Genomic DNA, 144,179 nt, shown 5'->3' on the forward strand with positions numbered 1-144,179 from the left:
ACTTTAAAGGGTTGAACTTCTTTGTCGGTTTGTAAGGTCCAACATGAAATGAGTAGGGGGCACAGTACTCAGCCCATTCCCAATGGGGATAGGCTCAGAACTCAAAATTGCCCTTAACTCAGAAACTAACTGGCATTGAAACATTTATCTCATTCAGAAGGTTAGTGCAGGAAAAAAGATAATATCAAATTGGTACAATAAGGGAATTCTTTGAAGTTTGAGTTGAGTCACATTGTTGAGGCAGACTAAAGGTAATAGATTCTAATCATGTCACACAGGACCAGGGAGTGGATCATGTTGATGCTGAGCATTTAAAATAGTAAAGTGTTCCATTTCACTGAATTCAGCCAATTGCACACAGCAGTGTCCCACAAACAATCGTGGATTGAGTGACCAAATTATTTTTTGTAGGGATCATTACCCCCAGAAAATGATACAAATATATTGTTATAGATTTAAAATATATACAAAATAGTTAATTCACTTTACATTATATACAGTATGAAGTCCTCCATGAAGTCCACCACCTGCTCCCTCGAACCCATCCCCACCCCTCTCCTTAAATCTCAGCTCCACTTCCTTGCCCCACTATTCGCAGACATTATTAACCTCTCCCTGTCATCTAGCACTGTTCCTTCTCCACTCAAAACATCACTCCCACCCTGAAGAAACCTTCTCTCGACCCGTCACAGCTATCCAGCTACCGTCCCATCTCAAATCTACCCTTTCTATCCAAGGTCCTTGAGAGAGCCGTTGCGTCCCAGCTTAGCTCTTTCCTCTCCTCCCACTCCCTCCATGAACCCCTCTAATCGGGTTTCTGTGCTGCCCACAGCACAGAAACTGCTCTGGCCAAGGTCACAAACGACATCCTGACCATGTGTGACCAGTGCTTCCTCTGCCTCCTCAACCTCTCCGCTGCCTTTGACACCATGGACCACTCAATCCTCCTCCACCACCTCTCCTCCCACCTCAACCTTCAAGGCTCTGTCCTTGACTGGTTCAGGTCCTACCTTTCACACCGCCTCCACTTCGTCGCTGCAAACGGCTTCTCCTCCAGCCCCCGCACCGTCTCATGCGGTGTGCCTCAGGGCTCTGTCCTCGGTCCCCTCCTCTTCACCCTCTACATGCTCCCGCTTGGTGACATCATCCACAGACATGGGGTAAATTTCCACATGTATGCGGATGACACCCAACTCTATATCTCTGCCTCCACCCTCAACTCCAGGACTACTGGCATCCCGAGACTGCCTGTCCAACAACAAGTCCAGGATGAGGACCAACTTTCTCCAACTCAATGTCAGCAAGACTAAGGTCCTCCTGATTGTCTCACGCCAACACCTCCGCACTTCAGGCGCTGGCAGCATCAGCCTCCACGACTGCACACTCAACCTCACTAAGCCAGTCAGGAACCTGGGTATCTTGTTTGACCCTGAACCACCTCGCAACATTGCCAGACTCCGCCACTGCCTCACCCCTCAGGCTGCCGAAACCCTCACTCACGCATTTGTCACATCAAGGCTCAACTACGGGAACTCCCTCCTCATCGGCCTTCCCAACTCTTCCCGTCACAAGCTGCAGATCATCCAAAACTCTGCAGCTCATGTACTCTCACGCACCAGACTCCGTGACCCCATCACTCCCACCCTCGCCCGACTCCACTGGCTCCCCATCCCCCAGAGGATCGAGTTCAAGATCTTCGGCCTTACCTTTAAGGCCATCCATGGCCTTGCCCCCTCCTACCTCTCTGACCTGCTGACTCCCTACGAGCCTGCTCGCTCCCTCCCCTCAGCGGGCTCCGGCCTGCTCCATGTCTCCCACCCGACCTACCATCAGTGGCCAGGCTTTTAGCTTCTCTGCCCCCACACTCTGGAACTCCATCCAATAGACCCTTCGCCTCGCTTCCTCCATTGCCTCCTTCAAGGTTGGTCTCAAGACCTTTCTCTTCGACCGTGCCTTTGGTCTCCTTCCCACCTCTCTGCCTTCCCTCACCCCTACACCACCCCTCCCCCATGCTCGAGCCCCGACACCTGACTGTTCAGGACTTTGGGACATCCTCTCGACTTGAAAGGCCGTGTAAATGTAATGTAATTTTGTTGTTGGTGGTATAGATTAAAGATGCTAACTGAGTTTGTCTAATCAGTTCTTCAAAAGAAATCAGAGGAAACTGTCTTACATAAAGCAAGCTCTCTCTGTGGTGCTCTAAACATCCTTTGTCCCATATCAAAACATTGCTTACAACAAATATCCACAGTTAATATTCCAGTATTGGCAAAACAAGTCCAAAATAGTCCGCAGGAAGAAAGCAGAAATTGTGTTTTCACTTCAAAAAGGTGAAAAGATCTCATCGTCATGCCTGAAATAATGTGAGAATGTGTGAACAGTTATCTGCTGGTTTAAACTGCAATCTCCGCTATGTGGGTGAAATGAAGCACAGAATGGGTAACTGCATTGCTGAATACCTGTTTTATCTGATCATGACATCTCTGTTGACTCACTGTTTGAACACCCACTCCCATCCTCATTCTTCCCGATCTTATTTTCTTACCTGCAACTTGCTCTGCTTTCTGACCTATGGTTCTACTCCAGAATGTGGTTCCATATGTGCTGATTACATCGCCACAAAAGGATATTCTTTATATATGGGTCTGAAAGGTAAGTACTAGCAGGCTTTTTGACTGAAGGCACAATGCCATCTGCATACATCCATTGTCCAGCAAAAATGTGTGAATTATAATAATAAACCTTGCATTGAATCGAGCGCCTAATCACATCTTTGAGACATCTCAAAGCACTCCACAGGATTTTATTGTGAAATGTATTGGCTGTTATTTGTAGGCAAATGCAGCAGCTGTTTTGTGCACAGCAATATCCTGCAAACAGCCATGAAGTAAGTGACGATTTTATTTGGGGGAATTATTAGCCATGGGATTGTTAATGTTAAAGTGAATAGAACAGTGACCCAAAATTCCTAGCCTGTAAGACAATTTTGCCTTAAAATGTAATTGTGATAAAATCTTAAATTCATTTGGAAGCCAGTCTACTGCAATTCAGAAAAGAACCAGCTTTCAATTTAAGACTGAATTGAAGAATTTTCCACAAGTCTGCGTAATCTTACATTTTAAGGCAAAATGGACCCTTCTGGCTAAATTTCAGTGGAATTTCATGCCTGAGTTGCTGGAACCGTTTTTCCCCCCCTCTCCTAGCCCAGGTGTGGCAAACTGCCCCGGGTAAAATCAATCCTAGCGAGGATCCAAACCTGTCACCATACCATCGCCACCTGCATCAAGTGGTGACTATTGCCCATGAGACTATAAGAGAGATTTCTGAACAGTTAATAGCTGCAATCTAATACAATATACTGACAACAAGGGAGCAGAATGTTCCATTATTGTAATTAGATTTTTTTAATAGTTTGAGACTACTCGATTTTCAATGACACTCATGTTCAGGACAATGCTGTGAGTGACGAACAACAAAGGAAACGCAACAAATTGAAATAGTTTGGATGGCATCTCATTGCGAAGTTGTGAGGCACAGATGGCACGGTAGGAGAATTTCTTCAGGGTGTTTGTAATCTTGCCTCAGCCCACCAGGATTTGATTAATTTATTCACGTTGGAAGGCATATGTTCCAATGTGGTGTAAAAAAGTGAAGTGAAAATGAAATGGTTGTTGTAGAATATTAAATACCAGGATTATTATTAGCTTGGATGGAATACAGTTTCAAATTTGTAGATTTATCCATATGAAACAGAATTAGTTTCCAGTTCACCTATTTATCCTTCTCATTCTGAAGCACCTTTCGTCAAACTGTTTCACATATATGCCATCCACAAGATTAAATCTTTTCTGTTATGTATCCAATGCACATTTCTCACTTTGAGCCTGGGGGTCTATCCTGCAATCTAAAAGTCAAAGTAAAGTCATAAAACTCTTATCCAGCAGTCAAAAGTTGCAGCCCGAATGCCAGAGAACAAATATGTGACCCAGCTTCAGGACGCTGGCATTCAGAATGCTGCCAGGGGTTTGCTTCCAGGGAGTTGCTTACAGGTAATTCCTATTTGTTATTGAAGAAATATATTCATTGAAACTACAAGTGAGACTGCATTATCTTTCAGACCAGGTTGAAAGTTTACAGACTTTAAATGTAGAATTATTGGTAGCCTCACTTACTCAGAAAATTACTTTTTTTNCATTTAAATCAACTTGATAATTTGACTCTCTAGGGGGTGAGACTGTTTTTCATATGTCGTATTAATTGAAAGCAGTGAGAAACTTAGCCATTACAAATGGAAGCTGACAACCACTCAAAACCCTCCAGCAAGTTATATCATCAACCAGCTGTACACATTGCTTATCGGAAACCTGAATAAGGTCACAATTCAAGAATCATTTGTCTCCCAATTATGTAGCTTTTCAAAATTCAACTTGCAATCAACAATAGATACTGGCTGATACCCCAGGACAGTGCAACCTTAAAAAACAAAACGGTGCACTTCCTTTGTATATCATGTAATATTTTAAATCTGACCAGATTTGTGGATTGCAAAAGCAGATTTGTTGCACTTGAACCCCAATAATGACACAATCGGCTTGCCAACAAGTGTGGATATAATTCTTGTATAGTAGCAGGGTTTCTATAAAGTGAAGATAAAACAGCCAATTTGCAAGGCATCAGGCCACACTCCATTTAATAATTGATAGTCTGAATAAATAGAAAATACTTTAGATAATTTATTTTACACAAGAATGGTTTGATTTTCCAAAATGATTTGTTGGCATTAAATGCTGCATTTAGTTTGCAGAACATTAAAACAAATACAGCAACATACTGAAATATTTTCTGCTTGGTAGGATTCTGCATTTAGCCGTTATGTTTAGATTAGTAATTCTATACACTAGGAAATTGTGTGTTTCGATATTTGTGAATTTTATGCATGCTTCACATATGTATTCATCTGCATTTGGGACGTCCTCCCGACGTGAAAGGCGCTCAATAAATGGAATCTTGTTGTTGTTGTTGGGTAGACATTGCCAAGAATAAAGAAGCCAAATTTTTATGAATAATACTTGGATTTGGTACAGTGCCTTTCACGTCAGGACTTTCCAAAGCACTTCGCAGAAATTGAGTGGCTGTATTTGTAGGCAAACTGTAGCAGCCCAATTGCACACAGCAATGTCCCACAAACATGAAGCAAATGACCACTTTTATTTTAGGGGATTGTTACCCAGGACACCAGGAGAAACTAACTACCTTCTCTTTTTGAGTGGCGCATAGGATCCTTAACGCCTACTTGAACAGTAGACAGGACCTTAGCTTAACATCATAACCAAGGGATGGCATCTCTAACAATGCAACACTTCCCCAGCACTGCAGTCAGCTTAAACTAGCCAAGTTCAAGTCACGGCGTGGGGCTTGAACCCACAATCTTCAGACTCAGAGGCGAGCAAATGAGCCAGGCTGAAACAAGTACACTAAATATGGTGGTTTAAATGAACAAATAATTACAAAGAGTTAAACAAACATGTCAAAGCAATGTTAGTTTGAGTGAAACACCATGTTCAAGGAAGGGAAATGCTTTTAATAATAAAAATATCCTTGCATTTGATAATAGTGCATTTGATGCAATTAGTCAAACAGAAAAAGCTTACAGCGGGCATCTAGCAAATATGTAAAGATGTTAAAGATCAATGAAAGTATATTGAAAATAATCCCAACACATATTTGATGCTTTGGTGAAGTATCTCGGAACATCAAATCTCTGCAGCAGACTTGTACTTTGGTTCAAATCTCAACTCAGCCCAAACACAACCATACAGTATAATTGAACAAAAATGCCCCCAAAATAATTCTTGTGAAAATTACAGCATATGCTTATGTGATTTTTTAAATATATCTTTGAATTGTCTCATTTACATACAGAGGAATTTGTAATCTTCGAAACCAAATAGGTTGTATTACGGTCTTCAATTTTGAGTGTTTTGCAATTATAGAAACAGAGCGGAGGTGAGGAGAAATGTTTTCACACAGCGAGTTGTTCGGATCAGGAATATATTGCCTGAAAGGGTGGTGGAAGCCAATTCAATATCAACTTTTAAGAGAGTAGATAATTATTTGGGGAAGACAAGTTTGCAGGGTTATGGGGAGAGAGGTGGAAGTGGGATTGATTTGGATAGCTCTTTTCAAAGAGCCGGCACAGACACGATGGCCCGAATGTCCTCCTGCGCTGTATAATTCTATGAATAAAGTGAATATGAAAATTGTAACGGGGATAAGATCTGAGAAGCATTTGAGATAATTAAAATGTTTTAAAGGAAAGCTTTCTGCTGGTAGGGTATTTGATGGCTGGAGGGTAAGACACTATGAGGGGAGGGAAAGGAGAGGTTTGGATGGACTTCACAAGGTCAGTCTGGATTAAGAAGGCCCTGCAGCACATCCAGTCTCATCCCTCCAGAACAGCCAACCTACAGTTTCCCCCACCAATCACTGCATTAAGCTGCTTTTTAAATGAACTTCGTGTCTCTACCATCTTTCCTACAAACTGGTCCAGTTGTTGATTACCCTCTGCATAAAGAAAAACTTACTGGTATCTGTCTTGAAATTGCCTTTTACAGCACTAAACCTATATTCTCCTGCTCTGTTGTCTTGATACATCTTAACATATTGATCTGGGTTTACTTTTTCAATCCCATCTAAAACTTTATACACCAATACCAGGTCCTCTCTGAGCTGTCTTCTCTCAAGACTGAACGAGCAGACTTCTTCTCCCAAAGGACTTTCAAAGTATGGAATAATTTACTAAGATGGGTATAAGAGCAATCAATTGGGGGCATTTAAGAGAATTAGCACATGGACATGCAGAAGAGAGATATTTAGAAGGTACAGGGAAACACGGGATTTGGATTAGGATGGACGGCTTCTTGGACCAAACACCAACATTAAACAAATGGGCCAAATGGACTTTACTGTGTTGTCCACTGCTGTGGTTCTATGTAAAATGTCACAAATTTACCAGTTAGAAAATTACACATATATAGTATTTCCTGATATAAACTTCAAATTACTCAGTATTTTGTTCTGGTCATGATCTAATGCACAATATATTTGTTTCCTCCAGGTTTCAGTGTGCACAGTAATAACAAGCACAGCTCCTTTGACTTTGTATTTGCATAAATATAAATTGTTTTAATTGAACAGCCGTGACTGCAAGACACTAAGGGCTGATACCTCCACTCTCCACAATATTTATAAATGATAATACTCTCAAATATACCACCAAGTTATTTGGTAAAATAAGATGCTTCGAGAAAAGGAATCCAGAGAGTAAGGAACCAGTGATCCCACTGATGGAATTTAACACTGAAAAACATATGGTACAGCGCCCCCTAATGGCTCAGCCCAGTGTGATACTGACTGGAAATATAGCTATTTTGGCCCCTACATTTTGTGGTGGGGTAAAGAGCTACAGGTGGGAGCTGCTTTGCATTCAGCATCTCTTACACAAAAATGTGCTTGTGGACATCTAATGATGGCAGGATGATTTTGTCTCTCCCCACCCCACCACCCTTCACTTGTACATCCCTGATTGTCCAGAGCATTGGGACATCCTCCCAAAGTGAAAGGCGCTATATAAACGTAATTTTGTTGTTGTTGTTGAAGCAGTCATGTGGAATTGTGGGCCAATTTCAGGAGAAAAGAGAAGGAAGTGGAGTCCAGGAGAGGGAATATTTAAAATGGCAAACATAATGTCATCTAAAATTCCAGATATGAATACAATTTTTTTTGTGGTTAAAACAAGGGAAGTCAGGGGGGCAGGGTAATCTGAGCATTGCATAACCGAGCAGTATCATACGTAGCGATCGTACTGCACAGAAGGTCCCATTGACTGAATAAAAGGGCAAGTAACATTATGTGTAAGGGAATTTACAGAATATTTGTATATAAACTCAAAGGTAGGTACACACAATAGTGGAGGCACAATTACACAAATGTGCAATGCAGTTATGTACAACTGTAGTCACCCTAATTATGGAGATAGGAACTGAAGATGACTTAATTTGTTTTTTTAAATCATTGAGGCATTTACTAATCCATGCGTTATAATAATAAATTGGATACTGTGATGTGTTAAGAAATTTTTGCACAAAACCAGAGAAAATAATGAAGACCATAAAAGAAGAAGTAGCTAAACACAAAGCAACATGCTTAGTTGTTGACTCATGGAATAGGCTGCCACCTAGTGTGAAACTGAAGGAAATTAAACTATTTAGAGTAATCTATAGAAATAGGCAGATCGAGTCCTGAAACAAGACCTTGCTGTGTGAAATGACTTTTTCTCAGACATGCTAGTATTACACATTTCGTTTCAATTAATTTAAAGTATAGCCAGGACAAAAAATTCTTTGCAAAGGTCAAGCACTGAAGCAGAAATAATAATAATAATCCTTGTATTTGATACAGAACTTAGTTATCTTTTTAAGGTCCTCTCTTAAGGTCAATCAGTCAGACTTGTGATTGACAAGATCATCAGCACTTTCAATTCCTCTCAAAAAGATGTATTCAAGCCACTCAGGGGAGCACTTGAAACCCACTCAGTTTCTTGCCTACAGAAACTTTTCACAACTTAAAACATAAGATTTCATCTTTATAGTCAAAAAAAGCTTATTTTCCCACATCGCTGAATGGCGATATACATTTTAACCATCCAGAAAAACAAGAACAAGTTTCATGGGAACACTACCACCTTCAAGTTCCCTCCAAGTCACTCACTATCCTGACTTGACCACGATTCCTTCATCGGTGAATAAAAATTCAAAAATGTCAATAAAACAATTAAAATGAGACAATTCTCAGGAGAAAGGGCATTAAAAAATAATACACATCACACCACTCTTGTTATCCGCTTTTATTGGAGGAATTGTTTTCCATGAACTCTGCTCACCACTGAAGTGGCTATATGAGGCTGTATCTCCCTCCCAATAGCCATTCTGTCGAGGTCCCCAACAATTTTAGAAGAATCAAACCTCAGGCAGTGCCCATTATAAGAGGTGTCTACACCTCAATCTCTCTTCGAAACCCTGATTCACTTTCCTCTGTGAGAACGCTGGCCAAGATGGCTTCTTCTAATACACAACCTGTCCCCTCATCAGAAGTTTCAGTCGCTGAAAAATAAGGGTCTTTTAGCACCTCGTCCACTCTCAGTCTGTCATGTGGATTGAAACGGATCAACTTCGATACAAGGCTCTCAAGTTTACAATCCTTTTTTAAAAAAAAAAGAAAACCATTACTTCATGGTGCAAAACAAAAGTTTAAAAAAAAACTTTGTAGAGAACTCCAAGATAGACCGTTAGGTCAGTTATATTAATCACGTTTCCTCACTTTAGTCTTATAATTGTAATCCTTGCCATTAATGTAACACCTTTCACATCAGAAGAAAGTTTCAAAGCACACTACGAAGTGTAGTGATCGTGTACTTTGTAGGTAAACATGGCACCCTGTTTGTACATAGCAATGTTCCACAAACAGCCATGAAGTAAATGACTAATTTTATCTTGAGCAATTTTCAATCAGGAGAAACTCCCTCTTTTCAAATAGTGCAACAGGATCTTTATTGGTCATCTGGACAGGCAAACGAGACATCAGTTTAACATCTTATCCAAAGGACAGCACCTTCAATATTGCAGCATTCCCCTGCACTGTACTGGACTATCAACCTAGACTGTGAGATCAAAGTTCACAAACTTGGTTTGTCTGAAGAAAGCCCATCTGATCTCAGCCCTCCAGCACACCCACTCAGCTAACCGCCATACAGCCTCAAACTGCTTTTTAAAATGGCCCCAGCCACCCTTTCTAGCATGTTCCAGTCATTAATTACCCTGTAGGTAAAGAAAAAACCTGCTCTCTGTCCTGAAATTGCCTTTGCAACTCTAAACTTATGTCCTCGTGTTTTGTCATGGTGCATCGTAAAGTATTGTTCTGGGTTTATTTTTTCAATGCTTTTTTCTTTACACATATCTACGAGGTCTCCTCTGAGTAATCTTCTCTCAAGACTGAAGAAGAGCCCAAACTTGTCCAATTGCTGCTCATAGCTTATTCCTAACAATACAGACCATCACTGCTTCCCTCTGCACTACCTCTAGGCCTGGTGTCACGGTGATCTGTATGTAGTACTCCAGGTGCAGCTTGGCAGAGCCCCAATTCAGAGGCAAGAGGACTGTCAACTGAGCCAGTCTGACAGGCTGGAAAAGCAGCTGCTTCACATGTTGTTAAATGTGGATTGCCCACCAGAAATGAAAATAAAGAATTGTTGAGGCAGTGTCTATAAAAGCATTTAAAAAGGATGTGGATACATATTTTAAAAGAAGAAATTAAAGGATATAGAAAAAGAGCAGAGAAAATGGGATTAGAGTAGACAAGAGTTGATCTAGTGGAGAACCGGCTTAAGCACACAGAAAAAATCTGAGCAAATTCTGTGCTACATACTTTGGAGTCTAGCATGAATAGAAAAACAAAAAACAAGAAGGTTAATCCCAGGAATCACAATATAAATTAGAAATGGAATGGATTTTTTTCTCATAACCCCCCCCCCCACCACCACCTCTTCTATTGCGTATACCCCTCAAAAATTTCTTCATCAAATAGATACCTAATTTGTCAAAGATTAATTAATAATAAGACTTCACCAACTAAGTACTCCAGATACAGGGAAATTTCCAAGTGTTGGTGACATATGTGGAATTCTCAGTCTGGTTTGGTTACTCGGCTATGCTTTCAGCCTCCAGATCCTGAAACTTTGGAACTCTCTCCCTCAATCCATCTGCCTTGCCCCCCTCCATCCAGTTTATCAGGTCGTGCCTGAAGACCTTCTTCGACCATGCTCATGGTCACCTCCTCACTTCCCCCAGCTCGTGTCAGGCTCTGCCACTGTTAAACATTTCAAGACGCTAACCCACTTGAAGAGTGTTAAATAAATGCAAGTTATTGTTGGTACTCTTATCCTCGATGATGGGTTTTACACATTTGTCAGACACCCAGCTGACTAAACAAAAGTATATGAACTTACCATGTTAAGGCCACTAAACTGAGGAGTTCCATCAACCTCTACTGTGAAGCTATGCACAGGGAAGTTAAGCTATAAAAATAAAAATAGAGAAAACATTTTCAAGCCTAAGAACTTTGAAGCCCTGGTAATGCATTTAGTTCTACTTAAAAATGAGCATACCCACAGAAGCAAGCATCCATAAGCAAAAACATCAGCTGCAGGGAGAGCAGATTGGTCACCTCTGGTTTCTGGAGCTATAAGTTTCAAAGTATCAGCTATCATCCAGCTGACAATATTACGCTGCTCCTAGACGCACACAAAATAAAGTGTTACGCTTGTTCATTACAGGCAACTCACTGAGTATTGTCTCTTTAATGCATGGCGTGCAGTTTAGAGCATTTTTATAAAACCATAGTCACACAGTTCACATTGGCAAATCAACCAATCAATTGGATTTTCAAGTGTCACCTGAAAGAAGCTCAATTGGTCATTCCTGAATTGGCATCACCTTAACAAATCCCACCTGAGGCTTGTTAGGCCATATTCAAAAAGTGGTGAGGACCACATGTGTTATCGATAGGTCCACTGCAGCAACACACAACACGTGTTAATTAAGTGGATTGTACTCAGAGCAATTAACCACTTATACACTTTTCAGAGCTTTTGCTTCAAAGCACCTAAAACAATGCATGGAAATTACAGGTTCACTTATATTTAAACCTCAATTTAGACCCTTAAGATTTTTCATACTTCCATGTAATTTCAGGCATTGGATTACAGACCATACAGAGTGCAGCAATATAAATGGGTAAGTGGACTCAAGTTCCTGAATTCTTGATGACATGGTAGCCAGCGTCCAACTTGCAAGACCTTGGCTCCAGAGGATCTCAGGACAGAGCTAAGGTCTTACCTGTTAGTGTAATACACTTAGTACTCTCAGTATCAAACTTTCTCCTGTGACACTTTTTTCAGTGCGAGGTGCCATTTGTACTGCTATTTTTCTGACAAGCACCTTTTTAGACCCAGGATTGTCTAAAAACACTACACAAAAGCAGATATTTTGCACCAAGTACTTACAGCAGTTTTAGTAAAATCGAAATCTCCAATAATTCCTCGCTCACGATTCACAGCAAACACGTTGTGTGGATGAAGAGAAGCATGAACTATATTTGAATTGTGAAGGGTCTGTAGACCAACTGCTACTCCGTGCATCACTTTAGCCACCTCCTTTACACAAAAAAGTGAATAAATGCAAAAAGCTCAACTTAATGAATAAGCACAAGTTATTTAAGAATTGATCAGCTTCTGTTAAAATCTTCCTCTCCCAGCATTCATATGAAGTGCTTACAGGTCTGGTGTGGAGTTAGGAATTCATCAACGTAATTTTTTGAGATGTCATTTTTGCCCTTTGTCTCTGGGGTAATTATGAATCTCTTGATACTGACTCAGTGCCTTACGCTATCACCATAGTCACAAAGCTCAAATTCAGTGTTCTAGATCCATGTATCTCAGGACCCAACCATATTATTAACCGCAAAGCAAACCATCAAACTAGATGTTGTAATTACATTCAATCTTGTCTCACAAAGTCTAACTCACCATTAAGGTTAAAGGATTGATGGCTTGCACAGCTTTCAAACTGCATCCTGGATAAAATGGCACCATGATATAAATCATTGGCTCAGACTAGAGAAAGGAAACAGAATAGTAGCAAACGGTTTCAGTGGAACATATCCTCATGGACATCTCAGAAATGAGGACAACTGACTACTGAAGCCTCTTTTTTCAAACAGCTTTATTTTTCATTTAAAAGTTTTTAATGTTTAAATTCTTTATTCAGACTTGGCATCTCCACACTTAAATGTACGTTATCAGATTTACTAACTATGCTTTGGAAAACAGAATACACTAAACAACTAAGAAAAACTAGGCTGTCAACTCCATGGAATACTCCGGGAATCCGAGTAACATAAGAAAACAGAAATGAGATGTCATTCAAACTATCAAACCTGTTCCACCAGTTTATTAGAATTTGGCAGGTTTTTTTAAAATCCTATTGCCCTGCTTTTTCTCCTTACCCTTTAATAATTCTGCTACCCAAGTATCTATCTCTCTTTTGAACACTCCTATTGTTTGCCATCACAATGTTGGAGGTGCTGTTTTACCAATGTCACATCTATCTGCCTGTTCTGATGATTCAGATGTAGATTAAACATCCAATATTACATATGGTCACTGCTGCTTGACCTTTGTTGCTGTTACAGATTACCTGCCACATTTTCCTGCTTAACAACCACAATTCATTGTGTGAAACACTTTAACAGAACTTCCTACCTCCTACATCAAATGCCAACTTCATTATTTGTCTAGTTTAATTGATGTAACACGCTTACTTTGCAAGCAAATAGGGACAGAATAGGCATGATTCCAGACCCTTCCTTTAACACAGACCAAGCCACGTGATATTTTGCAGCTCTTTCTATCATTTTAGCTTCTGTGGCAACATCGACAGAATAACCCTGTTAAAAGAACACATTAAATCACATAATTCATGATAAGTATCCAGAATAAATCAGTGCAGTCAACATCATCCGAACAAGAACAATCAAAGTTAAGTTTCATTACTACCTTCCTAAAGTCATTTAAGGAATTGGATACAATATCAAGGGCAAAGCTACTGAATACTACGAGGAAAGGTTCTGATGGGGTAATTCCAGTACAATGGACGCCAGGTTAGTGTTGCGGTGCAATTTTTCTGGTTCCTTTAAGATATCCAATTATCAATACAAAACAAAAATCAAAGGACTTCCTCATAATGTCCTTACGTGGCTTAGTATCCTTTTCATATTACAAAGCTTCAAAACCATTTGTTATTTTTTTAAAAAGTTGGAGCACTTGCATCTTGGGAGAGGCACAAAATTGGCAATTGAGTATTGCACCCGCTGGGAACTGTATCAAGACTGTTCAAAATCACACACTTCAACACTTACAATTCACTACATTTCATTTGAAAGATTTGTAATATAAAAACATATCTATAATCTCTACCAACTTCCTTACAAAAGCAAGTTCTGCTAAACCATTATAAGTCACTGGTTAGGCCTCAGCTGGAGTATTGTGTGCAATTCTGGGCACCACATTTCAGGAAGGCTATCAAGGCCTTGGAGAGGGTGCAGAGAAGATTTACCAGAATGGTACTAGGGATGAGGAACTTTGATTATGTGGAGAAATGAGAGAAGCTGGGATTGTTCTCCTTAGAGCAGAGAAGGATAAGGGGAGATTTAATAGAGGTGTTCAAAATTATGAGAGGTTTTGATAAGAGTAGATAGGGAGAAACTGTATCCACTGGCAGGTGGGTTGGTAACCAGGGAACATAGATTTATGATTATTGGCAAAAGAATCAGAGGGAAATTAGATGAATTTTTTAAAAAAACACAGAGCATTGTTACGGTCTGGAATGCACTGACTGAAAGGGTGGTGGAAACAGATTCAATAACAATTTTCAAAAGGGAATTGGATAGGTACTTGAAAAGGAAAAATTTGCAAGGATATGGGAAAAGAGCAGGGGTGTGGGACAAATTGGGTAGCTCTTCCAAAGAGCTGGCACAATGAGCCAAATGGCCTCTTTCTGTACTGCAATATTCTATGATTGTAATTCTCAAAATTTGTGAGGCATTTTAAAATAAAACTAACTTTCACACTTCATATTCAACAGACACTACCTTCAGAAGGACTTTTTGGGCTTTCACTTCAGAGCACACACATGGTCTCTTGTTGCTCAGTTCTCTCATTGGTTCTGGATCAAATAAATCACGTTCTAAGCTGTTACAGAGCAGTCCAGAAGATTGCTGAAAGAAATTCAGAAATAACATCAGAACACAAGTTGCTCTATTAAAACATTAAGTTTATATCTTTAGCCAAATCATCTGAATTCCCATTCACCCATGCATTTCAAAGACACGTTCTGCATTAAATATTCTAGATGAATGAGAATGAGCATTTCAGCTGCATTGGAAGAGAGCTAAGGATGAAGTAGGTGATATAGCAGAGGTGGAGGAAAGCAGGCCAAAGATAAATGGTTAAAAGGAGAGCTAAGAATTGAACAAATGCAAACAGAATAGTCCCAATTTTGTCAACATTTTGTTGAAAGAAATGAATGTTTATCCAAGGTTCGATGTTTGCCGGACAGTCTGTCAAAAAGCAGTGGTCCTGGAATCAAGAGTGAAGGCAGAAAGATAGAGTTGGCCATCTACAAATGGAAGTGGACCCCATGCCTGCAGATTATGATACCAAAGGGCGAGCATCTAGGAAGGAAAAGAAGAGGACCAAGGATAGAGGCCCGAAAACATCACAAGTGTTCGTGCGGTGGCAGGAAGAGGTGTTATAGGAAACTTAGTGAAGATGCTTGGACAGGTAAGAGGGAAAAAGAAAGCTTTTCTTTCCTCTCCCCCTCTTTCCTTCCTTACAAGTTAAAAATTTGCACTTACTTTTACAAAAAGCCTGCGTTTAATGTTTTATATTCATGTTGCATTTTGAACCATCACTCAGTAATAAAAATAATCCTTGCATCTGATTATGATATAGCGCCTTATCACGACTTCGAGACATGTCAAAGCGCTTCACAGAATATACTGTAAAGTGAAGTGACTGTATATTTTTGTGGCAAAAAGACAGTACATTGTTATTGCCAACAGGTGTCAATTTCAAATACATGGAAGACAGTTTTGTTGATTCAATTACAACTTCCGTTTACAAAGTTTGCTGTGAAAATTTGTGTGGCTCACAGATCCAGTTGACACTGTCACAATTTACAAATTTCAACATGAACTTGGGGAATCGGAAATTGCAAATGTTACAATTTACTAGTTTTATTCAGTGAATATTTGGTTATGCAGACATGAAATGCCTTCTTCACTTGCCCATAAATGTTCAAAAGCAACAAAAGCTCAAATTGCTTTGCAAAGAACATTTGGTCCAAATTGCAAAAAATAAAAGTAGCAGAAATGAAACATAGTACCAACAAAAGCATAAAAACACATCCTTTTTGAAAATACACACACACAAGCTCATTATTACCATGCAAGTTGTGATCCCTGCTTCAGGGTGGAGAAGAGGTAGTTCAGGAAACCAGTCTCGAACAACAGTGCTAAGTCTCTCCTGCAAAATAAATAGTTCTATCCATCTGCAGGATACCAAAAAGTCTTATTTACTAAATTATGGTTCCCTTAATAAGACGAAGTCTTTACACATTTTCCCTCTTAACGTACACATTCCTAGCAGAACACTGGCTATATCAATATATAGTTAAAAATTACTCAACTCTAGCATGTTAAGAGTGCATAGATTTGTAGAATGAATGCCATCCCGTGGGAAAAGGTGGCTGACCTCTGCTCAGTGTCTCTCTACAAGGGCAAAGTTAAGACTGAGGAGAAAAATCAATAGAAAGGAACAACTGAACTAATATCTTACTATTGTGTTGGTCAATTGTAATCACTTGGAGAATACATAGGATGTTTCAACTTTGTGATTGTGCACGTTTCCCCTTCTCCCTTGAACCCCACCACTGTTAAGCGCTCCGAGGCACCATCCTGCGTGAACGCACTATATTAATACAAGTTGTTGTTTGAATCATTCTACTTTATCCAAATTCTACAGAAATGGTTTTCAGATGTTAATATGAAACTTGTATTCAGATTTATGACCCAAGCCGCAGTACACAGAACTCTTTTTGAAGTGTTCCTTAAACTGATTTTTTTTAAAAACCTGACGAAATATTTGGATCTGTGAACAGAACTAATTTTATTTCCAGTTCTAAACTCACATTGAAGCAATCTGTTACCAGCTCAGTTATTCTAATTTTCACAGCCACTGAAGAAATACACATTTTATAAGTGTGTTACTTCCCCCTCCCCACCTCACTCATGAGATTGACATTCATGTGATTGATTCACTGAAATAAAACGCATTTAATTGTAAGGTTATATCTGTGATGTTTAATGTTTTTTTAAGGCTTTTAATTAATCTCTATATATGTTTAGAATGTAACCTACCCATAATCCTTTAATAAGATTGGTTTGATTTAATAACTAGCTTAGCGGGGGTTAAAATGAGCTTTCCTGGACAGGTTGAGGTCAGCTTCTGATTATATTCCATATTTTCCTGGGAAGATGTTCCCTCCTCTGAGATAATGAGCAGTCGGGACCTTGAGCATAGATGTAAGGACAATGGACCACAGAAAGAAAAGGCTACAGACACCTGCCTATCTCAAGGCTGAGAAACAAGCAAGCGTGGAAGGCTGTCTCTCTCTCTCTGCAAAGCAGCCTGTGAAGGGTGGGGCTATTACTCTGACAAGAGGAGATGGGAGTTAGAAACACATAAAAGATGTTGTGTAGAGCGTCAGCGGACATCCCAGTGGAATCAATGTCGATTCTACTGTATCTATGGTTTCAGTTTTAAGAGTAAGTGAAGTTATTTATATTACTTAATAAACCTTGGATTATTACATCACCGTATTGGTCATCTCCATCCAAATCTCTTCCATAATAGCTATTCCCTACCCTCTGTAAAACAGAGACCATCTAGCCTTCATAATGCTGGAAAATTTTACAAAACAAGGACATGTTCAATAACCTTACGTATTCTTCACGTTCCCGGCAAATCTCTTGATAAATATTATCCCTAAGTGAATGCATTTCTTCCTTCATATCCTTCATCTTTGCTGCATCACAATTGTCCAACTGCATGGAGACAAAAGTGCATCCTTACTTTAAATACAAATTGACATTCATATAGTGCCTTTCATGTCAGGAGGGCATCCCAAGACACTTGACAGTCCTGGCTTGGCATCGAAACTGGGTGGGAGGCGAGGGGAAAAATGACTGAGGGAGCACACCTACTAGGGGCAGATCTATTGAGGACAGCAATTCTTCCCATCCGGTTCCTGTTAACCCAGCAAGCCAAAGTCCTAAAGGGTAAGGGTGGTTCTAGCTGGGTAGCCTGCAAAAGAATGCTCACAATGGCAAACTATAGTTTTTGCTGGGTAAACTCCAGCAGAACCCCAACTCAAATAATGGGGTCCCCAAGCCTGGGCTCTTACCAACCTGCATCTCATTCTCTCCAGAATTAGGTAAATAGGGTTTATCTCTCCATGGAGAGTGTACATTCCATTGCAAAGAAGCAAATTTCCACACATACATATGTGGAACTCTGTCTGGTTTGCATATTCTTCAGCATGGTGATGGTCAGGCTCCGCCACCCTATCAACCTCATCCTTACCCAACCCCACATCTGCGCCATAACCCGCTCTGCCTTCCCCCATCTCCTCAACGTTGCCCGACTCCACTGACTTCCTATCACACAGAGAATACAGTTCAGGATCCTGGCCCTCACCTTCAAAGCCCTCCACTGTCTTGCTCCCTCCTACCTCTGCGACCCCCTAACACCCTACCATCCTGTTCACTCCCTCCGCTCAGCACGTTCCAGCCAGCTTCACGTCGACCGCTTCGCTCACCTCACTAATGGCAGGCGGTCCTTTTACCAATCTGGCCCCACCCTCTGGAACTCCATCACGCAGTCCCTCCGCCTCACTCTCTCCCTCGCCACCTTCAAGACCCATCTCAAGACCCTCCTCTTCGACCGTGCTTTCGATCTCCCTGTTTTCCCCCCTGCCCTCACCCTCCCCGACACCCAGCTTGGGTCCATAACTCTGTCTGTTCAGCGCCTTGGGACGTCCTCCCGACGTGAAAGGCGCTTTATAAATGTAATTTTGTTGTTGTTGTCAGACACCCATTCAGCTGGCAAATTAGGATAATCTACATTAAAGATATAATCAAGGTCCTGGCAACAATCCTCCAGATACAATTAGTCAATTCCATGACTTTTACTGGGGCACTGGTGCTAGAAAATTGGTTGCTATACTTCTACAATTACCACAATTCCAGAGAGTATGGGCAAAAAAACCTGGGAAGCCTGGCCGCTGATGGAAGGGCAGATAAGAGTAGGGAACATGATGCAAGTGGTGCTCGCTGAGCAAAGGGAGAGGCTGGATTGGTAGTGTTTGAGGATTTGCAGAGTGTTTGCAGAGGTATAGTTGTGAGAACTCTATTTCTCCTTTCCACCCCCACAAAGTAAACCATTTTGGTTCCCATCCCTATCTATTGCAGTTTTAAAATAGACCCATCAAACCAGATATTATACTCAGATTTTGTGCATACATCTTCTAGGTTACTCTTCTCAACCAATTTCCATCTCAACTGGGCTTTCAGATTCTTCACCGACTTTTTGATTGACAGAAGATCCACAACACTGGGACAAATATTCAGCCACTGCCCAACTTGCTCTTTAAACTGTGGACACAGAGAATGAGAGGGGAAAAAAAACTGAACCCTCTTTGGTGTGCAAGATTTAAATTTGTGATATCAAAATGAAATTCAAAGTCAGTGAATGGAATTTTTTTTATTATTACCAAATTAGACCAAATACATTCTACTTAGTGAAGGGGGTTTGCCCCTCAGACAAGTCCCAATCGCCCCCCAAAACTTTCAAAGGACAATGTGGACCTGAAACCTGTCTTCACGACCACCCAAGCAAGTCAGGTGACCGGATGGCCTCTCCTGCAGGCCCAGCGCAGCCTGAGCCTACTGACCAAGTGCTCAAGGAAGATCCGAATTCAAGTATTCTCTGCTTCCTCTTCGTCGGCCTTTTGGATCAAGTGTAGACTGTGTTCTGAACAGTTGCTTCTGGAGCTGGTTTTGCTGGGGAAGCTCATCTCCTGTTGAGATTTCCATAACATGGGAAGATTGAGCTCCCAGCTGCAGCGATTCTGTCAACCCTATATTGGTTGGGATCGGTATTGCAGTACTTCCGATCTAAGGAGTTTGATCTGCTCTCACAAACCAAAGGCCAAGAAGCGATCCTAAACTGAGCCAATAAAAATCTGGTTACCTCAATGCTGGCTGCATATTTATCCTGTACGACTGAAAGGAGATTCTGCTCCTCTTGGATCTTGTGCATCACTGTGCTGAAGGTACTATGCATTATCTTGGCATCAGCTTCACCTTGTGGCTTAAAAAATAATTAGGTTTACATCATAAAATCATCCTAGAATAACCACAATTTCCGTTTTCTCACACAAAAAAATCACATCTGAAAATCAAGTTGATACATCTATTCAAATGCGCAAGAGAGAATTATTTGAATAATTTTAGGTGGGTCATTTACAAGAACATTACAGCTACATTTCTTGCACAATCTTTCAAGGTGTTGGGACGCTGTGCTTTCACATCCGGAATTCCTGAGTCACAATTTATCTCACAATAAACTGAAGAGTTGAAAGTTTCTCCCATGTTTGAGCAGGAGTCTCAACCCATTTCGAGAAAGTGTGCTACATATACCTAACCTGACCTGAGAGATTACTGAACTTTAAGAATATTCCCTTGAGGGAGACAGTGCGCATTCCATTCCAGACACAGGAAAATTTCCATGCGTAGGTGGTATACATATGTATAACTCTGTCTCATTTGGATACTCTTGAGCATGGTATCCACATGCGTCAAACATTTGGCTGACCAAAAAAGCTCATTAAAAAACAAGCTTGATACTGTGATGGGTGAACACTGGGATGGCTATTCTGGAAGGATTAGATCAAGAGATTCAATGTGCCATTGAATAAAACTGACCCTTGTGTAGAGGATAAGATGAAGAATGTAGAAATTGAAACAGATTCAGAAAGTAAAAACCAAATAAAACATTGTCGGAGGTGCTGTCCTTCACATGTGACTTAAACTGAGGTTCTATCTGCCTGTTCAGGTGGACGTTAAAGATCCCATGGCACTATTCGAAAAGAAGTGAGATTCGTCCCAATGTCCCGCCAAAAATCCACCAAATACAATTGGTCACCGACTCCATGGCTGTTTGTGGGACACTGTTGTGACCAAATGGCTGCTGCGTTTCACCCACAAAAATACACAGTGCATCCACTTTAGTGAAGCACTTTGAGACGTCTTAACGACATGATAAGGCGCTACATCAAATGCAAGTATTATTATATTATTAACTACTGAGGAAAAGGTGTTAATTATTCACATGGTCAACAGGTTAATTAAAATTAAATTAAAGTTAAAATCGAGAAAATTGGTAAAAGTAAACAGATACTTACAGAAGTTGAAATTTCTAGTTCTTTGCATACATCGTGATCAACTTGATCTAACATGGTATCTTTGCATTCGACTACCGCCACCGAGTATACTGATGTCTCAGAGTTCAGGTCAAAAAACTTCAGAGAGACCAATAACAGCGATGAGTACACATAGATTCAATCAGGCTGGGAGCTTTAAAATAATTCACATGTGAGAAACCAATACAATTTTACTTTTATATAACACCCTTCATGACTTGAGGACATCATCCCAATACAGTCCAGGGGTTGTACCCAAGCAGGCTCCGGGGCCAAGGGGAGGGGAAAGATGGCCAAAAGCAGTGAAACCAAATCATGAAGCAAAGAACATAATGACTGCATAAAGATGTAGGTGATACAGGAAACACACCTAAATCTTTGCATCAGTGATATAAATGGGAACAATCACTAAAACACACAGAATTCAACAGTTTCACTGTTTTACAGTAAAAATGTTTTGCCAACTGTTTAACAAAAGAAAAATGTGGTTTCATTCATTTGATTATCAAAGAAAGTAACACTGAATGAATTCACTGCTGACAAATAGACAAATAACTGTCCAAAGTTTCAACATATAAGAGTCCATTACAAGCGAAGAACTTTGTTATATTTATTTTTTAAAAATTAACTCCATCATCCATCAATTCAATAACCCTGAAAGATGAGACAAATTGGCCTGACGTGACAGTAACTTAATTTGGAGGGATCAAGGGACAATCTATGGAGCTAGTATCTATGTCAACCTGGCTAAGTTAGTAGCCTCTGAGTCAGAAGGTTATGGGTTCAAGTCCCATGTCGGGACTTGGAAACCATATAGTCTATGCTGACGCACTGCACTGTCAGAGGTGTTGTCCTTTGGATAAGACATTAAACCATGGTCCAGTCTGCCTGTCCAGGTGGACATTAAAGATCCCAGGGCGCTATTCAAAATGCACTCACTCCATGACGGTTTGTGGGATACTGCAGTGTGCAAATTGGCTCCCATGTTTTCCCACAAGATACACAGTCACTACATTTTGTATTGTATCCTACGAAGCACTATATCAAATGCCAGGATTACTATTAGCTAACCAGTGGAGCTGTGTGCCTACATTGGCAAAATGCACCCAGTGTACGTATCGACCAGAATCTCCAATGACTTGCGCTATTCTTTACAAAAATGACATCATACACATTTTAGCTTTTGGATGAAAGTAATCTTAATTCTTATTCAAATTCTTAAAATAGTGAAACAAAATAGTCACCTTCATAGTTTTATCAAAGCACGCCAACATCACTCTCAGAGATTGATCAGTTTTGTTCTTCATGGTGTTAAACTCCTGCAATTTATTATTTCTCCATTCAGAAAACTGATCAAACACTTTATCGGAGGTATACTCTTCATCAGACCACTCGCCATAAACAGTCTCCAAAGAACAAGCTAAAGACTGAAGAAAAACAGATGCTGGTGAGACGTGAGGTTACGATTCTCTGGGCTTTATTTTACTGTGTCACTTTCAGCAGAGTCCAGCAGAAGTGTGATTAAATTGGTGGCTTGGGAAACCAAAAACAGCAACGCGGCATGGTAGGCGCAAATCACCTATTTGTGTCCTACAAAGTACTGTAAATCCTTTGATTCTACAAGTGGGGATTTTCTGTTCCTGCAACAAACTGGAGCATGGGAGACCAGAGAGAAGAAAGGCAGAAGTGGGAATCCAAGGGAGGAAAAACTACCACCACAACTTGGAATGGCCAATCACTGTATTATGTGCTCCCAGTAGCTACATTTATTCTAAACATAAACAACCATACTAAAATAGGATAATCCTGGATCACTTTTGAACTCAAACCCACGTAACAGTTCCACAGCCTTGATAATATCCCAAGGAAGCACATAGTTGGTTTTAGGCACAGTCTTGGGACCAGAGAGTTCTGGGTTGTAATCCTTGTAGGTCATTTAGCCTTCATCATTTTAAGGTCAATAGTATAGTGTAGTATCATCAGGGGAAGGGGAAGTATGTGGGCTTCTTCCTAAGACTGGATCCAAGAACAACAGGCAAAGAGCAAACAGCTCCAGAGTAATCAAAGGCAAATGTGGAGTCATGCAGATCTATTATAAATGTGCTTTACTGGCTTGAGAACAGATGGGTTGTCCCTGTTGGACAAATAGCCCACTGCACAATGGCCTGTACTGGTTTTCCCATTAAACGCTACTGACGCAGGTTTCAAGGAAACAGCAGCTACTATTTTAGCTGAATCCCAAAGAGGGTTTTCAGCACTAAGTAATCTTTAGTAATATCTCAAAATTTACATTTTCGCATTAAAGAAAAGATTAAATTCTAACCTTCAGAAAGTGTACGCGGTCTATAATAGGTAACTTGTCCACTTCAGAGGCAAACACTTCCACAGCAGTATACAGTGTACAACGTGCTTCATTCCGATCGACAATCAGGCTCTCCACTTTATCCTGAGGGTACAATTACACAATCACTGAAGAAAGTAATATGCACAACTATAGCAAACATCCCTGTAAGGACAGACTCCTCAGCGAAATATTAAAAGCTTCACTCCTCCAAAGTCCAGACTTTAGATTCAGTTAAAGTTGCAGCTATAATTTTGGTGGCTATAAATCAAGTCAGTTTAAGGGGAAGTGAGAAATCAGGTACTCTCAAAATTCCTTGCATCAATAACTTCCACATTTTGCACTGGAGTACTGGTGCTTTTTCGGATAACCCTTTAGTGACCAGAGCAGAGGCCAGTGTAAAAAAAACTAACACTTCTTTATCCCGGTTACAAACTGCAATAGGAGGTTATCAATTGTGAAACCAGTTTGATGTTTACGCCATTTATAGCCAATCGTGCATAGTTTGTTTTGTAAATAGTTTAAATTTACCTCAGTTAAATAATACTTATTTACCCATTTTCACCTGTGAACTATAGTTAGGACTGTAAATTTGCCACTGCAGAAAAAACATCACAGATACAAAGATTTTTCCATTTGTCTGTGACAAAACCCACTGTCCTATACATTTCCCGCATTAACCTTAATCAACAACAATTCAGAGTGGATAGAGAATGAAGAAAGTTATTGTTTCAAATGAGTATCAGATCACCACTGGTAGTATTCACAACACACCAAAACAATATTTTCATTGTTAATTTCTCCACCACCATTCAGATGTGCTGACTGAAAATACATAGCAGGCCTCGTTCAAGAATAACATTACTTTCAAGAAAATAAAGGCATTTTTATGCTCTGTTCATGAAGGATTCACAAATATTTTGAAGGGCAGAAGTAGCAGGATTTCAATTTATAAAGATATTGAATGAACAACTTAGTGAATACTGCAGAAGCTGCAAGTTAGGATCCAGAGATGCTCAATAGCCAAGTCAGTCCAACTCACCACAGACTTGCATGCCCGAAGCATTTCCTGGGCGAGAGTGTATTCATTCCAAGCACTTTCAAGGTTTCTCATTGAAGCTGGAGTGCACAAGCTCCCAACAGTGATCATTTGTATCGCTGCAGAAAGATCATCTCCAAAACAATTCTCAGCATTTTCACTCCTACAAATTTTCATAGAAGCATTTTTGGATCAGCAGAGTACATAAAACTAACCTACTGCTCTCTTCTTCAGCTTTGTCTCCCTTCTCTTAACAAGTTTGGTTTTACTCAGGTACATTTCTGAGGGGACAATTAATTTTAAATGAGCCTCAATAGTGAGTGTTAAACGTTGAAACACACAACACAGGCCAAATGTACTATTTCAGTACAGACGAGGGAGCTTCCTTATCTGTATGGCTCTGCTCCTGATGGAATAAACGTACTGAACAATCAGTAAATCATGATTCTGTTCTTCATATAAAGTTATTTTGTTTACAAATTAATGGTATACGAAAATATTGACATAAGCTTTAATAAAGCAAAGCTTTCAGGTGGTATTACTGAAGTAGTGTTGAGAAAAATACTAAAAGCTACTTAATTTCTATACATTCTATTTTGTTTTGGTCAGCCAGGTGTCTGACACATACAGAAATGCATCACCATACTTTTAGGTTTAGAGTTGCAAAGAGCAATTTCAGGACAGACACCGGAAAGTGTTTCTTTACCCACAGGCTAATTAACAACTGACACAGGTTGCCAGGAAGAATGGTTGAGATCAGGACATTGGGGACTCATTTAAAAAACAACCTGATGCAGAGAATGCTAATGCTGGATGATGAAAATCAAATGATGCTGTGATGGGAAGACAGTAAGATGGGTATTCTGGATAAATGAGGTAAAATGGGCCAAAATGGGCCTTGTGAGCTGAAAATCCTTTGAAATCTATCTGGTAAACTTAATCACACCCATGTCAGAGCTGATTCTTGCCACTGGGTGGTGGTGTGCAGGAATTACCAGTTCACTGTGTTCAGTAGGTTGCACACAGCACCACCCAGTGACTTTAATAAAGGCATTCACATGATTTAAACAGGAAAGTGTTTTTTATCAGGAATTGAAAGTAACACACACAGTAGAACCTCCACTGCTGAAGATTTTGATTACCGGATGCCGATGCTAAATGTGCCAGCGACTATTTTAATCAGTTTTCTCTGCATTTTACGAAAAATAATACGGTTTAGTTTTTCCTCTGAAGAAATTTAAATAACTGAACGACAAGTCACCTGACAAGTAACCTGGGCCAGGGTTAGACTCAATGGACCATTTACCTTTCCCACAATTGAATTTCATACCTGCAGAGCATTTCCAGGTATTACCTACCTGATTCTTTTGAGCTTTTCCACCTTGGTTCCCAAGCATTTAAGCTTCATTTCAACTGCATTGTTTAATTCATTTTTCAACTTAACTTCTACTTCCCGATGTTGTTCTAATTCTGCTTTCATTTTCTGTGTAAAAAAAATACACAGCACTACAAAGGTCTAGAAACTGTTCTGATAACTACTATAGAATGAATTATAAGTATTGACATCAAATGCTCTGCTTTACATAATATATATATTATATATACAGTTATTCCTCTTTACATTGAGCTGGGAAGGGCGGAGAGCAAAGCATTGGAAAAGTCAAGACCGGAGGTGATGGGTGGATGAGGGTAGGGTGCGGGCAGTTTGGTAGGGCGTTAGGAGGTCGCAGAGGTAGAGGGGAGCAATGCCATGGAGGGCTTTGAAGGTGAGGACCAGGATCTTGAATTGTATCCTCTGTGTGATGGGAAGGCCTGTAACAGATTACCAAGTCAGTTCCCCTCTTAAACAGTATATAGCTGTCAGACTGGTTCAGTTGGAAGTACTGTGGCCTTTGAGTCAGAAGGTTATGGGTTCAATCTCTCACATCAGGAGCTTGAACTCCCAGTCTAGGCTGACAGTCCAATACAGCACTGGGGAATGCTTTGCATTATTTATTGAAAGTCACACAGTACAGCTTGTCCTAGTCGAGCTTAAAGCCATCAGAAAATTTTCAGTTTTCAGAAAATTTTAATGGTGGTGGTGGTGATAACCTCAGACAGTTAAACAAAGAATACCTTCAACTCAAGTTGTTGTTGCTTAATCTGCTCTTCCAGCAGATGACAATTTTGCTGATGAGCTCTGTTTTCTGCTTTCAGCTTTTCATTTTGATCTTCCAGCAATCTCTGGTTATGTTGCATCTTCATCATGTTCATCTTCTGCGCTAAATTGTACGGAGTTGGTGATTTTCTCTCCCTAGAAACAAAAATTCAAAGGAGTTATTACTTACTGATTCTGGTTCAGTGGCCATAACTTTCCTGCATATCTATATTCTCAAATCTAAATTGATGAAAAACATTTTCAGTCACAGACATACATCACAAATTCACTACCTGTATTTTGGAAACTTACCCCAAAAGTTAAGAGTAGCCCTCAGCAGATAACAAGCAGAATACTAACTTCTCAACCCTAGTGATAATTTCAGACAAATAGTTAAACATTATGTCAGCCTGCCTCAGTTGGTAACACTTGTCACCGCAAAGTTAGAAGGTTATGGGTTCAAGCCCCAGATCAGGACTTGGAAATCACATCGTACAGGCTGACCATGTGCTACATTGCTGGAGGTGGTGTTAAAACCGAGGTCACATCGGTCTGTTCAGGTGGACATAAAAGATCCCATTACATTATTTGAAAAGAGAAGGGAGCTTCTCCCAGTGTTGGGAGCCAACAATCCCACAAATAAAATTGATTATTCAATTCATAACTGTTTGTGGGACACTGCTGTGCATATATCAAATCCAAGGTTTTTTTTAAATAATGGAGTTAGTTCTCTGCCAAAAGGTACAGCAGGCCTCTCCATAACAGGAGGTAATGATAAAAAAGACCACTTCATATTACAAAGGAACACTGTCAATCACTGTAGAGTCAGTCTAAATTAAGTGATCAGTCTTCATGTGTGAGCTAAGATGTGTGTGTATGTGTGTGTTGTAATTGGTGTGGGCGGGGGAGGCAGAAAAGGACATGTGTGTGTAAAAAAAAGCCCATCCCAAATCCCATCCTTTTCAGTAGGAATCATTGGATAACAATCAAAAGTTTGAACCTTGCTCAGATCCTCTTCCTAACCTAGTGACACTAATTAAGGCACAGACCTGGAATCTTCTATGACTTAAGAGACTACATGGAATTTAGAAAACAAAAACAGAAGTCGCTGGGAACACTCAGCAGGTCAGACAGCATCTATGGAGAAAGGAAAGTGAGTCAACTTTTCGGGTCCACGACACTTCGTCAGAATTCTAGACAAGTGAAATTTCCATGCCTATGTGGAACTCAGTATCTGCGGTATTTTGTGTTTTGATGGAATTTAGAAACTCCTCCATGGTCTAATGGTTGGTGGCAAGTAGTTCATCTGTGTTCAGTTAGCAGTTACTCCAGCATTAAAAGGCTTTACACAAACAATATGGAATACTCACTGCTGGATGCTGATACACAGCAATTATTTTAAACAAGTTTAAACAAACTTTTAAACTATTTCAAAAGCAAAATTGCACGGAGCATCTTTTGCACTTACAATGCACACGCCAGGGGATTTCCCCTCCCCACCTTAGGGTCTTCACCTCTTTGTTCTAAAGAGTCTACACTCCCTTTTGTTTTGTTTGATGGATGATCATTTCTTGAATCCTTCATGTGCTTTGCTCTCTGTGAAGCACTGCTGAAATCTGGAAATCCTTTTATGTTCCTGATGAATGTCAATGGTTCTGGATTTTCCCTTCTCCCTTCATAGCTGATAGAGTTGACAGAGTCTACATTGCGCTTTCCAGCAAATCGCTTTTCAGCAACTTCATGACCAATGTCCAGATCCTCACTTTCTGCTTTCACAAAAATGACTCCGTCTTCATCGGTACCTCTGTGAGTGACTCGGATGATTTTGTCATTTATCAAACTGGCCAGAAATCTTCTTCCCTGGGGGAAAAAAAAGTGGCATGACTTCATGTGCAATCTATCTAACCCTTGATGGCAGAAATTAAGTAGCAATAGACACTCGTGTCAATGGTTTATCAGACTGAGAATCAGACAGTTGAAGGATTTAACAGTTAGCAAATCTATAGCATGTTCAGCATCCATTTTTAAATCATGTATTCAAAAAGTGTGACAAAAGGACTTAAGGATTTATTTTGCTTGTTTCTATGGACGCAGTGAATTTGTTCCTTTGGCGACTCTGCGACCCAAGTTTGTACAAATTTTTACCGTGTAAACCAAAGCCCTGATGGGTGGAGTGGTCCTAGCTGGACAAAAGCGGGAAAGTTTGCCGGACAGTGGTATCAATGGCAAGCTATGTGGTCAGCAGTACCCAACACACTATTTTCAGGAATCAGGTAAGCAGGATCTGTCCCTCCAGGGAGAAAGAGCACGTTCCACTCCAACAATCTATCTCTAGGATTTCCATTTGTTAGGTGTCAAGCATGGAAATCGCAGCTTGGGTGATTAGTTTCCGCATGTATCAGATACTCGACTGTCCAAAAAAAAGTTTGTACATTTGTCTCATGCTTCATGCTTATGAACAGTTAAAATAGTTTGAACTTACAAACAAAATATATACTATATATTTAAACTGCAAAAGCATGTAAGACTGCCAAGGGAGTGGAGTGTACCTCAAGCACACCAAATCATGTTAAAATGACAACACAAACTGGAATGGAATGATGATGAACAAAATCATAATTAAAAACCCTTAGTTCTCTTAAATCAGTACAAAAATATACAAAGACAAAGAAACAGATTGCAATGACCATACAATGGGGTCCCTCATCCAACGCGAGGACAGAACTTGCATCCAGTATCACACATTTGGCAAAATAAAATGATCACGATAGCATTGGGAAAGTGCTTTTTTTTAAAGTAATTTCAGAAATGTTTAAATTTTAAATTAGCTTTTACACCACAACCAACGTTTGATACTCTTAAAACCAAACATTTCAAGCTATCAGATATTTTCCATTTATCTAGTGCTTTTCATGCATGCCTTGGAGGACTCGGAACACAATTTCAGCTCCAGGTCTATGTGGCAATCACTCATGCGGTTCAGTGAAGCATTTTACCAGTTCTCAGGCAGGAATGGGAGTTTCCCAATTGTGTCTTCATAAAGCAGTAATGACAGAAACAACTTATCATAATAATCCTTGCATTTGATATAGCGCCTTATCACGTCTTCTAGACATCTCAAAGCGCTTCACAGAATATACTGTAAAGTGAATTGACTGTACATTTGTGGGTGAAACGCAGCAGCCAATTGCGCACAGCAGTGTCACACAAACAGTCGTGGATTGAAGTGACCAATTTATTATTGTTTTTTTTCTTGAGGGATTATTATTAGGCGTGTGGAGTAAGGAAACTTGCCCAGGGTTTTGCCCTGCCACGAATCGAACCTGGGTGTCTTGCTTGCTCTAACCACTGAGTTACAGCACTCCACCTGCCCTTCGGATGAAGGATGTGGTGACAAGCAACCCGCAAGGAATAAACTGAGCGTCTCTGACAGAGCCATACAAAATGAAACACTTTGCCATAAGTCCTTTACAACCTATATTTATAACTTTAACCAATGGGAAACCATATTGCCTTGTTGCACAGGAATGCTCATCATGTTGCTAATAGGAGTGCCTTTAACGCAAATAATTAAAATTCTAAATAACCTTAAGTGTGATGAGATATTCCTGGCAGTACATTTTTCTTTACCTGGTCAAAAGGAGTCACATTTTGTTTAACTGGAATCTCCAGACCCCAAAGTCGGAACTTGCTGGCTAGCCCGGGGCACTGCAAATTTTCTGGAAGTTCAACTATGTACGATTTTTTTAAAGTCTCCGAATTTCCATAATCAATATAAGTCATCAGACACTAAAGATAAAAATGATAAAATGTATTAAAAAATAATATGCCCAAAATATTTCAAAGCAATTAGTTTGTGAAATTAATAATGTTTAGTTTAGGGATAGCCTGGGCAGAACATTGCACCACCAACCGCTAGTGAAACTTGTTTCTGTGCCCAATGTTTCCTGGTCTCGTTCATGTTACAAGAGAAAAATCCAAGTGGACATATTCTGGCCATATTCCACAAGACAGAGCGAAAACTCACCACTCACACACCCCCAGCCACTATCACACGCATCCAGATACTAAATTCAAAACAGCATTAGAAGAAACCTGTAAATATTCCAAGGAAAGGAAAAATACCGGAACACTGACCTCAATTCGTTTTTTTAAAAAAAGTTGTTTTCTAAGCATTTAAAATGCTTAAATTACTTATTTAAGCAACTTTTTTAATTAATTACATTTTCTCAGCCACACTCCAAAGCTACACTTCTTAAATTTTCCAGTTTAGAAGTATTAGTTGTGGGTTATTTAATAATAATGCTTGCATTTGATACACCTTATTATATTGGCAAGATGTCTCAATGAGCTTTACAGGATTTTACAGTGAAGTGTAGTGACTGTTTACTACACCAGAAATTTCATTTCAAAGCAGAAAATGTATACGGAATTATACATTCCCATAATTTCAGCTCTTATGCATTTATAACAGTGTCCTTCATTTTTCTGAAATTCTGAATCTTTGGTCAATAGGAAGTGAGTAACCCCTAGATTTTAAATCCAAGCTTGATAATGGCTACATCACTTTTTGTTGACTTATTCAGGTTTTTCTATTACTCTTGCCAACATGATAGTCCTATGTTACACAATTTCTGCTCTTCACCTAGATTATCCATAAACTGATGAAGTACTGAGCACGGAGGTTTCCTACAAAATCAACCATGAAGTTAGCCATTAAAAGGTAAGCATTTTTTTTAAGTCTTGAAGGGGTGAGGATCCTATGGATGGAAGAGGAGAATGATGACCTTGATTACAAGATACCTTCTCATCATTCAGCATTTTCTTCAGTTTACATCTGTACCAGCATTGGTCCTCAGAATACAATCCACCATAAATCTGTAAGAACAAAAAATAAATACACTTTTGTTACCTTGCAAAACATATGCTATGTTCTGAATAAAGATCAAACAAAAAATAAATGAACACTAGCTAAATCAAAAACAGAAGTCGCTGGGAACACTCAGCAGGTCAGGCAGCATCTATGGAGAAAGGAAAGTGAGTCAAAGTTTCAGGTCCATGACCCTTCGTCAGAACTGGAACATGTTTGGGAGGAAGAGGCTTTTAAGGGCTAACAGAGATGGGGGAGGCAGGACATGGAAGACAAAGGAGAAAATGGGGTAGAGGACAGGGGATGATGGGTTGAAGAGGTGTTAATGATACAAAACAAAGTGGGAGAAATTGCAATAAAACGGGCAGATCAGGGAGAGAAAAGGTGCGTCTGGGACCAAAATGATGTAGTAATGGTCACAGAAGAGGGGGAGGGGGAATGTGAGCTGTTATGGTCTGAAATTGTTGAAATCAATATTGAGGCCAGAGGGCAGTAAGGTCCTTAGCTGTTCCTCGAGCTTGCGCTGTGGCTCATTTGAACAGCGTAGGAGACCATGAATCATTGTATCCCACTGAAAATTTGCTCCTCTCAATCTCTGCATATTCCTATAACCTTAAACTGCTCTGAATCAGATATCTATCCAGTTATTTTCAGAGAGTTAATCACACATGAACTGATTTTGTTCAGAATCCATTCTTTACATCCACTTTTCCATGAGGAAAATACATTATAATTACCAGTTTGATACTTTTTAAAGTTTTAAACCTCTGCCCTCTGGTTCTGCTGTCACAGTCAAAGCCAACCAGATCATGCCCCCTGTGCCCGTAAATATTTTCTCCAATGAAAACAAGTTCAGCTCTGCAATTCTCTCTTCATAACTTAAGTAAGCAACACAAGGCTTCCTCTCTCCAAAACGTTAGGGAAAATGTAACAAAGGTTAGGCTATGTCAACAGTGACTGCACTTACACCATTTATATAGACAGTTATGTTGTACTGTTAAAGCAATTCAATAACATGAACTCCAGGCAAGTGAAGTAGCATCTGACAAGCAGTGTTCGTCACATCTGACATGCTATATCTGAGGAGCTTCACGTTCTGGCTAAACCTTAGATTGCTGTAAAAGCAGAAAAGTGCTTCAAATTTCAAACAAATCCAGTGGAGATGGCCCATTTTCACTGGCTATACTCATTGTTGACACAATCTTCCAAGCACCAGTAACTAGGTCAATAAGATTCCTTTAGTTATTTTAGCTCCAGCTATTATTCAAACTGATGCACAAGGTTTCGGAAGCCAAAAAAAATTAATGTCAAAGAAATCAGTTCATCTTGATGTGAAGAATAGAAATTCAGGGCCAAACACACTCAGAAAGGAGATGAATCCTATATCAAGAACATCAGAACTCTGAGCATTGCATTGAGATAGATGCAAAACAAATGGGGAGGTGAGAATAAAGACATCAAAGTAATCCTTAAAAATGCTCTCCTCCCAATCCCCTCCACCCAATGTACTTCGAAAAATACCTTTTCAGGGACAGGATCTCCAAAAACCTTTGCAGCAAAGGGACAGATTTCAGTCAAGGCAGTAAATGTCTTAAGAAGTTCATGGATTAATTCAGTATTCTGGATGGAGTATAAAGACAGACAAGTACAAAAGCAATGTTCATTAGTTACATTGTTTATACCACATTAAAATAGTTTCAAACAATAATTCTACAATCAGATTCTCATGCCATCTTGTGATAAATTATACATTTGTTTCAAATACAAGATTGGTGAGATTCAAGTGCCACTTCAAAATATATTTTCTCTGTAATGCAATAAATGCGACCTTTATACTAATAATGTGCAGACGACCACTATTGCGTGGATCAGTGGCCAAAACATTGTATTCCAAAAAGGCACTACCCGGAGGCGTCATTTTGGATCAGAATCTGCAATGCACATAGAATCTAGTGCACAAAACTATTGAAGGAAAATTAGAAATCAATGGAATAGATCTAGCCAGCCATTTCAGGTAATGATGGCAAATAGGAGGTACTGAAACCAGTTCTGTTTGTGGGACACTTCTGCACGGAATTGGCTGCTGCGTTTTGCCCACAAAATATGCAATCGATTCACTTTGCAGTATATTCTGTGAAGCGCCTTGAGACGTCTTGAAGACTATATCAATGCGAGGATTATTATTATATTATTATTCTGTGCTCTGGAACTCCATTTTCATTTTGGACTACATCAGCAACTTGTGTGTTTATAAATACATCGATGTAAAATGAAAATGCAGCTCTAAGCTATTCCCATGACTCGGTGACCTTATTCTGCAAATAACTAAGTTACAAAAAGCAGAAAGCTGCAAGGTTCCCCAGTTTGTGTTAATTTATCTGATCTCAGCCAGTGTGTGTGTGAAAAAAAAGCATGGCCCTAGCCTGGATCAGTGGATTGGGCATCCGTGCTCCAGGTCACAGTGGGGAGAGTCAACTAGGGTTTGGATCCTGTCAGCTACAACAAACACTGAAGAATTTTTTTTTTTTTAAAATGCAGCTCTAGTGCACAGACAACAATGAAATATGGATAAGTATCTCCCATCCCTGCTCATTAACGATTTTCTGGGTTATTTAAAAAATATTTGCTCCAATTGCTTTTATGTTCTGTCCCAAGAGTGTAAATGCAGTGCTTTCAAACAAGTCTCAGTATTTTGTTCTTTCACCATTTATGATGTAAGAGACGGTTTTCATTTAAATTTTACTAGAAGATAATCCACCTGGCATTACCTGACCCCAGAAAGTAATTGGATCCTCGATGTGGCTCCCCATCACTTCTTCAATCTTTAATGCTGCAAGTTAGAAACACGTTCTTCCGTTATACTTTTCTTGTTACATTTTCATTTTTTGTTCAATATTTAGAAAAAACATCCATGAAGATAAATGAATACACAGTATTTAAAATTTGACTCTAAATCATTTTTATAATGCTGATCGCATTAAAATTCTTCAAAGTAATTAATTTGATTATTGATTAGAACATCAGGGGCTGTGCCTATTCTTCAGATGAACATTAAATATCGCACAACCCAAAATAAGTTTTTCCAGGTGCCATGCCCGCTTGTTCCTTCACATTAATTATTCATTCCTGTGAAGTCCTGTAGCTTAGTAGTTAGAGCACTCGCCTCGCAAGCGAGAGACCTCGTAAGGTTTAATTCCCGGCAGTGTGGAACGTTAGGCAAGTTTCCATACTCCACACGCCTCTGTAAGTAGTAGTAAGTAGGAACCTGGTGGTTAATCGATTGGCGGATCGCTTTTACGGTGTAATAATTCCTTAAAAAAAATTGGTCACTCAATCCAGGACTGCTGTGCACAATTGGCTACCGCGTTTCACCCCACAAAATATACAGTGAATTCACTTCACAGCATATTCTGTGAAGCGCTTTGAGACATCTCGAAGACGTGATAAAGCACTATATCAAATGCAAGGATTATTATTATTCATTGTATGGCTAGTTTAAATACCCCTATACGAAAATTGAAGATCACGTTTGCCTGTAAATGCAATCACTTGGCCACAATTACCTGTGAGATACTTCTGAGATGTTTTGACTTTACAAATCAAACTCAAGGATGATTATTATTTGTATACACGGTTTACATTAAGCCACACAGTCAATGCCCCCAAAAAGATGTGTCTCTTGAAAATCAGATAAAATACGAAAACAGATTTGAGGAAGGTAAATGGGGGAGGGAAGAACCACAAGCACTGAATGAGATGTCTAATGCTCCAAGGCTTATACTGATCAATCAAGAATGTATTGAAATATACTGACTATTACCTTGGTATATTGATAGCAGCAAACGAATGTCCCAGAAGAATTGGGGGTCAAACCCGCGTCCCCCCCAACATAAATAATAATCCTTGCATTTGATACAGCTCCTTTCACATCGATCAGCAATCTCAAAGTGCCTCACTAGGACACATTGCAAAGTCCAATGATTATGCATTCTGCTGGCGATTGCGTTCTCCTGTCCCACCAACCTATCCTTAATCTTTCATTCACACTTAAGTTATCATGCTATCAATATCCCTACCACATTTACTTATATATTTATCCACATCCCCAATTTTCCACTCCAGATACATCGTCAATGAACCCTTTTCCCTTGGAATGACTAGTTTTCAGGAATTCCCTTGATTTATAAGAAAAACATGGAAAAACTCCAGTAACAACTGTGAGTTACAGACCTTTGCCATCCGAAGTGTTCGTTTCTCTTCCATCATCCATTCCTCAACAAGTTGCTAAACAAATATGAAAGGTCATTTTTTTGATACTGTTTGTTTCTTTGCATTCCCTTCCAAACTAAAGTCATCCCCATTTCCTCCTACACAATGTAAGAGGGTGTAGATATTCTTATTGACAAAAACAACAACTAGTGCCCATTTTTCAATTCTCTGTATACCACACTGTTTAGATAAAGAACTTACAACATACCTTTAAGCACACTGCTTATTGCATATTGCTCATTTTTAATACAAAGTCAGGAACATACTATTTCTTCCTGGAAAGGTTGAGACAGGCCCTTTGTGCACTACCATTGTTATCGTTTGCTACAAGATCAGGTTTTGGAAGAAATCCAGGAATAAGTGTCATGCGTCAACAAAAGTTCACATCCTTGAAATATGGAATGACATTTTAGAACTTAAAATGGATGCCAGTTATTTTCTTTATGTCTTCATATCAGATAAGGTGACCCCCAACAACTTTCTTCTACTTTCTCATCAATGCTGACCTCTAACCTGACCTATTCTCTCCCTCCAGTCCTGTGATTATAAGTCTAAATGCCTTGAACCATTTGTTGAGCCCGTCACCAATCCATATTGGTGCAGCACATTTGTACACCCAGACCATCCACATAAGCAAAGTGTAAAAGGTGCTAAAGACGATCCAGGAAAAGTATGGCGATCAGCAGATTACTGTAATCTACTTATAACAAAAACAAGTTTGCAGAATTCTCAAAAATGTAATTTAAAAATGAATTCTAAAATATGACCCTACGTAAATTCTCCAGTAGCATCCATACACAAGCAAAAGTATTCATTTCACACACAATAGTTGCACTGTACTCAGTTATCTACAAAAAGTGCTTCCCGTGTGAAACCTTTCCAATTAATAAATACTTTTAAACCTTTACTTAGCAAGTCCCACCTTGGGTTGAGGGCCCCAAAATACGCTTCAATTATTCCCAGTTTGACACTTTTGACACATCAGATTGAAATGCATTTGTCCAATAGTTAATCACTAGTCTTCTCATCTTTGAGCTCATTTCGGTCAATCAAGACATAACTTTTTGTATTTTGCCCATTTCGAAAATGTCGGTGCTCAGGACAGAAGTAGAAACAAGAATCTGGATTTATAAAGTGTGTGCGGTGGTGTTGAGAGGGAGTATAGAAAAAGTACAAAGCTCAAGTAAAAATAATAAAGAATGGGGAAAATAGAAATCAAAATAAAAAAAAAGTATTGTATCTAAAAAGCTTGGATATATTACTATAATAAAGCTAATGCTGATATGGCAGCTTTATTGCTCCTATATGGTTTGCTTTTGTCAAAGCTGAAAGCCTAAAGCAGTTTTAATTGTCTAAATCTAATAGTTTTGTGGAGGGCGTTTTGAGTCCCTCTGATTGCAGATATATATAAATATAAATATAAAACACTAACGTGGAGCACAATGATGGTTCCTTGTGAAACACTGAGCCTGAGCCGCACAGACAGACGGACTGCAATTAAAGATACAATACCTCTGGGCGACCCTTATCGTTGCTCACTGTTTTCAGAGATAGAGAAATAACCCGAATGCCAACGTCTCCTGACCGCGCCTCCCCCCCGTTTCAAGAGCAAACAGTTCGCGCAATCCCCTGTGTCCGTACACAAAGCATTGGGTTCAATACCAAAGGGCTGAAGAGTAGCTTCGAGCTTCCACCCAGAGCCTCGCGCCCTCCCCCCCCCGCCCGGGCCACGTTCCACCCAGAGCCTCGCCCCCCCGGGCCACGTTCCACCCAGAGCCTCGCGCCCTCCCCCCCCCGCCCGGGCCACGTTCCACCCAGAGCCTCGCGCCCTCCCCCCCCCCCCGGGCCACGTTCCACCAGAGCCTCGCGCCCCCCCCCCCCGGGCCACGTTCCAACCAGAGCCTCGCGCCCCCCCCCCCCCCCGGGCCACGTTCCACCCAGAGCCTCGCCCCCCCGGGCCACGTTCCACCCAGAGCCTCGCGCCCCCCCGCCCCGGGCCACGTTCCACCCAGAGCCTCGCGCCCCCCCCTCCCCGGGCCACGTTCCACCCAGAGCCTCGCCCCCCCGGGCCACGTTCCACCCAGAGCCTCGCGCCCCCCCGCCCCGGGCCACGTTCCACCCAGAGCCTCGCGCCCCCCCGGGCCACGTTCCACCCAGAGCCTCGCGCCCCCCCGGGCCACGTTCCACCCAGAGCCTCGCGCCCCCCCGCCCCGGGCCACGTTCCACCCAGAGCCTCGCGCCCCCCCGGGCCACGTTCCACCCAGAGCCTCGCGCCCCCCCGGGTCACGTTCCACCCAGAGCCTCGCGCCCCCCCGCCCCGGGCCACGTTCCACCCAGAGCCTCTCGTGCCGTCCAACACGTGCGATGAAGAGGCTGAACCACGGGACGGGCTCACCCTCCCCACCTGTTAGCGCACCGCACCGCTCCCTGCAAACCACCGTGACAGCTACACTCCACCTGCCTGCAACCACTGGGCTTTGCTGTAACTACCTCACCTCCTGCAACTGCAGCCACTCTGCCTCTTGGCTCTTTGCCAGCAATTAAGACACGTTTTCTAACCCCAAATGTTAGCCCCAATATCACAAGTCATAAGCAGGAGAATGGCCGATTTAGGTTTAGTGCTTTCGAAACTGTAAGAAAAGGTCTTCAAAGGGAAAAAAAAAGCACATTTCGCAGGTTCCCAATTTTAAATCAAATTACACACCCGACTAAAGCCGTTTTTTTCACGCGTATTACAACAAAAACACGTCTAATTGGACGTGAACCCACCCAATCTCCTGCTGCCCCTCCTAAACAACCTGCCTCTCATCAGCAAGTTGTTGATGCAAATAATAATAGTCCTTGATTTTGATATTGGAGTCCTGTAGCTCAGTGGTTAGCGCACTCGCTTTGTAAGTGAGAGACCTGAGTTCAATTCCAGGCACAGGGCGAAACCTTGGGCAAGTTTCCTTACTCCAAACAGAGCCTAATAATAATCCCTCCCAAACCAAAAACAATAATAAAAATTGGTCATTTTCAATCCACGACTGTTTGTTGAACATTGCTGTGCGCAATTGGCTGCCGCGTTCGCCCACAAATATAGTCAATTCACTTTACAGTGTGTCTGTGAAGCACTTTGGGACAAAAGCGCTATATCAAATGCAAGGATTATTATTATTATTGCAACTTGTCACATTATTGAGACGTTTTAAAGCGCTTTACAGGATATACTGTAAACTGATTTGACTGTATTTGTCGGCGAAACCTAATAAACAGACTATTTGGATTTGTACAATGTTCCATTTTTACATTGGCAGGTTTCAAATATCCTGAGGTGCAAAATGTGCTGCAATATCAAATCATCTATGTGAATTAATCATGAAAATTAATAGAAAATTTGCAGAAAAATTTGACAAATTATGCAGAAAATTGTGGGGAGTTGATTGCTATCTTGAGAGACATTTTAATGCTAAGCTACATTTTTTCACTGATGATAAAAACTAAACATAAAGAAATAACACATCATACATTTGTTGCAAAAAATATAATGCATTCTTTAACATAAACTGGGTGGCCCACTTGGGGGGGTAAAACACTAGTGAATTGCTGAATGGTCCATTTCCACCCCATACTACATTTGAAGGCCTGGAGATCCCCCGAACACCAGCATTGCTCGCAAAGCTCGCCAGCGTCCTGACCCCGGGGCTCCAGGAGGTCACCATTTCCTACCTCTCGGGGCCCACCACCGCACACAGACACCCAGAGAGCGCTCCGGGACGCTACCCCGCTTGAAGGGCGCTATATAAATTGTTGAGAAAGATACAAACTCACAGAGAGCAAAGCACCCACACCCCCACACACAGACATGCGCACAGACAATAATAGTAATAATCCTTGAGTTTGATATAGCGCTTTTTCACGTCTTCCAGACGTCTCAAAGTGCTTTACAGTATATACAGTGAATTGATTGTATATTTGTGGGCAAAACACAGCAGCCAATTGCGCACAGCAATGTCCCATAAACAGTCGTGGATTGAAGTGACCAATTTATTTTTTTTACTTTTTCTTGAAGGAATATTATCAGGCATGTGGAGCAAGGAAACTTGCCCAAGGTTTCGCTCTGCCGGAAATCAAACCCAGGGCTCTCACTTGCGAGGCGAGCGCTCTAACCACTGAGCTACAGTACTCCACGTCCTTTGACAACCTCAATCTCAGCAGCAGAGCCTGTCCCCGGGTGGGGGCTGTCATTAGCCCAGACCCCCGGCCACAGTCACTCACCAGCGAGCGAAGCCCATTTCTCCTATTTTAGTCGGCATTTGCAGTAACTTTTTTCTGTATTGAACTTAATTTACCAGTCATTAGCCTGCGTGCTTGCACAATCAAGCTCTATTTGTAAGACCTTCTCTGCCTCCTCTGATCCCACTTGTCATAATTAAGGTTCAATGTTACTAATCCCAACGTCTCCACTTTGTCTCTTCAAATGGCTTCTCCTCCCATCTTTGCACTGTCACGTGTGGCATTCCTCAGGGTTCTATCCTTGGTCTTCTCCTTTTTAATATCTACAAGCTCCCGCTCCGCGAAGACATCAGTAGATATGGAATTAACTTCCACGTGTATGTGGATGACACCCAACTTTATCTCTGCCTCCACCCTCGTTTCCAGAACGACTGCTGTTTTAGTTAGATAACAAGTCCTGGATGAGAAAATAGGAAGAGGCCAAGATAACCACTTCTTAAAATCTGGGGATACTCCTCTCTCCAAATAGGGGTCACCCAAAATCTATAGGTGGAGACTTGAATTACAAATACAAATGATCACCTTTCAACAGCTAAATAATAATATAATAATAATAATCCTTGCATTTGATATAGCGCTTTTCACGTTGGGAGGACGTCCCAAAGCGCTTCACAGAACACTGTAAAGTGAATTGACTGTATATTTGTGGGCGAACGCGGCAGCCATTTGCGCACAGCAATGTCCCACAAACAGTCGTGGATTGAAAATGACTAATTTATTATTGATTTTGGTTTTGGAGGGATTATTATTAGGCATGTGGAGTAAGGAAACTTGCCCAAGGTTTCGCCCTGCCTGGAATTGAACTCAGGTCTCTCGCTTGCAAAGCGAGTGCTCTAACCATTGAGCTACAGGACTCCTGTAAAGGAGAAGTTCCAGGTTCCACATCAGAATTTTATTTATTTACAAATACGAAATTTTCTCTCAGATTCTCTTATCTTACCTCAAGTCCAATACGCATCTATCCCTATAGAATTGTATCTCTACAATCCCAGCCCCTTGGATCAACATGTCTCCACAATATATACCAGATTCTCCTCTATTGAGGAAGATTTCGCAGACTACATGGAACATCTCATAGTCCTGATGGCTCAAGCAGTGATTCTCATTATTTGAGCTTCTGCTTTCCAAATTTGATAGAGAAGATCCCCCCCATTCAACGTTGTCAATGTTTCTCACATCTTTGTTTTGTTATTTGTTTCAATGCCTGAGTTTCTAGTTTTATTGTATTTTTAATTATTTCTGTTAAACAAATTCCAGGAGTACCATTACTACTCACTGGAAAATTCCCCTCTCCAATTATGATTTACTGTATCATGCTTTTTGTCAATTTTACTCGGCAAACACTGGCATGCTTCATGTCCTCCGCCCGATCTGCCCCACCATTCGCAAGCAGGCTTTCAGCTTTTCTGCCCGCTATCTGGAAATCTATCCCAGAGACCCACCAATTTGCTTGCTCCCTTTGTTCAGGGCATGTTTCAAAACGTACCTCTTTGACTGAACTTTCAGGCATTTCCCTCCCCATCCCCTAGACTCCCATCCCCAGCGTGGGTGCTCTTCTGTCAATGTCAAGCACTTTGCGATGTCCTCCAGATGTGAAAGGTGGTATATAAATATCTTCTCTTCAACCACGCCTTCAGCTCTCCTCTCAACTCTTTCTCTTCAACCGTGCCTTCAGCTCCCCTCTCGACTCTCTACCCCCTCCTCGCTCCCTCCCTTCCCTCCCCTCAACCTGACCATTTCCCCCCTGCTCGGGTACCGACCCAACTGTCCAGCGCCTTGGGACATCCTTCCGACGTGAAAGGCGCTCTATAAGTGCAATCTTGTTGTTGTTGTAAATGTAAATTTTATTCTCTAGCTGATCACATTTGAAGACCTACATTTGAAGTTTTACCCGCTGATTTGCAATCCAGTAAAAGCATAAGAGCAGTTCATTTTTCTTAGCTGATTTTTTAGCAAAAATGCCACATTTCTACCTATGCTGTCAGAGAAGGTAAGGTTACTGACTCAGATAACCTGCATTCTCTTTTTGGTAAATGAATTGTGTAACAATGCTAATTATAACAAAAACATCAGAATTGCGGTGAATTTTCAGTTATTTGTTGTTACAATAGGTTATTATTTCTTAATATCTCAGTATTTAGCTTTCTGCAAGCATTCAAATGGTTTACAATTTTCACATCCAAGGTTTTATTTGTATAGAGATGACATTACAGTAGACGTGTTCATGAAATTCAGTTAACAGTTTCAAACACAAAATTGTGATGACAGTAACTGTTTACATTGTTTATTTCAACAATTACATGCTGACAATTACGTGCTGATGTACCAGTGGAAAAAAAGAGGCTTGTTGAAATTCGTTTCATCTGTTACCACCTTCATTTTTTTGGTTCTTTTGGAGAATTTGGCAATTGTGAAATATTTCCTTCAGGTTTGATACGTTCTTTTTGTTTCTTTGCCTGCCTTTCCCATTTCAGCTAGAATACAAAAAGCTAAGTATTAAGTCATAAATATAATGTAGCAATCAGGGATATAATTAATGAACATTTATTGAACAAAATCACAATGTACACCACCAGCACAAAACCATCTAAGAATGAATTTACATTACATCATCTAGTTCATAAATTGTACTTCTTCAAAAATTCAAGAGAGGTTCGTAATCACCTGGTTATGTTACTCTATGGGTAATGAAATACTTCCTACAGTTTATCCTGAAATTGTCCCTTTTAACTTTAAACATGTGTCCTCATGTTCTGCTATCTTGATATATCTGAAAGTATTGGACTGGACTTAGATCCCCAATCCCATTTAAAATCTAAAAGGTCTTCTCTGAGATCCCTTTTCAAAATTGAAGAGCTCTAACCTAGATTATTGCTAATTATTGCTCGTAGCTCACTCCTTAACCCGGGTAGGCGCTTGAAAAGTAAAAAATTGCAAGGATATAGGGAAAGAGTGGGGCTAATTGGATAGCTATTCCAAAGAGCTGGCACAGGCACGATGAGCCAAATGGCCTCCTTCTGCGCTGTAATAATCTATTATTCTATAATTACTACAGAGTGTCCTGCAGTCTCCCCTGATCATTTGGTTTGTGAAAGACTGAGAGAATTTCCACAAAGTTGAATATATTCAAAATGCAGCAGGATTTTAAAATGCATCTTTACATCCTCACGTACTAAATGCAAACAGAAAGAAAATGAAAATTACACATCATCTTACATTACAACATTAGCCAGTTCTGATAATGATTTTATCACATTTGTGTGTGTGTGTGTGTATGGGTGGGTGGGGGGTTGTTGATGCATCAGAGTTGTTTGTACACTCAATTCATTTCAGGTGACCCACAGTCATTGTGGTATGCAGGCTAATCGCTTATTAGAAATTTCCATGACTTTGAAGTAATAACTTTCTGTTTCAAAGTGTGTGCATTTCATCAATTGTAGTAAAATTCTCTATTGTGCCTAGCTCTTAGAAATCAGAATGTAGAGCATCCAATAACAACAAATTACATTTGTATGTGTACATTTGGACGTCCTTTCAAATTACAATTGTGTAGCCCTTTCACATCAGGAGAATGTCCCAGCTGGACAGTCAAGGATTTGCACCCGAGCTGGGGGTTGGGATCAGGAGGGCAAGGAGGGTGAGGGTAGGAACGTGACCGAATGCATGGTTGATGAGGAACGTCATGAGACGGGCCTTGAATGAGGCAAGGGAGGGAGAGTGGTGAAGGGACTGTTGGTATATATAATGCAATATTTACCCATTGATCTACCCCATATCTGCTCAATTCTTTACAAGGTAGTTGAATTCCTGGAAGTGTTTCAGTAAGCTTTGTGGTCCAAAACAACCTCTTAGGAACAAAATGTATTGTAAACTTATAAAGCACTCTGTAATATCTGTTGTATTCTTACTAGACTTATGTGAACATACCCGTTCCTGGTATCGACTTTCAAAATAAGCCATGTCTCTTTCCTCAGCTGTGGGAAGATGTGCAAATTTGCTTAAACCAGACACACCTGCAGAGATACAAAAAGTTAATTGATACTAAGCCTTTCATTGGCCGACTAAATGAAACTGGTTGCAAACGTAGCTACACCAGGTACAGCTAGTATTTCCATAAATAAATTACAACTATATTATATGCAAGATAATTTGGTATCAATAGCAATAAAAAGTCCTACAATGCTTTTAATTTACTGGGGATTGAGTGCAACAATTCTTGCCATTTGTTTTTCAAAGACATTATATCCTACGTATATTGCGGATACTGGGTTTACATTAAAATTATTTTCGATTCTTTCAGATGTCTTTGCGATTGCTTAAGTACAGTATGCAAGTTTTGTGTGTGTGTGTGGGTCTCCACTTTTTACACTGCTTTCCCAACCACCAAACAAAGTGAATGTGTGTTGGATGTGTATGTAGGCGGGGAAGTGGAGGAAAACACATTTGTTTCCTTGGGAAATAGTTCTATAAATTGTTGCAAAATGCAATGCCTACCTTAACTTGTATGGCCAATCGTCTATACTGTTGAAATATTGTTAAATTGTAGAAATAAAATAGTGCAAAGGAATGTGTGAAATCTGGAATATGAATTTGTAGAATATCTGAAATGAGCAAAATAATGTGTGCTTATCATGAGTAAACAGCCTAATCTTTTCTGGGTATAGATAGAAAAAGTTTTGTGTTATGTCAAAAATGAAACTGTAAAGAGGAGGTATATCAAATGTGTGAAAATCTACTGAGAGGAGATATTAGATTCTGAATGTTCCCCACCTTGCCGATTAGACCTCCCTCTGAGCCGAAATTTCTGTTGTAGCATCAACAATAGCCATCACTTCTGAATTTTCCCTTTCGTAACCCAAAGCTATTTATTCTGAAGCCAAAAGCTTCAGAGCCAAGAATAATCCTAATGCAGCAACGACCAAAGCTCAAACCCAGAACCTTTCCCCTCAAATTAATTTTGATTGCTTCTTTTCATTAAAGATAAATAAAATAATCCAGAGTACAATTTGTTTGTACTGTGATGCAAAAACAGCAACTCAAAGGTAGATTTCAGCTAATTAAGGTTTCTCCATTCCTCTCAATTCTTGTGTATTCAAGGTATTTTTTCTTATACTTCACTTGTTTTATACTGGACTTTTCAAACAATTTAGTTGTTTTAGCAGTATAAACTTACCAATACATTGCCAAGTGTACTAATTTCACAACATAAAAAACAAAAGGTTTTATTATATATATAGTAGGAAAATAATCAACTTTTTATAGTTAAGAATCCTTCACCGTATTTATAAGTAGCGATCTGATCATTTGAGTGCATTTTGTACAGTAAGTGACAATGGTTTGGTTGGGTATTCAACATATGTAACAGATCCATAACGTTGGAATGAAAACCCATCATCATGCTCGAGTCTCCAAACTAAACTATTGAGAATTCCACCTATCCATGGATACATTTTGTCTGTATGGAATATGCACTCCCTTTCTCTCTCTTTCTCCAAAGGGAGACACCCTGTTTCCCCCTGGAGAATTTAGGTTTGAGGAACCCAGAGTGTGCCCTGGAGTACTGCTGGAGTTTAAACAACTACAACAACACAGCCTACCACTGAAATGAACTGTTAAGCTTCCTGTTGCTTACCTAATTAGGCTACCCTGCTTGTTAGGGCTTTAACTTGCAGATTTAACAGTAACTGAGTGGGAAGAATCCCCCTGTGACTGCTTTTCTTTTCTAAATACAGACAGACTGATAAAAAGCTGGTTTATTATTAACAGCTCCAAACACACTGGGATTTAGCCTGGCATAAAGGATTGACTGATTCTTATCTTCCATTGCCAGGTTTGTCAACTTGGAGCTAAGTCAGTCCTAGAGAGATCTGACTCATCTCTCCCTCCAAGGTTAGTCAATAGTTTGTCGTTAGACATCTGGCAAGCAATGGTGCTGGATTTCTGCATGAGTCAGTTCTGGCTGATCAAAATAAATAAATGTTTGTGAATACACTGCCACCATTCTCCTGTCCACAGCCAGACACTCCTCGTCCACTCTTCCCCCCATAAACCACTGAACAGTGATTCCATTAGGTTATGATTCAGAACTTCAGCAGAAATTGTATATCTTTCTGCACGCAATAAAGATAGGCTGAAACCCTGGATACATGAGCTCGTGTTCACAAATCAGGAATCTCGGCAATGCCTGTTAGCAATTATCGGCCGAAGCTTCATCTTATCATGTTCCTCATCAACTATTCATTGGCCATCTGTATTGTTGAAGGACAATTTGTGATGTGCCAGCCACCTTGATGTTCTAGAGGTTCAAATCCAATGCTGCCTACCATTACTCATTACCAACTGCTTAATGCAGGCCCTCTGTGACGGGCCCCAATGAAGCTGACTCCACTTTCAGGATGCCGAGCAACACTTTATTGTAGGCCAAAACCCATCCTGTCTGCAGCTGCTTCTCCTTTTTGCTACATATTCACCTGACTGCTTGTATGCCAGGAGCTATAAAACATGAAGACCAATTGTCTGGCCACATTGGTTTTATGTTCCACAATCTTAACCCACAATGGGAAATGTTCTATCATTCAGAGAGTCATGAATGACCAGAGTGCTTTTCGCATTCACTTCCCTAACCCTAATGCATACATGAACAATAATAATAATACCAGCATCTTCGAGACATCTCAAAGCGCTTCATAGAATATACTGTAAAGTGAATTAACTGTATATTTTGTGGGCCAATGTCCAAGGAAAGGCTGACCACATCTTTCATTAATTTTAGGTGCATGGTTCAATAGATACATCACAAATAATTTTATCTATCTACGTAATGAAATGTATTTTATTCATGTTTTTCCACGAAAACCTGCTGGCATATATATTTTAACCGTAATATCTCCCAAAAAACTTGAGCGATTGGTTTCATTAATTTCTGCTTTCATCACTCTACTGATTAGAATGGTAATCAACAACAATATTACATTTATAGTGCGTCTTTCACGTAGGGAGGACATCCCAAGGTGCTCGACATTACCTCAGCAACAAATCATTTGATTTATTGATACACAGGAACCCCGTTAAAATACATATCAGTTAGGCATGGTTTCACTATAGAGTTGACAGTGGACCCAAACTATACCAGGGCAGTAGAATTGGCCTCTGGCACTAACTGTTTAATGCGTGCTTGAATGCCATGCACAGGAAGCATCCCTGATGCTACTTGCTGCATGCAGAAGGATGGGAGCCATTTTTTTTTAAATGGATCCGTTATAACGCCATATCTGTTTTTTGGATCCAGTTACGCTACATTGTAACGGGGTTACCCTGCAATTTAAACAAACCAAAACAGTGCAACTTTGCTTTTTTAATAAATAAATAATAATAATCCTAAATAATAATAATAATACATTTTGTGTCATTTATTAGAATCTGATAACTTGCCAGCTTCTGCATCGGGATCTGGTGGTGCATAAGCTCTCAAGAAAGGATGATCTACTGGAGAACTGATTTCTTCAAGAATATCATGACTTGCATGGCCTAATACAATCAATAGATTAAAGTTACAGTGGAAAAACCTGGAAATGTTTTAATCGGATAAAATGATCTAATATTGTCTCGCCATTATACACCAGAATTTTCTGCAAACTATTCATGTTGAATTTCAATAGCAATAGTGTCCTTCAAAATGTATCTAATTATTTATTGAAAAAATTATCTTCATTGGTAAATGTAATCATGAAATGTATTCAAATTAACCAAATATTTCCCTTGTTTTTTCCCTTTTGCTTAACCTTTTTTTAGCAGGCCTTCTGCCATTCTACTCCCACTCTCTGGAACTCCATCTCGCAGACCTTGCGTCTCGCCCCTCCCTTGCAAGCCTCATTCAAGACCCTCCTCTTCAACCATGATTTCAATCACCCTCCTTCCCCCCCCTGCCCTCCACCCTCCCCAATCCCGACCCCCAGCTCGGGTCCAAAACTCTGACTGTCCAGCGCCTTGGGACGTCCTCCCGACGTGAAAGGTGCCATACAAATGTAATTTTGTTTTTGTTGTTGTCGTTATTGGCGATGACAGTAATTTCTAAGGAAAACAAGACTTGAAACGCAAATGCAATATTAGAATTGAACTTCAGGAATCATTTACCCAGCTACTTAAAAATAATGCCTGCTCTAAGTACTTAGTTATAAACTATTTGCCATTTTTGTCTCTACTTTGGAAATGGCATTGCTCTTTGTGCTTAAACAGATTTCTACAACGTAAGGCAATCGCTCACAACAATAAAAATTCCAACAATTTTTGTTGCTGTCTGTAAGCTTGAGTTCTGTGTTAATTCTAGTCTTACAATACTAATCCTTGCATTTGATAAAGCGCCTTTTTATGTTGTTGAAATGTTTCAAAATACTTCACAGGACTTCAATGCAAAGCATAGTGACTGCATATTTGTAAGTGAACTCGGCAGCCAATTTGTGCACAGGAATGTCCCACAAGATAGCCTTGAAGTGAATGACTCTTTTTTTTCGAATTGTGCCCTGGATCTTTATTGTGACTGAACCTTGGTTTCATGTCACCTCCAACGGATGGTTCCTCTGATAATGGAGCACCAGGATTGCACTGGGGTGTCAGTTTAGATTGTGACTCAGAGTCAAATGCTATCAAGTGAGCCAGCGCCTTTCACGTCGGGGGGTCGGAATGGGGAGCAGGGTGATCAAAAGCACGGTCGAAGAGGAGGGTCTTGAGATGGATCTTGAAGCAGTCAAGGGAGGGGCGAGGCGGAGGGACTGTGGGATGGAGTTCCAGAGGGTGGGGGTAGAGTGGCTGACGGCCTGCCTGCCAATGGTAGGGCGGGCGAGGCAGGGGACGTGAAGCGGGCTGGAGCTGCTGAGCGGAGGGAACGAGCAGGATGGTAGGGGGTTAGGAGGTCACAAAGTTAGGGGGGAGCAAGGCCATGGAGGGCTTTGAAGGTGAGGACCAGGATCTTGAACTGTATCCTCTGTGTGATGGGAAGCCAGTGGAGTCAGGCGGGGATGGGGGTGATAAGGTCACGCTGCCTGGTTCGGGAGAGGACATGGGCTGCATTGTTCTGGATGATATACAGCCTATGGAGGGAGGAGTTGGGGAGGCCAACATGCAAGGAGCCTCGATGCAATGTATGTGTGTATGAGGGTTTCGGTGGCCTGCGGTGTGAGACAGTGGCAGAGCCGGGTGTTGTGGAGGTGGGGGAAAGCAGAGCAGGTCATGGCACAGATGTGCGGCAGAAAGGATAGTTGAGGGTCAAACAAGACCCCAAGATTCTGGACCGGCTTAGTAAAGTGGAGTGTGTAACCGTGGACGGTGATGATGTCAGCATCTGAGGTGTGGAGGCGCTGATGAGAGCCAATCAGGAGAGCCTCAGTCTTGTTGATGTTCAACTGAAGAAAGTTAGCTCTCATCCAGGACTTGATGTCTGACACACATTCTGTCAGGACAGCAGTGGATCTTGGCAGACCTTTAAATCCAATGCCCTGCCCTTTCACATCTAGTTCCCCCAAATCTGTCTACCTCTTTAAACATCCAATTCCCAAGTATTTGTTTCTCTCTCTTTTAAACATTCAATCTTGATCCTGTCCTCTGCAGGTAGATACTTCTATGATCATTAGTAAATTTATCAACCTTGGGTGCATTACCAATGTGAGTGCCAGCTTACACAGCCAGGGTAACAATTGTAATGTCTCTTATCTTATATTTACTGCATAAACAACAATGAAACCACAAACCAATTCCACTTTTATCAAGTCGCATATATCCGTCCGCCAAGGCATTAAATCCAGTGAGTCCTCCCATTGCAGCAAACGGGGTGTCGTGACCTGTTGATCTTCCCCTAGCCGTGCGCTCCTCTTTGGTCTCAATTATCATTTCATGAGCATAAGTTGGCTCCCCACAACCACAGGTAAAGGGACTGTGGAATCCAGTACAACTTGAGCCTGTAAGAAACAAACATCTTTAAACAAAAAAAATCAATGCATTGCAAAGCACATCAGAACAGAATGTAACTTACTGTAGAACTGTACTAAGGGAGGTTTTGCCAATAAAGAAGGTTGCTACATTATGTTGAAATAATCTAGAAACAATAGTCATCTTAATATGTTAACATACTGGATAAGTCTTCGAGGATGGGGGTGGGAATGTGCAATAACGCAGCAAGTTTCTGAACTCGCCCAGTTTATAAGGAAAAGCTTTCCAAGGAAAGAATGAAAATATTTGAAGAGTTGATCTGATTGTCTTACTTACATTCTAGCAGTCAGGTACTAACATCCTAGAAGGATACATCCATGTTGTGAACTAATCTAGATTCCAAAGGATTTTAGTGGATTTGTCAAGCATGAGCTATTTCTCCTACATTTGGTGCTAATTTCTCCTAATGGATACTGTAATCTGTACGTACACATCAACAGCATTCCAAATAATTATCCGAGATATGTTAACCTGATTAAAATGCTGATTCTGTTTTTTTACTTTTCACATTTACGCCATGCTTCTTTTTCAATAATGAACGACCCTCTTTTTACTTTTTTCTTGAGGTGTGGCAGAGACAGCATTCATTGCTATCTCCAGTTAACCTAAGATGGCAGTGGTGGTGGTACAAGACTTCTCTTTAAACACTGCAATCCTTGTGCTCCCACTAGCCTTTCAGTAGGGAGTTCAAAGATTTGGACACAGTGACAATGAAGGAGCGGCAAAAAATAAAACAAGTGATGGTGTGTGACATGGAGAGAAATTTGGAGGTTCTGATGTTTCCATGCTGATGATGCTCTTGTTCTTCTGCAAATCTAGACAAATACAAGAAAGACAGTAAACAGAAGCTTACATTTGTTACATTTAAATGGTGAAACTTCAATATGATCTTCACTAAAATGTTTACACCTGCAGCGAATTGGCTGTGTTCCATTCAGTGGCACATAATTGTAGGAAATACACCTGCAGCCATGGACTTTGCAGGGCAACAAAATTGGACGTTCTCGTGGAATTTCTTTAAAATCGGTTTTGTGTTGCTTATACCTGTGAAGATAACAGAGTGTATCTTCACCCAGCTGGATGAGTACATGGAGCATTTAAAGTTTAATTACAATTGCGGTAACAGCTGAGATCCCCTTATGTGTTTATATACATATATATATATATATATAGATATAGAACTTTCGGCTATTTCATGCACGCACAGAGCTAAAAATGATTGTTTAAGGAAGTAATTTATCTATTTCAGATACAGTATTAAACGATTAAGTCAATTAATGCCCAACCAGTTATAGCAGTGACTCATGACACACTAGATGAGTATGAGATGCTAAATGAGTAAAGAAATCTCATTCCAAACAAATTTCTTTTATATAAAATGTGCTGTAGCACTAGTACTATCTTTCTTCTCTACCCCATTTTAGAATTGTAATTTTTAAAATAAATCATCTCATACACTGTAATATGGAATCACTGTTTTTGTCAGATATATTTCAACAAAAGTATCTATCTTGGTAAATATTTATAAATATTATAGAAACAGCTGATAAAATTTCCACAGTGCAGTTTAGCAACCCCCCCACCCCCATCCAGTTCTAAGAAGCTGTTGGTATTAATAATCCCTTGTATTTTATATAGTGCATTATGATGCCAAAACAAATCAAAGGACTTCACAGAATTTTACAATGAGGTGACTGTATATTTGCAGGCACATATGGCAGCCAAATTCTGGATAACAAAGTATCAGAAACAGTCATGACATGACTGACTATCTGAGGCATTCACCCTTCTCCTTTTGAATAGTGGCCATGAGATCTTAAACATCTACCTGAGTAGGCAGAGAGGTCCTCGGTTTAACATAAAATCCAAAGAACAGAACCTCCAATAATGCTGGACTACTCCAGCAAACTTCATCTCCACCAATGGACTGACTCCTGATGAGTCAACAAGGAAGGGGCTGGGAATGAGATTATAGACACAGTTAGCAGTAGGAGCAAAGCTAAGGGCTTGTGTTCAAACAGATCAATGTGCAAATGTTACAGGATCAGAATCTGAGTGCAAAGACAAAAAAGTAATGAAATAGAAACAAAACAAATGTATGAGTTATATCGAAAGCAAAAAGAGATTGTTGACTGGGACACCATAGAAAACTTATTTTTCAAATAGTGCCATGGGATCTTTAACGTCTCACTGAACAGGCAGACGGAAGCTCAGTTTAATGTCTTATCTCAAGGACAGCATCTCCAACAAATCAGCACACTCACCAGTCTAGATTGTATGAGTTCAAAGTCCTGACATGGGGCTTGAACCCATAACCTTCTGACTCAAAGATGGGAGTGCTACTAGGCTGACTCTTAAAAATAAGAAACTAAGGCAAAAAAATGCAGTAAACTTTTGATAACCTGTTCCTACAAGGGAAAAGGGCTCAGTGATGAGTTAGACATATGTATAAATACACAAATAAATGTGGCAGAGATATTGACAGCATGATGACTTAAGTGGTAGTGACTAGCTAAGCCAGGACGGAGTCATCAGGACATTTCTGCAATTAAAAATAAACCAATTTTTTAAGGATCTAGTTTGAATCTCAAATATGGAACTTCTTAGCATAAAGTTTGTTGAGTAAAGGTGTGATGAACAGGACTCCAATGAAAGGTACGTACATCTAGAGCATGGATGTGACTGACAGGGCTCCCTTCATTAGAAGAGAATCCTGTCAAAGTCACATCCATGCTTCATTCATGTTTCATCTATGATCTAGAGACTTTATGGTAAACAAAACACAGAGCTCCTGGGGTTAGCATTGAGAATTTGCAGACAAATCATTTTGAATATTTCTATTTTTTGCCATTTGTCCTGAATTCCATTGTTAAGAGCTCAGATGACCCAGACTATTCACCTACAAACACCCTGTCACTACACTTAACAGCGGAAATCCTGTGCAGTGCTTTGAGACGTCTCGCCCACATAATAAGGTGCTTAAGGAAGAAGTGTGGGAAGACTGAAATGGGGTTGATGGCATAAATATTTTAGTCAAAAAAGTTCTCTACAATACCTGTGATTGCAAAAGCATAGAGTCTCTGGACCAACTAGTTTACAATCTATACCATTAGGTGATGCCCAGGCAACAAACAGTCGGTTCTTTAATCGCATCGGCAGCACTTCTTTCTTGTACTGTTCATACTCCTCTGGTGTAAAAAGTATCCCACCATCATCATCACCGACAATTCTATGACCAAAGAGAACACAAGGAAAGCTATTCTTTTTAATTCATAAACATGTCAAATATTTAGACAATAATAATCCTTACATCTGATATAGCGCCTTATCACATTTTTGAGACATCTCAAAGCACTTCCCAGAATATATTTTAAAGTGAATTGACTATTTTGTAGATTCAGAAGTACATGAAGATAAAAAATAGAAAAACTTTTTAAGAGTTCCAAAGAAAGCAATTCTTATCTTTCTGCTTTGAATTTTTTTCGCAAAATTTAAAAGTCATGTTTATAGGGTGGGAATTAAATCTGAAATGTGAACTAGTACTGGGGGCTTAATGTAAAAAGCTAAAGCTTTAATTTTGATAAAACTGCTCGCGAAGCTAGAGGCAATAAACAAAATGTTTCACCCTAAAAATTCTATTGTCTCAAATATACAGTGCAATCTATTCACTGCCTTCAGAGCATCCGCAGCCATGAACCAGAGCTAAACATACTCTGATACACAGGCTTTAGTCTTTATAGAGCTGGGGTTGCACCAGTGAGATAGATTAATGATTGCATTTGATACAGTCCCTTAACACGTCGAAGGCTGTCTCAAGCAGTTTGGTAGCAAGCAGTCTAGGATTTGACAGGAGTGACGGTGGTATTGAGGGTGAAGACAAGCAGCAGGGACTGAAGGAGCCCTTGTACTGAGATACTGGAGACGGTGGTGGTGGGTTAATGGGACTCTGTACTGAGGGGGAAACCCGGTTTTGAGGAAGGGAAAGGCTTTATGCGAGGGAGGGGGTAGGAAGTAAAACAAGACACCTTGGGTGGTGGAGGGAAGTGTAGAAGAGGAGAGAATGAGACCCTGTGCTGAGAGGAGGGATACCCTATAATAAGGGGAAATGGGATAATAATCTTTGCACAATGTGGTGAGAATGTGCAATACACTAATGCATTGGGGTAGCAATTACAGCAGAGAGCATCATTGTCTTCAAGAGGAAACTCAAAAGCATACATGAGGGAGAAGGAAATAGACTGGTATGGGAGAGAGGATTAGGAAGGATAAAGGCAGATGTACCCAAACACACAAAGATTTGAACTGAATAGTCCATTTCCATTCCATGTCTATTCAATTCTGGAGTTCTGAAGCTCAGTGGCTCGTGCACTTGCCTCGCAAATGAGAGACCTGGATTTGATTCCGCGCAGAGTGAAACATGGGGCAAATTTCCTTACTCCACAAGCCTCTGTTTACCAGCGGTAAATAGGAACCCGGTTGTTAGTAGATTGGCAGATCACTTTTCCGGGGGTAATAATTCCTTTAAAAAAATTGGTCACTCAATCCACGACTGTTTGTGGGACACTGCTGTGCATAATTGGCTGCCCCGTTTCACCCACAACATATAGTCAATTCACTTCACAGTATATTCTGTGAAGCGCTTTATGACATCTCTAAGACGCGATAAGGCGCTATATAAAAAGGATTATTATATTATTATAATTCTTCGTAGGGGGGAACCATCCTGTATATCCTGCACATAGGGACCGGGGGGGGGGGGGGGGGGGGGGAGCAGAGAGGGAAACCAATATGGTGACAAAAAGTGGGGGCGAGACCCGAGAGGAAAGGGTGAAGGACCCCTGTGCTGAGGGAATGAGGAGTTGAATGGCCACAGGAGGCCCTGTATTGAGAGAGTGAAGGTGGGGGGGGAGGACCCTGTACGGACAGACTGGGTGAGGAGATGTCAAAGTGCTTCCCAGGACAGGACAGGACAGGGCAGCACAGGGGCGGCCCCCACCCCACAGGGTGGACAAGCAACGGAGAGCGAGAGAGAGAGAGAGAGAGAAGAGACCGGACGCTGTCCACCAGGAGCAGCCGAGCATCCGCTGGGGTTTGGGTTGAGGCGCTGACCTCTTGTACTCCACATAGGCGTCGACAGCGGCCGGGGCGTCCTGGCCCAGAGTGATCCTCTCCATCCTCCCCGCCAGCCCAGCCCAGCCCACCAGCCCAGCCCAGCCCAGCCCAGCAGCCCAGCCCACCAGCCCAGCCCCGGCCTCCCGGCCGCCCGCTCTCCTGTGTCCTCTCCCCACCGCCGCCACCACTCCCGTTGCTTAGCAACGCGTCCCCCCAGCAGCCTTTGCGCGCAGACCGGGGGGGGGGGGCAAACGCATGCGCAACCCTGCAATCAACAAACACCCACCCACCCCATCCCCAACACAGCCCCTCCACCCCATCCCCAACACAGCCCCTCCACCCCATCCCCAACACAGCCCCTCCACCCCATCCCCAACACAGCCCCTCCACCCCATCCCCAACACAGCCCCTCCACCCCATCCCCAACACAGCCCCTCCACCCCATCCCCAACACAGCCCCTCCACCCCATCCCCAACACAGCCCCTCCACCCCATCCCCAACACAGCCCCTCCACCCCATCCCCAACACAGCCCCTCCACCCCATCCCCAACACAGCCCCTCCACCCCATCCCCAACACAGCCCCTCCACCCCATCCCCAACACAGCCCCTCCACCCCATCCCCAACACAGCCCCTCCACCCCATCCCCAACACAGCCCCTCCACCCCATCCCCAACACAGCCCCTTCACATCCCCACCCAACACAGCCCCTCCACACACCCCCAACACAGCCCCTCCACACCCCCACCCAACACAGCCCCTCCACACCCCCACCCAACACAGCCCTTCCACAACCCCCCCCAACACAGCCCCTCCACCCACCCCCCAACACAGCCCCTCCACCCCATCCCCAACACAGCCCCTCCACCCCATCCCCAACACAGCCCCTCCACCCCATCCCCAACACAGCCCCTCCACCCCATCCCCAACACAGCCCCTCCACCCCATCCCCAACACAGCCCCTCCACCCCATCCCCAACACAGCCCCTCCACCCCATCCCCAACACAGCCCCTCCACCCCATCCCCAACACAGCCCCTCCACCCCATCCCCAACACAGCCCCTCCACCCCATCCCCAACACAGCCCCTCCACACCCCCCCCCAACACAGCCTCTCCACACCCCCCCCACACAGCCCCTCCACACCCCCCCCAACACAGCCCCTCCACCCCATCCCCAACACAGCCCCTCCACCCCATCCCCAACACAGCCCCTCCACCCCATCCCCAACACAGCCCCTCCACCCCATCCCCAACACAGCCCCTCCACCCCATCCCCAACACAGCCCCTCCACCCCATCCCCAACACAGCCCCTCCACCCCATCCCCAACACAGCCCCTCCACACACACCCCCAACACAGCCCCTCCACCCCATCCCGCACACAGCCCCTCCACACCCCCACCCAACACAGCCCCTCCACCCACCCACCCCAACACAGCCTCTCCACACCCCCCCCCCAACACAGCCTCTCCACACCCCCCCAACACAGCCTCTCCACACACCCACCCAACACAGCCTCTCCACCCCCCCCAACACAGCCTCTCCACACACACACCCCCAACAGAGCCTCTCAACACCCCCCCCCAACACAGCCTCTCAACAAACACCCCCCCCAACACCGCCTCTCAACACCCCCCCCCCTCAACACCGCCTCTCAACAAACACCCTCCCCCAACACAGCCTCTCAACAAACACCCTCCCCCAACACAGCCTCTCAACACCCCCCCCAACACAGTCTCTCCACCCCCCCCCCCCCCCAGGGTAGGGATGGGTGGGGCCTGGGGTTTGAGAGGGAGGTGGCAAGGAGGTAGCGGTGGAAAAGGGAGTGGTAGATAAACAAATACCCTTGATCTTGGATTTGAGGAAGTCCAACATCTCCTTGCAGTTGGAATTGGAGTAGAGGATGGGTGAGGCACAGGAAGGTGGACAGAGGAGGCAGTCAATGGTGGAGAAGAGGAGCCTGGGATTGTCCTTGGTCTCCAAGATTATCTTGGAGTAAAAGGATTATTTGGCGGAGGTGAGGGCGGAGCGGAAGTCTAAGTGTGGTCAAGTCAGATCTGACGATGGACCGTTAGGTTTGATTTGGTCAGGTGCATTCCCTGGCACACATTTGTGCATTGAGGGATCGGAGATGACTGATGTACCACAAATATAGTCAATTCACTTTACAGTATGTTCTGTGAAGCACTTTGAGACATCTAGAAGACATGAAAAGTCCTATATCAAATGTAAGATTATTATTATTATTACCAGGGTATACCAAGGAGATTTATGGCATAAAAGTGTGCCTCACAGAAAGGAGAAATGGCAGCTCACTGGCAGAGATCTCAGTTGATATTTTTTATATAGATAGATAGATGGAGTTGGAAATAGCAGGACGAAAGATTGGGCAAGTTTTCTTATTCCACTGATGATGGGTGGGTTGGACAGGGGATGTGGAGCTGGCCGGAGCCTGCTGAGGGGAGGTAGTGGACAGGTTGATAATGGGTTAGTAGATTCCACAGGTAGGAAGGAGCAAGGCCGTGGAGGGTCTCAAAGGTGATGATGAGGTTTTGAACTCTACCCTCTGGGGGATGGGGAGCCAGTGGAGCTGGGCAAGGTTGGGTGTGATAGGGTCATTGAGCCTGAGGTTATGATAATAATCTTACATTTGGTATAGGACCCTTCATGTCTCAAAGGAGGATGTCTCAAAATATTTCACAGGATGTGCTAAAAAGTGTAGTGACGGTGTTGAACTTAGCAGGTGTAATCTCTTCTATGAGCCATCTAAACCCTTATTATTTGTTTAAATAATTTGTTTCCAAGGCTTTCTCCCCTAAGAACCAGATTAAAATTCCCCTTGAGGTTGCCTCCTGCTTTCTTGCTTTAATGCAATATAAATGTAAAGTTCACATAAAATATACAATCACTCCACTTTATATTATATCATGTGATGCACTTTGAGACATCCCCCCAATGTGAAAGATACTCTGTCAAATGTAAGCATTATTATTATAAAGCATTCATTAGAATTTCTTCATTTGTTTTTCTCAAAAGTCAACATTAAATTTAAGTTTTCCTTCCAAAGCTAGGCCCTGAAACAGAAGACTCTTTATTATTACAATAAACTTAAATTTTCCCAGACCCATAGCCATTGCAACCTTTTTTGTTAATCTTTGTGGAGTCCTGTCGGGTATTGGTTAGAGTACTCGCCTCGCAAACGAGAGGACCTGGGTTTGAGTCCCGGGCAGGAGAAACTTTAGTTCACATGTCTGTTTCCTAGCAGTAAATAGGAATCCGGTTGTTAGGCAATAGGCAGATCACTTTTCTGGGATTAATAATCCCTTAAAAGAAGATAGACAACAACAACAAAATTACATTTATAGAGCGCCTTTCATGTTGGGAGGACGTCCCAAAGCGCTGAACAATCAGGTGTCGAGGGTCTGAGTATGGGGGAGGGGTAGTGTAGGGGTGAGGGAAGGCAGAGAGGTGGGAAGGCGATGAAAGGCACGATCGAAGAAAAGGGTCTTGAGACCGGCCTTGAAGGAGGCAAGAGAGGAAGCGAGGCAAAGGGATCGTGGGATGGAGTTCCAGAGTGACAGACAGACAGATAAAATAAAATGGTCACTCAATTACCACACAATTACATGGTTGTAATGTACATGCACTTCATTGCAGCTAAACTTCACAAATGTCTCAAAACTCTTCAAAAATAACTACTGTCAAGTACAATAATTGTTTGTAGATACCAAGGCAAATGTGGCAGACAATTTGTCACAGCAAATCCCAGAAACAGCTATGAAGTGAATGATCAATTTATCTATCGGATTGTTGCCGATGGCACCGGGATAAAATTCCTTCTTTTTTTAAATACGTTATGGAATATCCAAGTGAATACGGTTGGGATTTCGAATTAATATCTCATCTAAAGAATGGATCCTCTAACAATGCAATGATCACCGATACTGGTCAAGAGCATCAACAACAACAAATTACCCTTTCACGTCAGGAAGACATCCCAAGACGCTGCAGTCAGGGATTTGGAATCGAGCAAGGGGTCTGGATCAGGGGTGGTGGATTTAGTTCAATTGACTATTAATTTGATAAACTTCTTCTAGTTGCATTCCAAATTCAGCCTTTCTGCTGACTTCCAGCATTTGTCCTGGCCAAAAATCAATTCTGTGACCAAACTCCGGCTGTTCCACCCCTGGTATCAAAAAATAAACAAACCACAAATCCAATAAGGCAGTAGACAATTGCAGAAGTTCCCATCAACATCATCATGTAGGCAAGAAGACAACAAATTATTGTTAGTGAGAGAAAAATAATTTAAACTTACAGACATAACAGAGATGTTTGTTCATTCAATCCCACCAGTGAAGTCCTATTTCATACAGAATGTGCTTTTCTCACCATATTACAGTACATGGTATGCATGAATAATTCTATGCATTTACTATATTTTGTTTTCAATCAGACCACAATTTTGAACATGTCATGTGATGGGCAGTATAATCATATTGTATTAGTACTGTTTAGCTTGTTGACAATCAGAATGGATGAACCTCTGATTTGTGCCCAATTCCTCTGGGTGAGAATTGTTGAGGGCAAAATTCAAAATATGTAAAGTTCATTGTAAAGTACAGTATCTATAAAAATATGATCCAAAGAACTAAAGGGATAGTTATCAGTAAACTATTGATTAATTGGGGGCAAAGTTAAAGGAAGTTAACAGCATTTCTATCGGAACGGTTTAATTCTCAACATCACTTCTACTAACCAAAAAACATTGAATCTATAACCTTTTCTTCGTGACAGACAAAACTCCACGTGAAGCAGCTCAAGAAGAGTTTGACAGATGTATTTCAGTTAGAAAATACTTTTTGTACTAATTATACAAACGAGCATCATTAGTTAGTCCAACAGTAAATTAATTGTGACCATCTATCCTAAAAAACTGCTGAATTCTGTACTCTTGACAAGAATCCTGAATAGGTAAACTGGGGTTTTTGATTTACAAGTGGGCTGACATGATGAGAATTCCCAAAACAGCTTCACTGTAATCTTCCAAAGGAGGTTTCCGGTGCCTTGGGATATCCTTCTGTGGCGAAAGGCGCAACACAAATGCAATTTGTTGCTGCTCTCGTCGTCCAGGATTCCTCTGGTGATCCAACTATTTCTCGTGTTAGACCTCCGCAGTCGCGTTCAGAGCAGACCATCGTTGGCGTTTGTCCCCGATGCACAGCGAGCGGGAGCAAACTGGAAAACCCCGCCCCGGCTCAGCGCACGCCAGCAACTGGCTATTGGATCTAATCTTGGTCGGTCACTCGGTCGGTCGGTCGCTCGGCACCAGCCTCAGTCTGGTTTGGATGCTCTTAAGCATGGTGATGGGTTTCGTCACGTGTCAGACACCAGGGGTGACCAAAAAAACACGACACGGGGCAGTGGGAGGAGGAGGCGGAGGACTACAATTCCCATGAGCGTTTGAGAAGCGCATGCGCGGTCGGGGCGCGGCGGGGGCTGCCGGGAGCGGAGAAGCCCTGGGAATCGGAAGTGGCCGGTGCTGGGGCTGCGCTGGTGAGCGCGAGCGGCGGCGGGTGAGTGGCGGTTGGTGGTGGCGGTGAGCGCGAGAGTGCGCGATTGTGCTGTGCGTCAGGTGCCCGCGCGCCGGGTCAGTTGGTGGTGGTGGTGGTGTGCGCGGGGCTGTTGGGAGGGGGAGAGGGACCGGGTCCCCCCGGACGGGGATTCCGGCGAGAACGGGGCTCACACCTGTCCGCCCGCCCGCCCGCCCGGCGGCTCCGCTCAATGCCGACACCGGGCTTCCTGCTCGTGAGGGGAGAGAGAGAGCAACACTAACTCACTGTGTTTGGGTGGGGAGGGGCAAAGAGCCATTCAGCGCTCCGAGAAGCTGGCGACCCGGCATTGAAGAGCGCTGTACACAGGCAAGTTACTGATCACCAGGTCAACTGTGGGGGTGAGAGCACAGAGAGTGATCACCAGATCACTGTGGAGGTGAGAGCAGAGAGAGTGATCGCCAGATCACTGTGTGGGGGTGAGAGCAGAGAGAGTGATCGCCAGATCACTCACTGTGGGGGTGAGAGCAGAGAGAGTGATCACCAGGTCACTGTGTGGAGGTGAGAGCAGAGAGAGTGATCACCAGATCACTGTGTGGGGGTGAGAGCAGAGAGAGTGATCGCCAGATCACTGTGTGGAGGTGAGAGCAGAGAGAGTGATCGCCAGATCACTGTGTGGGGGTGAGAGCAGAGAGAGTGATCTCCAGATCACTGTGTGGAAGTGAGAGCAGAGAGAGTGATCGCCAGATCACTGTGTGGAGGTGAGAGCAGAGAGAGTGATCGCCAGATCACTGTGTGGAGGTGAGAGCAGAGAGAGTGATCTCCAGATCACTGTGTGGAGGTGAGAGCAGAGAGAGTGATCGCCAGATCACTGTGTGGAGGTGAGAGCAGAGAGAGTGATCTCCAGATCACTGTGTGGAAGTGAGAGCAGAGAGAGTGATCACCAGATCACTGTGTGGAAGTGAGAGCAGAGAGAGTGATCTCCAGATCACTGTGTGGAAGTGAGAGCAGAGAGAGTGATCGCCAGATCACTGTGTGGAGGTGAGAGCAGAGAGAGTGATCGCCAGATCACTGTGTGGGGTGAGAGCAGAGAGAGAGTGATCGCCAGATCACTGTGTGGAAGTGAGAGCAGAGAGAGTGATCGCCAGATCACTGTGTGGAGGTGGGAGCAGAGAGAGTGATCGCCAGATCACTGTGTGGGGGTGAGAGCAGAGAGAGTGATCTCCAGATCACTGTGTGGAGGTGAGAGCAGAGAGAGTGATCACCAGATCACTGTGGGGGTGAGAGCAGAGAGAGTGATCGCCAGATCACTGTGGGGGTGAGAGCAGAGAGAGTGATCGCCAGATCACTGTGTGGGGGTGAGAGCAGAGAGAGTGATCGCCAGATCACTGTGTGGGGGTGAGAGCAGAGAGAGAGTGATCGCCAGATCACTGTGTGGGGGTGAGAGCAGAGAGAGAGTGATCACCAGATCACTGTGGGGGTGAGAGCAGAGAGAGAGTGATCGCCAGATCACTGTGTGGGGGTGAGAGCAGAGAGAGAGTGATCGCCAGATCACTGTGTGGGGGTGAGAGCAGAGAGAGAGTGATCGCCAGATCACTGTGGGGGTGAGAGCAGAGAGAGTGATCGCCAGATCACTGTGGGGGTGAGAGCAGAGAGAGTGATCGCCAGATCACTGTGGGGGTGAGAGCAGAGAGAGTGATCGCCAGATCACTGTGGGGGTGAGAGCAGAGAGAGAGTGATCGCCAGATCACTGTGGGGGTGAGAGCAGAGAGAGTGATCGCCAGATCACTGTGGGGGTGAGAGCAGAGAGAGTGATCGCCAGATCACTGTGGGGGTGGCGGGGATATTGTGGTCTGATTTTGGAAATCCAGATTTCTTAAATAAACCAGAAGCAGGGTAGATCCCAGCACAGATACCTGAGAAACACCACTTATTCCTACCTTAATAATAATAATAATCATCCTTGCATTTGATATAGCGCCTCATCACGTTGTTGAGATGTCTCAAAGTGCTTCACAGAATAGATTGTGTATATCTTACCCTCTGATCTGCCTGTGCTTTCTGTACTTGTACTGTGCTTCCTGTCCCCGCCCCCCCCCACACACACACACACATCGTAATATTCCACCCTTGTTGTTTTGTGCGCCGATGTTAACTCTGATATTTGTGGGTGTACTTTTATGAAAAGCCTTTTTCAAAGTCTAGATGCACTTTTCAGCAACGTTATCACTGATTTTTAAAGTCTGAGCTTAATCGGGCAAGATGACTCCTCTAAAGCAATGTTGATGTTTATCTACAGTACTAAGTTTCACGTGGTTACTCTTCCATTGCTGATTTATGCCATAAAACGAGAAATTTACAATCAAGAAACAACTGAAAACACAACAGTGATCGAAAACTGCCTTCCCTAGACTTATGCAAATGTTCAGGGGCCCACTGACAGCTCCGTGGCCCACAAGTTGCCCATCACTGCTTTAAGTGGTTCACAAATAACAACAACAACAATATTACATTTGTGTAGTGCCTTTCATGTCGGGAGGATGTCCTAAGGCGCTGGACAGTGTACAGCATTTCCGACCCGAGCTGGGATCAGGGGGCAGAAGGGAGGGGAGGGGGAGGAGGGTGACCAATGACATGGTCGAAGAGGAGGATTTTGAGGCGGAACTTGAAGGAGGCTAAGGAGGGGGCGAGGCGGAGTGACTGGGGGATGGAGTTCCAGAGTTTGGGGGCAGAGTGGCTGAAGGCTCTCCCACCAATGGTGGGGCGGGTGGGTTGGGGGACGTGGAGCAGGTCGGAGCCGGCTGAGCGGAGGGAACGGGCGGGTTGGTAGGGGGTTAGGAGGTCACAGAGATAGGGTGGGGCGAGGCAATGGAGGGCTTTGTAATTGAGGACCAGGATCTTGAATTGGATCCCTTGAAGGATCGGGAGCCAATGGAGTCGGGCGAGAATGGGGGAGATGGAGTCACGGAGTTTGGTGCGGGAGAGGACACGGGCTGCAGATTTCTGGATTATCTGCAGCCTGTGGAGGGAGGAGTTGGGAAGGCCGACAAGCCTAGTAGTTTGCATAGTCGAGCCTGGAGGTGATGAAGGCGTGAACAAGAGTTTCAGTGGTCTGAGGGGTGAGGTAGTGGCGGAGTCGGGCAATGTTATGGAGGTGAGGGAAGGCAGAGCGGGTCATGGCTTGAATGTGGGGGAGAAAAGACAGTTGAGGGTCGAACAAGACACCGAGGTTCCTGACTGGTTTGGTGAGTTGGAGTGTGCAACCATGGAGGTTGATGCTGCCAGAGCCTGAGGTGCTGAGGCGCTGGTGGGAGCCAATCCGGAGGGCCTCAGTCTTGTCCACATTCAACTGCAGGAAATTTGCCCTCATCCAGGACGATGTCCGACAGACAGTCTGTCAGGACAGCAGTGGTCCTGGAGTTGAGGGTGGAGACAGAAAGATAGAGTTGGGTGTCATCAACATACATGTGGAAGTTGACCCCATGTCTGCGGATGATATATCCTCCCTTCTGCCTCTTGGTATCTTTGGGTGCAATCCATTAATCACAGGATTTAATGTTTTCAGCCTTTAAACCTGCCAGATCCTCTCTGCCTTACTGAAGTTCGAAAGGTCAATTAGTGAGTAGTGATATTGGACGGCATATTAATAGTGACTTCTATTGTTAAAAAAACTCAGAGGCAGTCATTTAATGTTAAATCTCCTATTCTTCTTCTGTTTCAATTCTTTTTGAATTTCTTAGCATTTAATATTCTTCCCCAGTTACTATACTATAATAGTGGAATCACCTTTAGTGTTTTGCTTTTAATCTGATGCCTATTTACTCTCAGATTCATCCTTCATTTGTGCCCTTCCCGATCACAGTTGGTCATTGAGCTTAGCTTTCATATCCATGAGATTGCCAGCCTAAAGTTATGTACTGCCTGATATGAGGTTGGCTCAGTAAATAGCGCTGTCACCTTGAAGTCAAAGTTGTTGGATCGAGTCCATTGTCGGTACTCAGAGTTCTCAGTCTAAGCTGAAACTGCCTGTGGATGTGTTGCGTTGTTAGAGGTGCTATTCTTTGGATGAGACATTGAATCGTGACCTGAGTGCCTGTTCAGGTGGATGTTAAAGATCCCACACACTATTCGAAAAGAGAAGGGAGTTTCTCCTGGTGTCCTGGACAACAATCCCACAAATAAAATTGGTCACTCACCCAATGGCTATTTGTGTGCCATTGCTTACAATGTAAGCTCTCCAAGATGCTAGCCGCAAGAAGGGTGCTATTTAAATGCAAGTTGTTGTTGTTGTCGTTGCTGCACTCAATTTGGCTGCTGTGTTAGCCTTCAAATATACAGTCACTATGCTTCATAGTACCTATCTGTTCCCTCCACTCAGCGAGCTTCTTCGGTCACTCTTCCACCCTTTTTTGCCCTTCACCCCTCCTTATCCCAACCCTGACTATCCATTGTTGGGACGTTCTCCTGACGTGAAAGCCGCTATGTGAATGTAAATTGTTGTTGTAGTAAAATCCTGTGAAGTGTTTAGCGATGTCTTGACGTTGTTATAAGCCACTTATTAAATGCAGTGATTATTATTACTGTATAATTTGATTGATTGTTCCTGTTGGAAGGAACATTACGCCACGTTCACAGTAAATGGTTTAGTTACTTGTACTCTGAATAGTATCTGGATAGTTGGGGGGCTTCCTGACCTGCTGAGGACGTAATCCTGGTTCTGTAAAATGAGACCTTGCTCGATAACCGTGTGTGTTCTAGTTTGGCCACCACTATCAAGACCATCAGGGCTGTTGATATTATCACCAAGATGAGCTGCTCCTGCATACTTCAGGTTTTAACTGGTTAAGCAACCTTCATCTAATATTCTCCTGAATTAGATAATCATGGGAGATCATACTACCCCATTCCATTCCAGACACATGAGACATTTCCTTGTGAGCTGGCATAAATATGAGGAACTCTAGTTTGCATGGTGGTGAGTTTGCATACGTGCCAGTCATCCAGCTGACCAAGAAACTTGAGATGAAAGCAGGAAATATACTGCATTTCTGTATACTCTGCAGGGTACATTGTATACTTCCTACTGTGTTACATCAGGGTCAGACTATATCACCTCACAATTCTATACACTTGTTTCAGAAGTAGTAATATGATAAATTTTATGTAAGTAATATGATACAAGGAAAATTGTAGTGACCTTGAGAGATCTATATTTGCACAAATAGGCAGCAGGACAAGCAATAGGTAATTCTTTGCAGACAATTTCCATGCTAGATTGGTTAGTTTCCAATCTGATGTCATTGAAGACTAAAGGGTGGGGGTGGGTGGAGAGAGTGTGTGTTGAACAGCTGGCTGGCCAAAAAAAAATTCCTCTAACACCAGGTCTCTGAACATCTCCTCCCTTACTTGGCATCTAACATCTCCCCTGTGAACCATTCCGAGACTTTACAATAATAATAATAATAATAATAATCCTTGCATTTGATATAGCGCTTTTCACGTCGGGAGGACGTCCCAAAGCGCTTCACAGAACACACTGTAAAGTGAATTGACTGTATATTTGTGGGCGAACGCGGCAGCCAATTGCGCACAGCAATGTCCCACAAACAGTCGTGGATTGAAAATGACTAATTTATTATTGTTTTGGTTTTGGAGGGATTATTATCCCACATGAAGGATGCAATGACAACGGTAACTTGCATTTATATAGCTCCCTTCACGTGGGGTAGCGACTCCTAGCGCTTGACAGTGGCGAAGCTTGACGCTGAGCCGGGGGGAGGTGACGTTAAAGAGGAAGGTCTTCAGGGGGGATCTGAAAATGAGGAAGAAGGGGCAAGGCAGAGGGATTGAAGAAGAGAGTTCGAACGTTTCGGGCATAGTGGCTTTTTATTTTATATTTGTAATGTTTTCATTTCACTCATTCTAAGTCTACTTTAATCAATACCAACCTAAACATGAACTAATAGAAATGTTAACGTTTTGTTAAAATCTGATTTTAAAAAAAGTGTCCTTTCAAAACCTGTTAAAAGAAACAACCTAAGAATTTGAACAATGTCCTTGTTCTATGTTTCCACAAAAGTAACTGGCCTGGTTTGTGAAGTTGTTATTCAAGTGTTAAAATAGTGAGTTGTGAGAACAAAGCAGTGGTCCCAAGTGTAACAACAACAACAAAATTATATTTGTGTAGAGCTTTTCACGTCGGGAGGACGTCCCAAGGCACTGGACAATCTGTGTTTTGGACCCGAGCTGTTGGAGGGCAGGGGGGGAAGGAGGATGACCGAAGGCACATTCGAAGAGAAGGGTCTTGAGACGGGTCTTGAAGGAGATTAATTAAGGCTAATTGTCATCATGCAGAGTGAGTTAGAAGGAATTTGAGAAAGAGATTTACATTTATGGTACAGCATAGAAATAGGCCATTTGGTCCAACTCATCTGTGCTGGTTTTTATATTCCAAATGGGTCTCCGCCCACTCCTTCCTCCTCTCATACCCTTCTATTCCCTTCTCGTCTATATCTAGCGTTCTTCTTGAATGCATTAATTTTCTCACTATTCTCTGCGCCTTGGGACTATGCTTTGGGATGTCCTCCCGACATGATAGGTGCAATACAAATATAATTTGTCATTGTGTGAAGTAGCTCCTCCTAAATTCTCTGTTAGATCCCCAAGTTGCTACCTTATATTTATGCTCCGTGGGTAACAAATGGGAACAACCTATTTATGCTAACCTTATCGAACCCTTTTAAAAATTTGGACACATGTATTGGGTCCCCTCTTAAATGTCTCTTATATAGTGGGGGAAAAAAGGCCTAACCTGTTTATTCTGATAGCTGTAATCTTCCAGCTCTGGTATAACCCCAGTAAATCTATGCTGTACTCTTTCCCTCGCTGTTAATATCCTTCTACTAGTCTGGTGACCAGAATTGTACTCAGGTACTTAATCCATATGACCCTTTAATCTTTGATTATAATTTGTAGTCTCTTGATTCGAATCCCCAGCTCGGGTGTAAATCCTTTACTGTCCAGGAATTTGTGACATTCTCCCACATGTGAAAGGTGGCATATAAATGCAATTTGTTGTTGTACTGTCAATTCATGGAATTTTAGCTTTTGTTTGCTGATTGGGGTGTCTTTGTCATCCCATTGTATAAAAAATGGTTCATTTCCTGAAATCGGACATGTGGTTAATATTGTGATAACGATACTAGACTTAAATTTTGGTCTGTTGAAATCATACTCCTGTATAATGTTGTGAAATGAGAAATATATTTTTGGTCAGCTGGGTGTCTAACATATGCTGAAACCCATCACCACATATTTATGCAACCTACATATGGAAATTTCTCTTAGAAGAAAGGGGTCTCTGCCCCTAGTGACCAGTCTGTCCCTCCACGAACTACTGATCAGCCAGGCTTGTTGGTCTGTCATCAGCAATGCTTTCTTCGTGTCGGACACCTGGCTGACCAAACAAGAACTACCTCTCAGACCAGGTCTGTGGTTAACTCCGCCTGGCTAAGGAGCTAAACCACCAGGACTGCCACAGAAGATTACTTATACCAAAATTCCATTGAAAGCTTGTCCCCCTGGAGCTAGTTTAGCTCCATGCAAACTCCACTTCACCCCCCCCACCCCACCTCCTTCCTGGAGAATAGTCACTTGTTGGTCATTTGATCAAACCATTCTACGTTTGTCAGACACCTGCAAATGACAAATGCATAATTTTCTCATAGATGGATTGATATATTTTGCTCAATCACAGTTTATGGAACTGGGTTCCACATTCGCACCAACCTCTGCCTACAGAAGTTCCTCCTAAGCTTAGTGGTTAGAGCACTCGCCTCGCAAGCGAGGAAACCTGGGTTCAATTCCTGGCAAGGTGAAACGTTGGGCAAGTTTCCTTACTCCACATGCCTGAGTTTAACTAGCAGTAAGTAGGAACCCGGTTATTAGTTGATTGGTGGATCATTTTTCTGGAGGTAATAATTTCTTCAAAAAAAATTAAGTTCATCACTCAATCCACGACTGTTTGTGAGACACTTCTGTGCGCAATTGTCTGCCGCGTTTCACCCACAAAATACACAGTCAATTCACTTTACAGCATATTCTGTGAAGGGCTTTGAGACGTCTCGAAGTTGTGATAAGGCTGTATATCAATTGTAAGGATTATTATATTCACATTGATAGCAGTGTACTGTACTTCAACACATCTGAACGTAATCGAAAAATTACTCTTTAGTCTTACAGTTTGGTGATGAATCTCAACGTGCTGCTACCTTGTAGCACACTTGCAGACTGTTTTAATGGAGAAAGTGAACGTGTGTGAAGGTGAAGCATTTTTAGCGCATTTCTTCCTCAATTGTATTTGGCAAAAAATATAAAGTCATGAGGAGAATTTCATGCTGTATGCTATTGCCATTGGAGACTTACTATTTTTAGGTTATAATTTGTTACAAAGCATCTTGATTGAACTGATGACCTTTCCATTAAACTTTTCATCCATTCTCTGCTCAAGTCCAGGAGGATAGAGGGTAGGAGAGTGGCCGAAGGCACGGTCGAAGAGGAGGGTCTTGAAGGAGGCAAGGGAGGGAGTGAGGTGAAGGGAATGTGGGATGGAGTTCCAGAGAGTGGGGGCAGAGAGGCTGAAGGCTTGACCACCGATGGTGGAATGGCTGGGAGGGGACATAGAGCAGGCCAGAGCCTGCTGAGCGGAGGGAGCGAACAGGTGGATAAGGGGTTAGCAAGTAGGAGGGGACAAGGCCATGCAGGGCCTTGAAGGTGCGGACGAGAATTTTGAACTCGATGCTCTGAGGGATGGGGAGCCAGGTGTGAATGGGTGTGATGGGGTCACGGAGCCCGGTGCGGGAGAGGACACGAACTGCAGAGTACTGGGTGATCTGCAACTTGTGGAGGGAAGAGTTGCAAAGGTTGACAAGCAGGGCTTTGGCACAGTCGAGCCTGATGTCACCAAGAGGGAACATGTGCAGGTTGAAGAGGAGAGGACCGATGACAGAACCCTGAGGAACACCACAGAAGACTGGGGGGTGGGGGCTAAAGGAGAAGCCTTCAGCCCCCACACAGGGTTTGCTTGGACCTCAACTGTTTACAGCTACATCATTGTTAGATGAGGGAATAGAGCTTAATGTATCTCAATTCACAGATGATAGAAAGTTAGGTGGGAAAGTAAGCTGTGAGGAGAACACAAGGAGGATGCAAAGGGATATAGACAGGTTAAGTGAATGAGCAAGAAGGTGGCAGATGGAGTATAATCTGGGGAAGTGTGAAGTTATTCACCGAGGTAGAAGAAACAGAAAAGCATATTATTTTCGACAGGGGGCGAGACTAGGTAGTGTTAGTATTCAGAGGGATTTAGGTGTCCTTGTACACCAATCACAGAAAGTTAGTATGCAGGTACAGCAAGCAATTAGAAATTAATGGCATGTTAGCGTTTATTGCAAAGGGGTTAGAGTACAAGAGTAAGGAAGTCTTGCTGCAATTGTATAGGGCCCTGGTGAGACTGCACCTAGAATATTGTATGCAGCTTTGGTCTCCTTATCGAAGAAAGGATATACTCGCCTTAGAGGGGGTGCAGTGTAGATTCACTGGGTTGGTTTCTGGGATGAGGTGGTTGACCTATGAGGAGAAGTTGAGTAAACTAGGCCTATATTCTCTAGAATATAGAAGAATTAGAGCTGATTTTATAGAAACCTATAAAATTCTTAAGGGTCTTGACAGGGTAGGTAGTGTGAGACTGTTTCCCTTGATTAGAGATTCTAAAACTGGATGTCATAGGATTAAAGGTCAGCCTTTTAGAACTGAGTTGAGAAAACATTTCTTCACTCAGAAGGTAGGGAATTTATGGAATTCTCTATCCCGGAAGGGTGTGGATGCTCAGTCATTGAACATATTCAAGACTGAGATTGATAGATTTTTCAAAACTAAAGGGATTAAGGGATATGGGGACAGGGCGGGTAAATGGAATCAGCCATGATCTTATTAAATAGCTGGGCAGGCTCAAGGGGCCAAATGGCCTACTCTTGCTCCTAGTTCTTATATTCTTATGTAAGCCGTTTGTGGAGACAAAGTGGAGCCAGTGTTAGAGATAGGATCTGAATCATTCAAGGACAGAACCTTGAAGGTTGAGCTGTGGAGGAGGATAGAGTGGTCCATAGTCTCAAAGGCAGCAGAGAGGAGGACGAGGAGACAGAGGGAGCCCTGGTCAGAGATGGATAGAATGTCATTTGTCACCTTGACGAGGCCTGTTTCCGTGCCGATGGCAGCAAGAAAACCTGATTGGAGGGTTTCGTAAAGGGGGGGCAGAGGAGGAAGGAGCGAATCTAGGAAGCAACAACTCTTTCAAGGACGTTGGAAAGGAACAGGAGGTTGGAGATGGGGCGGTAGTTTATGAGCAGAGATGAGTCCAGGGAAGGTTTTTTTAGGTTAGGAGTGATGACAGCTATTTTTAGGGGGTGGAAACAGTGCCATTTGACAGGGAGAGGTTGACGAGGTCTGAGAGTAAAGGCATGAGAAGGTGGAGCTGGGAGGTAAGTAGAGGAGTAGGGATGGGGTTGAGGGAGGCAGGTGGTGGGCTTCATGTGGTCTGTATTAGTGGTGAGAGAGGTGGGGGAAGACAGTTTTTAAGGTAGGGAGGGATGGGTAGGGGCCGCATTGTGAGGGAGAGATGGGAAGGGTGTGGCAGTTTTAAGAGTGGAAGTGTCTGAATGGATCCCCTCGATTTTGGTCTCATGGAACCCAGCATTTCCTCGCAGTTGGAGAAGAGGATGGGCGAGGCATGAGAGGGTGGATGGAGGAGCTGGTTGGTAGTGGGGAAGAGGAACCTGGGGTTATCCTTGGCTGCCAAGATTATCTTGGAATAGAAGGACGATTTAGCAGAGGCGAGGGTGGAGCGGTAAGTTTTGATGTGGTCCAGCCAGATCTGCCAGTAAACCGTTAAATCAGATTTGAGCCAGGTATTTGGTGGCAAGCACCTGTCCCTTGAGTGAGTGGAGGTGGCTGGTGTACCAGGGTGAGTTGCATGAGTAGGAGATGGTTCGGGAGTTGAGGGAGGCAAGAGCATCGAGAATGGTAGAGAGGGAGTTGGTTGTGAAGGAGAGTGACTGAGGAAGATAAGTCGGTGTGGAAGGTAGGCCAGAGGGGGAGAATTTCAGATGACTCCATGGCAGTGGAGAGGGAGTGGGGGGAGATTCTTTTCCAGGTGCGGTGGAGATGGAGTGGATTGAGTGGCGGTGGAGAGAGGGATTGAGGAGTTAAGGAAGATGGATTGGGGATTTGAGAAGGTTTTATCAGTGATTGTGAGGTCCGAGACACTGGTCCTAGTTACCTCCCCGCCCACCGGCCTCAAATCTGCTTCCGGTCGCTCTCCCCCGGTTCCTCTTATTATTAGCAGCCCGATTGTCTCCCACACAAAGCCCTTTGAATTCTCGTCAAGAGTATAGAATTCAGCATTTTAGATGGCCACAATAAATTTACTGTTGGACTAACTAATGATGCTGGCTTGTATAATTACGAAAAAGTATTTTCTAACTGACATATATCTTTCAAACTCTGCTTGAGCTGCTTTTCGGGTAGTTTTGGACTGTTGTGAAGAAAAGTTTATAGATTCAATGTTTCTGGTTAGCAGAAGTGATGTTGAGAATATTTATGGATACTGTACTTTACAATGAATTTTACAAAACTTACACATTCAGAATTTTGCCCTCAACTATTCTCAGCAAGAAGAATTGGGCACAAATCAGAGGTTCATCCATTCTGATTGTCAACAAGCTAAACAGTACTAATACAATATGATTATACTGCCCATCACATGACATGTACAAAATTGTGGTCTGATTGAAAACAAAATATAGTAAAAGCATAGAATTATTCATGCATACCATGTACTGTAATATGGTGTGAAAAGCACATTCTGTATGAAATAGGACTTCACTGGTGGGATTGAATAAATGAACATCTCTATTATGTCTGTACCTTTAAATTGTTTTTTTTCTCGTTAACAATAATTTTCTTGCCAACATGATTATGTTGATGGGAACTTCTGCAATTGTCTACTGCCTTATTGGATTTGTGGTTTGTTTATTTTTTGATACCAGGGGTGGAACAGCTGGAGTTTGGACACAGAATTGATTTTTGGCCAGGACAAATGCTGGAAGTCAGCAGAAAGGCTGAATTTGGAATGCAACTAGAAGAAGTTTATCAAATTAATAGTCAATTGAACTAAATCGGAATCTGTTCTTACGAAAAGGTAATTAACTCTTTGCAAACATTCTTTGTCTTTATGGTATGCATATTCTACTTTTTAGACATTAGGGCTCGTTATTGCTATGGCCTTTAAAATGGTTACAAATTGCTTTAATCTGTTTGTTACCATAAAATGATTTGAAGAAAATTGTGAGAAACTGCATTGAATCCAGGAAGTTAGTGCTCTAGACTAGGACTGGTGATCATTGCATTGTGGGAGGATGCATTCTTTGGGATAGATGTTAACTCAAAATCCTCACTTGGATATTCCATAACATGTATATTATGGAATATCTTTAAATTGTTTTTCTCAACTTCAAGATCCTGATACTTGTATTCAAATCCATTCACTCCCTGGCACCTCCCTACCTCTCCGACCTCCTCACTCCATCACCTGGCGCTTCTGCTCGACTGGTACCAGCCTCCTGCTCGTCCCTCGCACCCTCCGCCCCATCGGAGGTCACGCTTTCAGCCACTACACCCCAAAACTCTGGAACACTCTCCCTCAATCCCTTCGCATGGCCCCTCTCTCCCCTCTTTCAAGTCCTGTCTGAAAACTTTTCTGTTCGACCGTGCTTACAGCCACCTCCCCCCCTTCCCCCCGGCTTGGAGTCAGTTTCTGCCACTGTTAAGCACTCTGAGACCCTACCCTACGTAGAGGGCGCTATATAAGTGCAAGTTGTTGTTGTATTTAAAAAGGAAATGAATTTTCTCCTGGTGCCATCGGCAATAATCCAATAGATAAGGTGATCATTCACTTCACAGCTGTTTCTGGGAGTTCCTATGAAAATTGTCTGCCACATTTGTCTTGGAATGATGTACTTGACAGTACTTATTTTTGAAGAGTTTTGAGACGTTTGTACCATTTAGGTGCAAGTAAGGGCATGTTCATTGCAACCACGTTATTGTGTGGTATTTGAGATCTATAAAATCCCACCCTGCATTATAGAATAGGAATGCTTATAGGGTCTAACTGCCGGACTGTACTCAACTGCCAGTTTGCAGCAATTGTGCCATTTTATGTGCTAACAGAAAAAATTGTCGAATTCCAAGCCATCAGGTCACCATGTTTCTGTGCATGTGCAAAGTGGGAAATGCAGTCCGCAAAAATAGATTTTGTTGGTCATTATCTAGGCCAATAGAATGCGCTATAAATGTAGTTGATGGCCTGCGGGATGCTCGCTGGTAACCTGGCATCACTGTGGGTGAAGCGGCTTCGGATTCGCATGCGTGGTGTGGCACAAGCGGCAAATGCTCTTCACTCAAATTACCTGCTGTTGTGATTGTTTGTGTATTTGTGTGATTGTCAGTGTCTGTGTGTGTCTCTATGTGTTTGTGAGTGTGTGTGTGTGTGTATCTCTGTGTTTGTGAGTGGCTGTTCGTGTGTCTCTGTGTTTGTGAGTGTCTGTACGTGTCTGTCTCTCTATGTGTTTGTGAGTGTCTGTGTGTGTCTCTATGTTTGTGAGGGTCTGTGCGTGTGTGTCTCTCTCCTCTGTATATGTGTGTGTGTGAACGTGTCTTTCTCTTCTGTATGTGTGTCTGTTTGTGAGTCTCAGTGAATGTGTATGTGTCTCTCCTCTGTGTGTGTGTGTGTGTCTCTCTCTCTCTCTCTCTCTCTGAGAATGTGTGTCTGTCTGAAAATGTATGTGTGTCTCTCTCTCTGTGAGTGTGGGTGTGTCTCTGTATCTGACGTATAACATTTCATCAGTTTCCAAACCGAACACATAATATGTAGATGAAAAACTTATGAATGTTGAAAGCACACAAATAATTCAAAGCTATAATGGCATATTGATGTATGAAGTGTCGATTGTGCAAAGTGATTAGATTGGTGACTGAAGCCTGGGAGAATGACTCAATTGAATTGGACCTCTAAAGGCACCACCACTTCCTTACGATTATAAGTATAGGTGGTAATGATTGAATACAGGGTGTAATATGTTGAGTTCTGATCAGCTGAGATAATGAAATAGCACATTAGATAAGGCTAACATTATGTATATAATGGATGTAACAATAATACTTACATTTGGTACAGCAACTTTCACGTCAGGAGGACCTCCCAAAGCACATCACATATATACTATATAAAGTGGAGCGACTATGTATTTTGTGGGCGAGTAAAGTTGGATAAGTTTACATAAGACAGGGATGTTTAATAGACTTATGTTTATGGTGATATAAAATGAAGTGATTGTCACTGTTAGACAAGCTTCTTCTGCATAACCTTTGGTAATTACTTTGTCTCATTTTTTTGTTTTTGTATGTTTATCATTGTTTATCCAAGCCTGAATTTAAATGTTACAGATTCTATGATGACTGTTCAATAATGGCATGGAATTTTTCATTCAGGTGGTCAGATTTCACCAATTAAAAAATTGTAATCTTTCAACATAACTGAGGAGTGTAACAATTACTGCATTAAATTGCTTAATTCTTTAAGCTAAATATAATTGTTTTACTTGTGTTGTAAGCATCCAATATAATGTAAATTCTTCTATGTTTGTTTTGTGTACACTCTTTGGAAATCAATTCAGAGAATAGTTTGTGGTTGTAGATTATGGCAATTCTACTTTATAAAGGCAATTGGTCTTTATGGGTTGCTCACAACAATTTTTGTTCTGTTGACACTATATATCAGCATGGCAGATTCCACTGCTATTGGATATGGTTCTGGATTTCAAAAATGTAATTCTAGCTTGGTAGGGAATAACACTCGTCTTTATCTCAATATTATTTCTAAGTAAAGCTCAAGTCCCGTATCCCAGCTCATTTGATTCCAGAAACATGATATTACTTTACTCTAGAGTTTCTAAATGAAGACTTCCAGTTGCATTGTTGCCAGAATGCATTTCTTTATATTGAGGGTGATTGATAACTGGTACATGTCACCAGGAATTATGGTTTGGTATTTAAGAGCATAATGCTATAATGGTAAAATGATAGGATTAGTATTTTAGAAAGATGAGATCATATTACATAGGGGACGTGTTGACTACTGGAATGGGTTACCAGGAAATATAATTGAGGAAAGAACATGTGACTTGTTTCGGACATAGTTTTGTACTCTAATGAGAAGACATTAGGTGTCTAGGAAATTGCCTTGTTAAATAATGTTGTGTTCTACTTTTCATTAAACGTTGTGCTTGAACTATTCTGATAAGTTATTTTGTTTTTTTCATTTTATGGTTCAATATCCTGAGCTATTTCCTGGTTCCAATTTTCTATGAAAGATAATACCAACCAATAAATGACATTGTAACTGTGTGACAGTCTGGCTCAGTTTGTAGCACACTCTTTTCAGCGTCATTAGGTTGTGGGTTAAAGGCTCATATCAGGACTTGGAACTCAAGTTACTTGAGGTGTAGTGCTGGGGGTGGGCCATATTGTTGGATGTGCCGACCTTCAGATGAGTTAAACCGAGGTGTTCCTTGCCTGTTCAGATGGACGTTAAAGAGCACGTGGCACTATTCAAAACGAGTAGGGAGTTTCTCCCAGTGTCCTGGCCAATAATTCCTCAAATAAAATTGGTCATTCACTTCTGTCTGTTTGTGGGACATTGTTATGTGCAAATTGGCTGCTGCATTTGCCTACAAAATACAGTCTATAAATACACTTGACAGTTTATTCCGTGAAGCTTTTTGAGACGTGCTGTCATGTGAAAGGTGTTGTATAAAATGCAAGTATTATTATTGTCTAACCTTTCATTAGCGGATAATCACTGTACAATAATTACTTTGTACTTTTTACAGGAAAAGAGTGCATGCGAAATGAAGAGGATCTAATGCAGTAGACGTACTGTAATATTCTACCATAGAAGATTTGAAAATGACCTTGTCTCAATGATGTAATCCATTTCCACTTACCTGCAAAAGGAGACAACAGTTTTGACCCCAGTGTTACAAACATGTTTGGAAATCCCTGTAGAAGAAAAGCATCTCAGAAACTAAGTGTTTTGCTGATCATTTTTGGGTTTGTTTGGGGATTGATGCTTCTTCGATACACTATTCAGTATCCAAGACACGAAAACAGTGTTAAATTACGTGAGCAGATTCTAGAACTAAGTAAAAGATATGTTCGAGTACTAGCGGAAGAAAATCAGAATATGATAGATGGTGCATCAATGGCAGGTTCTGGTAAGTGCTAAAGAAAGTCTGCTTAAATATTGTGTGTGTACGTTTCGTTTGGTACAAGTCTTTCAGACTTTCTTCCAGGGAGCAGGAGAGAAAACTACTGGCTGGGTGGGAGTGGAAAAGGATCAGTCTTGTGCTGCGGAGTAGGTACAACAATAACAAATTGTATTTATATCGTGCCATTCACGTCGGGTGGACGTCCCAAGGTGCTGGACAGTCAAGGTTTGCATCTGTGCTGGGGGTTGGAGTTGAGAGGAATGGAGGGCAAGAGTAGTGGAGGTCGGAGGATGATCAAAGGGACAGTCAAAACAAAGGTCTTGAGACAGGCCTTGATGGAGGCAAGAAAGGGGGTGAGGTGGACAGCTTCCAGGATGGAGTTCCAGAGGGTGGGAGCAGAAAGGTTGAATGCCCTAGCACCAATGGTGGAGAGGGCAGCATGGTAATCTGTTAGCAGATCACAGAGGTAGGGAGGTGCAAGTCCGTGGAGGGCTTTAAAAGTGAGGACAAGGATCTTGAATTCGATCCTTTGTAAATGGGGAGCTAATGAAGCCAGCCAAGGATGGGGGTAATCGCGTCACTGAGCCTGGTACAGGAGAGGATATGAGTGCAGAGTTCTGAATAATCTGCAGCTTGTGGAGGAAAGTCCGGTGAGCAGGGAGATAGCATTGTCAAGTCTAGGCAGAATGAAAGCTTGGATGAGGGTTTCTGCAGCCTGAAGGGAGAGGTAGTGGTGGAGGTGGGGAAGGCAGATGTGGGTGGATTTCATCTGCGTCTTTGTGTCCTACCATGCATTGACTTTCAGGGTGTTGTCAGCTCCAGATATATTTGGACTTGAATTGTTATAAAAGTGAGTTATGTACTTGGATGAGTTTCAATGAAATTACTTAATTGACGTATTAAGCTAAGACTTTGTTTGCTTGTTCGAGGACATTAAATATCCCACGTCATTCAAAAATAGCATGGAGTTTCTCCTGGAGTCCTGGCGATCTTCCAAATTAATTGGACTTTAACCACATGATTGTTTGTGGAGTCTTGCTGTCACAATGGTGCAAATTGGCTGTCACATTTATTCACAAAGTACCCATTCACTCTGCTTTGCAGTACATCCTATGGAGTAATTTGAGACGTCCTCCTCAGGTGAAAGGCACCATATCAAATGTCAGGATTATGATTAATTTTACTAAGGGAAGGTAACAATTCTCCCCATCATGTCTGTACCATGGGCTTCGTGAGCCATCACCCTTGTCCTCGCTTGGCTCTACTGGTCATCCCCCAGTGTATTGAAGTCAGGATCCTCATTCACATCTTTAAATCCCTCCACTTCTTTGCCCATCCCACCTCTGCGACCTCCACCTTACCAACCCAGCTACTCCCTTCGCTCAATGAACACTGGGGTCCTTCATGTCTCTCACCCCATCAGCCCAATTATTGGCAGGCAAGCATTCAGCCGTTCTGTTTGTGCTCTCTTGAACTCCCATCATGGAGTGCCTCTGACTCACTTCCTTTCTCCCTGAATTCCAAACCCACCTCACCTCCTTGACAATGATTTTGGTCATTTGTTCTGCTCATCAGCTCCCACACCTTATAAATATCTTTCTAGTTCCTTCTTAAAAGCTAATATGGATTCTGATCTACTATCGCACCTGGTAGGGCAATCCACATCCTAACAACTGTGTGTGTGCATGTGTATGTAAGAAAAATTCTGATCTCCCTTTTTGCTCCTTTGTTAATTATTTTAAATTGGTGCCCATTTATCACTGATTCATCAACCGGTACATTCCTGCTAGTTGCAGGATATGTTATATAAAGAAAGCTCAGTGGTATTGCCATCTGGAAATCTATTGGTGATGAAATACGTCTGTTTGAAATGTGCTGTGGAGATATGCGTAGCCTTTCAATTTAATTTTTTAAGATTAATAATTTGAGCATAGTGCAGTCAAAAAAGCAAATAATTTCACCAGTGACTTGAGCCTTCTACCTACATGTTTGTTGTCTTCTATTTACAGTAATTTCTGTCCAGGCAAGGAAACGTTTATGCGATCAGCACACCTGCATTCAAAATATTTTCCCCTGTGTCTCCAGTTAGGCAATTTGTATTTCACTTTTGCAAACAAGTATGAAGGAAGCATTGCTTCAGTCGCCAAACTGAAACTGAGTCCTGTAGCTCAGTGGTTAGAGCACTTGCCATGTAAGCGAGAGACCTGGGTTCATTTCCCCACAGGGCGAAACCTTTGGCAAGCTTCCTTACTCCACACGCCTAATAATAATCCCTCAAGAAAAAAAAGCAACAAAATTGGTCACTTCAATCCACGACTATTTGTGGGACACTACTGTGCCCAATTGGCTGCCGCGTTTCGCTCACAAATATACAGTCAACTCACTTTACAGTATACTCTGTGAAGTGCTTTGAGACGTCTAGAAGACATGAAAAGCGCTATATCAAATGCAAGGATTATTATTATTAAACTCTTTTAATCTCAAGAGATTACAGTATTTGAGAAGGTGATGAGATTGAGAAAGCACTAGGATAAGAAAGAATGTGAGAAAGCTTAAAAATACGTAGAAAGCAAACATGAGATTGGAGGCTGAAACTGAGCTGTGTAGAATGTTATAGAAATTAGTTTATTTAATTTGGAGGATTACATCAATTGTATTTAAATTGTGATATAACATTTTACATGGCGCCTTTCACGTCAGGAGGATGTTTTGAAGCGCTTCATGGGATTTATTATAAAATGTAGTGACTGTTTTTGTAAGCAAAATAATTGAAAGACAGATGATTATTTTTGTGTGATGTGTTTTGATTGCTTCATTTCTAAAAAAAATCTGTTTATACTAAAACATTGAGTATTTGCTGTAATAGCACACCAATGAACTAATCACTTCCTGTAGCCTAGAAACTAGAATATTGTGCTGCTTTTTCAGTGATAACCATATCGTATTGACAACTGAGATGAGGAAAACTTGTATTGAAATGACATTCAACAACAGCGTGTAATTATACAGCACCTTTCACATAGTTTGAGAGTCTTGAAGTACTCAAGAAATGAGCTGCAAGAAGGGAGAGTCAAGGATGTTCACCAAGATCAGACATGTTTTAAGGACGGTTTTACAGTCATGGAGAAAGCAGGGTGAGAGTTGTAGAGGGCAAGGGGCATATTTGCTGAGATCTTGGATACTCATGGTGGGAAGAAGGAATTAATTTCTACTTTGGAACAATAGTCAGAAAAGAGGAGAGTGGAGGCAAGAGAATGTGCCAGGGGAAAGTTGCATAGGTGTTCAGAGCCATGAAGGAATTGAAGGACAGGAAAGGAACTTTTAAGACAGTTCCTGGAAAATTAAGAGTCAATTGGACCTAAATAATAATCCTTATATTTGATTGAGTGATTTATCATGAAATAATCAACTTCTCATAACTCTTCACAAGATTTCAGGGAAAAAGTAATGACAAACAGCTGTGAAGTGTACAACCAATTTTATCCGTGGGTTGTTGGTTGGGACACCAGGAAAAATTCTCATCTTTTCAGAGATTGAAGTTATGGACGTGAGATGCAGGAGCTGATGCAAATTATAGAGTTTGGGATTATATGAAACTAGTATAGATGAGGGAAGTTGGCTGAGTATTGGACAAATCTACTAAAGCAGCAAAGCTATGAGTGAGGATTTCAAAATCAGAGGTAAAGAAGTAAGAGTGTCATGCTGTGGAAGTTGAGCAGAATTTGAGCCAGAGATTGATGATCTGAGCCAGAGCTGAGAAGATGCTGACATAAAATGAGCAAGATTCAGTTTTAGTAATATTCAGCTGAAGGACATTAAGGCTCACCAGAACCTTAATGTCTTGTTTGACCCTCATCTATCCTTTCCAACCCACATCCATGCCATGACCCACCCTGCCTTCCCCCACCTCCGCAACAACGCCCGGCACCACCTCCTGTCTCACGCTGCAGGCTGCTGAAACCCTCATACATGCTTTCATAACATCCAGGCTTGACTATGCAAACTCCGTGTTTGTTGGCCTTCCCAACTCCTCCCTCAATAGGCTACAGATCATCCAGAACTCCGCAGCACGTGCCCTCTACCGCACCAGGCTCTGTGACCCTATCACCCCTTGCCCAACTCCACTGGCTTCCCTTCACACGGAGGATACAGTTCAAGCTCCTGGTCCTCACCTTCAAAGCCCTCCATGGGCCTCGCTCCCCCCTACCTCTGTGACCTCCTAATCCCTTGCCAACCTGCCTGCTCCCTCCACTCAATGGCCTCCGGCCTGCTTTACATCCCCCGCCTTGCCCGCCCCACCATTCGCGGGCAGGTCTTCAGCCACTCTGCTCCCACCCTCTGGAACTCCATCTCGCAGTCACTCTGCCTCGCCCCCTCCCTTACCTCTTTCAAGACCCATCTCAAGATCCTCCTCTTTGACCGTGCTTTCAATCACCCACCTTCCCCTCTGCCCTTCACCCTCCCCAATCCTGACCCCCAGCTCGGGTTCGAAACTTTGATTGTCCAGCACCTTGGGACGTCCTCCAGACATGAAAGGCGCTATACAAATGTAATTTTGTTGTTGTTGTCTGACAGGCAGTACATCTTCAATGTATAAGAAGAAATTCAGATCAATTCATCTCCATCATTTCCTAAGAGATTTGGATGGAGGATTGAAGGAGATCAATTGTTTGAGGCGGAAACATCATGTATCTTCATTCCTCCTGAGGGTATTTAATAAAAAAAAGCAAATCCTATATCACTTCTGATTTCATGAGAGTGAGTGCTGTCACTACACTTGACAGAATTTACTTGTGCAGCATTTTTATGTTATAGGTACCATATCAAATGGTAAGAATTCTTATCCAATACACTTCATGGGAAACTGGATCACAGTCAGGTTGACAGCAATACATTTTTGGAGCCCTGTTCAGGCATTCATATTTACAACTCTCACCCCAGCAGGTGTAGCATCAGTGCTTTGAAAGGTTTAAATCAAGCTTTTATTTAATTCTGTAAGAGTGTGAGTCTGCCAAATTCTGCCAAATGCAGTTGCAACCTCACAGTGATGCTTATTAGATTTAATCTACGGCTCAAGAAAAGCATCACTAAAATAGGCAAGATCACAATTTTAAGGAGCTTGACAAGTTTATCATGCAGCGAGGTATTTTTGAAGTCCTACTATCCATAAGGGAATTTTGCTTCTGTCAGTGTCGGCGACTCTCTTGGGGAGGAGCGAGGAGCTGAACTGTCTCCAAGGTTACATGCCTGGCAGGGGAATGTTGAAATCGAGCCAACCCTCTGGGATGGTCTCTAGTTCGGTTGCTGTACCAGGCGGGTCCACAATAATCCAGGGACTGCTGATGGCATCACATCCAGCCTGACTCATCAGCAGGACCTGGAAGGGCAGACCAGTCACTGGGGGGAGGGAATCCTTCCACTCAGCTTCTGCTAACCCTACAAGCCAAAGAACTAATGGGTAGGAAGGCCCGAGCTGGACAAACAGCGGGAAAGCTTGCCAATATTAATGGCAAGCTATGTGGATTTAGCTGATTAGAATCCAACAGTCCAACCAACGCACATTTCAGGGTCCCCGATCCTTGGGTCTTGCCAACCTGCACCCTAATACTTTCTAGAATTAGGTAAGCAGGATGCATCCCTCCAAGGAGAGAGTGCACATTCCATTCAACAACAACAACTTGGATTTATATAGCGCCCTCCACGCCGGATGGCGTCTCAGAGCGCTTTACAGTTCAGGATCCCAGGACCGAGCCAGAGGGAGGGGTGGGAAGGTGACTGAAGGCGCAGTTGAAAAGAAAGGTCTTCAGCGGAGACCTGAAAATGGGAAGGGAGGGAGTGAGAAGAAGGGAGTGAGGAGGGCAGTTCCAGAGCCTCGGGGCATAGTGGCTGAAGGCACGGCCGCCGAGGGTGGAGCGGAGGACTTGAGGTCCAAGGAGGAGGCCAGACCCGGAGGAACGAAGACAATGGGTACTGTGCTGAGGAGAGAGGAGGTCAGAGAGGTAGGAGGCTGCAGAGGAGTGCAGGGACTTGAATACGTTCAAGTATTCTCCACCAACAATCTCAATGTATATGTGGGATGGATGGAACTTTGGATACTCTTAAGCATGGTGATGGGCTTCCCCATGTGTCAGACATCCAGCTGACAAAAAAAATAAGTGTCAGGAATTTAATGATGAATGTTTGTTTTTGTGTCAGGAAATGATGTAGTTTTACTTAAGTTTTCGTTTTTGCTTTGAAATAAAATGTATTAAAGGAAGTAATACTTCTAATTATGAAATGTTTCCTATTTTCTCTTTCAGCTGATCTAAAGAAGACAATTGCTGTCCTCCTTGATGACATATTGCAGCGCCTGGGGAAACTGGAAAACAAAGTAGACGACATTGCTACAATTGGCTCTACAAACAGCACCAACAGTACAAGTGGGAATGTTGTTCAAGCTCCTCCCAGTAAACAAGGGAATGTTCCAGGTAGCGTTAGATAGCAAGTTGGTAAAGGGCCTAGAAGACTGGATGCTGTTTTCAGTCCCCTTATGCTATAATGATCTTAAAATCCTATTGATTTTTTTGGAAGGTTTCACGTTTCTGTGCAGATCAAGTACAGTAAGTATCTGGTGCTCAACTCCATCTCAGTTTTGAGATCATTATGTATGGTTTCAATTTAAATGAGAGGAAATGGAGTTTATTTGACACGCTACAGTGCTGGAAGTAGCTGTCTGTGAATGCATATCTTTGCAAATATGGCAGATGATTCATATCAGAACAGTTAACTAAGTTCTATGATGGTGGCAAAAACATTCAGTGAATGAGAGAGTTCATTAGCAATGGGTTTGAATATTCAGAAGATGGATTTTTTAAATTCAGTATAAATGCATAAATTGCTATCCCGTACCTATGCTTTTGACTTGGAGAATCAATAGAGCATCACTCCTTAAAATATATTTTTTAAAAAAAGAAGCACTGAATAAACTAAGCATGCAAATTAACTGAGAATCGCTATTAAATCATGAATAATAGACTAGTAGTATTACATTCTTCACGTATGTGAAGTGTTCTGAGATATCATACACACGTGATGGAAATAAATTAATTATTCAACCTTCTGAAATAATCTGAAATAATTATATTTGCACTATCATCTTCAAAGCTGTACTAATTTTTAAAATGAATACTTAGTTCTAAAAACCTGGAGGTTATGAATCATTAACTAGTTTGAATAAAATCATGGGTTTTTGTCTAGATGAATAAAATTCTGTTTTCTTATTGTTTAACATGGATTTTCATTTTAATATTGGGTGTTCATCTGCTTGCTGTGCTTGCATTTGCTATGCAAGTTCACCCTGTACACAGTATACTTTTCTAGCTCATATAAAGGCAATTGATGGAAGCAGATTTAATATGCTCCTCTCCTAGTGTAATTAAAGATACATTAGTTTATAGCAAAGCATTTTTGACTTGATTTTATCAGGTATCTATCTAAGAAGTTAAAAACTGAATTGCTGCGATACTGTCTCAACAAAGCAGTGAGGAAGTTGATATTGCAGATAACATCTGTACAATTTTGAACTGGGAGAGGCCACTCATAAATTTAGTCGCTGTAAGTTTTTTTTAATTTTAAAATACATACGTTGTCTTGTTGGAGCATATTGCATTGTTTTGCTAAATTGTTTCCTATTAAGCATTGCAAATTTAAATATCTATTTACTTATTGTCAATTTGTTCTGTTTTAATTTCTTTTACTTGCTCAGCAATAAATTTCCATTTCAGGGCTTATGGGGTTGTCACTTTGTGCTTGGTTTTAGGTGTTTCTTTCATCTCTGTAGTTCCCAGAGTTCTTTCACAAACCAGCAGGTAGGAAAGCTAAGTGAAGAAATTTCACATTGCTGTATATTCAATTTTTAAAGAAAGGACCCTTTCAAAGATTGGGCAAACACTTTCCACCTTTTGAGTTTAAATTCAGTTTAACCAGATGTAATGAACAATTTCTGCACTCCATTAGCTTTTAGGGCCCTGCGTGGAGAGAGCATGAGCAATTCATAGTAAGCCTAGGCCCATAGCACAAAACTCTTCACAAATTAGTAGTCTCAGGGAGGCCATGAGGATGTTTGATGTGTGAAATGGAAAACCACTCCAATGCAGTAACACGTGCTCCTGAGATTAGGGTGAACGCCGAGAGAGTTTTAATTCTGCATCTTATGTGGTGAATTTAATGCTGACACAGTATCATTTTGCAGAATTAATGGTCCACTTAATGAGCACAGAAGTTTACAAATATTTGCTTCCTAAATAATTTCCCAACTTTCTTACTCATGGAATATTTTGCAAACAAATAATTAACCTTATCTCACAGTTGGAATATTTGATCAATTGAATTTAAGAACTAAACTCTGTTCCGTATCTATTGAAGTAAATCATTTTCCATGGGCCTGAAATAGTTTATCATATTATATCTATCACTTAATTTATTATAAACATGGGTTTCTTTTAATATTGAGTGTTTACCTGGTTGCTGTGTTTGTACTTGTTATGAAAAGTTCACTTTGCCCAATTATACTGCTCTGGCTGTTAGCTGTGTGATCACATTCATTTTTGGCTTTCAAAGCAAATGAATCAACTCTTACTTTTCTCTAGGCTTTCTTTTGCCATATGCATTTTAATTTCCATACCTTTTTAGCAAAGGTGTAGAAATTCTGAAAGGGAATCAAATTTCCATTCTATCATGGTTCTCAGATGTTGATCATATTAATGCTATCTTGTCATTTCTGTCCAGCTAGTTTTGATCACATGCATCTATTTATGAAATTATGAAGCTGATAAAATAAAAGATGAATGTTAATAATAAGCAGACACAAACAGAATAAAATGTAATGTTTTGTAGAAAATGCTAATTTCATTAAATACTTTCCTCTCACTATCATCTTGACTCACTTGATAGCACTTTTGACTCTGGGTCAGGAAATTGTAGATTCAATCCCCACATTGGGCCTTGAGCTCACAGTGTAGACTGACTGGGGGAGCATTGGATTGTTGGAGGTATGATCCTTTGGATGAGACTTTAAACTGTGCTTCTATCTGCTTGTTCATATGGACATTAAAGATCCCATAAAACTATTTGTGAAGAGAGTTTCTCCTGATAAATACTCCTCCAAGATAAAATTGGACATTCATATCATAGCTGTTTTGGGGACCTGTTATGTGCAAATTGGCTGCCGTTTTCTTGAATGCACAGTCATAACCCTTGACAATAATTATTTGTCAAGTGCTTTAAGATGTCTCAACAACGTAATAAGGCACTATATAAAATGCAAATATCATAATATTATTAGATATTTCAAAGTTTCTGTGTTATATATCAAATGCCAGGATTATTATCTGTTCTATCTGTCTTCTATGTGATATTAAAGCTCAGAGTAGTTATGCTGGTATGGACATTGCAGATAATTGTATTATTTAGTCTCTTCAAAGGATAAAGTTGTGATTAATTAATTTAATGTTGATGTTGCATTCAACAATTTCAGTAGATTTGGGGTAGATTTCAAGATGTTGCACACTAATTTGTCAAAGTGTGATTACATTCGTAGCATCATGGTTGCTGCGTTTCCTGTTATGTTGCGGAATGGAAATCTGATTATTTTCAATTAAGTAGTTATTTTATTGCTCTTTTTTTCTTGGCCGCAAGTTTTTATAATAACAGATTTCTACACTATCAACCTTTATATTGTTTTTGCTGCTTCTTCACTTGTATGATGGAGACGTGTATTTTGAAATAAAAATCTGCCAGTGCTGGATCTACCGGTATTTATTGCAATTTGCACAACTGTAGAATTACTATTACCAAATAGCTGTTTAATAGTCCAAATGGGTAAATAAATCAAAGTATTAGAATTATTTTTCCAGACGTTTAAAATGGTGGAATTGTTTAATTAATTGTTCACCTTACTTAGTTTGTGTTTTTTTTAAAAAAATCTGTACAGCAAAATAATGTGCTGCTACAAAGTTTGTTTTATTACATGTGATATTGTTTTTGGAGCTTTGTGGTTGGAAGTATCTCTAATAAACTTGATTTAAAAGGCTTACAACTTTATTTAACTTTTCTGATTTTGTCTGGTTCTTTCTTGTTTTCTGCTGTTATTTAATGTACTTGTTACTTGTCTCTCTATCCTTAATGGTGCCTGGTGCTACAGGTATTACTCTCTCCTGGTCCCAAGTGGGATTAAAGGCGTAAAATTAACTTGTAGTTTTTAAGAACTTCTAGTAAACATTATAAAATCTGCTGGAAACTGAAGGTTTTCCAGTCTGTTTTGAAGAAGGTTTGCTTGTGAATGTATTTTATGTTGTCTTAACAATTTTTAAAACTTCACTTGACAGTTTTTATATATATATATATTATATGTATGCATTTAAAAATATGGCATATAAAATTTTAGAATCAGATCTCCCAGGTTGAAAACAAATGTAACCCTAGATTTTCTCATGCCTTAGGGTGATCTTTCCATTTCTTGCCTTCTCTCATTGTGGTTTATCTGAACATGATCACCAAAATTGCAGAATAATGTTCTCTATATATGGAGAATCCAATTTTGATTTACTAAAACATTTTTTATTAGAATTAATTATTAGAATTAAAGCTCATACTTTCTTATATATGCCAGCTGGCTGATTACAATTGGCTAATTGTAGTTAGGTCAATTAGCTATGTTGAAAATATCATTACTTTGGATTTCATTTTTCTGCAGTAATACAGTACAGGGGAACATTATAGAAATATTTTATTACTATCAGTACAATTAGCTGGGGATTATGATGAGCTGTGCAACATCAGATCAATTTTGCTTTGGGTGTAGTGATAGGTTATTGGCAGAATGCAGAATTATAGATCTCCACTCTTTTATAAATAACTATTTATGGCGCATGTTCTGTTGACCTAATACAAATTGTGAGTTAAAAATATACTTTTTACTATGCTTCATCTAACAATTTTTTTTTAAATTTGGTAGTTAGGGGTAACTTGCTTGGAAATTGTATTTTACTTAAAAGAGGTGAAAGGTGCATAATATTTCACTAGATTGTTATAAAGGGAGCCCTCAAGTATCCAGTAGGATTGTGCAAGAGCTCTTTAATGAAATATAATTGGGTATTGCAAACTCTGATTTCTATTTTACTATGTAATCATCAAAAAGCAAATGTTTTTTAAAACGCATAAATGTGACAAGATCTTAGTATTGACACCTTCTGGACCTTTTCTCCCAAACTGCAAAACCACAATATTTTAACACCTGGTTGTGCTAAAGAAATTTTCACATGACAAACAAGTTCGCCAACCATAAAACTGAATATTTTTATTTTGTACTTTTGCAAAATCGTATGGTGTAAAATAAATGGATAAAAGCATAAATCTTAGTGCTTGATTTGGTTGACTTTTACGTTTTAAGAACCTCAGTTGGATTTTTGCGTTAATCCTTTTTCAGGAAGTATCACTTTTTCAGAAAAATAAAGAACGTACACAAATTATGCCAATAAGCAAAATGCATTTTGTGAATTATTTAATTGGAAGATAGTGATCCAACTCAAAAAATATTCAACAAAAAGATAATCAAGGAATAGTATGGTTCTTTAGTGTATTCATTTAAATTTATGCACAATTTATCTTTTAATATCATTCAGTACAAAACCAGATGGAATATGGTATTCCTACAGTATCAAGTCTAAAAATATTAAGAACTAAACCAATTCTGCACTCACTTTACATTTATTTATTCACATGTGAAGTTGGTTTATTGGTATGTTCAGCTATCGTACTTTCTGAATAACAATTTAAATTTCTGTCTGATGCAGGACAAATTGCAAAAATAAAATCATGAGTGTAACAAGTTGGAGATGTCTTCCAAATGTGCTTAAGTAGAAAGCATATGTTACTATTGGCACTTGGCAGTGTCAATATTTCATTTTTAGTATTAAGTGTCACAGAGCAAGCAATCTGAAATGTCTGTGTGACAAATGATTAAAATATAACAGCATATTGCAATTGTATAGCGCTTTTGGGAGGACGTCCCAAAGCGTTGGGCAGTCGGGGATTTGGACCTGAACTGGGGTTTGGGACCAAGAGAGGAGGAGGGCAGAGAGGGTAGGAAGGTGACCAAAGGACAGTTGAAGAGGAGGGTCTTGAGACGCACCTTGAAGGAGACAAGGGAGGGAGGCAAAGGGACTATGGGATGGAGTTCTAAAGGCTGGGGGCAGAAAGGCTGAAGGCCCGCCCGCCAATGGTGGGGTGAGCAGGCTGGGGGACATGGAGCAGGCTGAGTGGAGGGAGCGGACAGGTCTATATGGAGTTAGCAGCTAACAGGTCAGGAGGAATAAGGCAGTGGAGGGCTTTGAGGCGAGGACAAGGATTTAACTTATAAAGGGTAAACTCTCAATTTGAATTTATTTAGCTTCTCTACAATCATAACTTGTCAATATAAAGTTTGCAGTGAGAGATACTAATCATCTCCCAACGGTATTGAACTACAAGATCTAGTATAATGGATAGTCAACTGAATTACAGACGTGCATTTGATACTTGGGTAGCTTTGGGCATGAGTATAATTGTGTGATACACAACTGTGTCCCTCTGTATATAAAATGATATGCAATTATACAGTATATATGTGTTAGTAATGTTTCCCATAATATTTGTAACTTGCATATGAAATATATATTGGCTTTATTATTAGCTCAGTTGGTTGAAACTTTGGTCCTTTGGTTCTGGGTTTGAATTCCAATGAGTACTCTCAGCACCTTGTACCTTATAAATATCATGACTAAAACTTGCGAAACAATGTTCTAACAGGACATTGCTCGTTCGACCAGCACTTTAAATCTAACAATATCTGTGTGATAACCATTACACAGTTATAGTATAACAATGTATATAGACATATTTCAATAAGTGTACAATTCCTTAAGCGTACAAGAATCAATTGAGTTTTTACTTTTGCCTACTAACCAACCAGTAGGAAGTAAACATTTGTTGATGAACAAAGCATTAGCAAAGCATTACTATAGACATACAAGATTACAGAAAATTCTTATCGAAATTTAAATTATCAGAATAGCTGAAGAACCTGAACACTTTCAAATAGTTAACTGCTTCTTGTTGGATAACATATGTATAAACTTTAATAAAACTTATTTTTATTTCAGTGATTTCAGACCTGTGTGGTTTAACATCAATAGATGGTTTTCCACATTGTGAAGAGAAAATAATGGTGAGTAAATTATTCTTTTCAATCAGATCTTTTGTTTTTTCTGAATGATTATTAAGGTTAGAGATGTCAGTCAGTGTTTTGGAACTAGTTTAAAGATCATTTTCAAGGTCGCAAGATTGGTTTGAATGAAAAAGAGCCATCTGATCTCATCCCTCCAGAATACCCACCCAACAGAATTCCCATCATAGTATTGAGCTGCATGTGAAATTAGTCCAGCGTCCTCACCTCAACCACCCTTCCTGGCATCCTGTTCCAGTTGTTAGCATTCTTCACAATTGATAGCTATAAATGAAATCCAGACTCAGTTTTTTTTGACTTGGGTATCTAGTAACTATGTAGCTATCAAAGAAACATAAGTTGAAATGAGTGTGCTACTCAACATCACACTACTTTTTTTAGGAAATGGCATCAAGGAATTACACATTGCTGGAGTTGGCCTGCTTGAGTACAGATTTATTTCTTCACCAGATAGTGGCCTAAAATATTTTTCTCTGTTAAAAATGAATTAAAAATCAGTATGCTGTCTAGGAATCCCAAAATAAACAAGACACAAAACAATTGAATTAACACGCTGCGTACCACATTTGCAATCCCGGTGTTTCGGATCATTTTTTTTATTCATACATAATGAATGGATAATTGTATATTCTCCTGCTGTCTCAATGCTATAATTTTCTTACCCCTCTCCCATCTTATTTTTCTGCAGTGGATGAAGGAGATGTGGCAGTCTGAATCTTGTTATGCAAATTATGGTGTAAATGGATCTACGTGCTCATTTATTGTTTATCTCAGTGAGGTAGGTGTTGCATCTTTATACATGAACTGTTTTAATATGAAGATTGGTATACTCATTGAATTACAGGTTAACATTGGAAAAGAGAATACTTTTTTGTATCCAGTGCTACCATTCGATACTCCCAGGTCAGATATACCACAAATGCAAAAGAGTTCCTTCTTTCAACTTGCCCATGTTTGCTATTTATACATTTAATTACTGTCCTATCTACTTCCATTTTGCATGAACAGAATCACTCCAAAATTCTATAATTGATTTATTCATGTTAAAAGGTTTATCATTATTTAATATTATAGTTGGAGATAATTGAGTTAAGTAGTTGGGGATAGAGTTATTGATCAGCTTCCCAATAACCACATTCTGATATTTAGTTTGACGTGACGATTCGTAGTGTGTTGAAATACTCATTCTAATTCAGACTAAGTTAATTAGAAATCAGTGGTTATTTGTTACTGATACGGGACTTCATGGAGTTTTGTCCTTTTTTTAAATAAATAGCAAAATACACATTACATTTTTGTACTGTACTTTAGTAGTTCAGACAACAGAAACCTCTGTTATTGGCAAACAAATTACATTTGGAATGTGATTTGTTTGATGTGTTCAAAATATTTTACACAACATTTTTGGATATACGAGTGTATCAACATTCAAAACAGATTCACATAGGGCGTGTTATTCCTGTTTGACTGGCCATTGCCAACAGTGGAATAATAACATGGCATCTGTATTGCTGAAAATCAATTTTTTTGTTATTGTAACAAAAGTAAACTCTTTGCAAAGTGTTAGTCACAGATATTAGGCAACTCAAATTATAAATAGCTGAATTGATGCATACTCCGTGTAAATGGGTAATCTAATCTGCCAATGATGCTCTAGGGCTCCTCTTGCTTTATTGTTATCTTCGTAATAAGATTTTTAAGATTGCACGAAAATCCTTTGTACAATAGGGAACATGTCTCATGTAAAGTACCAGTGAACATCTATGCACCCTTCATATTTATTCGAATTGTACCTTCATTGAAACTGAAACATTTGAAATAGTTCTGTATAAATGTCCAATATTAGATTGAATGCTCACAGTTCTGGGGTCAATTTGAACATTTAACTTTTATTACGGGATAATAATCTATGCACTGAATTATTCCTATGTGATATTTATCCATCGATAGCCCTTTGGATAGCAGGATTGTGGACAAGTCTATATCACCAAGTCTCTCTGATGACCCAAACAAGCTTGTCACCCATCAGGAATGCATTAGATTGCCAAGGACCTGCTTGGCATTTATCAGAATCAATTTGAACTGGGATTCAAACCCACAACTTTCAGATCCAAGATAAACTAACTGATCTATCTAGGATGGATGCAAAACTGAACTACTAAGGATAAATGTTGTACTTTGACAACAAAGTTGGATAAATGTTGTACTTTGACCACAAAATTACCCAAATAAAAAAAATATAAACAGTATTTCTTTAATTTAATATTCCTTTATTTTCTTTATTAGGTATCTGTTTCCCATTGTTTCTCTTGACCATTTGTTTCACTTTTAATTATTTTACAGATTGCATGAAGCTTTGTCTGCTTGGCTGATTTGGGGAGGATAAAGAAAGAGCGAATGAGAGAGACAGTGAGAAAGAAACAGATACAAGACAGGGCAAAGGCAGCAAAGAAACCGATCTATAAGCAAAGGCAGTAAAAATACAATTAAGTTTAGAAGTAAAAACTTGCCAGAGAAACTAGGATGGGAGCAAATGCTTTTGAAAACAAGACATTTGAAAACATGGCTTGTAGGGAAAAACCAAGCCTCAGAGGAAAGGCACAAAATGGGTTGTACATTTCAAAATAATGAACAGTGCAGAAGGAGACAAATTAATTGAAATGATTTTTCACCATGAATAAGATTGCCACAATGTTACTCAGTTCAAAGCACGCTGCAAGCTCTACTTGGACAAGGTACTGGAAGGCACACAGTGAAATTTGTCACAGTGCAAATCCATGCCTTCAGGAGAAGAGGGAGAGAAAATACTTGTAATAAATAAAACGAGCTGCCAATTAAAGCAATTCTCAAACATTTACCAGCATTATTATGGGTGAAGAAATTATTTTGAAGAAAGGGAAGATTAAGAGACAAACAAGAGACGGGAGAAGTTGTAATGGGGGATAAGGACATGACAGAGTCCTTAAATGGGTACTTTGCATCTGTCTTCACCCGAGAAGACACAACAAGTCTGTCAACAATAGACATCACCAAGGGGATAAGGACAAGGAGCAACTTAGGGATATTTTCATTATTAGAGAATTGGTGCTAGGGAAACTGTTAGCACTAAGAAGTGACAAATCCCCTGGTCCGGATGGCTTGCATCCCAGGGTTTTAAAAGAGGTAGCTTATGAGATAGTGGAGGCCTTATGTCTGATCTTCCAAAATTCCTTGGATTCTGGAACAGTCCCCATGGACTGGAAGATCGCAAATGTCACACCACTATTTAAAAAAGGTGGAAAGGAAAAGATGGGGAACTATAAGCCAGTTAGTCTCACATCAGTGATAAGAAAATTTTTAGAATCATTGATTAAGGATGTGGTAGTTCGGTATTTAGGGGGGGCACAATATAATTAGGCCAAGTCAACATGGCTTTACAAAAGGGAAGTCATGTTTGACAAATCTCGTAGAGTTTTTTGAGGATGTTTTGAGTAAACTAGATAAGGGTGAATCAGTGGCTGTGGTCTATTTGGACTTCCAGAAGGCATTCGATAAGATGCCACATAGAAGGTTAGTCCAAAAGATAGGGGCCCATGGAATTGGGGGGAGCATATTAACATGGATTGGGGAATGGTTAACGGGTAGGAAACAAAGAGTAGGGATAAACGGGTCCTTTTCAGATTGGCGGGATGTGACTAGTGGAGTGCCACAAGGATCAGTCCTTGGGCCTCAGCTATTTACCATCTACATCAACGATCTAGATGAGGACATCAAAGTTAATATATCTAAATTCGCGGATGACACAAAACTAGGAGGAAGTGTCAACACAGAGGACAACATTAAAAAAATGCAGCGAGACATAGATAGGTTAGGTGATTGGGCAGGTAGGTGGCAGATGAAGTATAATGTAGGGAAGTGCGAAGTCATCCACCTCGGTAGCAAAAACAGTAGAGCGGGTTATTTTTTAGAAGGGGAGAGATTGGAATGTGTTAGCGTCCAGAGGGACTTGGGTGTCCTTGTACACCAATCACAGAAAGTTAGTCTGCAGGTGCAGCAGCAATTAGGAAGGCGAACGGTATGTTAGCATTCATTATGAAAGGATTAGAGTATAAGAGTAGGGAAGTTTTGCTGCAACTGTATAGGGCCCTGGTGAGACCACACCTGGAATACTGTGTGCAGTTTTGGTCTCCTCATTTAAGGAAGGATGTACTTGCCTTGGAGGGGGTGCAGAGTAGATTTATTAGGTTAGTACCAGGGATGAAGGGGATGAGTTACGAGGATAGGCTGACCAATTTGGGCCTATATTCTCTAGAATATAGAAGAATTAGAAGGGATCTTATAGAAACCTATACGATCATCAAAGGACATGATAGAGTAGATAGTGGGAGATTGTTTCCCCTGGTTGGAGAAACTAAAACCAGGGGTCACAACCTTAAAATCAGAGGCCAGCCCTTTCGCACTGAGTTGAGGAAGAACTTCTTCACTCAAAGGGTGGTGAATATATGGAACTCGCTACCCCAAAGGGCTGTTGACGCTCAGTCCTTGAACATATTCAAGACTGAGATAGATTTCTTATTACAAAAGGGATTAAGGGATATGGGGATAAGGCAGGGTCAGGTTATTAGCTGGAGTTAGATTAGAAGATCAGCCACAAATGAATGCCGGGGGAGGATCGAAGGGCCAAATGGCCTACTCCTGCCCCTACATGTTATGTTATCAAGAGTGGTGTGATTGGCCAGAGCATCGGAGCACTTGCAACCCAGCAAGGCAGGAGTTTGTACCTGTGGTCTTCCACTTTCTGACTCATTGATATAAGTTCTACTATTGTGGGGAAGATCTGAGAAGAGGCTAGGATCTTGCCCACTGATATGAGAGAGTCATTCAAGAGCTCTTGATGTGTAGTTCCGAGCAGCTAGTTTCAGCAAGGCAGAGGCTGCAAGTCGGTACCTTGACTGCCCTGTTGGTTGAGAATGGAGCATGGAAGAAATAAGATTAATTTGGGGAGATGAGGAAAATAACTCTTTGTATTTTGAAAAAAGTGGTTTTGTTGCCTTCAACAGAAAGGAAGTGGTATTCTATATGTTGCTTCTGATTAATTTAATATATATTGATTGTGCAATTTACACATTTTTTTCAGGTTGAGAATTTTTGCCCTATGCATCCAGTAAGAATAAGGCAAATTGCAGATGACACTGCCTTAAAACCCAAGGTAAGAGAACATCCTGTTATTAGTGTATATTTAAGACGTGTTTTGAAATATCTCATTATTTTAATAACCAATTAACATTGTGGAACTTCTTTATAGTTAGCTTGGAGCGCTAGTTTTGCTTAACTTTTCTATAAATACAGAAAATATATATTTGAATCTCCAAGTGCAGGAAGATTTTTGCTAGTTATTCATAACTTGGTGATAATTGTGTTTTGTGTCTACACCAGAAATCACAAATTCATGTGGTGATGTTAGTACCTGATAATCAGAAGCTAAATTATTAAATGAGTTTGATTTATTGTGATTATTTTCTGCACTTATGTACATACTGGATAGCAAAATCAGATGTTTACTTGGGTGCCTAAAGATTATATTTAGATATACCTTAGATAATTGTCATTGAAATGTGATCAGAAAGCAAGGAAATAGAACTATTTGATAATATAGGATATCTAAACCCAAAGATTGTTGGGTTTAGTTCTGATACATTGATATTTTCCTTGCTATTAGGTACAAATTTTGGCTAGTCTGGAAGGTTTGATTGAATTACTATCTTCACGAGAAGAACTTTTATGGATAAAACAACGAATACAAAGGATGGAAGGAAAATGGATAACTGCTTTAACATCTTTGGTTAAAAAGCAGAATTTAGAACATCAACCAAAGAAAAAGGTACATATTGATCAATCTAGATGGTCACAAAAATTCATTTTTAAAAAAAAGCATGTTTGTAACTATGCAAAGAGAGCTTATATTTTTATTAAAATCGTGCGTTGCTGACAATATCAGCATCTATCAGATCTATCAATATATACAAAATACATTGGCAACTGCTCTCAGTCAACTCCATCCCGGAATCCCTTCACCTCAGTCCCTCCCTTTGCCTCTTTCGAGGCCCATCTCAAGACCTTTCTCTTCTCCCATACCTTCAGTCATTCTCCCAGCCCCACATCCCCTGCCCTCCATCCCTCTTGATTCCCACCCCCAACTTGGGTGCAAACACTTGACTGTCCCAACACAGTCATCCCGAAGTCATTAACAACAACTTGCATTCATATAGCACCCTTCACGCAGGGCAGCGAGCTTGATAGTGGCGGAGTCTGACCCTGAGCCCAGAAAGGGAGTGAGGAGTAAGCACAAACAAAAAGGAAGGTCTTTAGGTGAGATTTGAAAGCGGGATTGGGGAGGGAGGAGCGAGTCGAATGGTTTGAAGGAGAGAGTTCCAGAATTTTGTGGTAGGAGCCGTGATAGGAGGAGAGGGTGGAAGGAAGCGTGGGGGTGGTAGGTGACAGGGATGTTGGGGAAGGAGGAGGCAGCCAGGCAGATGTTATCTATCATAGAGATGAAAAACTCCAGGATCTCTTCGCACTTGGCATCTGAAGTAAGGATCGAGGGTGCTTGAGAGGGGAGTGGAGGAAGTGCTGGGTAGTGGAGAACAGGATTTGGGGGTTGTTTTTGGCTTTGAGAATGTCCTATGAGTAGTAAGCGGTTTGGGCTTGAGAGAGGGAGTGGTAGTAGGTATGAAAATGCTCGAACCACAATTGGTGAACTATGAAGCTGGTTTAGTGCCATCTGTGCTTGCGCAACCGGGTTTGGGATGTGAGGGAGCGGAGATGATTGTTATACCAGGGGGAGCAGGTAGGCTTGGACATGGATCTAGTTTTCAGGGAGGCAAGGGAATTGAAGGTTGAAGAGAGGTGATTGTTTCGCAGCTTGACAGCTGTGTCTGGATCACTCCGGATGGAAGGCCAGAGGGAGAGAAGGTCTGAGGATCAGACCGTGGGCAGAAAAAGATGGTGGAGGGTTTGGAGGAGGGAGGATGATAGGAGAGGGAGATGAAGAAGTGGTCTGAGATGGCCTTGTCTGTGATGGACAGATCAGTGATGTCTAGACCATGGGTGATGATGAGGTTGAAAGGTTTGCTATGGTTGTGGGTCAGGGTGTTTCCACGAAAGGCACTATATAAATGCAATTTGTTGTTGATGTCCTTTGTTTAAATGAGGGACCCACATTGTATTCCATTTACGGCCTGCCCAATATTCATCTTAATTGACTCATTTCAATGAGTCAGTATTTGATATACCTGGAGTCAGTATTTATGGAAACAAAATTATTGTTTCATTTACTTTATTCCATTTTGATTGATGTTAGAACTAATTTGTGTTTTTTTTGAAGATTTTATTGCATTTAGGTCTTTTGACAAAGGAATCGGGATTTAAAATAGCTGAGAACGCTTTTAAGGGAGGTCCACTTGGAGAGCTGGTTCAGTGGAGTGACCTGATCGCCTCTGTTTATTTACTAGGTCACTCCATGACACTTTCTACATCAGTGATGGAGCTGAAAAGGTAAAATATACTGCAACCTACACAAACATTTGGATAAATCTCTTAACAGATAAACAAAGATTGATGTCAAGATTGGAATTAATTAGTTGTCTGACCATCCTCTTCATTTCAGTTTTTTTGCTATAGATTTTGCTTGAACTAAATACAACAACTTGCATTTATGTAGGGCTCCTCATGCAGGGTAGCGTCCTAGAGCTAATTTCCTCTCCCATTTATTGACAAAATCTGCCTCCCTATAGCTAGTCAGTTCCACTATTCTACAAACTAAATGAAATATGAAAATAGATTTAAAACAAATATTCTTGCTTTATCTTTTAGTTTGGGATTGACTAAAGTAGACTTAGAATGAAAACATTAAAAATGCAGAGAATTAGCCACTGCCCCAAAACTTTAGAGCTCTCTCCCCCAGCCCCTCTGCCTTTCCCACTCCTTCCCCATTTTCAGATCACACCTGAAGGTCTGCCTCTTCAACCATGCAGATGGTTACCTCCTACCAACTTGCCGTCAGGCTGTTAAATGCTCTGAGATGCTACACCGTGTGAAGGACATTATATAAATCCGAGTTGTTGTTGTGGTAATTAGGCTCCATATGTGTTAGCTTTTAAAAAAAAATTTCTGTAGTCTGCACTGTAGAGTGTTCATAAATATGCATCAAGCTGGTGGTGTCACCAGAGTGAATGGTGAAGCACAGACTGACCAGGGTCAGAGAGAGCTGGAGAGTAGGAGGAATCCACAAGAGTATTCAAATCAATCAACTAAGAATTCCACACGTGTCCAGCAGTTGTTGGCCCAAACCTCAGAATTTACTCATCAGCTACTTGGCAAACATCTGCCTTCAGGATGGTGGGAGAATCCAAACACAACAACTTGTGTTGTGCCAGCCGCCTTGAAGTTCTCATGGTCTAAATCTAGTGCTGTGTACTAGGTTCATTCCACACTAACTGCTTAATCCAAGCAGTTAAACCTAAACCCCCTCTTGTGAGGGGCTTTGGTAAATAGATGTGCCATCTATAGGCATGTTTACTGTTGGGCCCGGGATTGATGACTGGGATATAGTAAACTGGAACATGACTGCAACAAATTGTAAGGGAGGTTGAATAATAAGGATCTTACATATGTTGACAATACATGCAAATTGATTTTCTATTTAAATTTCTTGTCTGTGGCTATATATTTATTGTACTTTAACCACTTATTGATAATGAACCTTCAGTCATTTTTCTCCCCAGTTTCTCTACCTCGCCTCCATTAATAATAACAATAATAATCTTTGGATTTGATATAATGCCTTAGAATGTCATTGAGACTTCTCAAAGTGCTTCACAGTACCTACTGTTTACAGAACCTATGGATTGACTGTGTATTTTGTGGGCAAAATGCTGCAGCCAATTGCACACAATTCTATCTACAAATTACTATAAATAAATTATAATAAATTCTAAAGGTATCTAAAATACCATTCTATCTAGAAAATCCCATCTTAAAACTTACCGCTTTGACTGTGCCTATGACCTGTTTCCCCTTCTTCCTACATTGGCATCCAACCCCCACCACTGTGAACCACTCCTGAGATTATCCTATGTGAAGGGCATTGTATAATGCAAGTCGTTTTTTGTTGTGAATCCATGAATGGTAAAAACATTTTTATTTTAATTGTTTGGGTTAGTCACTTGAGCACCCTCACTGGAAATACTGCTGGATGTCCTATCAGGGGAGAAAAGCTGCTGGACCTTATATACATTGACATTGTAGGTTTAAAACAACTGAACAGTATACTTGGAGCATCCTTTACCCATTATCGGTAAGACTATGTGCACTCTTTTGCTTCATTCATATTATCAAGATCTGTTATTTAATGAGTAATTTTCTCATACCTCAGGCCTCCAACTTCTCTCTCATTATCACAAACTTTATTGTCTTTCTCTATTTTGTTACAAATTACAAATTGCCATTCTAGATGTTCTTGAATCCCATTCATTCTCATGTTGTTGCATTTAAGATTCATGGTACCATCTCCTTGTTTTAACTCATTCTTTTCCCAGATCCTCAAGAAGGTAGAATTCCTCAGTCTTTTCTTTCTATGTGCATTGGAGTCCTGTAGCTCAGTGGTTAGAGCACTCGCTTTGCAAGTGAGAGACCTGAGTTCAATTCCAGGCAGGTCAGGGCGAAACCTTGGGCAAGTTTCCTTACTCCACACAGAGCCTAATAATAATCCCTCCAAAAAACAAAAACAATAATAAATTGGTCATTTTCAATCTACGACTGTTTGTGGGACATTGCTGTGCGCAATTGGCTGCCGCGTTCGCCCACAAATATACAGTCAATTCACTTTACAGTGTGTTCTGTAAAGCGCTTTGGGACGTCCTCCCGACGTGAAAAGCGCAATATCAAATGCAAGGATTATTATTATTATTTAAAATGAAAGCTTCCCTTATTGTCTTGTTCTTGCCTCCACTTCAGTTTTGAATTAATCTTGTACTATGTTACTTGGGTTTCTAAATTCAATCTAATAATCTCTGCATAGGAGTGCAGACAAGCAATACTGTTTTTTTTGAGTTGTGTGAGGGCTAAGGCAGTGAGACTGGCAAGTAAGAGCAGACTGGCAAACAGAGAGAAGCAGTCTGGCAAATTGACATATGCTAATTAAACTCGGGTGCTTCTGAGAATTAGATAATGTGCAAGTTTCATCCATTTCTAGGAACATGAGTAATCACCACTGCTATTATTTTGCCTATTCAGTTGTTTTGTGTATGTGTCCCTTTTGTGTGTATGATATCTATTCAGCTTTAAATATTAGAAGGGCTTTTACCATTTATTATGCTTTTGGTCATTTCTATTATTTTTAAGCATTTCTGGATTGTTTAGAACTATGGAACCATAGAAATTTAAGTCTCAGAAGGCCATTCGGTCTGTGCTGGCTCTTTGAAAGGTGTAGTGTTGTAGGAGTTGTGCAACACGTTCCTATGCCACTGAATTACTGGTCTCACAAGTTGCTGTGTAGCATTGGAAAGCAAAGTCAGGCTGAGGATCACTCACAAATAATAAAGCAGTCTCAAAGGTGGAGGCAAATGGACAGTTCACATATCATTTGTTCAGCCACAGTTAGTGCATGGCTGCCAGAAACACCAACAAATAATGAAAGATACCTTTTAGACATTATGCACCTTCTGAGATATATAAAATGAACATGAGGTGGAAGAGAACAGTAAGCTACATGGAATGGTTGGAACAGTGTTGTAGAATCAGTGTAGATTTAGGGAAATTTCGATGTTTAGGTGTCATACATATGTGGAATTCTTTCTGCTTTAGATGATCTCAGCATGGTGATGGATTTTTGCATGTGTCAGATGCCAGACTAACCAACAGAATATATTCTCAATTTCAGACATTTTATTTGAACTAACCAGAGGTGCACAGAGAAGACTATCTGTGCATCAGCAATCAATCCACAAATGATGGTACAATATGAGGAACTTGTCATTCATGAATTCTCACCTAACTTATCTGAATAGTATATCCCTAGGGTTAGCTGTGCTCAAGCCTAGTGCACCTCTTTTTGGAATGACATGTTGTGTCAAGATCATTGTGTGGGAGAGGGAGGAAGAGAGCGAGGTCTTGCTGAAAGCATGCATATTTTGCCAATTCTAAAGCAGCATCAAGGTCCTCACACTCACAGAAAATCTCTTCATGACCTAGCACCTTCCTAAATCTCTGATTTCCTTGAATCCTACTCCTCTGCCCGCCTACTCCGCTCATCTAACACCGGCTGTTCTGCACCACCATTGGTTGACGAACCTTCAATCATTACCAAATTGTTGTTACTATTGTAAATGTTCAAGGACCGATCTATGACACTGGCAAACGCTGCATGCGGTATACCATACAATATACATTTATGTAGCACCTTTGATGTCAGTAGGACTCTCAAAGTACTAAACATGAGCTGGGGGTGGGAGCCAAAGGAAGTGGGCAGGGGATAGATGACCAAAAGCGAAGTACATCTTGAGGTATGGACTTTGAATGAGGTGAAAGAGTCAAACAAGATGAGAAGGTGCCGACGGGAGCCTCGCAGGAGAGCCTCTGTTATAAACTTATATATAGCTGAAGTTAGAGCTCATTAACAGCAGGGGTCCTGGAGTAGAGGATGGAGGCAGAGAGATAGAGTTGGGTGCTATCCGCATACATTTAGAAGTGAACCTTACGTCTGCTGATGATGTCACCAAATGGGAGGATATAGATTGTGAAGAGGAGAGGACCAAGGAATGCGCATGTCATTGTGTGGGAGCAGGAGGACATACCATTTGATGAGACAAAATGGAGATGTTGGAATAGGAATGAAACCAGAATAGGATGAAACTATCAAGGTGAAGCAGAGAGGAGAGATAGTAGAAAAGAATGGAGTGGTCACAGATGGAAATAATGTTGTTTGTGACTTTGACCAGGGCAGTCTTTGTGTTGTGGATTGGGTGGAATTCGGATGAGAGGGACTCATGCAGAGAGTTCTGAGTTCACAGTTTTCTCTCATGTCATATTAGTTTTATGTTCCTCAAAGACCTGAGCAAGTGATCGTTCCTGAAAAGTGAACGAGGACCCGCTGAATCTGAAATAAAAACAGAAGTTGCTGGGAACACTCAGCAGGTCACGTTTCATGAAACACTGAAACGTCATCGCTGAAACTCACTTTCCTCTCTCCATAGATGCTGCCTGAGTGTTCCAAGCGACTTCTGTTTTTATTTCAGATTTCCAGCATCTGCAGTATTTTGCCTTTGGCCCATTGAATCTGAGTTGCCAATTCTTTTCTAACAAAAGTATGCAGGTCAGGGGTAATAGATTCTTTTCAGCCCTGGTTGTTTTCGTGCTTCAACTTCCTGGTATACTTCATTACCAACTGTTTTTATTGTTCCCATTCAATAAGCACAAATTTGACAAAACTATTTTGCACATTGTTGTAGTTTTAATTTCCATGGTGTTTCATTTTTAAACCAATAAAACCAATTAAATACTCAAAAAANTTAAATACTGAACAAAACAGTTCATCTTGCTGACAGTTTGGGAGTGTAGATCAGGAGCAATGGATTGTTTTGAGCCCCTTTGTAATTTTTAAACTTTAACTTCCTGATATACTCCATTACCAATAGTTTATGTTGTCCCAACTGAATAGAGACAAATCTGCCAAAACAGGATGTTCCATATTGTTGTAGTTTCAATTTACATGGGCGTTTAATTTTAAATGAAAAGAAGATAATTAAATAATGAATATAGTTCATCTTGTTAACAGGTTATAAGTGCATATTCCAATGTAGTGTTGCTAGTTTTCAAACAGGTAATATTCTTTGTAGGTGTGTGCTGCGAGTTCTTGATTCCTTTGGAACTGAGCCAGAATTTAATCACGCTCAATATGCCAAGAAGAAAAACCATGGGTCGCCTTGGGGTAAACTCAATCTGATCCCAAAACAGTTCTACAACATGTTTCGTAAGTACATTACTCAACCAGCTCATTCATTGGTTTCTTTTACATGAAATTTGCACAATCGCCACTTTGGTGGGGTACTGGAGGGCAACCAATATCAATTGGAACTGCACTGCAGGAGGCTATGGACCAGTAATAAAGGCATACATTATGCTTTGTGGAATCCTGTAACTTGGTGGTTAGAGCACTCGCCTCGCAAGCAAGAGAACTGGTTCTGTTCCCGCAGGGCGAAATGTTGGGCAAGTTTCCTTATTCCACATGCCTCTGTTTAGTTAGCAGTAAGTAGGAACCCAGTTGTTAGTCGATTGGCGGATTGCTTTTCCGGGGGTAATAATTCCTTCCAAAAAAAAATAATAAATTTTTATCCACACTCCCAATATCTGATGAAATAATTAGGCAGGGTTGAGATTGAAGTCTCAGGACTCCCTTTTTCCTATAGAACTGAAAACAAGGGACTGAAGTCAAGGGACTTTTGTCAATCTCAACAGAAATCCTAATATTTTATAAATATATATGAGAGAAAATAATCCTCAGACCACCAAGACCAAATTGTTACCAGCTGACCCCTGCAATCGGATCATCTGATTCACTGGCTGTTTTAATCCTGTAATTGTAGAAATAGCAAGCAGATTTATAACCTGTACATTTCAATTAAGAAAGATTAATTTACACTATTTTCTGATGTGTTTACAGCCCACACACCTGACAACAGCTTCCTGGGCTTTGTGGTGGAACAGCATTTTAACAGTGATAACATCACTCAGCTTCGTAAAAACCAAAGGACTAATAAAGCTCTGGTTTATGGTAAACTGGCAGAGTATTGGGAGGTATGCACTTTTGCCTATTATTATCAATAATTCTTGGAACGACGTAGCACCTTATCACACCATTAAGTGTCTCTAATTTATTGTGTATTTGTTGGCAATTGTAAATGTTCACTGAATGTGGAACAATGTGTTAGCACATAGCCCTGGAACTTGAAAACTAGATGAAGAAAGGGGTTAATGAAACTCATAAGAATAAAACTGAATGAAGCCAATGGGATAATATTAGCCTGTCTGCTGACTTCAAACAAAATAATAGAATTCTGCCCCAAAATAACTTATTTAGTTTGTACATTGGTAGTTTAATTATTCATTGTACCCTGCCCCAAAAATGAATGAACTTCTGTACTTATCAAGGGTGATTGGCAAGGTATTGAAGATTTTGTAAAATAAATAATAATTAAAATATCAAAAACTGAAACTGCTAATGCAATGTACTTAAAGGATATTAGCACCTCTTTTAAATGTGATTATTCCTTTTAAACTGTAAGGAGGAGCATTAAAACTTACAGATAGATGCAAGCCAGATGTGCACCCTATTATTTTTATATTGGTGCAAAATAATCAAAGTGGAGGCTCATCAGCTCTGCCTGTGACACTGAGGCAAGCTTCATTGTTGATAGATTAAGGTTAGTCAATGTAAAATTACATTGTTTACCAAGATTAAATTTTAATATCAGTATTTTGGAGACATTTAAGAGGCTACATTATGTTTCCACATCAAGACATGAACTCATAGTCTAGACTGACACTTCAGTTAAAATGATTGTTCACCAATCATGGTTGTTTGTAACCTCTGCATTTGACTACAATTGCCGGAGATTGCTGTAAAGCATTTTTAGATGTTTCAACATGATAAACGTCTGTAAAATGCAAGTTTTCTTTCTGATTTTACAGGCTACCACATACAGTGGAGCCATTTGTAATGTTTTAGGATACATAAAATTTCAACCTGAATGGTTACAGTGAAGCCAACAGCAGATTTGATTGAGCATTGATCCAACACTCAAAGACAAAATGGCAGTTTACAGGTCATGGGGTCACTGCCAGCATCACTTTCTGTTTGCTGCACATTCACAAAGCACAAAGGGATATTGCAGAAACCGAATGACCCAGAATTCAGCCATTTTATTATTATGATTATTTACTTATTCATTTTAGTACAGAAAGCTAAACTGGCAACGTCCAGGTAATTACGTCTCCGCCAACATTGCTTCTTACTTTGCACATATCCAGCAAAGCAGGAAGTTATGTTGATTGCCAATGAATGACCCAGAAGTCGACCTTTTTAGCATGAAGAGTCAGCTGGGAGCGAGCAGTGCCGACTGCATACATGAGCAGTCAGTTGGAGTGAACAGTGCAACAATGTAAAAAAACAAATACTCTCTATAATAAATCACGTTATAATGAGGCTGTATTGTAGATTATGGCAGTGAATTGTGCTCTGTGATGTCCGAGATGCTATCCTCCATGAAGGGTGCAATATAAATCCAAGATGTTGATGTTTTGTTAATGTTGAAATAAGTAAATAGGATCCCAGAAAAAAGTATTATAGCCTCCAATTTTTTTATAATTTTCCACAACCTTCTCAGCAACCCCTCTCATAATGACTGGAGCAATTAATGAGAATAGATGAGATTTGTTTGAGCATTTTAACAAAAGATGCTTGCACTTTTGTAATATTCTACTTGCTTTCTTCTCATTTTCACAGGATAAAACCTCTTACCTGGATATTGTCAGAAAAAAAGCTGAGGTCCATGGTACATTTCACAATGAACATAGAGTACAGATACCGGACTATGTTGTCAATCATGGAATTCTCAATGGGCTAAACCTTCAGCTCTTGCTAAGCAAGTCTAAGGTTCGTAAAATAAATTCAGAGGGTATACGGGCATCACATTTAGGTAATAATAACATAATACATAGTGAATTCAAAAATACTAACTCAGCAGTGATTTCAGCAAATCATGAATGCAGTTCAAATTTAAATGCAACCAATAGTTAATATTCTATTATATAATGTAGTTGTGTGTGTGTGCGTTGTGAAATCGTGCAACATAAAGCGACAGTCACAACCAAAACCTGCTTAACAAATCTGAATTGAAACCCAATTGTTGCTGGGCTTTTAGAGCATGTTTCAACCTATAATTTGAAATAGACCTGGTTCACTTTGATCCTAAAAGACTGGCAATGTTGCTGATTTTTGTACTAGGTAGAGAAGAAAGCCCTGCACAAGACAACATCGTTTTCCCTTTCCCTCATCCAGACTGACAGTGAAGTAGTGTTTAACAAAACATTTCTCAACAGGTTAGTTAGGATTTTTTTTAGGTTAAATCAGTATTCCCACTCAAATGCAGATCCATGCAGTAGCAATTAAAAATGGTCCTTAATAGCTGCAACAAGTGGTTTTGGGCAAATCTATCTGAATATAGTTGTGGAGGTTTTCTCCCTTTGTGGCAGTTATTAACTAGGGTGTCCCAACCAATGGAATGTTTCATGATACGTTGTCTATTTTTTCAACCAAAGATTTATATCTAATGCAGAATGACTTAGTTTTATTTAGGGTGAGACTCCACTCTCCTTTCCCTTTACTCCAAGAGGATTAACCTAAAAAAAAATTCCTAGCTGAGAGGGCACTATGCTCTGTGTCCTACTCCCAGGTCCTGGCCAATAATATCACTATGAAGCAGGTCACTGGAAGGCTATCCAGAGCAGCCTTTGCTGATCCGCCTCTTATTTACGACTCTGCCACTTATTTACCTCCTTGCTGTGTGAGCAGGGCAAAGAGGTAAATAACAGTTTATTTACAGTAAGTACTTGACAGCGCCCCGAGTAGAACAATACAGATCAGCAGAATCTTAAGCCTTAAAATGCTGTTCCACCTTGTTGACCCAAATATATTTGGTATTTCTCTTTGGATGCTGTTATAATTTTTTTAAAAAGATTCTCCAGAGATCATCAACAAGAAATGCGGTGGGAATGGAAAGCACTCCGGTTGAAAATGTTTACTTGCTTTGGGCACACATCACTCACAGCACTAAATTTGAACCACCTCTACTTATCATTGATCATAATCGCTTCAGTTTATACATGAGCAGGCAGTTGGAGTGAACAGTGCAACCATGTAAAAAAATACAAATCCTCTCTATAATAAATCATGTTATAATGAGGCTATATTGTAGATTATAGCAGCAAATTGTGCTCTGTGTTGTCCGAGATGCTATCCTCCATGAAAGGTTGCAATATAAATCCAAGACGTTGATGTTGTTTTGTTAATGATGAAATAAGTAAATATGCTGAAAAGTTTAACTACTTGACACTCGAATGACACAATTCAATTGAAGGGATTAATAATTTTGCTTCCTTTCGTTTCTGTGAATATGATTTCTTTGGATATGCTTTCTCGTTATGAGTTAGATCTGTAATGCATAGCAAAAATAAGGATTTACATTTGTTCAGCAGTTGTCACATCAAGAGGCACCTCAAACTGCTTCACATAGCTGACTGGCAGGGGGAGCTGAGGAGGGAAGGTTGCTGAAACAGAATTCAAAAAGATGGGTCTAAGGGTGGATTTTGCAGACAGGAAGGAATAAGCAAAGCGGAGGGACTCCCAAGATGGAGTATCAGAGAGTAGGGGGGTAGAACAGTTGAAAGATTGCCCGCCGATGATTGGGCAAATCAATATTTTAGTATACATGACTCATGCTTAAAAAAGGGCACCATATTGATGAAAAAGTGTTTTGCAAACCTTTTTGTCATAATGTTATCAATCATTTGCGTGTGAAGCAAATTGCCTGCCCATCTGGTGGAACAAGGAGCTATGAAGGATTTCAAAAAGGAATTGATGAGATAGATGTGCCAAACAAATCTTTTCAAAAGTTGGATGAGTAGGCTGAATGGACCATTGGTTTATTCCTGCCTGAAATGGTTACTATCTTAGGACATAGGAATAGGAGTAGGCCATTTAGCTCATTAAGATTGTTTTGCAATTTTATTAGATTTCAGCAAATATTTAAATCCTATTTCCCCACCTTTTTGTGATATCTCTTAATAGTTTTACTTCCTGAGTATCAATCTCCGTTTGATTATTTAGTTATTATTTGAGTATCAATCCCAGTGTTGAGGCCATCAATTCTCCAGCTAAATTGGTTTTGCACCTTAAATCTGTTTGTGAGACCTTGTGATACACAACAGCTGCCGTTGCTAAAAAAAAGTCACTACATTTAAGCACTAGAAATATTATTTGGAGAACTATATTGGAATAAAAATATTATTTGTAAGAAAATTTTGAAAGAATTAAGATGATAATAGTAATAATAATCCTTACATTTGTTATAGCGCCTTTCATGTTGGGAGGATGTCTCAAAGAGCTTCACAGGATATATTGTAATGTGCAGTGACTTTCTGCTTTGTGGGCTGATTTAGGAACATTTATATGCTGAGTTTGTCACTGTACACAATTCTAGTATTAATATACAAAACCTGTGCTTCATCCTTTAGGTCTTTGTAGGCCTGGGATTCCCCTATGAAGGTCCTGCACCATTGGAAGCAATAGCAAATGGTTGTATCTTTTTGAATCCAAAATTTAGGCCTCCAAAGAACAGACAAAACACAGATTTTTTCAAGAAGAAGCCAACTTTCCGAGAGGTATGCTGCTTAAGTGTTCAATGTTTGGCTTAACAAAAATATAATTGTAACTTCTCTTCCTTGTGACCAATCAATATTTAAAAACATTCCAAGATTAAGATATTTCTTAATATATTAGCTATTTTCTAAGAATAATTGTGTTTTTCTTAGTTTATTTACTTAATATAACATTTGTAATATGAGCATTAAACAAGTGTAACTAACCTATAACAATCTTTTTAAGTTGAATTTCCTACAGTCTTGCCTTTATTTTGAAATTGAAAATGATTTAATTTCTACAAATACAATACAAAATTATATTTGTAAAGCGCTTTTCACACCAGGAGGACGTCCTAAGGTCAGGGCCTGGACAGTCAGAGATATGGACCTGAGCTCGGGGTTGGGATCGGGCCGGATGGAGAGCAGGGAGGGAAGGAGGGTGACCAAAGGCTCGGTTGAAGAGAAGGGTCTTGAGTTATGCCTTGAAAGAGGCAAGGGAGGGAACCAGGCAAAGGGACTGTGGGCTGGAGTTCCAATGGGTGGAGGCAGAAAGACTGAAGGTCCAGCTGCCGATGGTGGGGCAGACCGGGCGGGGGACTTGGAGCAGGCTAGAGCCTGCTGAGCAGAGGAGTGATGCAGTGACGGAGCCGGGCGATGTTTTCCCAGGAAAGATTGATTGAACAATTTACCTATGTTTTTTGTGGTCAATATTAATATTAATGTTCGTTTTGAGTCATCTTTTGCATAAATATGAAAAAAGAATATTGAAACACATTATTAACGTCCACAGAAAGCCCTTGTTAATTTATCAGTGAACTTTTAGCTCAAATGTGACAAAAGCGTCTAACATGACAGTACTATTACCAAACCAAGATTAATATGAATTGAACAATATGATTAATATGATTAATATGAATTGAACAATAAAAATACATATGATTATCATCATACAATTAGCTTTCTAAATCAGTGATTCCAGTTGCAGTTATGTGCCAAATTAGCATAGTGGAATCTTAAGATCCATTGTCGGTAGAACTAAAGTAAAGCATGAAATCAATTTGACATTGTATTAAAAAGCATGTAACAATCTATTCAAAAATTGAATGATGCGTAGAAACAGTTCTGACCCCTTCTGGTGGCAATGAGGAATTGATCAGTCCATTCCTTCAGCTGCCTTTTAAATGTCCTATAGAATAGTGAACTTTTTTTCAGATTGCTGACGTGCAAACAGTGTAAGCCCTCACCTCAGCAATCTCTCAGAAGTCTCCTTGGTTCAGAAGTTTTCACTTTTCAAAAGTTTATTTTGGGTCTTATGCCAATGAATTAATTAATATGCTTCACGAATTCAAGTAGTTCAGTCTGTACCTATTGTATTACATAAGTGATTATTTGACATTTTGACAATAAAGTAAATATTTCATTCCTGCTTCTGCATTACATTATGCAACATGAACAGTATAACCTCATTTTACATTGGATGGAACTCACCTGGAGGAGGTGCTGGAATCACATGACTGTATAACTACAACCGGTAACTTGTGTCTGTCTGTCACTGGTAACCGGTAAATTGAAGCCAATTTTTCAAACGTCAAAATGTAAATGTCGGAAGCCACTCTTCTGGGATAATTTTTACATTCCTACCAGCAGCAAATACTCAAATGTCTCATCAGTTCTTTTCTAACAGAAGAAATTCATGTTCAGTGAGCAAGTCCTGTGCCTATGTATGTCTTTAAGCGCACATTTGTAGACTTACTCGTGCTCAAACCTGTGCTCGTCAGATTTCAAATGACCTGCTTGTGACAATCCTCCTTTGGGGAGAGTGGGGAGGAGGTAAGTCAGTTCTCCTTGGGGCTGAGCTGGTTCCAAGCTGATGTGCTTGACAATGGAATGTCGGACTCAGTCAACGTTACCATAAATATTACCAGCGCTTAAATTAATTTGTATTTATAAGAAAACTACCATGAGTGATCAAAGCAAGGGTGTTCACCTTACTTCAAACATATTCCTTTTAATCCTTATCTATAAACAGGGCTCCCTCTGCCTCCTCGTCCTCCTTGACCTCTCTGCTGTCTTTGACACCGTCGACCACTCTATCCTCCTGCACCGCCTCTCCTCTCATCTCAACCTTCATGGTTCTATCTTTGGATGGCTCAGATCTTACCTCTCACACCATCTCCACTTAATCTCCACAAACGGCTTCTCCCCTGGCCCCTGCACTGTCCCTGGTCCCCTCCTTTTCAATATATATAAATATATATATATGCTCCCTCTTGGTGACATCATCCACAGACATGGGGTCAATTTCCCAACACTATGACACCCAACACTATCTCTCTGCCTCGACCCCAGGACCACTGCTGTCCTGACTGAATGACTGTCAGACATTAAGTCCTGGATGAGAGCTAACTTTCTCCAGTTGAACGTCAACGAGGCCAAGGCTCTCCTGATTGGCTCCCATCAGCGCCTCCTCACCTCAGGCGCTGACAGCATCACCATCCATGGTTGCACACTCCACCTTACTAAGCCAGTCCAGAACCTTGGCATCTTGTTTGATCCTCAACTATCCTTTCTACCCCACATTCACGCCATGAACCGCTCTACCTTCCCTCACCTCCACAACATCACCCGGCTCCGCCGCTGTCTCAGACCACAGGCCGCCAAGACCCTCATACACACATTCATAACATCCAGGCTTGACTATGCAAACTCCCTGCTTGTCGGCCTCCCAAACTCCTCCGCCACAGGCTGCAGATCATCCAGAACTCTGCAGTCTGTATCCTCTCCCGCACCAGGCTCCGTGGCCTTATCACCCCCATCCTCGCCCGACTCCACTGGCTTCCCATCACACAGAGGATAAGGTTCAAGATCCTGGTCCTCAGCTTCAAAGCCCTCCATGGCCTTGATCCCTCCCCTAACTCTGCGACCTCCGAACCCTCTACCAACCTGCCTGCTCCCATCGCTCAGTGAACTCGGGCCTGCTGCACGTCCCCCGCCTCGCCGTTCCCCCCCGCCCCTCACCACCATTGGCGACCGAGTCGTCAGCCACTCTGCCCCCACCCTCTGGAACTCCATTCCGCAGTCCCTCCACCTCCTTCAAGATCCCCCGCTCGGGTCCGTAATACTGATTGTCCAGCTCCTTTGGGCTCAGTATTGTGAAAGGTGCCATACAAATGTAATTTTGTGGTTGTTATTGATGTTGTTATCTTCCTGGAGAATTTTGTAAGCATTTGAACACTTAGGCACATGGAACCCATACAGATCCCGAGGCAACGAGGGAGTGCCCCCGCTGTCATAACTCACTTATCCACCTTGAATCCCCATTGAAATTGCTTCCCCACCGACCTAACTTGCTGGGGGGTGGGGCTTGGCATGATCAGCCACCTTGTGGCAGCGAGTCCGCAGATGCTCCAGGCCCACAACAGCCAACTTCCAGCCAATAGCCAAACCTCTAGGGCGGGATATCGCCCACAAAGTTGGGTGCCCGGAGACGCATTGCTGGTTTCCCAGCAACTGAGGAGCAACACTGGTTGGGGCCCCTGAGAGGAACGCCGCCACTGTATTTGAAATGTTGTGTGATATCTCTTATGTTATTAGCATTTCTCCCACAATTGTCTGTTGTCCAGCGCCTTGGGATGTCCTCCCGATGTGAAAGACGCTATACAAATACAATTTGTTGTTGTTAAATCTGTTACAGCAGGACAGTCTGAATGTTGCAGCAAGATTCTTGCTAAATTGTTTTTTTTCCACTGACAGCTATCCTCTCAGCATCCATATGCAGAGATTTATATTGGGAAGCCTCATGTATGGACTGTTGACATTGAAAACCCCAGTGAAGTAGAAGCAGCACTGGATCAAATCATGGAACTGCAGGTAATTTAAAAAAGAACTGTCATTCGATCACATTGCAGATTGGCATTTATATCAGTAAATTTGCATTACATTGAAGTTCAAATAAAAATACAATCTCTCTCCGACACACACAATTGCTCATTGATGACATTTTTCTTTCAACAACAACTTGCATTTAAATTGCACCTTTCACGCACGGTAGCGTCTCAGTGCGTTTAACAGCAATGTAGCTTGACTAAAGAGGGAGGGAGGTGACCGTAGGTATCGTTGAAGAGGAAAGTCTTCAGGAGTGATCTGAAGATGGTCAAGGTGGAGGGATTGTGGCAGAAAGTTCCAGGGTTTGAGGCATTGTGGCTGGAAGCATAGCTGCCGATAGTGGAGCAAAGGGGACAAGGGACATGCAGGAGGTTGTAGCTAGCTGAGCGAAGGAGGTAGGTAGAGGAGTGGGGTGTAAGCAGATCGGAGAGGTAGGGAGTTGCCAGGCCATTAAGTAATTTGTACATGGATGTGAGGATTTTGAAATCAATCTGCAATAAGGAGCCAGTGGAACTGGCAAGGTTGGGGATGATGATGGTGTGGAGACTGGTAGGGGTAAGACCACAGGTGGGGGATTTCTGAATCAATTGATTTTATGAGTGGTGGAGCTTGGAAGACTGTCAAGGAGATCATTGGAAAAATCGAGGCAAGGTGTGGTAATCTTGATAAGGGTTCCAGTTTCGCTGGGTGCGAAGCATGGTTGGGGGTAGATGAGGTGGAGGAAAGCGGTCCCTTGTCCAAATTGGATGTGGGTAGGAAGGAAAACGAGGGGTCGAACCTGATGCCTATTGTGCACAAGTTCAGTGAGTCTGAGCAACAGCCTGGGAAGGTTAAAGAGGTTGGAAAGCATGTGAGAAGACATTGACAGGAGCCAAGGAGGATGGATTCCATCGTGTCAGTATTCAGCTACAGAAAGTTGGCGCTCATCCAGGTCTTGATATCTGACAAGGAGGTAAACTGAACATCAGTGGACCTAGCATTGAGGCTATAGGAGAAGAAGAAGCCTACAGATAACTAGTGACTAAAGATACCAAACTCTTGAAAAAAAATTGCTGCACTCTTTTTTGAATTATTTGCATGATTTTAGCAGAAATTAAGATCTTTATTGTATGGCTTGAGATGGCACTAATATTAATATTCCAATATTACTTGCTCAAGCTGCTGCTCTCTATTACATTCATCCCCAAATGATTGGCAAACAATAATAAAGTGGGGGAAAATGAAAAGGGAATCAATGGCATGAGTGCACAACATTGCAATATTAATATTAGCAAGTGGGTGCGTCAACATGGGATTGGCCAGCACGAGTCAGGGATGTGAGTTTTAATTAAGCCCAGCCTGATTAGATGAAAGTCTCCTGTCTGTCCTGGCTCCTAATTTAATCTACCAGTAGTTTGGGCAATCTTGATGTAGATAAGAATGGATTTAGGTGTACAGTGCAAATCTGCCCATACTTTGACATACAGTACACATTTTAGAGGTCATAAATAATTATAGTTGGTGTGAGACTGGTAATATGACTTCCTGCAATGTACAATGAAAAAATGACCAATAACTACTTAATTTTTTGGAGAACCTACTTTAATTGTCTTTTGGGTTTATATCTTTTTGAATGTAGAAATGTGTTAATTAAGGCTATGGATATGGAGAAGATCTGATTTCCAACAATTGTATGCAACTTATATATGGGGATAAATTTATATGATTGCCAGATTATATCCTAAGAGTAATTCTTTATTTTTTTAAAAAAACAGGTTGAGCCATATTTGCCATACGAATTCACAAATGAAGGAATGTTGGAAAGATTAAATTGGTTCATTGCGAAACAGGTAAGTTATTTATTTAACTTCAGTTATAATATTTGCTTTTTGGATGTCTTACATCAAAATCTCTAAAAAAGCTTCAGATAATGAATGTCTTTGAAGTCTAGTGACATTTCTGTATACAAATGTGACCGCTAATATGAACTCTTAAATTGCACAAGAAATGTTTCACGAACAGCAAGTAAGTAAACATTTACATGTTTTTTTGGTTGTTTTGGATGAAGAAGGAATATTGACCAAGACTTCACTTCCTGATGAATACATTTCTGAAATGCATCTTATAAGTAAATCTGTACCAGTACATAAAAAGTATAAAACATACTTTAAATACTGACAACAACTTGTTGGTGATCCATATGTTGCACACAAAATGCAAAGTGATGGGTTTCTAGATCAGAAGTTTGTGTGTTTCGGCCCTACATGAGTTCAACATTCTGTTGCAGTGTTGGGGGAAACATAGCATTGTCAAAGGTACCATTTTACTGGTAAGACATTAAATTGAGCTGCTGTGTGCCAGTTCAGGTGATATCCCCTGACACTGTGAATTTCATTAGACGACAGCAATGTGTTACTTAATTAAGGATGATTTCTGAAAACTCTACCAACATTTCATATGACGATAAATTAAGAGAGATTATTCTAGAGATATATCTCCAGAGTGTATCTCTAGAGATATAACAGATTGCCAGATTATATCTCTGGAGTAATTAATTTTGTAAAAATAAAATGGGTATCCCCTGGGTTCCATACACCATCACTCCAAGCTAAGCTCCACTGGCTCCCGGTATTCAAGTAAATCAATTTCAAGATCTTCAACCTTCAAATCCCTTCATGGGCTTTTGCGCCTTACTTATATAATCTCCTCCAATATTACTCTCTTACCCATACTCTCCACTCTTCCAATTCTGGTTGTTTGTTCAATCCTCACACCTTTCCATTCCATGATTGGTAGCAGAACCTTGAGCCACTAGATCCTTGCTGTTTAGGGCTCACTTGCAAAGATTCTTTGCTTTGATACCTTAATAATAATAATAATAATCCTTGCATTTGATATAGCGCTTTTCACGTCGGGAGGACATCCTAAAGCGCTTCACAGAACACACTGTAAAGTGAATTGACTGTATATTTGTGGGCGAACGCGGCAGCCAATTGCGCACGGCTTGCTGCATGCCTTCAACCCCTTCCAAAAAGCATCTTTATGATCTTTATGATCTTGATTTTCACAACATTTAACTATTTTCTCAGTGCTCCCCATCATAATTGTTGAGCATTTTGAGATGTTCATTCTATATGAAAGGCATATAAATTCTTGTTGGTTTATGCTGCTAAGCATATGGTGCGTCACATTTTTATATCTTGAAATGTATTGATTTTTTGAGTGTTGTCAGCTCCAGCTGTATTTGACTGGAAATGTCACAGGAGTTAGTCCTATGGGTAGGTTTCAATAGAATTACTTAATTGAGGTGGGGTTGAGGGCTTGAACTCATTGTCTAAGCGGATAATGCTGATAGCCTGATATTCCAGTGCAGTACTGGGGGAATGCTGCATCGTCATGGGAGATGTTTTTCAAATGAGATGTTACATTGAGGTCTTATTTATTCAAGTGGATACTATCCACAGTATTATTCAAAAAGAGAAGGGAGATTTTCCTAGTGAATTGGCGAAAAACATCTTCCATATTAATTGGTCATTGACCTCATGTCTGTTTATGAAATATTGCTGGTAGAAGTGGCTCCTGCATTTGCTTACAAAAATCAGTCAACATTTGACAATAATTACCTGTGAAATGCTTTGATAGAAGCTTTGATGTGATAAGGGATTTTTCATATCCACCTGAAAACAGATGGGACATTGATCTAACATTTTATCTGAAAGGTGACATCTCTGGCAAAACAGTGTTTCCCCAGTACTGCAATGGAGTGTCAACTCAGCTCACTCCTGGTATGGAGCTTGAACTCGCAATTTTCTGGCTCTGAGGCAAGAGTGTCATGAACTTTAGGCTCAAACAAACATGAATCTGCATGCACAGCAGTTCTTAGAGTTGGTGGAAGTCAGAGCACTTAGTGAAAATCAAAAACAAGCTACAGTTTCTTTTTCCAAATAAATTATGTAAACATAAATAGACAAGCAGTTGTGTAAGCATAAATATATTATTTCCATATTATTCCATGTAAGTTATTAATTACTGACATTGGTGAAATAAGGTGCAGCAGTGTGGAACAATGGGGTGAAGATGCATCCCCATGCTATAACTTTATAAGCTTGGGGTGGCACATTCCATCTCACAGAGCCAGTGCAAAGCCTCAATGTTTTGTTCAATCCTCCACTGTTCTTTAAACCTAACATTTGGCTCTTCTTAACTTCTACAATATTACCTGCCTCTGCCACAACTTCTTCCTCAGGTTGCCCAAACCCTTATTCAACATTTTTGATCACCTTACCCCCACGAGAGCTCAGGCTCTCAGTTAGCTCAGTTCATATTGTTTGGAACCCACATAGAATTCTGATACTCTGATTTTGCTCCAGGATTTCTGCCGCCAGAGAGAAATATGGCCACCACTGACTGCGCTCAGGACAAAAACTGCCAAACCCCACCAGTCCTGTGTTGAAGTCTGCCAGGAAAGCCAACTGATTTGTGAGCCTGCTTTCTTCTACCATCTCAACAAGCAGGCAGAGCTTGAGAGGTAACTTTCACATTTCTCTTATTGCACCTGATAATCAAATTGTGGGATTTGTACTTTCAGATCTTATTCAGGGACCATTGTTGTTTTCCATGACCTTTTTTGCAGTTATACATTTGACTTAATTAAAAATCACTAACAACAAGGTTACATTTGTATAGCGCCTTTCACATCGGGAGGACTTCGGGAGGATGTCCCAAGGCGCTGGAATGTGCACAATTTAATGTGCACAAATCAAATGCTTCATACAATACAAAAATACAAAATTACATTTGTAAAGTACCTTTCACGTGGGGAGGACATCCCGAGGCGCTGAACAGCCAGGGTTTAGGACCCAATCGGGGCGGGCGGTGGGGGGAGATTAGGCATGGTGGATGCAGAGAGGGTAGGAAGATGGTCGAAGGCATGGTCGAAGAGGAGAGTTTTGAGGCAGGCCTTGAAGGAGGCAAGGGGGGGAGCGAGGCGAAGGGAATGTGGGATGGAGTTCCAGAGGGTGGGGGCAGAGAGGCTGAAGGGCTGACCGTCAATGGTGGGGAGGGCCGGGGACATGGAGCAAGCCGGAGCCTGCTGAGCGGAGGCAGCGGACAGATTGATAAGGGATTAGCAGTTCGGAGGGGGCAAGGCCATAGAGGGCCTTGCAGGTGAGGATGAGAATTTTGAACTTGATCCTCTGAGGGATGGGGAGCCGTGTGAGGGTGGGTGTAATGGGGTCATGGAGCCTGGTTCGGTAGAGGACATGAGCTGCTGAGTTCTAAATGATCTGCAGCTTGTGGAGGGAAGAGTTGAAAAGGCTGACAAGCAGGGCATTGGCACAGTTGAGCCTGGATGTAATGAAGGCATGTATGAGGGTTTCAGTGGCCTGAAGGGTGAGGCAGAAGGAGCATGTATAGGTTGAAGAGGAGAGGACCGAGGACAGAGCCCTGAGGAAAATTGCACGAGACAGTCCAAGAACCGTTTGTGGAGACAATGTGGAGCCAGTACGAGAGATAGAATCTGAACTATTCGAGGACAGAACCTTAAGGCGGTGGAGGAGGATAGAGTGATCCATAGTGTCAAAGGCAGCAGAGAGCTTGAGGAGGACTAGGAGACAGAGGGAGCTCTGTACACAGATGGACATAATATCATTTGTCACCGTGATCAGTGCTGTTTCTGTGATGTACGGAGCATGGAAACCCAATTGGAGGGGTTCACAAAGGGAGTGGCAGAAGAGGAAGGAGTAAAGCTGAGAAACAACAACTCTTTCAAAGACCTTGGAAACAAAAGGGAGGTTGGGGATGGGGGCAGTAGTTAGTGAGCAGGAATTGGTCCAGGGAAGGGTTTTTTTTAGGAGAGAGGTGATGACAGCTGTTTTTAGTGAGGTAGGAACGGTGCCAGTTGACAGGGAGAGGCTGACGAGGTCTGAGAGTAAAGGGGCGTGATGGTGGAGCAGATGGCTAGGGATGGGATCGAGGGAGCAGTTGGTGGGCTTCATGCAGGTTATAGTTGTGATGAGAGAGGAGGGGAGACAGGTTCAAAGGTGTGGAGTAAGGGATGGGTAGGGATTGGAATGTGAGGGAGAGATGGGGAGTGGGTGGCAGTTGGGAAGGCGCAGGCGGCTGAACAGATCCCCTCGATTTTGGTCTTGAGGAATTCCAGCACCTCCTTGGAGTTGGAGGAGAGGATGGGCGAGGCATGAGAGGGTGGACGGAGGAGCTGGTTGGTAGTGGAGAAGAGAAGCCTGGGGTTGGCCTTGGCCGTCAAGATTATCTTGGAATAAAACAACGATTTAGGGGAGACAAGGGAGGAGTGGTAAGTTTTTATGTGGTACAGCCAAATCTGCTGGTGGACCGTTTAAATTAGATTTGAGCCAGGTGCTCTCGGCAGCACGCACCCAATCCTTGAGTGAGCAAAGTTGGCTAACTTCATAAAGCAGTTAAGTTTAATAATTGTCCCTTACATTGATATATTGTCTTATTACATTGCCAAAATATCTCAAACTGCTTCACAGAATTTTATTGGAAAGTGTAATGACTGTGCATTGTTAGTGAAATCAACAGTACATTTACAACAACAACAAAATCACATTTGTATAGTGCCTTTCACGTCGGGAGGATGTCCCAAGGCACTGGACAGTGTACAGCATTTCAGACCCGAGCTGGGGTCAGGGGGGAAGAAGGGAGGGGAGAGGAAGGGGGGTGGCTGATGGCATGATCGAAGAGGAGGGTCTTGAGGCGGGACTTTAAGGAGAGGGCGAGGTGGAGTGATTGGGGGATGGAATTCCAAGGTTGGGGGCAGAGTGGCTGAAGGCTCTCCCACCTATGGTGGGTCGGGGGACATGGAGCAGGCCGGAGCCGGCTGAGCAGAGGGAACAGGCGGGTTAGTAGGGGGTTAGGAGGTCGCAGAGGTAGGGTGGGGCGAGGCCATGGAGGGCTTTCTAGGTGAGGACCAGGATCTTGAACTCGATCCTCTGAAGGATAGGGAGCCAATGGTGTCGGGCGAGAATGGGGAGATGGGATCACGGAGTTTGGTGCTGGAGAGGACACGGGCTGCAGAGTTCTGGATTATCTGTAGTCTGTGGAGGGAGGAGTTGGGAAGGCCGACACGTTTGCATAGTCGAGCCTAGAGGTGATGAAGGCATGAACAAGAGTTTCAGCGGCCTGAGGTGTGAGGTAGTGGCGGAGTCGGGCGATGTTATGGAGGTGAGAGAAGGCAGAGCATACAATACATAAAATAATGGCTGACAAACACCCAATGACCTGGGCCAATAGGAAAGTGCGGCTGGACTTTTTCCGAGGAATCCGCTGCAAACTCCCCCCTCTGCTACAAACGCATCATGAACACCCCCTCCACTACAAATCTGTACACACAGTGTGCAAGGCCCCACTACAAACCTGTACATACAGTGGGTTAGGCACCGTACCAAAATGCTGGGGTTAGGTCCCGTACCAAAATGCTGGAGCCCTCCCTCCCTGTAGCTGCTTTCTGTGTATGCCACAAATCCACCTGACTGCTTTATCATGGACTTTGTAAATGGTTAGAGGACACCTTTAAACTGCATTCCCAGGAGCTCAGAACCATAAAGGAGGAAGTGTGCACATAGATCTTATATGCCACAACCTTGACCTGCATTGGGACTTTACTGTCTCTTTGAAGAGAGACAAGCATGACGAAAGTGCCCTTTGCCCCCTCTCTGCGTGGTCCGATAGGAAGTGTCCAAACAAATGTTGGTGTCCACAACAATCCCCAGGTATATTTTGGTACGAAATAAGAAACAGCTTACTGGAGGCGGGTCCAGCAATAACTTACTTTGTAAAAGGGACATTTTAATTTAGCTCACATATGGTATTTGCTCTGTCTCCCTTCTTTGTGTTTCTGCTCTTGTTACTCGTGTGTTTCCAATTGTTCCACATTATATTCTTCAATGATGTTAAGCAAACCATGACTTATTAAATAGTGACATAAGTGACATTTTTAACATAAGCATCCAGGTAGGGCTTTGGTTTAACTTCACATCTAAAAATAGGCACCTTTTATGTTGATATTGGTCAAAGTGATAGATGTAAAATTGTTTTTATTTTCTTTTATAGATATGGGATACACTGTAAGACTTTAGAAAGACACAGTGATCTATATGCACCTTCCTATGACCCTGCAAACCAGAAGTGTGTGCTCCAGTCAGATTACCTGCTCTTCAGCTGTGCAGGATCACATGAAAATTACAATCGAATTTGTCCCTGTCGAGACTACGTCAAAGGACAGGTTGCTCTCTGCCAGCACTGTTTGGAGAAATGATTGCACAGCTAATCTACTTTGTTTACAGAAGCAAAACATACTGCTGTCAAATGGTTTATCAAAAGGGAAATCAATAGCAAACGTACGCAAGCGAAAACATAATGACTTTTTATAAAAGAAAAATGAGTGAACCAAAAAACTATTATATAAGATCAAGTCTTAAATTTCAAAGATGAAATCAGATTATTTGTGGAGAAAAAGTATTAATCTGGGAAATCTGTTTATAAAACAGACTAATATTTGTCTCGAAAGCTCCATATAGCAAACTGTCCTGGTAATCATTCCACAGAGAAACGTACATGCAATGTATTATATTTAATTCCTAAAGGAGAACATTTATAGGTGACTTTATGCCATTTAGCTTTATGTCATCTATAGTTTGGTCTATAAGACGTTAAATATGTAGAGACATTGTGGCTTTCTCTTGCCTTTAAAAAGTAGATGTTTACCATGTTCTACAACTCTCTCCTCTTCCACTAACCTCATCACCACTCACCCAACCTATATCAACCAAGCAAAGTGATTTTTCCATTCGATCTGGGAAAGTATGGCAGCCAGATATATAGGGTATTTTCTACTGAGTAATATAATTACTAGCCTTAATTATGTTTTACACAAGGTTCAGAGGAACCAGCGGAATGTTTCACACATAGTTGCAAACTGCAACTTTAAAAAAGCTGTTTGTCATTGCGGCTCATAAACACAAAATTTCTATACATTGGGACCTTATCCAACATTGTAGAACTGTATGTTCTACAATGCAACTCCACCATGAAATATCATTGTACACACAGAAAATGCATTGCTGAGATTCTGGGAAAATTCTGTACTTTTATAACAGGATAATAGGGTCTGATACACAACAATCTGTAACAGGAGTTGCAGATAGTAGAGTAATTAAAAGTTGTGTAACTGATCCAGATTTGTGCGTAAGTAAGAACCAAAATGCAGTGAGATTCTGCTGACTCTCCTTCAACAATTTTAATAGCAAACTCCAATATTATTTCAAGATTATGTGTTTGGTTTAATTTAGTTGGTTTATTTAGACTGCAAACACTTATTTATTTTTAACCTAGTCACAAGAATGTATGCACTTAACGTCACAAATTGCCGTCTGGAGCTGCTGCAGGAACCCAAGCCTGCAAGTATTCTGAAATGTGTTCTGTTTACCCTGCATAGTAGAATCTGGCAGCAACTCAGAAACAACTGCACTTATGTATTCTCATGCATTCACAGCTGTTTCAAGGGCACAAACTGAACTTTAATTTCTGGCTGAGGACCTTTTCTGCTCTGTTGGGATGTTCTTTTTCAGTGAGTGACATGAATTGGCATGTGTGAACTGGCGTCACCTACTGACAGAAATAAATGGTGGCATGCGTAGCTTATACAGTTTTTCTCTAAAGCGACAGCACCACCATGTGCTCAGTCCCATTGCAGGCAGTGCTATCACCTTATTTTCTGATAACAACACTGCACTTTCAAGGAATAATAAATGCCACCTTACTTGTGGCAATTTGTGTTTCCCCTGCCCTTCCACACTGTTCATTGTTAGTCAATGGATATGTATGACAATACATAATAAATTAATCTCGTCCACGGCTTCTAAGGTAAAGACCTACCTAAAAATTGCTGTGTGATTTCCTCCTCTTAAATGTTTTGCTGTGTGATTACACAGTTGTAGAAAAATGGTAAATATGATACTTCCTTGAAAATTGCTAACCTCGGTACTATGTTTACAATGTTAAATTAATGTGTTTTAGTAATGTGAATACTACTGTTTTTTCCTCTGGCCATCCATCCTCCCAACATGGAAACTGTATCAAAACAAAAGTTATTTTTGTCACGTTTAAAGGTAATTTAAATGGGAACTTATTTTGCAATATTTCTTAATGTGATTTCTTACTAAAGAATCCGGTTAAAATGTCTTCAAACCATAGAAGCTCCATCACAAAATAAATCAGAAAATAAATCATATCAGAAAAGGGCTCCTGTGGATCAGGGTGATGTAGCTTCAATTAGCAGAAGACAGCCCCATTTCTAGCTTATCAATGAAGACTTGAGAATTACTACAATTTAGATCCCTATATATGTTAGTGGTGCTTTCCCCTGCCCTTGATGAAATATAGTACTATAATTGAAGCTGTGCGTTAGATTGGAATAAAATAATTTTGCATTTGATATAGCGCTTTTCACATTAGGAGGATATCTCAAAGAGCTTCACAGGATACGCTGTAAAGTGGTAACTGTATTTCATAGGTAAATGAAGACTGAACCAGAAGACTGAATTGTTTAACTAGTTAAATAGTTGAGCAAACTGAAATTATTTTATTTCACAGCAGTCTTCTCATAAATGCACAATTATGATTGATAAACTGTTTAGAATTAGCTATGAGTTTAAAAAAGGGTGTTATTATCAAAACAATCTCACTCACAAGTTATCCCTCTGCAACCAGTGGTTTTCTTTTCTGTCTGTAAGTGGAATAATTCATCAGATGGGCATTTGCATTCCACCTGGAAGGACGAACTATGAGTAGAAAAGGATTGTTCCCATAGTTCTCCTTTTTCCAGTTCATACCAAATTTGGAAAAACATTTCCTCACAGAAAAAGCATAAATCCAGCTGAGATGGGTTAAAATCTCAGCATTAGCTCATTGGTAGGATCATATTTAGAAAGCTCTATGCAGTTTTGGCATCCTACCTTCAAACGAAAATTAGAGTTGGAGGGAGTTCAATGAATTATGTCAGACATAAAGTTCTAAACTATGGGGATAGGCTTGCAGAGCTGAATCCGTCCTTATTAGCAAAACATATTTTTAGGTAGAACATGCTTCAGGTGTTTTAAATAAGAGGCATAACTAACAATAGCCCTGTTTGAACTTGCAACCTGCAAAGAGAAGTAAAATACCAGGTTTACAATTAAAAAGTTTCAAAAACTAGAGATCAGAAGAACTTTTGCGGTGTATATTGAGTGCAGAATCTCAACACAGTGCTGATTAACTTTTCTTAAGGGAAATACTTATTTGCTTGAAAACAGAATGGGATGATCTGGGGATATTGTAGATTCATGGGGCACAATAATGCTGGGATAAGGGGACATGACTCCTATCTGTGGAGAGATGGTGGTTGAGGTTTGTACAGTGGTGACCGATGAATGTTCTACAATTTTTCACTTTACTTTTTAAATTGTTATGTGGTTTTATTTCAGTTAAATATTTTGTGGTATATTCTGTGTTTACAGCTTTTTAAAAAATATTTCTTATTTGTTTCTTGTAAATGTTGTCAAGATTGTCCTCCCATTAATGCTGGCCAGACAATAAATACAGGGGAAAATAAGATCATTTGGGGTATGCTGACAGTGTCCAAGATAAATAGTTAGCACTATTGAATTATATTCAAGAGGCTTGCATAACTGAATGTGTCATTAGAGAAATTAGTGGTGCTATAGATATTTCACTTAGACACTCAAAAGTATATAAAGTATATACTTTTGTAACTGTATTTCATAGGTAAATGGAGACTGAACCAGAAGTCTGAATTATTTAAATACTGTAGTTAAATATTTGAATAAGAACATGACATAGGCCTGTTTTTAAAACAATCACTATCTAAAAATAATTGATATTTCTATTTTATTTCATAGCAATTATCATCAACAATTATCAAGTAACATCAGGATATGTTCTACCATGTCATGAATTATACCTGTTAGATGTAGAAAGCATATTTGTTACACATAGTGCAAGCAGTTAAATGTTTATATAGATCTGTTTTAGTTAGACTGGCCTTTTCTAATTAAAAAATAATTGCTGAAAATGAATTGATTAATATGTCAATACACTGAAGTGGCTAACTACTGCTTAAATCCCCATATGCCTTTTAACTGTTATGAATCTTTACTCCATTGTCATTACACTGTCTTATTTAGGTAGTCTTTTTTTTTCTGGTAAGAATTATAATTAAATAATGTTAATATAGAATGCATGAACCTCATTCCTATATGCACTTATCCCTGTATCATTTAAACTTCATTGCTCGAATGGGGAAAATATTGCAACATCAGTGTATCCATATATCTGTTAGTAAAGAAAAATATTACCCCAATCAAGCAGCCTTCATATGTAACAATTAAAGGGAAAAATTATACCTGGGTATAGATTTACAGTTTTTATGTAACATTATCCAGAATTTGACAAATTGTTGAATTCTCTTTCTCCTTTAATGTATTACAGAAAGATTGATATTAATTTGTGTGACCTGCAGTTACCATATGTTAATTGTTGCAAACTACTGTATTTAATGCATTTATTTTTGATAATTTACAATTTGTTATAAAGTTATTTAAATATTTGACTGTTTGGTAAGATGTAATGGTATTTACATGGTTTTCGCCTGGTGAGAGAGGACTTGATCTCCCTAGTTTTAAAAAAAAGTTTCATACAAAATAAGTAGCTGAATTGTAGTTTTAATATTTATAAGCAATGGTCTTTTTTCTCAGGGTGCTTTAGAAAACATTTTGTTTTAATTCATGTTACAAAAATATAAAACTAATTAGATAAGAAAATGAAAGGGGGAAATGCAAAAGTCAAATTAAATAAAATTAAATGCTTTCAATCTGTATAATACTTCTAGTTCAGGTGGCAATGCTGAATCTGTGGACAATATTACCAGTTTTACTTTGTCAATTTTAGCTCTGCATAAATATCATGGTCTGGAGAAAGGGAAAATGTGTTTGTGCTTGACTTGCCTGCCTGAATTTGTGCTTGTTGCTAGTGTATCAGAGAAGTCATGGTTTAGATTTGAATCTATGGTTTAGATTTTCCTGCATTTGGATTACCAACCATGAGGAGAAAAGTCACTGGGGGAAAATATTCCCCAAATAATAGTGATATATTTATTGTCTGCACTTTGTTTCAAATAAGTACTTACCTTAAATAAATTATGCTACATATTTAACGTTCATCTATGAATACATAATTATCCACATATACAGATATTAGCAATATCCATCGATAAATATTCTGCGCAGAATGAACAGCCTTATCAAAATGGACAGCTACAAACCAAAAATCATTCACTTGTAGTTTCAGATCGAAGAAAAAAGCCTAATTGATTTAAGAGCCAATTGTCATCAATACGCGATGAAGTAGAAATCCATGCAGAAATGTCTTACTTAGAACATTTATTTTGATAAATCTACAATTCGCTTGATGTAACCCTAAATTATAATTGAGAACATCTTGCATTTATATGGCATTTTTCATGTATCATGAAGTACTCGCAAATATGGTAGGGGACACTGGGCAGAAAAGAAATCGAAGAATTAAGGATACTGACCAAAAGTCTCACGGTCAGAGATCTGCTTTCAACAGTTTTGAAGGCAGAGAGCGAGGAAGCAATTGACTCTTACTAAAACAATGCTCTGCTTTTACTGCAGGGTGACCAAAAAGTTGTAATACCATTACAATGTCTAATATGTCTTAAAGAAATTATGATATTTTTGTTTGTTTTTAGATAATGGGGTAGTTATCACGACTTTTTGGTCACCCTGTAGTTGTGTACAGTAGTATATGGAAATGAGTTTAAAAATATCTCAGCTAAATTTAGTGTAAAGAGAAACAATTTTATAAAAATGAAGCGTTGTAAGCCAAAATTATTCATAGTTTGTAATTTTTGATTTGCTTAAATTGTTTTTATACTGAATGATCGCAAGATATTACTTTGACAGATTCTACTTATTTTATTTGATTCCCATATTTCTAATGTTTTTGCCAATTGAGACATTTTAATGTATTTTTAATACAATATAGCAATGGTATACCACCAGATATCATCAGTACTTTATTTGTTATGTTGCATATAGTTTCAAAGCCTTTATTTTCATTAAAATACTATATTATTTTGTCTTACTTGTAAACCTTTTATTTTCAATAAAATACTATATTAATTTGTGTTACTTTGTGTTGACTCTGTTTCCATCTTCTCCCCTGGCCTTCTGTTTCTCACACTTTCTGGTCACCCACATGGAAACTCATCACCATGCTTAAGAGCATCTTGATCCATACCAAACTACAGAGGCATGGAAATTTCACTTTGTCTAAAATTCTAGCAACCTTCCAGTGGCTTTTCTAGTGTGAACTACCCTTGCAGGTTTAACAGTTGGTCTTGGAAGCTTAATAGGAAACATGTGGAAAGAATCCTTGCCCCCAGTGACTGACATGCTTTTCCAAGTCGTACTGACGAACTAGACTTGCTGTTCTGTCACCAAAAGTGCCTTGATTCTGGAATTGGACCACAGGGATCATCATAGAGTAACATTTAAATTGTGAAGCACCTCACCTTGAAACCAAATCAGGCTCAGATATTACTTGCTTTCCCCTGCACCCAAGGATGATAATCAAAAGTCTGTTATTAAGCAGGTGAAACCATAAATTTAACCTCTAGTATCTATTTCTTCCTATTCCTCTCTTTTTCTCTTTATCTCTCCACTTCCAGGGCCTTGGCATGAAATTCCGACGTGAACGGGCTATACCAATGCAAAACAAAAACAGAAGTGGCTGGGAACACTCAGCAGGTCAGGCAGCATCTATTGATAAAGCAAAGTGAGTCAACGTTTTGGGTCCACGACCTTTAATAATAATAATAATAATAATCCTTGCATTTGATATAGCGCTTTTCACGTCGGGAGGACGTCCCAAAGCGCTTCACAGAACACACTGTAAAGTGAATTGACTGTATATTTGTGGACGAACGCGGCAGCCAATTGCGCACGTCAGAACTGGACAAATGCAATTTGTGGTGGTGTATTCCCTTTGCTTCTCCCTTTTCCTCTCATTTCTTTTCAATATTCTCATTTTTTTCTCTCTATTCCTTTCTTCCTCTATATAGAGTATGCTTCTTGCTTTCTCTCTGTCTATTCCTCTCCTGGTATCTATTTTTCTCACTATTCTCTTTTACTATATTCTCTCTGTCTCCACTCCTACCTGTTTCTCTATCCTCTTTCTTGATCTATCATGGAAGATGATGCATCAATCCATTCCACTGCCTTTTTCTCCTTTTCCCTTAAAGGCCTTACTTCCCAATCTTAATTTCAAATATCCCAATCTATTCTGTATTGATGACCTTCTGGTCCAGTATTCGACACTGTGTTCAACATTCCCACAAACCTTTCTTTAGGTTTAATAATCCCTCCCAAAACAATAATAAATTGGTCATTTTCAATCCACGACTGTTTGTGGGACACTGTTGTGCGCAATTGTCTGCCGCGTTCGCCCACAAATATACAGTCAATTCACTTTACAGTGTGTTCTGTGAAGCGCTTTGGGACGTCCTCCTGACGTGAAAAGCGCTATATCAAAATGCAAGGATTTTTGCCTTGGTCCCTTGGACTTGCTTAGCATGGACAGGGCATCCCACCGGCCCCAGCGAAAAGCTCACATCCTATATTCAACGCTTGTGGATTTGGTTTCTCGGTCGCCCCGAGGGAAACCTTATTCATAGGCACTGTAAATTAGGTACATAGGAAACGGTATTTGCCGGTTTCTGAAGTTCAGAACCCAATTCGTTAAATATAACAAAACTCTCAATGTGTGGCATCAATCAATGCACAGCCCATCAGCTTTGTGCATTCTTTCACTCTCACTGAAGGCAGTGACGTTGCTCTGTGCACTTCTCCCCCCCTATTGCTCTTTCTATCCGTGTTCCCGTATCCCCAGTCCTGTCCCTCTCTGTGCAATGAGACCCCGCCCGGGGGCTGCTCGGGGTCACGTGGCCTGTGCGTTTGCGGGGGCTGGACGGGCACGTGGGGCGTGTGAGCGGCGGGAGGGCGGGACAGTGGAGGCTCTTCCGGGGGAGGAGGGGGCGGGAGGGGAGAGAAAGAAAGAACAGCCGCCGCCATCTTGTGACAGTCGGGATCGAGCCGAGCGCACACTTCGGTTCCGCCGCCAGAGCCACTCACCCCGACCCCCGGCCCCGCCACAGCACCGCACCGCACCGGCCCACCCGCCCACAGGCAGACAGACAGACAGACAGGCACCATGAGCGACATCGACGAGACGGCTTACGAAGGGCGGGTGAGTTGCTTTTCTTCTCGCTCCTGCCCTCTCTCCTCCCTCCGCCGTCGATGCATTTCCTCTTCCAAAGTACAGGCCGTGTCTTTACAGTAAGAGAGGGGGAGGGAGGGAGGGAGGGAGGCGGAGAGAGAGAGAGAGAGACAGAGAGACGGTGGGGGGGGATATAAAACCCGACATTGTGCTTATTATTGTTTTTAAATAATAAATGGAGGGGCTGGGCTGGGTGTGGGCTCGGGCCTCGTGGAGCCGCAGTGATGTGTGAAGAAAGGAAAGTGTGTGTGTGCGGGGGGGGGAGGGGGAGAGACGGGCGAGGCCCGGGCCTACATCGCCATCAATTACCCCCCCTCCCCCCCTCCCTCCCCGGGGCGTCCCTCTCCAACACACGGCTCCCACCTAAAATGGAGTCTGTTTCTGTTGGCGGTTGACGGGTTTCACCGTTTCGTTTACCGCGGGGAGGAGGAGGGGGCACTCAGTGAGACGGGGGGGTGTAGGTGTTGCCGGCTCTGGCCCCCGGGGCCGGGCTGTTTGAGTGAGGGTCGAGGCGGGTGGCGTCGGTTGGCGATGTTTTTATTCAAAAGCAGCAACTTCCGAGGAGCCGCGCGCCGCACTCCCCCCCTCCCCCCCGCCCCCCCCCGCACCGCCGTGTTGTTCAGGACGTTGCGATGTTTTCCCGCTCTGTGCCCCCCCCCTCCCCGGGGGTCGTACAATGCAATCCCACACCCGCGGGGTCTGTCTGATCTTTAGAGTCCGCGCCTCCCCCCTTCCCCCCCATCTTCCCGCTCTCTCTTCCCGCCTTTACGAAGTGAGAAAAGGCGGGGAAAAAGGTGGACGTGGGCTCTGAAACATGGCGCTGAGCCTCTATAACAAGGCCCAAGGAAGAACGCCCCGGATCTCCCCCCCCCCCCCCCCACACACCACACACACACACACGGGCACTCATACAGGTTGTACCATGTTAGGATTTTTTTTTCAAGAAACAAAAACAAAAAGCCACTCGTGGATTTGGGGTAGTTTTATTGGGCCCAGAAGGGGACCCAAGTCAAACTCTGCAGGCGGGGAAGCACAACGACGGATTTGATTGTAGTTTTATGTTCTGCCCGCGGCCTTCACATGCCTTTTGTGTGGGGCATCTCATTTTGCTGCCTCCGCTTTGAGCATCGCTTTGGCTTAGACTATCGCAAAGGCTGGACCGTTGCCTTTTTCATCGCCGACGGAGCTCGGGTCTCTCTCCAAGGTCGAGGGCAATAAAAGTCCTAAACTACATAGGTAAATCAGGTTCCAGCGGGAATGTTTTTACTATGAAAATGAATAGCCAATCCATTCGTAATTGTACAATCCAAAATTGCATTTGTGAAGCACCTTTCACTGCGGGAGGACGTCCCAAGGCACTGAACAGTCGGGGATTAGGACCTGAGCTGTGCTGGGGGGGGGGGATCAGGGTGGGCGGCTGAAGGCACTGTCGAAGAGGGGGTATCTTGAGGTGTGCTTCCTCATTGTAGTACAATACTGATAAACCTTTTACCCAGTCTTCATTGGCTTCCCTTGATAGTTTTTTTTGTTTTGAGTATTTTTTTCATTTTTACTTATTCTTTTCCACTTCTTTTGTTGACTTATGTTGTGTTCTTTTTTTAATTGTCTCCTTCCAACTACTCCCGATATCCTACCTCTTGGATGATATTCCACTTTGTCACTTTTTTTGAAATGCAGTGCCAAACGGGAGGTTTTGTTGTTTCTCGCACCCTATCCCTTTCAAATGGGCTCATGGAAATTTTTTTGATTTCCGCTGCAGAAATAATTTGGCAGAAGCTTGGAGGTGTGCCTGAAAAGCAAATGACTTGGCTCCTATCCTTTTCACAATTCCATTACAACAACTTGCATTTATATAGCGCCCTTCACTCCCAGAGCATTACCATTATTTGGAGATGACAGAAAAATCTAATGCTGTTCATCTATGCCTTGATGTCATTGCAACACTTAAGCAAAGATTTTGAAGCATCTGTGAAGCATTGCTGGATCCTCTCGTTTGACTGCACTATTTTTCACTCAGTCGATCAGACTCCTAAATCTGTTTTGGGCGATTAAGAGCTAGAAACAAGAAGAGTTATTTTACATTAAGATTTACTTCCCGGGCCAATTTTGACCCCAAAACAAGTTTAGTGTAGAGGTGGTGTGAAGTTTTAGCATGATAGAGGGTGCTGTTAATATTGTGGTAGTTGTTATCCTATAGCCTGGAATATTGTATAAATGTTACTTATTATAGGACAGGTCCAATGTCCTGAGTGATGGTTTTGATTAATCTTGAATTTCATCAGTAGAATGATATGAACTTCCCTCAATATTAAGAGTTTGGGCCTTTGTTAAAAGGAACTCAAGCAGGTAATTATCTTGAGCTCCAAGTAGTAATAGAGAAAACGCCATTTGTAATTCCTGTCTTTTTCTGAAGTTGGTGCTTTAGACTAGCTTGAGAGTGAATCTGGAATATCCTTAAGTTTTGTAGTATCTTCACTTGTTACGATCGTTCCTGGATTGAGTCGGTTCTGGATTGGCTTTGGTAAGGCTGAAGGCACTCTCCCCACAAAGCAGGAACTAGTTATGTCCCAGTTACGATTAAAATAAGTATAAAACTGAGTTCGCCATTTCTTTTTGTTTATTTAATGATGCAAGGATTAATACACTGTTCCTAACTAGGCTTGTCTGTTTAAAGATTTACTTGTTCAGTTTTCCAATTTCATCCAAGGAAAATTAATTCACATTTTAAACTTTTAACACTTTTAATTTTAAACAATAAAATTGTCAACCTCCATGTGGTGAGGACACCATGCGTGCCACTTCCTATGTGCTACACATGGTACAAGAATATACGTGAGCGATTATGCCTGCACCACTCTTAATGTTTTTCAGAAATGTAGCTGTCATTTAATAACTAATTAAATGTTTTGATTATTGCTGCTTGTCCCAAAGTCTTAACATAAAATCAGTTTTGTACATTTTTTAACCCATCGGGTTGTAGTAATCAAAATTTTAGCAGCTTAAATTCATAACCATCAGTTAATCTAGTTGTTAATGTGATTAAAATGAATGGAGTGGTACGTGTATGTCAGGGATAATTATTCTTGTGTAAAGCTAGTTAGTACTCAAGTCACTAGCGTGGAGTAAGACCTTGGATTACATTTGTCAGCTACAGCCTTAAAGGTACTGTAAAATGAATTATTTTTCACTCCCAGTTCGCTGATGGATGTGATTAGAAGATTGGTGCTTTAGGTGGGTTTTGTATCTTTCAAGTTACTTTTGACCTTTATTTCACTTGTCAAGGGCATTAATGCACTGTATCACAGAGCAGTAAGTCACCACTTCTTGATCCCAGACAGTGAGTTCCAGGTCTCAATTGTTTCTCTTTCCCTCCTCCATCCCACTGGTGTTGCTGCTTGCCTTGACTGAGCTGGGTCTCGGTTATAAAAGCACTTTCAATTTTGCTGATCGGACCTCCGTGAAGCATATCCTAGTTTTATCTTGGTTTCCAATGAAGCAGGAAAGCCAGCATTGCTAAATACTGGCCTTGGCAACATACCAAAGTTAAGCAGAGTAGGAACAGATGCTTGATGTAGACGATTTGCAGATGAGATGGTGGTCTATATTAGCAGTGCCACAAAAATAGTGGATCTGAATTTTTTTTTAAAACAGGTATGGCTTGGTGACTTGGTCAATTTCTTAAATCTAATGGGACAATCATGTCCTGTGCATAGTAATTAACTGAGGTATATCATAATATTCCTTGCATGTCTTTGAGATGTCTCAAAGCGCTTCACAGAATATACTCTAAAGTGAATTCACTGCATATTTTATAATGTGCAGAGTGCTATCCAAATTTGATCAGTAAAGATTTTCAGCTACCTTATTACAAGCTAATAATTTCAATTGCTTTTATACTCAGTGGACACTCTTATTTAAAAAAAATATTTCTGTGAATGTCTGACTTATAGATGGATCAGGGATTTAAATTCATCCTCAACCCAGACTAAATTAGCAATTTAATCTGGTTTTATTTGGGCAAATAATAAACCTTATTTGATATAGTGCTTTATCACATCGACATCTCACATGGGATATATTGTAAAATGGTGTGACTGTGTTTTGAGGGTGCAAGTTAACAGCACAAAGTAAGTATAAGTCTCCAGTAAACTGACCAGAATGAAAAATGGGAATTTCAACATTGACATGTAAGAGAATTTTCTTTTGAAGTTTGAGTTAAGATACATTGCTGGAGCATTATAGAAGACGCTTTGCATTCTATTTGGCTTGACTGAACTGGAGAGTGCTTAACCCTGGATGTAGGAATGCAAAGCTTAGGCTTGGGGTGAAAAGGTTCTTTAAATTCTAGTGATTACATTTGACTTTTGGTTATATTAACGCTATGCCTTATTGGTGAATACTTACCTTCCTGAGTCATCTAATAGAAGACAATAACCATTTGAAACAGTAGGAAGGGTTATTTTCCAACCACAAAGAAGGTGCTATTAGTTGATATACTAGATGTAGGACTGTACATTCAAGTAAACGTGACATCTTCTCTGATTCACAAGCCATTCCTTTCTCCCAGTACTTAATGTGCACTTTATATTTTAAAAAATGGCAGTGGGGGAAATTAATATTATTGGATTGGTTTTGTCGTAGTCCCTCAAAATTCTGGACTTGTACAGTCACATGAGCAGGATATTGCAATGCATTGCAAAAACGTAACTTAAAATGTAGTAGTTGTTTACAAATAGCTATATTGACATCCTTTTAGTGTTAGGTTGGGAAAACAAAAATAATATTGGTAGCAGGCAGTCTTAAAGTAACTGCAACCAAGCATTTTGATCCAGGAATATTTATATAATTTAGTTTTCAACTGGACAAACTGACCAATTTTCATTGACAAAATAGTAGACTGATACAAATACCTACCAAAGTGTTTTTGTTTTAAAATTACATAATTTCCACAGTGTATTATTATAGCTTGGAACCTTTTCTCAGAGAACGAGGACTTCTTCTGTTGGAAATGGGGAGAGGTGAGAATTTAAAGTTCCGGGCAGATTCTCAACTTAACTAGATGAGAATGCATTGTGCTTTATTCCGCACAATTTCCAAAATTGATCAGCAACAAACGTGCATATTTGTAAGACATATTATGGTCTTAAAATTACAGTAACGGAATTTACACCTGCTGGAATTCAGTTAGAAAGATTGTAGGCTATAGTACAAATCCAGCAGATTGTAACCCCATGCTTCATCCTACTGAATGTTCTTTTTCCATTAAGGTTAATATTGAAGAAATGGAAGAGTATTTTCCAAGAATGTGGAAGAATAATCAAGATAACAGAAGGCTAATCAGAATTGCAGATCAGAAAATAAAATTTGAATGGGAAATGAACAGAAGATTGGTCAGATAGAAGAGCTTGCTTTTATAAGGCATTAATGAATTGTTTGAATTGGGAAGAATGCACGGAGTATGAAAAACTCTGAAAATGAAGAAATGAAGAAAAGTAGAAAGCAAGAGTGAAGTAAAATTAAGAATCTGGAAAATTAAAAGAATCTGGAAGATTGAATGTGTCCTAGGTTAAGTAATGTATGGTTTATGTTCACGTGTCTGTATGCTCAAGTTTTAGCATAAAATGCATGATTATTTAAGAAGTTTCATAGAATGTTGGTGACTAGGATCATTTATAGGGAATATGTATTATTTAGGAATGTACAGTACTTCGGATTCAAAGTTTACTGTGCTTTACCAGGGGCCGGAGTGGATATAGTGGAGGATTCTTAACCATTTTGTTCCTCTGCAACCTGTGACAGTATCTGAATTTTAGAGGCACACTACTGAGGTTTCTAGACTTCATATTTTGTGTAGTATAATAACTTTATTCTGTTATACCAGGAATCCCGCTCGCCATCAAAGTCTCCAAGTGGGAGCGCAGGTCGTGTAAAGTCGGAAAGCCGTTCTGCATCTCGCAGTCCATCAAGGGCCTCCAAACGTTCTGAATCTCGCTCCCGATCAAGATCCAAGTCTAGGTAAGTATTTATTGCTATTGAACTTATAACAACATTTTTAACATAACATAAGAGTATTGTGCTCTAAAGCAGTTGTGGCTTCAGACAAGTTACCAGAACTTTCAGTTATCTGAGTTCTAATTGTACAGAATTTATTTGCAGTGCTAAATTACATTCATCATAGTGCTCGGATGTGGATTTGCATCCAGAATTCTTAATCTCTTCTGCTAGTTGGTAGGTGAGATCCCTGTAGGCAAGGTGGAGAAATTCAGCACCAAGTGTTCTGTGAGGGAGGGATCAATGTATTTCTCAAGGTGAGGAAGGAAATTGATAGCAATGTTTATTTTATCTCCTGTTGTATATTGTGGTACATAAATGAACCAGTCCTCTTTATTTTTCTTGGCTGGAGTACCAAATTCGAGGCAAACAGATTTTGCTAGCTTTTGTATTTTGTTCATCTTCAAATGTCAAGTTGTTCGGATCTGGAATGCATTGCGTGGTGGAAGCCGATTCGATAACAACTTTTAAGAGAGGAGTAGATAATTATTTGGGGAGAACAAGTTTGCAGGGCTATGGGAAGAGCACGGGGGAGTGCGATTGATTTGGATAGATCTTTTCGAAGAGCCGGCACAGACATGGTGGGCCAATAGGCCTCCTTCTGTGCTGTATAATTCTAGGATTCTATGAATTGTGCTGGATGCATAAAATTCTACTATTGACATCATTGAATATTTGGCTTGAAAATGGGTAAGGAAAAATTACCTTACTGTGAATATTACTGAGGATGCAAGCTGTCATCTTCTGTAATGTTAGTTATGTTGCGATAGAATTGATAAAAAATTGTCTGGATTTCTCTTGATCTGCTAAAATCCATTGATTCAAGTAACCTGAATTCAGATTTAGTTCAATTTTTTTCTCTGATTTGCTCCTCTCTGGTATGTGCCTCTGCTTCCTCGTGCTGGGCTGCTAGCCAAGGGCACTAGTTGCATGACCCCATGAGGCTGTTCATGTGTGACACCTTGACAACGGGTGTCAACTGGCTGTTCAGTTGCAGGGGCCAATACAGCCAAGCCTGACTTTTCCCCAAACTGACAATGAGTTGATGTCCCAAAAGGGAGCAGGAGCTATGGATAGTTTTCCCCTTCCTAACCTGGAAAGTCTGGTTGCATGAGGAGGCTAAATTTGCCAATCAGCTGAGACCATTAAACCCTGCAGACCAGCTTTCTAACAAGTAAGGTCCTGGACCATAAACTGTAACTGACCACCGGCCTGCTTCATGTCCCCTGCCCTCTCCACTCCAACATAGATGGGTGGTTTTTCAGCCCTTTTGCCCAACTCTCTGAAACTCCATCCTGGATTCCCTTTTGACTTGTGACAAAACATTTGTTTTCTAACGATCCTCTGCAAGGTCTCTTGTAACCTTCCTCTTAACTTTTTCAGTGACAAACCTGATACCTCATTGTGACCAATTTAGCAAACAATGATATTTGATAACTGATCCTTGTCAAAACCTCTTCAGAATATTGCAGACCACCATGTAATATTCCATCATCTTTTTAACAAAGTTTCACCTTTGTCTTTATGCTCTTTGAAACTCAATTTTGCAACTGGATCATAATGATTGACCCTTTTTTGTGTGATTTATACTAAACCTCTTTCTATTGTTTGTCTTTTTCATAATGAGGTGCTGTACAGAATTACAGGTGGTACTTCTACTGCTGCCTAGCCAAATATATATAGCATAAATATTAATATGTATAGTTGTACATAGCATTGTATCCTTGCTTTTGCTCTTCAGTACCGCTATCTAATTTACATTTGCCCAATACTGTTTCTGTAAATTAGTGTAATACCAACTAACCATTTTGAAATGTCATTAGATCACACTCCAGAAGACATTCACACCGGCGCTATTCGCGCTCAAGATCACGTTCCCATTCTCACAGAAGGCGATCTCGCAGTCGATCTTACACACCGGAGTATCGTTCACGGAGGAGGAGCCGTAGTCATTCTCCAATGTCCAGTCGCAGACGACACGCAGGAAGTAGGGTAGGTCGTTTATTGAAATGGATGTATAATCTCATTGGTGAGTGAAGTGAATACTGACTTCTGTTTTGATGAGAAACCTTGGTATTCAGTACCCCAATGGGGTGACCTTATCAGCCAACAGTTATTCATTAGCTGAGCACTTTAAATTTGGAATGCTCTTGTGACTTAATGATACAATAATTTGTGTGAGTAGCCTCTTGATTGAAGAATCTAATCCTGTAAAGTAATTTCAGATACTTTTTTATGGTATGTATATAATTTGTGAAAATTAGCATGGATTGAAATCTATAATCTGTGGTACAAAATCTACATATCCAGTAATTACATTTTCTATTTTTGGATCCTTTTCCAGCTTTATAAATGGCCATGACACTGCCTTCACAGCGCACATGATTTGAGTTCTATTTTCTGATTTTGGCTGGAACTTGAATCGAGAGTAACCTTTTGGAGAGTTCTTCTCCGAGCTAGTCCGCAGTATACCTCCTATTGCTGGTGTGAGGTTCAACTTTTACTGAGAGAGGGAGAGAAAAATAATTCTTTGTTCATCTTGCCCTACATCAGACAGGCCATGCGTCAGCCAAACATGGCGGAGGATTGATAGTGGATGTGGACAAGTCCGCTGCCAGGACTGCACCGTCGTCCCAGCTGAAGGATGATGCTTGGAGGCGAGCAGGATATGGAAAGAAGGAGGGCAAAATCGGATCTCAAAATGTAAGTTGAAAAGCTTTTTTATGCATGTATTTAATGTGTTCTAGTTAGTCTCTTAAGCAAGATGTTTGACTCAAATGTTGAATTTCTTACTGGACCTAAAAACACAACTATTCAGGAGGCAATGACTTGTTCGCCTGTTTGCTTTTCCCCTTCTGAAATTGTGGCTGCCTTGTTCTTCTTTGTCTCTTTCTTTGTGATGAAGGAGTAAATGAGTAAAGAAACCATTGTGAACAATTATGTAACAGAGCTTTCACGTGCTTTATACAAATTTATGGTTGCCAGTGTAAACAATACAACACGGTTGCTTTATGGTAACGTTGGTCCAGAAGAATGCATTTTTAGAAAACCCCAAATCTTGATTGAGTTAACAGTAATCTAAATAGATACTTGCTATTGTAGTTTGATTTCTTCCAGAACATGCTTGTAGTGATCGTTGAAAATTGAGCCTTTCTGTAACGGGTGCCACAAAACTCCTGGTATCACATTAGTTAGTCACTTAACTCCCAATATGGAATTGGATTACACAAGAGCTAACATTTATTAAATTGTGTTTCCCCCATACTTGCTCAATGTCAACGCAGCTAAATCCTTTTGCCTAGTGAATCAATGCAGACAGCAATTTAATCGGTGTAGTTCAGTGTGGTACAATTGACATCTGGGCTATATAGTATAAGAAATCCTGGCATCTACTATATCAAGATTTGCGTCTTGCATTCTAGAAATTATCCAGAAATATCCTTGATATGTATTTTTTCTTAATTGCTATGGTGATCTTAGTACACTTAAGAACAATTTTATGCAGGGAAACATAGTAGCCATTTGTGGTCAACAATCATTACTAAATGACCAATTAATCTCGAGAATTCCTGGCCACTCATGGTGAGAAACTTGCTTCTAAAAGAGGAAAGGGATGAGGGCAGATATGGGATTTCAGTGTGTAATCGGAAAGGTGCTGCCTCTTTAACTGCAAAAAAAAAAAGCCAAAATGCTTGTTCACCTAGAAATCTACAAACTTCTGACTTGGGGGTGTGATTGCTCTCATGTGATCTACATGTAATTGAATCTACATGTTCTTGAAAGGCTTTTGTTATTTTGTTAGGGAACAATGCTTTCCAGTAGTTTTGAGACTGATCTAGAACTATCCGTGTAAATAAACCATTGCTAGCTGAGTACTGTCATGTCTGAATACTTTAGCGCCCTGGGCTGTCTTTCCGAGGTGAAGGGCTCTGTACAAGTGTAATTTGTTATTGTATTCGTTTTTCTCAGTTGTGCCTTTTTGTGATGTGTGCCCGTAATCTATCATTGGGAATTCATGAAACTGTTTCATGATGATCCTAGCCGAGCCCTGTAATGTATGTCATTACAGAAAGTGAAGGCTGACTGAAATGAGTCTTAAGGAGCCAAAATGTGTTTTATTAAAAAAAAAACTCTTTGAATATAGTAAATAGGTAGAGGGAATGTTTTCACCAAAGTATTTACTACTTCCCTTTCCTCTTCTACCACATCTGTTCTTTTATTTTACTTGATTATTATCCACGTGTTTGCAAACTCATCTAAAAAGATGCATGTCCAACATTTCTTAGAGCATGTTATCCGATAGAAATTGCTGATTAGCCATAGATGTGCTATGGCGATGCCATTTTAGCCACTTGCACTAATTTTAGTAGAAAACGCTTTACGGGTAAATATACTTCACATGTATGTTTACATATGTATTTATTTAACAAACATCTTCACCATTCAGTGTGAAATTTTGCAATCTTTTTACTTTTCTTTCATGAGATGCCCCTGCTCTATCAAGAACAAGGTTGGATGCTGCTTGCACTTTGCCATGACATGCCCTGTTGGAGCTGCTTGTTATTGGCACGGTGTTTTTTTGCTGGCCTGTAGTGATCATTCTGCTTGGTTGAGCTGACCGCGATTGACAACTCCCCTCTCTACAATATTACTGGTGTTGAAATCTGCTATTTTTATCTGTGTTTCACATCATTGTAGCAGATAACCAATATGCAGTAGCCAAGGAAGTAAAGCACACTTCCTTGGCTACTGCATCAAAAATCCATTTTTACCAACAAATGCACATAAAAGTCAGAGTACATCTTCATACAGTGTACAAATATGAGTATTGAGATCACATGCCCAACAGTGGTGTCTATAATTACATTTTTATTTGCTATTCAAAAAGCAAAATCTATATCTGGATTCCCATTTTGCACATGTGGCTAACGTATTGGACAATCCTGGAGTCCTGTAGCTCAGTGGTTACAGCACTTGCCTTTCACACGAGACACCTGGGTTCAATTCCAGGCAGGGCGAAACCTTGGGCACGTTTCCTTACTCCACACGCCTAATAATAATACTTCCAAAACAAAACAATAATAAATTGGTCATTTTCAATCCACGACTGTTTGTAGGACACTGCTGTGCGAAATTGGCTGCTGCGTTCGCCCACAAGTATACAGGCAATTCACTTCACAGCATATTCTGAAAAGCGCTATATCAAATGCAAGGATTATTATTAATCCTGCCTTAGAGAGATCAGTTGTCATTGTAACTTCAAAGAAGTAGATATTGTGCCCTTGTTCGTGAGATCATTTCTTTTCTGGTACTAATTTTGTCTTGTTGTTAGTTAATGCTTGAAGTATACAATTATTAACTGAAAAATACAATTGAATTCATTGTACTCATTTTGCAGGCTAATCCAGATCCAAATACTTGTCTCGGAGTTTTTGGTCTTAGCTTGTACACCACTGAGCGGGACCTGCGTGAAGTCTTCTCTCGATATGGACCATTGGCAGGAGTCAATGTAGTTTATGATCAGCGGACTGGGAGATCAAGAGGATTTGCGTTTGTTTATTTTGAAAGACTAGAGGATGCTAAAGAGGTAACATTTGGTTGCACAATTATTTCACACTGCACTTGGATTAAAATGTTAGGTTTAGACTGGAGGGCTGGAAGTGATGACTGTGCTGACCTTTGACCCAGCGGTTACCCATTTTATAGTTCAAAACCATTTTTAAAAAAGTTTAATTGGTCATGTTTGGAAGTTTTTGGAGGCCAGCTATATTTAACTTTGTTTAGATAGAAATGCATGACATCCACAATGCCTTGGATTTACATCTTTGATTAAGTAGACAAAAGGTTTTCTGAAGGAATAAATTCCCTCTCAATCACTTTATGCCATTTTTAACAGGTAAATTTGTGTGAAAGTTGAGCTTTAATCTTTTGACAGGCAATGGAACGTGCTAATGGTATGGAACTGGATGGGAGGCGAATTCGTGTGGATTATTCTATTACAAAGAGACCTCACACCCCGACTCCTGGGATCTATATGGGAAGACCAACTCAGTAAGGATTGACAAGTACAGCATTTTACTTTTTTGAGTTTTTCCTCTGTTTCATTCTGTGCTAATTATTACTTTCCCCTAATAGTAGCAGTGGTGGCGGCGGCGGTGGTGGTGGAGGAGGAGGAGGAGGAGGAGGTGGAGGCGGTCGTCGTCGCGATTCATACTACGATCGTGGATATGACAAATATGACAGATACGATGACCGAGACTACGATTATCGGTACTGGTAACCCCCGATTCTGCGCGTGTGGCTGTTGTCCTAGGGTTATTGATACTTGGCCAGAATAGTTGGAGCAATTCATTTAATTATAAATCTGAATAGAAATTGTAATGCAAATGTTTAAAAAAAACTATCAAGATTGGGTGCACAGAAATTGAGTGTTGATCTTTATAAGTAATGTTGCCCCCTTTTAAAATTCCTAACTTGGTATTGATTATTTAGATTTTTGTTTATTTTTAACAGCAAGTAGCTTTGCGTGATGACTGTGCTGACCTTATGACCACAGCAGTCGCCTATTTGATTTGGAGATAATTGGAAAAACTAAAATTGGAACCTATTCAGCCTGATAGTTGTTTAAAATTGACTTGTTAGTGAGTTCATAATAAGGGGTGCGTACATATAACTGAGCCACCAACAGATATAAAAGTTTAGCAGGAGCTTCCTTAACCAGGGGCTTACGTGAATGTAGAACTCACCGTGAAAAATTATGGTTGAAGCAAAATGCATCCGTGTAATTAAAAGTAACCTCAATGCATGCATGAGGGCGAAGTGATATTCGGATGGGTGGAAACTCACCAGCTTCAGTTGGAGTGAATGGCCTATATCAGTCCTGTAGATTCTTGTCTTGTGCTATACAGTATTTTGCCTTTTAAGTTGTTTGTGCTGGATATGGAGCTGTAATGGTGATTCTTTTTGACTACTTTTCTCTGATGCACATTTGGTATGCACCTAATTTTTTTNAGCCAGAGTGAAGTTAATAAACTGAGGTTTGGACAAGTTCCTGTCTGGAATAGTGAGTTCCTAAAGCTATGACATTGTAAGTGCTTTTTTGATTAAATTGTTGTGTGTTTTGTCCACCATAGCCTCATTACACTAATCTTTATTTTATAGTAGTAGGCGACGTTCACCATCGCCATATTACAGCAGAGGATACCGTTCCCGTTCAAGATCCCGTTCATATTCGCCACGTAAGTGCTTAAACAGAATTATTTCTAAAACCAATGTATTTTGTATTGCTTTCAAAGAGTAATTTAATGTCTTTGTGTTTGTTGCAGGACGTTACTGATGAGGCTCTGCTGGGTGGCTGACTGAAGATTTTTAATTAATGTGTTACATTATTTTTTTCGGGGGGGGGGCGGGGTGGGATTAAGCTTTTGGTAGTTCACATGTATAGTGCATGATAGTTTCTGTGGCTATAACTGCTTTGGAAAGGTAATTCTTACAGCTACTTGCTTGAACTGATTTATGTAGTTCGTAAACTGATGTAAAGAAAGCAGAGGGCTGGAATTTAATGGTGATCTTATAATTACCAAAACAGGATAAACAATTATTTGAACACACAAATGCCAGCATTCATTGGTTTTGTGACGGTTTCACTGTCCTGGGATTGTAACTGCTGTTGAAGCTGATCTACAGTTCTCATGTTCTGTTTTTGTGTTTTGTTTTCTTAAATAAAGCTGATGTAAACATAGAAAAAAATCAGTATTTGCTAAATAACAATTTGAATTGTACAAAAGGGTAGTGTCATGATGTCCCTCTTATTGAACAATTCTAAAAGGTAATCTAAGTCTTGGAACCTATTGATCTGACCAGGTAATAGTGGGAACATTGAATTTCTGCCCTAGGATGAAAATGTGATGTGATGGAATTCTGTAACAATGTCTCTACACAGTTGTAAAGGATTATAAGAATTAAATTGTTTTTAGTTGATGCTGTATACTGTTTTTCAGTAAGTGGTTACAGCTAAAGTGTGATTGGAATGTACTATATTCCTTCTACAACTCGATTTGAAAGACCAAATAATCTGTTTCTAAAACAGTCTGCATTCTTCTGAAGCAGAACCTTTGGTGGTTTTGACATTTATTCCTGTTTGACAAATAAGAGAAATTACTACAACAGCAAAATTACGCAGTCATTTATTATTTCAAAAGTTTCAAATCTAAAGACTGTTGGGTGGGAACAAGCCATTGCTGGCATTGGAAATAGGCAATGCTAATTTGCTTTGTAGGATTCTGACCATTGGGACAAATGCTCCAATGCAATCTAGTTGTTGAGCAGAGGCCCTCTGGGGAAACCTGTCTGGGCACTTCACGGAGTTGCTATTGGTAACCTATTACAAATGCTGTTTTCATCCCATTGTGGCCTCCCCTTGTACTCGGATCCTGATTTTTGTGCTTGAACTACAATCTCCATTCATCATCCTCTATAGCCACTGTTTATACATTCCATTGGTGTGGATCAGACTTTGATGCTTAATTTCATAAACTTCCTTACTAGCAGATTTCCAGTTCATTCGAGATTTTCAGCAAAGGTTTGATGCGCCCTCTACTTCCTCTCTTTAGACTGACCTGTTTCTCAATATTGTGAACTGCTACAATTCTGGCTTACCAAAACAATCTGATCCCTGATAACCTACTGTTTCTCAAGCTATGCTTACAGTACTTGTTGCAGAGCTATTGGAAGTTGTCGAGTACCACAGATATTGAATCATTGAGTTCATCACAGAGAATTAGTGCACTTCTGCGCGCTTATGGGTCTATAAATTATTTTAAGAGGTATTGACTTCAAAAGATTCATTTTGCAGCTGTTTGGCCTAATGTCTTTTCTTGCACTATTACCATCTTGAGTAGTTCTCACCTCAAGTGGTTGCAGCTCCCGATGCTTACATTTATGCTGACTGCCAGTGACCTTCATGTCACCTCTTTATTGCAT

The 144,179-nt window shown here is 40.9% G+C and overlaps 4 protein-coding genes across 17 annotated transcripts; 2 read left to right on the plus strand and 2 right to left on the minus strand.

The window, feature by feature from the left end:
• Positions 1-8,890: 8,890 nt before the first annotated feature.
• On the minus strand, positions 8,891-38,697 carry LOC103184893 (serine/threonine-protein kinase 31). 12 transcript variants are annotated; one of them, XM_042332413.1, is made up of 25 exons: positions 38,276-38,294; positions 37,304-37,362; positions 35,833-35,886; positions 34,371-34,432; positions 33,124-33,222; positions 31,536-31,610; positions 30,363-30,521; positions 28,201-28,592; positions 26,711-26,888; positions 25,954-26,078; positions 24,599-24,758; positions 23,539-23,661; positions 22,460-22,642; positions 21,198-21,314; positions 19,985-20,104; positions 19,255-19,386; positions 17,677-17,778; positions 16,118-16,198; positions 14,764-14,889; positions 13,435-13,560; positions 12,641-12,727; positions 12,119-12,268; positions 11,222-11,347; positions 11,063-11,131; positions 8,891-9,258 (listed from the first exon to the last, which is right to left on the minus strand). In XM_042332413.1, the coding sequence occupies exons 3-25, from the start codon at positions 35,870-35,872 to the stop codon at positions 9,052-9,054; spliced, it is 3,039 nt and encodes a 1,012-aa protein (XP_042188347.1). In that variant the 5' UTR covers positions 35,873-35,886; positions 37,304-37,362; positions 38,276-38,294; the 3' UTR covers positions 8,891-9,051. The 12 variants fall into 12 exon arrangements, with proteins under 12 accessions (XP_042188347.1, XP_042188350.1, XP_042188348.1 ...); XM_042332416.1 differs by having other exon boundaries at positions 37,304-37,340; positions 38,276-38,291; XM_042332414.1 differs by lacking the exons at positions 37,304-37,362; positions 38,276-38,294 and adding an exon at positions 38,641-38,697.
• A 3,619-nt stretch (positions 38,698-42,316) lies between these two features.
• fam221a (family with sequence similarity 221 member A) lies at positions 42,317-55,344 on the minus strand. Of its 3 annotated transcripts, XM_007903183.2 has the most exons (7): positions 55,237-55,344; positions 53,183-53,356; positions 50,981-51,171; positions 49,890-50,096; positions 47,578-47,673; positions 44,074-44,159; positions 42,317-42,620 (listed from the first exon to the last, which is right to left on the minus strand). In XM_007903183.2, exons 1-7 carry the CDS (start codon positions 55,299-55,301, stop codon positions 42,522-42,524), a joined length of 918 nt encoding a protein of 305 aa, XP_007901374.1. In that variant the 5' UTR covers positions 55,302-55,344; the 3' UTR covers positions 42,317-42,521. The 3 variants fall into 3 exon arrangements, with proteins under 3 accessions (XP_007901374.1, XP_007901378.1, XP_007901377.1); XM_007903187.2 differs by lacking the exon at positions 53,183-53,356; XM_007903186.2 differs by lacking the exon at positions 47,578-47,673.
• Positions 55,345-60,734: 5,390 nt separating this feature from the next.
• On the plus strand, positions 60,735-121,234 carry LOC103184928 (alpha-1,6-mannosylglycoprotein 6-beta-N-acetylglucosaminyltransferase A). Its single transcript, XM_042346795.1, has 18 exons — positions 60,735-60,815; positions 72,896-73,047; positions 76,796-77,179; positions 83,473-83,640; positions 90,352-90,416; positions 91,123-91,212; positions 95,551-95,622; positions 96,133-96,294; positions 97,798-97,967; positions 99,634-99,768; positions 103,307-103,440; positions 104,131-104,264; positions 105,973-106,122; positions 108,762-108,908; positions 112,641-112,757; positions 114,527-114,601; positions 117,122-117,279; positions 120,843-121,234. Exons 3-18 carry the CDS (start codon positions 76,951-76,953, stop codon positions 121,045-121,047), a joined length of 2,211 nt encoding a protein of 736 aa, XP_042202729.1. The 5' UTR covers positions 60,735-60,815; positions 72,896-73,047; positions 76,796-76,950; the 3' UTR covers positions 121,048-121,234.
• Positions 121,235-128,886: 7,652 nt separating this feature from the next.
• Positions 128,887-143,184, plus strand: tra2a (transformer 2 alpha homolog). The gene is made up of 9 exons (XM_007903188.2): positions 128,887-129,116; positions 135,028-135,161; positions 137,021-137,189; positions 137,751-137,900; positions 140,596-140,784; positions 141,133-141,248; positions 141,333-141,467; positions 142,359-142,435; positions 142,523-143,184. Exons 1-9 carry the CDS (start codon positions 129,081-129,083, stop codon positions 142,531-142,533), a joined length of 1,017 nt encoding a protein of 338 aa, XP_007901379.1. The 5' UTR covers positions 128,887-129,080; the 3' UTR covers positions 142,534-143,184.
• Positions 143,185-144,179: the final 995 nt, after the last annotated feature.

This window comes from Callorhinchus milii, unplaced genomic scaffold (assembly GCF_018977255.1).
Source record: "Callorhinchus milii isolate IMCB2004 unplaced genomic scaffold, IMCB_Cmil_1.0 Scaffold2, whole genome shotgun sequence".
Lineage (NCBI taxonomy): Eukaryota > Metazoa > Chordata > Chondrichthyes > Chimaeriformes > Callorhinchidae > Callorhinchus > Callorhinchus milii.

What these genes read in the sequence shown, in the direction of transcription:
- LOC103184893 (XM_042332414.1), bottom strand. Translation starts at nt 35,872, where the DNA reads ATGGATGATGGAAGAGAAACGAACACTTCGGATGGCAAAG. An exon ending in GAACACTTCGGATGGCAAAG is followed by an intron (nt 34,433 to 35,832) that starts GTCTGTAACTCA and finishes TCTAACTTGCAG; the next exon opens with CATTAAAGATTGAAGAAGTG. An exon ending in GCCGGGAACGTGAAGAATAC is followed by an intron (nt 16,199 to 17,676) that starts GTAAGGTTATTG and finishes TTTATTTTGCAG; the next exon opens with GAGAGACTTAGCACTGTTGT.
- fam221a (XM_007903183.2), bottom strand. Translation starts at nt 55,301, where the DNA reads ATGGAGAGGATCACTCTGGGCCAGGACGCCCCGGCCGCTGTCGACGCC. An exon ending in CTATGCTTTTGCAATCACAG is followed by an intron (nt 51,172 to 53,182) that starts GTATTGTAGAGA and finishes TTATCTTCACAG; the next exon opens with GTATAAGCAACACAAAACCG. An exon ending in AAAGTCGATACCAGGAACGG is followed by an intron (nt 42,621 to 44,073) that starts GTATGTTCACAT and finishes TTTGTATTCTAG; the next exon opens with CTGAAATGGGAAAGGCAGGC.
- LOC103184928 (XM_042346795.1), top strand. Translation starts at nt 76,951, where the DNA reads ATGTTTGGAAATCCCTGTAGAAGAAAAGCATCTCAGAAACTAAGTGTT. An exon ending in ACAGTTCTACAACATGTTTC is followed by an intron (nt 103,441 to 104,130) that starts GTAAGTACATTA and finishes ATGTGTTTACAG; the next exon opens with CCCACACACCTGACAACAGC. An exon ending in ATTGGTTCATTGCGAAACAG is followed by an intron (nt 114,602 to 117,121) that starts GTAAGTTATTTA and finishes ATTTTGCTCCAG; the next exon opens with GATTTCTGCCGCCAGAGAGA.
- tra2a (XM_007903188.2), top strand. Translation starts at nt 129,081, where the DNA reads ATGAGCGACATCGACGAGACGGCTTACGAAGGGCGG. An exon ending in CGATCAAGATCCAAGTCTAG is followed by an intron (nt 135,162 to 137,020) that starts GTAAGTATTTAT and finishes AAATGTCATTAG; the next exon opens with ATCACACTCCAGAAGACATT. An exon ending in GCAAAATCGGATCTCAAAAT is followed by an intron (nt 137,901 to 140,595) that starts GTAAGTTGAAAA and finishes CTCATTTTGCAG; the next exon opens with GCTAATCCAGATCCAAATAC.